This window comes from Pagrus pagrus (assembly GCF_965226575.1).
Source record: "Pagrus pagrus genome assembly, chromosome: 11".
In the NCBI taxonomy this organism is placed as follows: Eukaryota; Metazoa; Chordata; class Actinopteri; order Spariformes; family Sparidae; genus Pagrus; species Pagrus pagrus.
The window spans coordinates 25,536,653-25,650,932 of record NC_140195.1 but is presented as its reverse complement, the minus strand read 5'-3'; the positions used below and the strand labels follow the sequence as shown (position 1 = coordinate 25,650,932).

At 40.6% G+C, this 114,280-nt stretch overlaps 3 protein-coding genes and 1 long non-coding RNA gene across 6 annotated transcripts; 3 read left to right on the top strand and 1 right to left on the bottom strand.

Moving 5' to 3' along the window:
• Nucleotides 1–7,486: 7,486 nt before the first annotated feature.
• Nucleotides 7,487–73,005, top strand: vstm2la (V-set and transmembrane domain containing 2 like a). The gene is made up of 4 exons (XM_084366260.1): nt 7,487–7,852; nt 64,526–64,695; nt 65,904–65,948; nt 70,398–73,005. The coding sequence occupies exons 1-4, from the start codon at nt 7,735–7,737 to the stop codon at nt 70,863–70,865; spliced, it is 801 nt and encodes a 266-aa protein (XP_084222386.1). The 5' UTR covers nt 7,487–7,734; the 3' UTR covers nt 70,866–73,005.
• Nucleotides 73,006–76,091: 3,086 nt separating this feature from the next.
• On the bottom strand, nt 76,092–104,511 carry tti1 (TELO2 interacting protein 1). Of its 2 annotated transcripts, none has more exons than XM_084366253.1 (14): nt 104,409–104,511; nt 102,887–103,626; nt 101,110–101,447; nt 100,730–101,015; nt 99,607–99,784; nt 99,049–99,341; nt 96,763–97,179; nt 96,181–96,340; nt 95,456–95,620; nt 95,171–95,322; nt 94,370–94,510; nt 93,386–93,590; nt 81,427–81,514; nt 76,092–76,715 (listed from the first exon to the last, which is right to left on the bottom strand). In XM_084366253.1, the coding sequence occupies exons 2-14, from the start codon at nt 103,610–103,612 to the stop codon at nt 76,496–76,498; spliced, it is 3,369 nt and encodes a 1,122-aa protein (XP_084222379.1). In that variant the 5' UTR covers nt 103,613–103,626; nt 104,409–104,511; the 3' UTR covers nt 76,092–76,495. The 2 variants fall into 2 exon arrangements, with proteins under 2 accessions (XP_084222379.1, XP_084222380.1); XM_084366254.1 differs by having other exon boundaries at nt 95,171–95,319.
• On the top strand, nt 84,453–90,665 carry LOC311264986. Its single transcript, XR_014623521.1, has 2 exons — nt 84,453–84,798; nt 89,717–90,665. It is a non-coding gene; the product is annotated as an uncharacterized lncRNA (long non-coding RNA).
• Nucleotides 104,512–104,818: 307 nt separating the features above from the next.
• zgpat (zinc finger, CCCH-type with G patch domain) lies at nt 104,819–110,068 on the top strand. Of its 2 annotated transcripts, none has more exons than XM_084366881.1 (7): nt 104,819–105,055; nt 105,530–106,187; nt 106,998–107,131; nt 107,324–107,488; nt 107,656–107,769; nt 108,735–109,146; nt 109,569–110,068. In XM_084366881.1, exons 2-7 carry the CDS (start codon nt 105,586–105,588, stop codon nt 109,705–109,707), a joined length of 1,566 nt encoding a protein of 521 aa, XP_084223007.1. In that variant the 5' UTR covers nt 104,819–105,055; nt 105,530–105,585; the 3' UTR covers nt 109,708–110,068. The 2 variants fall into 2 exon arrangements, with proteins under 2 accessions (XP_084223007.1, XP_084223006.1); XM_084366880.1 differs by having other exon boundaries at nt 104,819–105,168.
• The last annotated feature ends 4,212 nt before the right edge of the window (nt 110,069–114,280 follow it).

The following is a 114,280-nucleotide window of genomic DNA, read 5'->3' as shown; positions in this document are numbered from 1 at the left end:
CTAACAGCAGATGTTGTTACAGCAAAAGACCGCTACAGATGGGCTCCAAGTTTTATACTGGTTGCACTGGTGCGCCTCACTTTTTCATGTGCACCAGCACACAACTTAGGTACACCCAATAACACATTTTAATTTAATTTATAACAAATTATGTAAATGATTCTTAATAGGGACAAAGGTACAGAAAATGTTTTTCTTCATTTAAATCTATAATTTTGGAGATACCCTCAAATTCTGTCCATTTCCTACAAATTACACCTTTGATATTGGACAAAAGTATCCATTATTTATATTTAGCAAATTGTAACATTTGTCCTAATACAGCTGATATGTATTGTAATGCATTCCAAGAGCATGACATTTCCTTTTTTTTGTTTTCAGTATAACCAGTTAAAGATTCTCACTTCTGGAATGACCTTTTAGGCTGAATGATCAGTTGAACATTCAGTTGGTTTTTATATTGTGGCAATTCGTCATTTAAATATATGTGACTAAGACAATTTATTTAAAGAATTCAGCTTGTTTATAATGGTAATGTAGTTATGGTCTGTTAATATAAAGTTTAATCGCAGTTGAGTAAAGTTCAGCAGCTGATGAACACTGATAAGGTTGAAATCTCCAGAGCAAGCAAGTAAGATGACATGAATGGAGATCGTCTTGTTTGCTTTTTTTAAAGGTCAGGAATGAACTGTCAAGCTGTGAACATGTGTGTGGAAGAGATTCACAGGATATAATTCATTCAATTAGGTTTATTCATATTGTTGAAGCATTTTATGTGATGTATTATGACTAACTACACATTGTAATATAGCTTGTACATGTGTCTTGCTATGGTGAATGTATCTAGTATTTAAAAGCTAATGTGAACCATCTCCCACATGAACCAGACAAGCATCTGTTTGTAAGTGTCTTGTCTAAAGTGTATTTTTGTAGTATTAATCACTCTTATAATGTACCGTGCCCTCTGTGGATCCTTGACCATAATCCTGTCAGGAAGCAGCAGGGAGGGACCAAGGGGCAGCTCACTGACAGCTGTCACATCTGCTGCCTTTCCTAAGTATTTTTTTACAAACTCTAATGTCGCTCAGTAACAAGATGGTTGAACGGCAGGGCGTCGTTTGCATATTGTATTGGCAGAGGCGGCCCGGCCCCATGCATCTCTTATCAGTGATTATGACTGCGGCGTGTTTAACAGCGGTTGTACAGCAATTTCACAGCCGAGGGGAAGGAGAATAATTGTATTTTCCGAATGACTGAGTGCAAACACTGTGCACCGCTGTGCTTTTGGGCTCCTCTCTTTTCGTAGGGACAGAGGGGAGAAGGTGTTCTGTTATTGAGAATAAGCACAGGGATTGTTAAAATGTGTAAAACGGGCACTGCATCTTAAAGCTTTGGTATAAACAGGCCTCCAGACCGGAAGATCAAGCTCAACATCTTTATCTGGTTGTCAGTAACTGGAGCTAAAACATACATTTCTTACTTTAAACATTAGCGGCATGGCTCTATGAACGGCAACTTAGTTCTGTCAATCTGTCATCTAATTTCGTCCAAAGTGTCTAAAAGTGTATGGATTGCCCTGAAATGTGGTTCAGACTTTCATGTCACTGTGGGGATGGATTGTAATAACTTTCATGATCCCTTGTCTTTTCCTCCAGCACCATCATCAGGTCAAAATTACAATTTGTCCAATAATTTGTTTTTATGACCTAATATCTGAAACACTATTGACATTCCCATCTGCCTCAGCTGTACTTTGTGTTATGGCTGATTAATGTTAGCAAGTGTTAGCATGCAAATATGCTGAACTAAGATGGGGAATATGGAAAGCATTATATCTGATGCTGCTGTCAGCACACAAGCATTGTCTACTGCCATGTTTCCTCTGCATGGTACAGCTCAGCTGAATTGACTTGACATGCTTTTGGTGCAAGGTACTTTTCTCGATTTTGTTTACCACTGCAGCTGGTATTCCCTCAATGTAGGTGGGATTCTTTAACTGTTTATTGTGATGGGTAAAAACTGCCTTCATCATCTTCAATACAACACAAACATACAGGAACAACGGAGGATATCCTTTGCGCGTTGTTGGTTGAGCATGGCCTCATCTGCGGGCTGCCATTTTTAAAATCTGGGTCTAGTAAATTAAAAAAGAATTACGATCACAATTTGCCGTCAGTGGTAATGGGAGATAGTTGGAGATTCATGTCAGAGCAATGGTGGGAAACAGTGACTGCTACAGTGGTGAGCTAATAAGCAACTGCTGCCTTACGACAACACTGAGGGGACACGCTGCCTCAAATTCATAAACAACGATGTCATCGTCCATTACAATGTTTCACTGTAGACATGGTCATATGCCAATTCGGCAGACAACGCTCAACTCTAACATGTATCTGAATATCTTAGAAGGCAAACCAACCCTTGACTGTCCAACAAACGGTCACAAAAAGCAACCATACAGTATGGAAAGCAATAAAAAATACTCTTAGCTTATGCTGCAATGAATTATACTTGGAAAAAACAACTTCCAACAACGTAGTGTGCGATGGAACAGTCATTTAAGTTTGTCCATCTACTCAAAGTTTGCAGACGTAAACACACCTGCGTGTCACAGCAAAATGGTGGCGCACAAAGTAAACATTAAGCAGTATTATCATTTCAGCTGATCTGTGCTTGACAGAAGTCTTTGCGAGGATGTGGTACCTGCTCCTGTCTCTTTTTATAGTGTAAATGCTAATGAAGTTCAGAGACATGCCACACAAATATGAGTCTGCTGCGGACATCCATGTTTTCCTAAGCAGATCTATTGGGACGCATTTATTTGTGCATCCTAACAAAACCGGTGGTGCTAGCAGCCATAGATATGGGTAGATACTGCAATGGCAACCGTTGTTCACTGCAGTTTCCTCCATTTTCTACTTCCTGTATCTCCTTTCCCTAAAGGGTCAGTGCAGTTAAGCCAGAGTTTGTAATTTGTCAAACTATTCCATTGCAATTAAATGATCTGGGACTGAAATTCTGCTGTTATAAAAGCAAGGCCCTTACACTCTGTGAAAGTAAGGTAAATAAAGCAAGAAAACCTTGTAGCAAAAACAAAAAATTATGAATCAAGTCAATGGGCATCCCCTGTCAGGACAGCAAAAAGCAGCATGATCGCCCACCTGTATCCACTGCCGAGTAAGATCATTGTACGTGACAGGTGTCCGTGCTCAACCTGACCATCATACTTGGAGGTGACATATTCGACCAGGAACACTCACACGGACAGCAGACAGTGTAACAATGTTCACAGGGTAAGAATGGCTTCTAACAACCTTTTCCCATATTAATGGCTGCTTGAAGTACAGGAAGATATGATAGGAGACCTTAATGGACATGCTTGAGTTAGATGCCAACAATTGATGTGATTTAAAAAAAAAAATGTAATTCTAATACTCAGTTGATTATACAGGGACAGGCAGATGGAGCTGTTGCCGTCTTCTTTGTTCCTTGGGACAACAGGATCTCCTTCAATGATCACATGTAAATGTCATGATTTTAATGTCAGTTGTGTACATGCAGACAGTAGCAGTGTGAAAGTGATCAAACATTTTACTTTATTCCTCAACATTATCACCATGCCTTGCAGCCATACAGTTATAGAGTTCACACATATAAAGCTGTCATCACACAAACCCATGGACTGAAAACAAAGCTGTTAATTACTGCCATAGTCCAACTGTCAGGCTGGAGCAGCGGTCAGCAGTGGGCCTGAGCTCAGCTGCAGTATAACGTATCCCCACCAAATTGGCTACTCTCAGTCCTTAAATATTATTATTATTCAACACTGCCAAAACACATCCATTTCCTGTGATTGTTTCATTGGCGCATAGCAAAATATTTCTAAGCACAGTAAATGTGGCCTAATGACACCTCAGAGGTAAACTGACCATCGAGTTGGTGATCATCATAATTACAGTCCACAACAGAAACAAAAGATATCATCCCTTTTCCATTCTTGATACCCTTTGGGCTCCATCTTAGTGCCATTGCTAGTTTCAGGCCAACGCAGTTGTCTTTTTCATGGCCAGTGCTCACGTTGTATAAATAGCAAATGTACCTGCGGCCACATGTGCACCTCTGGGCATGTTGGTCTTAAAAGAGGGGTTGTTCAAGCGCATTCCTTGCACGCTGCTATCTTGAGGCAGCAGAAAGTGACTCAGTGACTTGACTTTAGACCAGCTTTTTGTTGGTCTAAGGGACAGTCTGTTTCTTGCTATTTAAAGGGCGTATTATTCACACAGGTGGTTCACAACACACATACACTGATTTAATGATAAGAGGAGCTGCTTTCAGTTATTTTAAATGTTTCTATGCACACAGTAATGTCACTGTGACTTATATCATGTCACATTTAATCAGTAAAACTAAAAGCTGAGGAGGAAACTCTCCAGAGGAAACAGAATTCAACTTTTAGCTTCTAAAATTCATATGTTTGGACAGGATGTCAGGGGTTATCAGGACAGCTGCTTCACGCCAAACTATTTTACTGTATAATTCTGAACTGTGTGTATGACCTTTTGATCTGTAGAAGAACACAGAACACTCATGTGCAAAAGCGCATGTAATGTAGAGATACACATATCGTTTCTGCTGCTGGAGGATAGCTGCATGCTAGTTATATTTCCATCATTAAAGACGAATTTCACCAGCCTGCATCCCAACAGCTATTGATCAGAATGGTATTTTTTTTAGGACAAAAAAAGGAGGACTTGGAGCAGCACTCCTCCTCAGTTAAATAAAAGTGTATTTTCTCATATGCAGTCAAACGGATTTGTTGATGGGACAGGTGATTGTGCAGCCACGGACCACGTACTGTACCTGTCCGTCAGCGAAGATGAGTGCCGCTGTTTAATAGCAATGTGCCAGGTCCTGGTGCACCTGGCTCTTAAAAGGAATGGGAGATGATACCCTGACTGGTTTCACTTATTTTATGCCCAAAACACACCCATGACTAATTAAGAGTCTAAATACAACCCCTTTGCACCATGGGCCTTACTTTGCGCCCAGATTATCCACCGTTTAACTAGTAAAATTGACTTGTAAACACCCTAATGCATCTGTGCGATGCTCTCCAGACCAAGCACCATAGATCGTTTAAATAGGGCCCTTTGTGTTGTTCCTCTTACTACAGTTGACTGTTATGTAAATCTGTACGAACAGTAATTTTCTTTTTCATCTTTTTATGAAAGGCCACATCTTGGACTGGAAAGCACATGGACGTCTGGTATAATGGCTTTTATTAAAGAGGGTAATTGGAGTCAGGTCATCCAATCTGTGTGTTGACATTAAGATATAGGTTACAGCTAGTTTCCTGGCTCTGTTAAAAAAAATTTGGCTACAAACTGGATTTGCTCGTCAAAGCAAACGTCCAGTGAGGTGAAACATGCCTCTATAAAGAGATTTCAGAGGATAAGGCAGAAAAAATGTAAGATGAGTATCATTCATATATCTGAAGTTGTTCCGGTCAGATCAGGGCGCCGTTTGAGTGTTACACCATGTGCTAGGAAAGGCATAAATTAAATCTAAAACATCAACGCATTTGAGCTTCCCATGCTGAGTATGACTTCAGACCAAAATGGCCCCCGTGTAAATATGATATATGTTGTGTATGGAAGAAAAACAAAAACTGCAAACTCACCTAAACCTGGTGGGAGAGCCTCATGGTTTGCTGACTTGGGACCTGGATAGCTTGCAGCTAAACACACAATGAGTGACAACTGTATTAATATTACAATTGCCCCTTAGGTGAAGCAGAGGTTGGCTCACAATGTAATAATAACTGCTAACAGAGAAAATCAGACCATCTACATGTTATCTTACAAAAAATTCAGAACCTGCTATATCACAGTTCTGCTTAAAATGTAACTGTGTATTAATTCTACCTACGCACACAAAATAAATAAACATAGAAGCGTAGAAGATATATCGTTCTTTTGGGCTATAGCAAGTTAATGTAAATGAACAACTGACGTATTATACTCAACTCTACCAATTTAGGAAATTATCTAAACCAACAAATCTCTGTTTTAATATCCTATACATAGAAAATCCTAGAGTCTTTATTTGTGCAGCTGCTGTAAGTCTATTCAAAGACCCAAGACCAAAAGCATTTTGAAGCGTTTATCTGAGAAATCCTGATAGCAAATGTTTCTTTGGGTTGTTTCCTTTAAGTCATTGGGACACAGTATATCATTTTGCCTAACAAGATGGAAATAATAACCCCTGGCTTTGCTGCCCTACTGTGGAAAAAAATGCTTAAGATCAATGAAGACTATAGAAGCACTTACAAGTCCAATAGCCCATATCATAGTGTGACTTGTCATTGGAAATTTTATCTTCTGCAGGCCAATATGTGACCTACACTGAGGCTGATTTCAGCACCATGGACAGCAACACACCAAGGCACAAGTATGAGTCTTGCAGGCAGAAACCCACTGCTGGATGGAGCTTTAACAGGAGAAGTTGTCAGTGGTTGGTTGGGGCAGTTGATTGGATTTAAAGATAAAAGGAAAGCTTCTCAAAATGTATTGTGATGAAAGTTGACCTATTGTTCAGTGTAACATTTCACTGAAAGGAGCACTATGTAGTTTTTTTAAGGGAAAAAAAAAACTTAATCCAAAGAGAAATTCGATTGATATTCGTGCCTAAACAAACAGTCTTCATTTTCATGACTGAATAAACAAAGTGACCTTAAAGGACATCATAATTTCAAACTGTTTTACTTCATTTATACTTGGCGGACCCTGCCACCTTTCTAGCTTCAAACAGTGTTCTAGGACCTTATTTTCCTCTGAGAACAGCTTGTTTATTCAATTATGGAAAAAATAAATATTTCTGAGTTTGTATTACCTCATTTATATTGTAAATATTAAAACTTTTGTGTTCAAATTTCTTCATTCTTCATCTAAATTTGGCTATTGACATATAAAACAGCTTCCTAGCAAAAGCCTGGTAGCATTATGACAGATAGGCTAAAGTAGCCTAATTTGCGTGAAAGTTACTTTGTTTTTACTTCAAGAAATGTCATAACCATAATTAATGAAAAAAAAGTATTTTTTTCTAAAAAAACCCACCTCTGTTCATGTTGGTAACTTGCTAACGTTAGCTACCTGACACAATGAGAGGCAGTCCTTAATCCCACCCTGCTAGCAAACACTTGTTTTTTTAGCGAATATTGAGGCTCTCCACGTATAAGAGGCTGTTTATCCGTTTATTATTAACTTAACTAATATTAATTAAGACTATTAATTAATAAAACATATTAATAATTACATGCTAGTTTCATAAGCACGTTTTCTTTGTCGGAAAAATACGCGTGGTAAAGTTAAAGGCTGCCGAATACCCTTCCAATATCACTCCTCTCATTACTGATATTCCCCAATGCAAGCCGCGCCACTTCCCATTTGGGAGCGGTCTCCCTCCGCCGTATGTAGAGCCGACTGAAGAGAAGCAGAGCCTCAGTCAGTGTGCTGGCACAGAGCGAGGCTGCAGCGACTTCTTCGCGTCTTCGGTCCTCACAGGTATCTCGCTCCCTTCCTCTCCAGAGCAAGTCACCTGGATTAAGAACAAAAAGAAACAAAGAAAGAAACAAAGAAAAGAAAAAAATAAATCTTTTTTTCCCCCCGACGCGCACTCCACCCGATGTGAAAGAGACAGAGAGGGGAAAGGAGAGCAGATCAAAACAGAAGAGAAATGGGAGCGTTCAGGGTGCTGCTGGGGAGTTTACATTACATGGGACTCTACATGCAACTTAGTGTCTCCACAAGGCAAGCTGGACACGGCGAGATAGAGAACCACATCTCTGGGAACGGTAGGTGTGAGATCCGCTTCACATTCCTCTCATTCATCTTCTTTTTATTTATCTATTTATTTTTGTTGTTGATGAGAGGACACCAGAGGGGCTGTGGAGAGGACGGCATAGGTGATGCCATCTGCTCACATGCAGAGGAGGAATTAAACAAAGAGCAGCACGCAGCCTGAGAGAGGCTGGTGCTGATGATGCCAACTCGTGGGTTTTCTTTGATTGTGTGTAACCAAAGAGCTCGTGGTGAGCTTGCTGTCAGTCATTACAAGAGAAATAGTTTGGGTCTCTGTGGTGAATGAATCAGCCTGTCATTCAGTCAGTGCATGTCTGCCCATCTCATTTAAATGTGGCTGTTCAGAGGGCTCAATGCACCTGTGGTAGCTCTTTCTAATGACTCTTTGATAGAACCGGTGGTGTAAATGTCTGTGCTGTATGCTGAGCCTGCGCTCATGACTGACAGGATTTTCTTTTCTCTGAGAGCTGCAGCTCTTCTCGCCCTCCTCGCCTCCTGATCAGTGGGTGATTCATCCACACGGAGCAGAGGTGATGTCAGCTGATAGATGGAAGTTAATATCCTCTTTTAGTGTCCCCATGTCTATACTGAACAACCTTCCCTCAGATCTGCCTCCTCCTCTCTCATCAGGAGCTTCCCTAAATGGCCTCCAGTGTTTACACATTGTTACGTCATACAGACTGGCACATACACACACAAACACAGTGTGTAGCGGCTCTCTGGTTTGTTTTAGTAACTTTGGCCCGGGCTGTCAGTCTCCACAGGTTGTGCACGATGTTAGTGTGGGTGGAAAATCAAGTAAGGAGGAGGTGATGGAGAATGAGCGGAGGTGGTGACCAACAAGTGCCCTTGAGGCTTGAATGCAGTAGATCGGTAACCAGCTTTACTTTCTTCTGTCACGTCAAATAAAGTTTTATTTATATAGACCGGTGCCCAAATTCACAATTTGCCTCAACTTTACAATCTCTTTATCCCTCAAACATCCACGACGCAGTTTTCATCCCACACACTGATCTGCACTCATCAATTTTTTCATTAATTATATCAAATCTCAGAGCAAGGTTACAACACACAGGAGAGTCATATTCCCTTCAAATGGGACACTGATTTGCGCAAATATAATTATCTGGTTGGATGTCATCATGTCTGCACACACACAAAGTGATTAATTGAAACTTGAAGCAGAACTCAGAAACCTCAGACCACTTTTCCCCCTCTAGCGTTTCCAAGTGGCACTATTGTTGGCAGCTAGATTGCTTTCTTTTTCCTCAGAGTAGTGACTTCCAACAGCACAGAACAAAATAAGAGTTTATTCATTTATCTAGTCTACAATAGAGAGATGTTAAAGCAGCTAAAGATGGTGCCAGGCTCTCAGCCTGATCGGATCACCAGTCATACTTTATTTTCCCAGGAGATTTCATGTCCGCAGACAAAATAGCATGAAAGTGAGGCTTATGGGAAACCAATCTACCAATCTAAATGCTGATGGTGTCATTTTTCTATAGCCGTTACACTGTGCGATCAAAATTTACCTCATAATAAGTTAAAGCAAAAAAACTTGTCTAATGATTGTTTAACGGAATAGTTCAACATTCTGGGAAATACACTCATCCCTTTCTCACAGTGACTTGGTTAAGATCAATCAAGTCCGATCCTTATTCTTACCTAAATGTTGTTTAAAGGAACATTGTGTAGAAATTGGCATTTTGTGCAATTTGGCTCCCCCTACAGTTTCTGAGTGCAACAACACTGTGGTAAATACAAATCCCAGGTCTGTAACAGTCAGTCAGATGTAATGTAGGTGCTGACTACTAACAAAACTTATTGCATCATAACAATGTTATGTGTTGAAGTAAACATGTATATAACGCTGTGATCCTCTCACTGAAGTTACACAGTGCAGAAACAAGTGAAGCTGTTATTTTAAGGTTAAACGGTCACATAATGTTTCTTGGAATATGTATCTGACCCATTGTAATAACAGCCTGATCATTCCGACATGACTTATTTTCATGAGCTATTCAATACACACAATGAAGATCCTCATTCAAGATGATAAATTTAAATTATTGATGTGATATAAAAAGTTTAAACTAGGAGAATGAGACTCTTTAAATTGATGTGACACAATCAGCTAACAGATTAAGACAACAGATTAGTTATCGATTGGATGTCTCATCAGATGTCTCAGAATCAGCTTGGGACTTCCCTAACCTCTGGTCTTTATGCGAAAAGCTAAGCTAAACGTCTCCTGGCTCTAGCTTAATTTTTATTGACGAATATGAGTGATATTAAGCTTCTCATCACAACTTATGCCAAGAAACGAACAAGCGTGTTTCCTAAAATGTTGAATTATTCCTTTAAATCAAGTCTTGCATACTTTTTTCCCCCCTCAGCTTTTACCCCATCTAGCACTGACTTCAGTGCTAGTTGTCACTGACATGCCCTCAGGTGTTATAACATGACCTTAGTATGATCGCACTGGTCACATGCTGGGGGTGCTGTAACCTCTGTCTCTGATTAAAGATTTTTTCTGGCATTAGATGAATGTCCCTCTTGATCTTCCTCCTTCCGTTCTCTGACTCCGAGTCAATGATCTTTGACTCCCTCCCAGTCGATGCTGTGTCCGGTCGGTGTTTGCAGACAGCTGATGCCTGTTTCCAGTGTTTACTCAGTCTTTTGTCATCTTTCCCATTTCATCCATGGAGTGTTCCTCACAGCTGTCACATGTGCTGTCCAATCCTTCTCTCCGGGGGCGTCCTGTCTTTAGGTTTTACCAGCAGAGATCTCAAAGTGTTGAATGGTTTGTGGTCAGTTTAAAACTGTGGCTAGATGTTCCGACAGCCTGGCCATGTTCCCGTACATGGTATGGTAATTAAGCCGTGCTTGTCTTTGTCTTGACGAGCACAAGCAAGTCATTAGACTTTATAAGCCATCCATTAAATCTTTTGTCTCTGTTATCCTGTTAAAGGATTTCTCCATATTTAAAATATTTTGTATTTCACTTTTTGTCTCCACTTGCAGCAAAATGAGTAATATTTCATTGCAGATTGGTGCATCCAGAACATAACGCATCAGAGTCTGTTTCCAGACTGAATAATGTGCGTGTGCTAACAGTGGGTGTGTGGGATTTTATGGAAATGAGTGTATGCAGATACACTTGTTTTTGTTTTGTCCTGAGGGTAGAATGAAAGAAAAGAGGAAGACAACAAGAGATGTAAAAGTCTTGCAGATGCGAGGGCATTAATAGTTTCATGTACTGTTATTTCTAATTGAAACATTAAATGGCCCTGCAATGTAATAATTTGTCTTATTACAGTCAGAAGTTAAGTCTTGAACTGAATTGAATTGTAGGTATAATGATCTGAAGAGTAGGAGTGATGAGAGTTCAGGCATGTAGACTAGGATAAACCCACCTGAACTCCGTTGAACACCTTGTATATTTGCAGAATAAATTTGACCATTTGTGTTAGACTGACATCCATAGTTATGAGGGGAATTGACAGCGTAGGCCACAGCCAGTATCATCAAATTAATAGCAAGAGGACCGCGATTGTGAAGACTTCATTTGCTTCTCCGGGAATATACTGTTTGGCTTGTATTGGTGGTTTCGGAGCCCCACGGGGGTCATAATTTATCCTCCCTTTTCTTCTCTGGCACTCCACCAGCTGCAAAAAGAGGCCAGTGAGGAAGAAGAAAAGGAAGTAAGAGAAATGAAAAAGAAAAAAAAAAAACAATCTGGATTTGCTCAATTTTCATAATGTTCCAATCCACATCTGCCCAGGCTGTGCTTTAGTCATTGATACTTTTCAATTAACTCCTAATTAGGGCATGGTTATCCAGCGAAGCGATTATTCCAGCCAATCAATTGCCTTAATTAATCACTGAAGGGTAAATGAGCCGTCGGGCCAATGAGATGCCCAAACTTTACAAAGGAAAACAATCTGTAATGAGACAATGCAAACAGACATTTGGAGAACAGGTTTGTCTTCACATTTTTGAATTTGAATTGAAACATATTTTCCACTTTAATGTAAGAATGTATTTCTGGCACTGCTGAAGGTATCAGTGCCTGTGAGCCTTCACTCAAGGCCCGACTTATATCCTCACCCCGTTTTGACCTCCTCCACCAGAGAAACCAGTCCCATTCCGACTCCCATTATCAGATTGGATTTGAACCATTTTTTTTTTTCCAATTCAACAAGTGAATCATTTGCCATTCAGTGAAGACAGAACCCTTTATGTCTGCCGCAGCACCTTTAAATGGCTTCAGGCATGGCTGCTCCTCTTCTATGACAGTATTTCAGAGGAATATACTGAATGGATGGATGAGTAAAAACCCAGGTCTGGCACAGATGCAATCACAGGCTGGAATGGTTAAGCCACCTTCACAGCCCACCTTAAATGCTCCCCTCTAATGATGGGTGTGTTGTGTGATAAATATAGTCGGGGGGGAAATAGGAGCAAGCAAACTGGAGCACCGAGGCAATGACATCACACTACTGTTAGACTATTAAAGATTCAACAGTAGCCAATGCGGTATCACTGGCAAACATTCAGCAGCAGCTTGTGGGGTTTACTCGCATCTTCTGCAGAATCAGACACCAAATGTGCCCGTCTGCTCCTCTCCTCCCACTCACTCGCAGTTCATTTATGATGGCGGGTGTAGTGACATGACAGCGGGGTTCCATACATCATCACCGCAGTGAGTATAGAAGAACAAGTGTCATGAAGAAATCTCGAAACGAGGTGTCCTGATTTTGAGTTTTTCATTACTGTTACAAGTATATAGTGCGCTGTTATGTAGATCAGCTCGTATGGGCACAGATCCAAGTAGCACTGAATAAACATAGCATAATATTAGATTTTCCCAAAATAATCACAGGAACAGCTGCTTCATCGCATCAGAGAGATTTTGTGACAGTTTTCAGTTTGAATATCTGTGTTTGATATATGCGTCAGTTATTGGCAGTTATATGTAAATTGGCCTTACCTAAGAGAATAAGCTATATACTGTGTATCGTATGCATTATACTCCTGCCAAAAGAGGAAGTTAAACGCAGCATGAGAACCTTGCAAACTGTAGGAAAACACTGAAAGTCAGACTAAAAACAAAATGGACTGATACATTCTTAACTTCTTATGATATTGGTTAACAGCAGTTAGCCTTCCTACCAAGCTTACTCCAAAAATAGTAACCATACTGTAACTCCCATAACATTTTATGAAAGACATTTTGAAATGTTGCACTAAAAAAGCAAACATACCAGCCACCTAAATAATGTAGGTCAATGTGTCAACAATGAAAATGTTGAAAAACATCCTATCTAGCAATGTTGGGAGGAAGTGACAGTGAGATGGATCTGTCACTTTGTCTTGATCCACACCAAACGTTAATGGGGTCTATTCTGGGCTGAGACTCATCCTCAATCCAAGTTTCCTGGAAATCCGTTCAGTAGTTTTTGTGTAATCGTTCTGACAAACCAACCAACAGGTGAAAGAATTACTGTACCTCCTTAATTACGTCCTGGCAGAGGTAACGATGGCTGTCCTGATTTACTAGACTAGCATGTAACCTGTGAGTTTCCTATTATGGATCTCAAACATCCAGTGATATTATTGGTTAACATTTTACCACTAGCCACCAGCAGCTAGTCTACCTGCCTAGCTTAATGTAGCTACTCCTAGCCATAACTTCGAGGAAGAAATTTGTCCTGCTGTGAATCTGATAACTCTTACATATTAAGTCCGTCCTTAAAGGTTAAGTGTGTTGGATTTGGGGGCAGAAATGGAATATAATATTCATATTTATGTTTTTATCAGTTTTTAATCAATGGAAAATAAGAATTATAGTGTTCATTACCTGAGGATATCGACAGAGAGAGTGGGTCCTCTTCCACGTAGTCCGCCATGTTTCACCGACGTGTTTCTACAGTAGCCCAGAAGAGACAAACTAAACATGGGTTCTATAGAGGGCAATTTGCATTTTTAACGTTTTTTTTGTGTGTTTTTAGAGGCCAGTATAGGGGAGGATGAGATGAGGGGTGCTCAGTTGGATGCAATCTGCAACCACATCGCTAGACCTACACTCGACCTTTAAGTTCTTACTTGTGGTTTGAAGTGATACTACCTTTAGACAAAAGTCTGACTGGCAGTTTCTAACAGTGTTTTAAGATGGACATTTGTTGATGTATGAATCCAGAAAATTAGACAATTATTGATGGTTTTGACAAATTTCTCAACCAAACCCCCAGTTTTTGTGTTTTATATCATTGTAAGTCGAATTTCATCCGGATTTGAAGTGATGGTTGTACAAAACAAGCAATTATCCTGGGCCCTGGGAAACTGTGATGAGCATTTTCCCAATTTAGAGACTTAACACCTATCTGTATTCTGTGCAAAGTCAATAGACACTAATTTGCCTGTGTGGCAGTGGGGTGTGGTTGAGGCGCCGGCTGCTGGAGGAGAGGGAGGAGTGGCTCAGCCGGTGCTCAGACAGCTGGACAGAATCAGGTAATCAATCACCTATATAAGCACGCTTGTAACCTGGTTCTGGTCTCTTGCAGTAGGCTGGGTCCTGGGAGAGGACCGAGCACCGCACCGACGACAGCAGACGGCAGGCGGGCGTTACCCTCAGCCGCGACGGCTGTTCCTTTGCGTTTTGTGTATGATTGTGAGCCACCCTTGTCTGCTGGCTGGTAAATAAAACTGTCACCACCTTCATCCCGCGCTGTTGCCTCCTTCCTGCCCTTCCTGTGAGCTCCAAGGCTCACAGCCTGGAAATTAAGATGTGATGTAGCCTAAATTTGTTTCAGACTTTAAGATACTTGGGGCTCTTTCACACTCTGTCTGCCTGCCACTGTCAGTAAACACAAAGAGACATAAAGTGGAAGAAGAAGGAAAGTGTCAGTACAAACAGGAAGCATGGGTGAGGGAACAGAGGAGAGAGGGACAGGCTGACAGTTTTAGAGCTTGTTGGCGCTCAGCAGTAGGCAGAGCGGATGTATTTAGGTCCTGACCTCGGTATCTACTCCTCACTGTGCAGACAAGTGCTGGAGGGCAGCCTGGGATAAACTACAGTGAAGAGAGAAATTATTACTGTAGCTGCACCTTACCTCTGCACAATGCACAGCTCGGTTGTCACAGGACTCAAAAATCAATCTTGTAAACGTCTCCCGTCTTTGTCTGCATATCCTTTCATGAGCAAAGTGTACTCAAAGTAATAACCCATGACACTTTCACATTAATAGCTGTTGATTTTGCTGCTGTCCGAAGGGATTCTAGTTATACCTACTTCATGATGGTAGTTAAACTTCAAGGATTGTCGAGTGACAGTGGGAATCAAGTCGATTTTTGGGATACTGAAAGTCTATATTAATCAGTTTATATTACAGAAACAAAATTCCTTCTTACTATAGTATTTTGTCAGGCCTTTAAAATATCCTAATAAGTGAAGAGAAACAATATGGAGTAAACAGGAACCTGTTACTCATTTTGGCCTTATACAGAATCAATATTGATAATAGTGAGATTTTCATGTCTTCTTTGGTTATACAGCAGATCTAGTTGCTTTATAAATACTGTGAAACAAGATACTCAATTCCTGAGAAATACACACGGTGTGTATCTTGAGACTTTGTCTTTAAACAAGCCATCAGGACTACTGCGAGGTTGTGATGTCACAACTCTCAGCCACGCCCCCAGCACGATTGTGGTCGAAAAGAGTTGATTCCGAAATACCGTGGGTGGTGCCTGCTCAGGCCTGTGAGAGCTGACCAATCAGAACAGACTGGGTTTTTTAGGAGGGGGGCCTTAAAGAGACGGGCACTAAAATGGGGTATTCAGACAGAGGGTGAATAGAGGTGCTGCAGGAATGGACAGCATAAGAAACATTAAAGCACTTTAACATCTTCTAGAAGGCATCCAAAATATAGTATGAAACTGAAAATGAGCATAATATTTTACCTTTAAAATGTTTAGAGATCTTTAGAGGGGGTTTGCTTTTTAAGAAATGTGTGTTTTAGTTATAATATCATTTTTGCCCAGATGTATGTATTAAACACTCTCAATTTCTGCTCCAACCTTCTCCGTCAGCAGTGGCTATCTTACAAAGCCATAGGTGGAGACTTTCGGTGGTGCCATGCCGGTGACAACAGCTTGACAAAGTAGCTCACTCAAAATGTCATTAAATTAGCTTAGTCTGAAGACCTAAAAGGCCAAAATAATGAAGTGAAAAAAGAGACATCAAAAAACAGGACGTTTGGGAATAAAGAAACCACGATGTTGGGGGAAGACTACATTGCGGTGAACAGGAAACTGCAGTCCTGGCTGAAACTAAGACATGGACACATGATGATTGCTTATGACATCAAAATCTTGTTGGCCGATAAAGGAAAAAAGGATCTTACGGCATGGACAGCCTAGTTAGAGTGACAAAAAACAGATATGGAAGTTGGGCTGAAGGGCAGAACAGCCAAGATGAAAAGATCAATCACCCTTCTGCTACACAGAGAGACCAAACTTCCTGCCAAGTGTGAAGACATGTAATCAAGGTCAAGATGCAACAACATTTGCATATTTGGTGTGGCAAGAGGCTCACAGCAAAAAATCAGCATGGTACGATTGTGATTGACTTTAGACACTCATCACTTCAACTTAAAGATGACGTCCACATTAATAAAGCACACTGCTCATTGACTGCTAAACCTAAAAGTTAACTTAGCTTTCATTGACCGTTGAGTAAAAGAACAAGCACTGCAACAAGCATAAAAGTGAGGAAGAATTGTGTACCACAGACTGACTTTACTTCAACCGCTACTGCACAAGTGAGGACAAAAGAAATGGAAACCAGTGTGGCATGTAATTAAAAAGCTCAAGAAAAAGAATACCAAGGCACAGTCCCCATACCCTGCCTGGCTTAAACTATTTTTGGAGTCGGGCACAAAAACATTCAAGGCGCTGACAGGCTGTGCATCTGGGCTCAAGGAGATGGGGATTCACATTCAAGAGGACGAGACAGTGAAACCTCAGAAATCCCTGATACTGCGATGGGGAAGAATGAAGAAGGAAGGCTCCCAAAGATGGAGGACACAGACATACTGACTCTCATCCAAGTGATTCCATCCAAATAAACTGCTTGGTTCTCAAGAAGGACACTGAATAAATGAAATGTCTGCTGACTATGACTGCTTAATAGATTCATATTAATGTTAAATTTAGGAGATTAGAGCTGGAACATTTGAAAAAACTGCAAATAATCGTACCGATTCTAAGCTGACACTGCTTAGAAGCTGGAGAATAGCAGGAAATATATAGCATGGCAACATATTGAAATTCTACTAAAGAATAAACCTGCCATCCCTAACTGAAAGAAGAAGCATCTGAAATGATAAGACCTGATTTACATCAGGAAAGAAGAACTACTACAGCAATCCTAAAGAATGATAAACAGACGGGATGCTGGGAGAGTTTTATACGAGTCTTGCAGAGGAGGCTCCTTTGGCTCTATAGTTTCTAATCATGCTCTATCAGCGGGGAGCCACTAAGAACTTTGTCAGAGGTTATCATCTTTGTTCTGTTAAAGAAATGCACTGATCCTACTCTGTGTATATAGACCAGTCGGCTTTTTATGCAGTGATCAGAAACATTCTGGCACAATGTATGCAGAGGAACAGCTAAATTGATCAAACCATTGTAGGCAAGGAGCTAACAACATTTGGAGGATATTGTGTTTATTATTAAGTATTAAAAAACCCTCTCAGGATGTGCCTCTCACTGGGTACAATGGGGCTTTTTAAATGTTTGGTTTTCATTCTACTTACATTGACTCGGTCACAGTTAAATACGCTGAGCCAAAATCACATATTAGGGTAAATGGGTGCTGTTCAGAATTAGGCAGGAGGATTGTCTTAGTCCACCATTATTTGCTTTAAGCATTGGACCTTGTATTTTTGAGCAGACTGTCCTCCATCTCAGCATTGTTTCCGTCTAAATGACTATGGAGAAATATCAGGCTATTTCACAAATGAAACAAAATCTATAGCCATTATGCTTCCTGGTGAATGTTTGTCAGAGCTAGAAGAAAAGGTTGCATTCAAGTGCGTTGTTTAAACAACTTTATTAAGAGTTTTATGTCTAACTGCGACTATAATGTTTTTTGCAATTCAGGCATTTCAGAAACACAGAATGTGGAAGGACATATGTAACCTGTCTTCCACAAGAAAACCTGATCACTGACGTAAGTTGGAGAGGACTGTATCCATAAATATTGGCACTCCCCAAAACTCTTACAGTGTTGACTATGAATCAGGCTGGTTTTATAACCTGAGAACAGACCAGGCAATAATTTTGGTCTTTTTTTTGTTTTTTGTTTTTTTGTTGGCAAGGCAGTGTGAGGCAATTTCTGCATTGTAAACAATTGGCATTTCAGCATTCACACTGCATTTTATGCAGGATTTCCTAGTATCTATGAAGAAATAAGAAGAATAATCTTTATTTGATCACATATCATACAATGTACAACATGAAACAAGTACTCTGCATTTAATTCAACCTGTGGGAGCAGTGGGTGTGTGTTAACCCTCCAACCCGAGGACCAACTCCAGATCTTAGCCAGTGCCTTTGATCAAGAATACTGACTGGAGAATCAACCTGCAGTATGTGTGCCTCTTTTGATGGTGGCGGACATCAAATTACCCGGAGGAAACCCACACAAGCACTGGGTGAACATGCAAACTCCGCACGGAAGAGCCCTGTTCTGGATTTGAACCCAGGATCTTCTTGCTGTAAGGCAACAGTGCTACCTATTGCACCACGAAATAATTTAATTGGCTCCACCAGAGTGAATTCTTTATTAAGGTAGAAAAGATAGGTTCTTTCTGTGTCTGTAGCTCAGGTGAGGCAAGGCAGGTTTATTAATAACGCACCATTCAGACACAAGGCAATTTTACTACTTTTGCTTTACACAGACATGGAAAATAGATGAACAATAAGGCAGTAAGAACATAATTACACCAAACAATAATTATAGGCAATAAAAACGAAAAGCAAAAATAAGCAAAAAAATAGTGACGGATTAAAATCTAATTTCCATTAAATAAAAACAATTAAACATTAACAGAAAATGAATAGTTACAAATTAAAAAGAAGTTTTGAATCTATTTATTGGAAAGCCACAATAAACAGTAATGTTTATAGCCCTGATTTAAATGAGCCTAACGGTTTTATCAGACCTCAGGAAGCTTGCTCCACAGGTGGGGAGCGTAGAAACTAAAAGCTGCTTTGTCTTGCTCAATTTTGATCATGGTAACACTGAGTAAACCTGTAACAGGTGACCTGTGGGGTCTGGATGTTCTGTAACCTACCAGTAAATCACAGATGTATTAGGCTTGAGACCATTTAGTGCTTTACATACAGGTAATAGAATTTTAAAATCTGTCCTTTGACACACAAGTGTAATGTGCTCCACCGTCTTTGGTGTCAGTGAGGAGTGTGGCAGCAGCAATCTGGACAAGCTGCAGCTGCATATGAAGCTTCCTATTCCACATTATGACAGCTGAGCAGTGCAGTAGTGAATTTACAGAAATGATGGAACAATGTGAAGAATTTATCCAATGTTCCCGGAGCATTAAATCTTCACTCTAGCTGACGGTGGTACTGTAGCTGTGGTCAGTGAGGAAGTCATCTCTGACTGTCCCTGTCTGATACAACCAGGTGATTTATCAGTCTCACCCTTAAAAAACAGAACATGGCAGCAGTTCAGGTGTTGTAGTCATCTCCTGACACTGTGGACTCAGACCTTCCTTGTCCTCCATCATTCGCACCTCTTTCTTCCTTCCTCTCGCCTGTCACCACTCGCTGTGTTGTGTGTAATAAACTCTGAATCCCCCCTCCGATTGGAACGCTCTCCGCAAAATCGGCACAAACAAGCTGCGGGGTCAGCCGACAGTCAAGGACTCTCCCTCTTTCTCTCTCCATAAGTGCCTTCTGCTACACTCGTCCTTCGCTCCCTCACAGAGCACTGTACTGGTGTGTGTGTGTGTGTGGGGACATACTTTGGAGGAGAAATGATTGCGGGCAGCTTTGAGCACGGCGATCCACAGCTATACTTTCTCTGAGGTGTCCCTCTGACTGAAAGTCATCACCGGGACTCATCATCCAACCCGTGTGAGCGTGTGTGCGGACTTTGTTGAGAGATGATAAGGCAGCTTTGAGACTGATGATCCAAACCGTGACTCTCTGTATATGTGTGTGTGTTTGTGTTTTTGCATGGGTGTGCACTGCGAGTTGTGTGTTCAAAGAGATGCGGGTTGGGGGGGATAGAGTACTCCCTCCATTGCACTCAGCATGATGATGTTGGGGGAAGTGCTTGGCTGTGAAGGCTTGTCTGAGAGAGTGTTGCTTATCTTCCATTAGACACATTACTGCCAATGTTGCCATCAAAGTGGAAAGATACACACACACACACACACACACACACACACACACACACACACACACACACACACACACATGCACACAGACTCTCAGATTTAGAGAGACACACACACACACTCTTCTCCTGGGGAGGCACTTGGCAGGATTCATCTGCTGGCAGTCTCACTGAGGGAGGAAAGAGGAGGAGGTGGTGGTGAAGGAGGAGGAGGAGGAAGAGAGGCGAATGGGGGAACGTGATGTATCCGTGGTCCAGGATCAGTCATTTGCAGCCTGAAAGAGCTCTTGAGCCTCCAGCAGGCCACCACATAATTTAGTGAAGTATCATTGTTCCCTGGAGAGTGTCTCTGATTTGTGTTGGATTTTTTTTTTTTCAGACTATGCAAGACAAGACAAGATAAGATAAGACAGAGCTTTATTTATCCTGAGGGAAACCGTCATGCAGCAGGAAAGAGTGCAAAGAAAATATATATATAAATAAAAGATTAAAAGGTGCACTCTGTAGTTTTGGGGAAGAAATTGTAATCAGAAGAGAAAGATCATTGACTGATGTTTTTATGCCCAAACCAACTAAACAAACTCTCTTTGTTTTCATGACTGAATAAACAAACTGATATTTAAGGACAACACAGTTTCATACTGTTTTACTTTGTTTATATTTGGCGGACCCTGCCACCTTTCTAGCTTCAAACAATGTTCAGGGACCTTATTTTCCTCTGAGAACAGCATGTTTATTCAGTTATGGAAAAGATAAATGTTCCTGAGTTTGTATTGTTTCCTCGTTAATTTTGTAAATATTACAATTTTGAGTTTGGATTTCTTCTCCAAAACTACATAGTGCCCCTTTAAAGGTGCCAACCAAATCCAATCATATGCATTATGCCAAAAATAAACAAGTCAACAGTAATGATCACAAATAAACCGGTTAACGACAGCGCTCACCATGACATTACAGCTCTGAGATTATCTGCGTCTGTTTGACTCATATTCAGAAAATAGAGCAGTTTCCAGTATGTAGCACGGTGCTATATTTAGTGAATATCAAAAGCTAGAGCGATGTTTCAGCTCACGTCCTGGTACTGTATGGCAGTGTGACATCGCAGCTCCCCGGAGGGAATCTGAGAAATGTAAATTAATCACGACACAAAGAAAAATAAATAAAAAAATGAAAAGCCAGTATTGCATATTTGTTGCATTTTAAAATAATCAAGCACACGCTGCAAAACGCTGCCGTTAGTGTTTTTTAATCACATTTAATGCAGCGGTGCAATTACAGGGCTGCCTCGTCAGTCCATTGCAGTGAATTTATAATTCGCATACTGCTGAGGAATGAAAATAATCATCCCAGTCTATTATACTCAAAGTAACATACACATATTGTATCGTCCGTGCGATATCCATATTATGAGCTGCACTAAAGGCCAGAAGATGCGGTTTATGACATTCTCCGTGTTATTGCAACACACACACACACACTGGCAGAAATGCCTTTGGCTGATCATATTGGGGGTTAAGTTACCACAATAAGCAATAACGATTCAAACATTCATAAAAATGAATTATAATCTTCGCTATGTGTTGGTTTTCTCTGTTAGAAGGAAACCAAACTGACTTCCTCAGTAGCCGACAGATCCTTCTGTTTGTTTATAAAACATGTTGATCACATCTCATTAATACGACGGAACGTATTAAAGTATGAAATCACACATTAAGATACTGCATCATGTGTTTCGCAGCCTAGAACAACTCAAGTACAATACAGACGATGGAGGGACAGATAGATGGGTGGAATTTTCAAGCTCACGTGTTCTCTAACGCATCAAAATAATCCGAAATCGATGGTGCACTCAACAGCTTTTTATTTTCCGAAACCTGCTTCCTCCTAAAAAGGATTTCTAGTAGTAAATCTGCCACAGCTGTCACTTTATATCTGGTTATGAGCCATGTGAGAACGGACTAACAGGTGAAACTAATAGCAACTTAGCATCAGCTAATAATCTAACTGACAAATTGACAGGGATGTGGAACAACAACATAATATTGGTTAAAACAAACAGCCATATCAACTACTGTCAACAACTGCAAGGAGATGAAGAGGGAGAGAAAGTCCCCAGACTCCCTTATAAAAATGCACAATTTTGCTGAGTTAGAAGAAACTTTATAAACTTTGTTAAAAGCTGTCTGTGATCATTTCTTAATTATTTGGGCCTTCGTGTAAAGTCGGCACGTTATACATCAAGTTCTTCTTCCTTTGTCTGTGCCCATGTCCATGTCCCTGTGATGCACTTTTTCACAGAGGAGACGAGCGTTTAACACAGATCTGCCTGTTTGTCACTGTTAACAGAGAATCCACTATATAGTACCACTTTCTCTGAGGACTATATCCTCAGTATATCTAAGTGTATCCTGCTATTCTATGTGCAGTGATTTTATGGCCATGTGTCAGTCCTTTGAAATCAATCCATCAAATAATCAGCAGGCAGCATCCCACAACGTCAGGCATACGGGGGAAATTGACTTTGAAGATCGCTTTAATGTGTTTGCTTCTGACACTGCCTTTCATGTGGCTGATATCGAAGCAAACATTTACATTTTCATGGTTTTCTGACGCACTGTTTCAAGGATAGCATGTAAAGGTTACATTATTTATAAAGGACTCTATCAGTCATGCTTATGTAACTTTTTTCAGAGCCTTTTTAACTCTGTAGGACCACCAATGAGCCTGTTCCCAAGACGAGAGATGTCAGGCTAAATTTGTGCAAGTGTGTATAAAATGATGCACAAGACGCTGAATATTTCTGTTTGATTTAATAGTGCTGGGATGAAATAATTATCTTAATCTAGTAAGCATCGTGTAGCTTCAATGAAGTGTTGAAAAGTACAGGATGTACCAGTGTTTTACATATTTTATAATAAAATATTACAAAATGAGGAGTGCAAAGAATTCTGGTTTCAAGTATTCGACATGCCTGTTAACGCTCTCCAGGAGTGAGGATGGCAACTTTGCATGTGTGATCAAGTGTGTGGTCATGATATGCTTTGATTTAAAAAAAGGTTGCATATTCGGAGTTTAACTAGCAATGTGAAGCAACATGAAGAGTTGGGATTCTTATTTATCCAAATCCAGAATCCAATCCTCTTATTGTAGTGTTTTACATGTGATTTTCAAGTAACAATATTAAAGATGAAATTAAATTAACTAGAATTAGAGAGCAATAATTTAGTTATTATTCTTTCATCAAAAAAGGTCAACTAAGATAGATTACATTCTTTATCTTCAGCAGAATTATGATCATATGTACTATTCATTTCTCTTTGCTTCTCAAGTTAAACAGATTTAAAGGGGACATATTATGCAAAACTGACTTTTTCCTTGCTTTAGTATGTATATTTGCGTATCCGGAGTGCCTCCCCACCCCCTAAGCATGAGTTTTGACAACTAAATCAATATTTTGTACCTGGCAGAGTCAGGAATTGAGTCTCTAAACGAGCCGTTTGGATTTCACCCGGATTGTGACGTAACAGTCCGGGTGATTTGCATACTCTTTGCGTATCTCCTCCCACATTACGCCAGCTACCTGAACGAGGATCCGCCATTTTTTTCCCCTCGCTAACTTGTACGCGACAGCCTGACCGCTACCATGTACAACCCGAAAGCCAAGCACTGCTGCTCTGTCATCGGATGCACGGATCCTGCTGTTTCGCTACATCGCCTCCCTACCAAAGAGGATATCAGAGCGAAGCGGCTACTTTTTATTTATCAGGGTCCAGCTTCAGTGAGCAGAAGCGTTACGGTCTGTGCCGGTCACTTCACCCCGGACTGTTTCAGCAACCAGGGTCAGTACAACGCTGGACTGGCAACGAGATTGTCCCTTAAAACATGGATCCATACCCACTGTCAATGATGGAGCTGTAAGTATTTAAAAAACAGTGTAGTTTGTGTTACTTTGGCCGTTTAGCACATGAGCTAACGCTAACCGTGGGTGTAAATATGAGGCTGAGCTAACATTACATGTGAAGTTATCAACGCTGGGCTTACTGGCCGTAGGATTCACGATAATGTTAATGATACGAAACGTTTATTTGTCATATCAGCACTCTTTTAAAACATGACGGTGAATTGAGAAAATGAATTAGGATATTGAGATTTTATCGCTTCTAACCGGCCGGGGAACCACTGCTCGGCCATGAACATGGGGAGGAGACGGGGTGAAATGTCTCAGTTGTTCGCGGACAGTGAGCTGCTGCTCCGCGGTGAACAAACGGAGGAGAGGGTGTGACATCGTCTCAGTTGTGTGTGTCAGTTGTTCGCGGACGTTTAGCTGCTGTTCCGCGGTGAACACGCAGAGGAAACGGTATGAACTGGTCTGTTATTCACAGCCAGTGAGCTACGTTCATTCATTAGCATGTTGTGCTAAGGGACAGTGTGTAAGCAAACTTCTAGAAGAGTGTATTGTCTGAATGCACTGCTGAATGTGTGACAGCCCGAGGAGCTGCTGTAGTTGGGCAGATGTCATGGCTCTGGGAGACTGTCCTCTGACCGTTTTTCTGTGTGTTGGTATACATGTAATACGTGCGTAGCGTTAGCCGTAGCGTTAGCTGTAGGCTACAGCTAATGCTACAGCCTGTAGCGTTAGCTGCTGGCATGAGAGACCTGGGAGCACCAAAACGTTTTCTGCAGTAAAGCAATCACTACTTTGTTTTGGAGCTGGAGACAGGGGCTACCTGCTACATGTCTGCTGTGCTACTATCAGTTATATGCAGGCACGGACACTGAAAAGCTGCGCCGCGCTGTGCATTGCTCGTTGTTGTTGTTGTTGTTGTTGTTTTGTTTTTTTTTTTCGTTTTTTTTTCCTCAACTTTATTGAAAGTTGTTGTGGGTCGCTCGTTGCCATGGTCCCGCGGTGCCGTCCTCATGTCTTCCGGTCGGCAGGAAGAAGTGGGCGGCGCACGCAGTAGCTCATTAACATAATGGAAAAAAAGTCAGAATCCGGCCGCTGAGAGCAGGGCTGTGAAACTGGTGTGTAAACAACCCTGCTGTGCTCAATCCTTCGCTTTTTTCGACCAAAGCATGTTACTATCAGTCCATTTAGACATCAAGGACCCATGTCAACAAGCAGAAATGAGCATAATATGTCTCCTTTAAAGTTAAGGTGCATTATGTAAGAATGTAAGTTTAAAACATTTAATAATTAACTCAAATTATCATCAGAATGTTAAGAAAAAACAGTTTTGACGTTATGTCGAAAATGTCTATGTATTGTGTTGCAAAAATATCTTCTGAAGATAGCATGCTAACTAGCTAACCCCTAGACACTTTCTTCTGATAGTAAACAACACCAGCACTCCCCTGGTGCGCCAAGCTCCCAGTCCGGTCATAGTAAGTTAATCGGAAGGCTAGCTGCATTACTGAACTACCTAGCTTATGGCAGCTACAGTTAATGGTTACTCTGGTGATGTGCTGCCCCCTATTTGTTTGGAGTATGAATTCAAAAGGTGGCAAATTCTTACATCTGTGCTGTAATTTATGATTTAGTAAGAGATTTGCCAAACCGCTTTGTGTCTCATTGGCTCACATTGGGTGTCTCATCACTTGTAAGTAGTTTTATTACCTAAACCTAACCAAGTAGTTTTATTGCCTAAACCTAACCAATAAGTTTGTTACCTAAACCTAACCAAGAAGTTTGTTACCTAAACCTAACCAAGTAGGTTTATTGCCTGAACCTAACCAAGTAGTTTGTTAGCTAAACCTAACCAATTATTTTTGTTGCCTAAACCTAACCAATTAGTTTTTTATTACCTAAACCTAACCAAGTAGTTTTATTGCCTAAACCTTACCGAATAGTTTGTTACCTAAACCTAACCGAGTAGTTTTGTTGTCTGAACCAACCAAACTGTGACTGGAAACTGAAAATATTCTTTTAAATACCAGAATACAATAAATTCACTAAGTCTAAAAGTAAAAATTAAAAACATCTAACCGCAGAGAGGAGACAAACTCTTGTCACCTACATGGAAGTCAGATGTACGATCACCTGAATTCCAAGTTTTGAGTGAGACCCTCCACTTTCGCTATCTGTGTGCAGTTTTCGCTGATCCCATCGCTACGTGAAACAACAGCAGCCTTTCAAGCTAGCAACCTATACACTGAAATTTGCAAGTTGTAAAGTTGTAAATGTAACTTTACTGATGCGTTCCACTTCACACAGGCTTCTGTGGTATTATTACTTTCTGCACAAGCTCAATGCAGCTGTTTCAAGTTTTCTGTGGTTTTAAATCCAATGTGCTCCTCCAGAGCTGTAGTGTAGGCAGGCTTCACCCCTAGGGCACCGATGATCAATTTGTTTGTCTCCTTTATCAGTAAAAGTCGGATCTCATAGCTGACATCTGTCTTTTACTGTTTTATGGCACTTTTTCTTTTTGTAATGTATGATGTTGCCATTTTAATGCCAGGGCTCGTCTCTCCATGTGCAAATGTTCCACCAAAACACTATTATGCAGGAGCACCGTCGCTGCATTCTGGGCTTAGTGCTGCCCGAGGCGATACTGATGGGTTGAAAGCAATACAACCGAGCCAGAGCTGTCTATATACCAGAATGATAATGGGCTCAACCAGACCCCTCTCCAGCACTGGCACAGAAGTAAAATGAAGTGTGCAGATCTGTGGAGGTCTGGCTATGCGATACTGATGTTTTTGTAACACTTCCAACACGGCACGTTATCGTAAAGGCCACAGCAGCACAGGAATAAATACTCACAGAGAGATTAAATGCATGCCTTATTAACAGCAGTCAGTCAGCTTTCATCTCTGATGCACAAAGAAAATAGAATCAGTTTGATAAACCTTGAAACAACCTTGAAACCTTCTCCTCATGGCTATAAAGATGGGTGTTTTCCCTTGCGCTGCAGTGATGATCCATATTCCATACCAATGAAATTATGAGTATTGCTTTACACTGTACCATTTACAGTGAGCAAATAGGAATAAAGCAACTGAGTTTAATTTCTTGATATCCAATTCATTTGCACAGTCTAACAGCAAAATTTGCTCTCTAATAAATGCTGAAATTGTGGAGGATGTGAAAATGGATTCACAAGTAAGGAGCGAGGGGAAAACACCTAAAACAAGTTCTAAAATATATCTATCTGCAATATTAATAAGTGTATCTAAGAATTGGCCGGCTGCTGTGTTTATACTCCACACAGAAAGAGTAACGGTTGACTGCTGCTAACTTTATCTGACATTAGCTAGTTAGCACAGTTAGCTGTGTAGCTGGCAGTTGGTGTTAACAGCAGGAGACCTGGACTGCTGGGACTAACTGGTTAACATGTTCACCTCAGTAGATGTCTCTCTTACACAATACATTAACGACCTCTGTTGATAATATCAGTTGATTTTAAAGGGGCATTGTGTAGTTTTGGAGAAAAAAAAATCTGAAAACTCAGAAAAATAATATTTACAATATTGATAAGGTAATAATACAAACTTAGAAATATTTATTATTTCCAATATGGAATAAACAAGCTGTTCTTAGAGGAAAATAAGGTACAAAGAACACTGTTTGAAGCTAGAAAGGTGGCAGGGTCCACCAAATATAAACAAAGTAAAAGAGTATGAAATTGTGTTGTCCTTGAAGGTCAGTTTGTTTATTCAGTTTATTCAGTCATGAAAACAAAGTGAGTTCAGTTACTGACTCATTTTTTTATGCCTGAACAAACTAAATAAACAAACTCTTTGTTTTCAAGACTGAATAAACAAACTGACCTTTAAAGACAACACAATTTCATACTGTTTTACTTTGTTTATATTTGGCGGACCCTGCCACCTTTCTTGCCTCAAACAGTGTTCTGGGGAACTTATTTTCCTCTGAGAACACCTCGTTTATTCCATAATGGAAATAATAAATATGGGTGTAATTTTGGAAATGTTTCAAATTGGATCTCAATCTAAGATCAGAGCTCAACACCATCTGTGACACAAGCTCTTACACCAAATGTTGGTGCTCTCAACGTTTGGCTTTACTCCTTCTTGCGTAGCCATTTCCTCAAACATGTCTCTGAAAGATGCTTGACATGCTTGTGCTTTATGAATAAAGAGCTTTTTAGTTCCTTGAATGTATGTGAAGGCTAAAGATCTTAAAGTTTACTATTTTAGTAGGACACTTCTGGTTCCAAACCACCCAGTATCCACATATGAGGGCACTTCAAAGTACTGCTGCACACATATTCCAGCAGGCAGAAACAAAACAAAGCAAGCAGCAAGAAATACCATTTTGGTGGCACTCCCTTGTGAAACACACACACGCACAAACGCATGCACGTAGACACAGCGCGGTCAATTATGTGTTCTGCCCCCGGCCATTTTCAGGCAGGGTTATCCATTACGACTGTGCAGTGACCAGGCCTAATTACACCACTGTGGAGAGCCTCTTTTACTACACAGTGGGTGTGTATGTATACGGACACAGACGTTGTGTGTGTGTGTGTGTTTGTGTTCGATTGTAGCCTGTGAATGACTCTACATCCACTGGTTGGTTCCGCAATTACCCAAACTCGAGCCAAATTAACTGGCATACACACGTGTAGTCGTTCAAAGTATTGTTTGGGGTTCACACACACACACACACACACACACACACACACACACAGGCTGACACTTTGCTTGAATCCAATCATGCTGTTTCCCTTCTTTATCCGGCTGCCAGTGATTCACATATTCTGTCTTTCATGTCCAACTAATAGGCTCCTGGCCATCGTTGAGGCCCTGCATGGTATTTACAAAGGTCTACTGAGCTGGACAGCTTGATACCTGTGGGCAGTCAATGTAAACACTCACATATACACACACACATGCTCATGCCCTTACTCTCAGCATGAGACAGCATTAAAGTAAATGGTGTTTTCTCAGTGTGGTTTGTAATGGTCGGCTGCTCTGCAGATGATAGACACTGAATTCTGTTGGTTAGACTTTTATTGTTGCATTTCAAGAGTGTCGTATACATTTATACATGGGCGTAGGAGGTATTTAAAATGTGGGTGGGACAATTTTAATGGAAGTTTGGAGATTTAAATAGAGTTGATGTCATTCATGTGTTCTGGTGCATTTTGTCAGGTGGTTTGATACTTTATCTGACTATAGTACTATGAGAAACATTATCAGTGTGCTTACATTTTGCAATTTGGTCCCAAGGAAATGCCCAAGATCACATATTCAAAGAAACTGAAAAGCTAAAAATCATGTAAATTGATTCGATTACTAATTCGTAACAGCTTTGTGGCACAGGCTCATGATATACTGTAATTCAACACATAGAACCTAAAAAGCCTAAATTATTGTGACACAATTAATCCCCAACAATGACTTTTGCTGCTTTCTTTTTCATAAATATCATAACTTTACACCATTATAAAGTGCCCAGTTGTAACATCTAATGTAATGGTGGCACTGCAGTAACAGTTAAAAGCCTGAAAGATGATAACAAACAATAAAAGCTATAATAATACGCTTCATCCTTTTTTGTTTAGTTCACCTGTTCCATCTTTACCTCTTCATTCCATCCCTTTCTTTCGCTCCCTGTTTCAGTCTCATTTGCCATCTTCCTTACCTCTTTCCTGTCATGTTTCCCTTCTTCCTAACTAGTTTACCTTCTTTGATCAAGGCTTTTTGTGTTGACAGTGTCTGATCCATTGTGGCGCATTCATGTGTATGTGTCGCAGTGAAAACGTGATATGGAGTTTCATTCATTTGAGATAAATGGATTTGGATAGCTAATGAGACACAGATGCAGCGCTGTGAAAAGAGCACAGAGTGGATAGAGCGACACATTTTCAACATGGTAGAAATTGGGGGGAACGACACTAGTAATTTTAAAAAGTGTTTGGGACTTCCACCTTTGTACAATGGCTGTGACACCCATGCATTTATACATATTTTTTGGTTTGAAAAGTATGTTTTGCAAAAATAAAATTGCTGTTTGGTGGAGGGACATAGTGGCTGTTTCTGTTCAAACCAAATGGGTTTTACTTTTTAACAAAGAGGTCTATATCTGTAGGAATCTTTTCCACAGTGTTGTCAGACACTTAGAATAACAATGTAAGCCTGCAAGTGGATAAAAATGGCACTTTTAGTGGACTTAATTTGACATTTGGAGCTGCCCTCAATTATTATTTTGCAGCAATTGCAGCCTGTGTGTCATGGCTGCCAGCTGAGGCGATCTTGTGGACCATTTCCAAAACTTTGTGTATCTAAAAATGCTACTTAAACATCCCAGAATTCCCCTTTAAGCTTACTGCCACCTCTTGAGAGTGGTATCGATCTTCTCATCTGCTCTGCCCTGCAGCAAGAAAGCAAACATGTATTTTCCTGAATGTTCCCAGAATGGTTCTCATGCTCTGTTTGTTAAGATTAAGGCGAAAGCAGATATTTAACATACCAGATTTCTGCAGGACACCGACAGTTGGCTCTGGAAGCTGCAAAGTACCTCAATGCTGAAGGGAGTCCCAGACATTTCACAGCTGAGACATGCTGAGGACATTCTGCTCCGACAGAGAGGCTGTAGATGAAGCCGCTCAGAGCTGTGCTTAACTGTCCCCCGGGTGGATTTCTGTCTGCATCTGGCTGTGCTGCTCAGAGAGGAACACTTTGGCCAGAGAGGATGCAGCTCAATATTGGAGCTGCATAGCCCTAAACATGACACGGTATCAGTGATGAGAGCATGCTGCATATCCAGCTGAATTGCTACTAGAGGGATGCTTTAACCATGAAACTGCTCAGTGCTGAAGCTATAACTCCAGACAAGGGATTAGTGATGAGAATATGATGCATATCAAATCACCTTTTGACTGGAAGAGATGCTTTACCCAGCAGCACATTTACACTCACATATTTCCCCGTTTCCTTTCCCAGGATTCTTGGCTTCACTTGTGTTCACTGCGGCTCTACTGCAGAGGCCATTTTGCCTTCTTTCCAGTACATTTTCAGTTAAATATCTTCAGGAACTCAAAATGGTGTGGAAGCAAACCAGCATGCACAAGAGAACTGGTTCAAACAAAAATGGCATGATCATAGAGCAGAAAATCGAATTTGTCCTCCTGTTGCTGCAATGCCAACATCCTCCAATAGCCTCTGTTCCTTCTCTGCCATGACACATTACTATATACAAAGGTTGTCAAAAGTATCAATACTAAATACTGTTTTAATACAATATCTTCATACTTCATTCGTTCAAACAACAGAAGCTATACAAAAACTGATCTACTATTAGATTTTCATCCTAAGGCTGCTCAGATATTAACATTATTACAAATGTGTTGGTATGTGTTCAGCAGCTGATTGTATTATTGTAGCAGCACTGTGTGCAGGTTGTTAATTTGAAAAAAAGAGAAAAGCTCCTATTTCCTGTCTCTGGTATCTTAAGGGATATCAAGGATTGTTTATATACTAGTAGCAAAGTTTAAAATTCTGGTATCATGACATCCTTATTATAAACAGGATTTGGATTGGTGACAAGGATCTAATCTACTATTACTGTCACAGTAGGAAAAGCACAGGTGTAAATGATCAAAAGAATGACGGCTGAATTCCATTTAGCTGCTTCAGTTTCAGGGCCCTAATATTGTTCATGCTCCCTCACTGTCGCTGTCATGGCTTGATGGGACAATTGAATACAACAGAGCTATCGTTAATGTTATGTTAACGTCTGCAGTTTTTCTATTTGGACGAGTCAAAATGTCTGCAGTGAAAAAGCTCTGTTGGTGATAATATCACTGACCGTGTTGGGATGAAGGGTAAGAAAACAAATACAGTCACACACATTTAAGCACACCAAGTGAGTTCATTTACAGACCAGCTGCCTGGTTTAACGTTGACCTAATGTGCACAATTTTAAAAGTTCACTTTCAGTTTAGTCTCCAAATATAGTGGTTTAGTTAATCCGTCTTACTTGTTGGCTTGTTTACAGTAAACCTGTCTGATCAGCTGTTGGAACGTGTTCTCAGCTAGCAGTTTGATGTTCTCGTGACTTTTAAACCAGCCCATCCTCATGAGAAAATCCATTTGAGTCAAATGTGCAAGCAGCTTATTACAACCCACATTTAGCAAGTTGGAGTTTCATTTGTGAGGACTGTGTGATTTGTTCAAAAGCTCAAAGGACCTGAAGTTTAGACTACTGTATCCAGTGTGAAGAATGAGCTGCATCAGTCAAATTATTACACGGATAAGCGTGAAGTTTGAGTTGAGCTGGCTGCAGCACAATAATAAAATCACCTCTGATAGAACAGGCGGTGAAAATGAAGCCATGATCAGGTTTTGATTGGAGAATTTACAGCTAATGGACACATTACTACAGCTCAATCTGACTACTTTGTGAGCCTGCGATACTTGATCATCTTTCTACAGGTGTTTGTTTCAAGTAAAGTCCAAATGGACGGAAACAAAGTTTTTTTAATTGTAAACTTTCCCAGTTTCCATGTTACACAACGTAACGACACCTTAATTCTGATTGCTTGTTTGATACATAACTCTGATGAAACAGTTCATTCGCAGCTGTCACCCTCGCTAGATTGTTAATGTTATTGTTCTTGTAACAGTGAGCCCCTGATAAGCTCCGATGTCTCGCCTTTGTCCTGAGCTGTACGATGTGTCAAGCTCATTAGCTCAACTAAATTGTAGTTTGAGACAGACAAACACAGCTGCGCCGCAAATGAAATCTCCAACAAATGAAGCTTAGCGTCGCTCCTGCAAATAGATTACAACCGAGGAGTTGTATTCCCAACGTCGCCTCTGATTAGCGCCACAAAAGACGGCGCTCGTTCTGTTTTTAGACAGAGTTGTTCCTGTGTGACAGCCTGTCGTCTCGGCGGAGGCCTGATGTGTCGTGTCCCTATTAGATGTGACACTTTTTCGCTCCTGTTATTCTTTTTTAATCTGCTTTGTCAAAGTCGTGCTCCCGCTTTGTTTTTCGTCTCCTCCTCAATCTTTCCTGGCTGTGTCTCACTCTTCTCACGTCTTCCTCTTTTCACCCTTCCCTTTCCTTTTGTTTCTCTCTTTCTACGAATGTTAATCTAGCTGAGGTGTCACAGAGGAGATGCAGTACTGAAGCAGGCAGGCAGGCCAGACACTCCCCTTTCACAAGCTAAGAGGGTTTTATATCTCCTCTCATTGATCAAATGTGATTTACTTTCAAATTCTGGGTGAGTTTCGGAAAGTAGGCCAGGTGCATCTTCTCCCCCGACAGCTCCTTGTGCTCCTGTCTGGAGTCCTGAGGTGCTTTTAGGTCAGATTTCATCTTAATGTATTGAGTCCACAGTTATTTGAAAACGATGCTCCTCTCTCCTCAGTTTGTATGAGTAGTTTATCATGCAAATGCATTTTTAAAAGCAAAATTTGTTAGTGTATATTGAATCTAAAAATCCTAACAGCTCAGGCTGTGTATTCTGCTTTACCATCAGGATGTTGAATGAATTTACTTTCGCTTTGTAGCTTTTACACACTGAGCAACAATGAACTAAAGGCCTGCCAGACTGCTAACAAGCCCCAGTGTTGCATTCACAGTCTCAGCACATAAAGCTTGCATCCTCTGTCCACCTGCTGCAGTATGACACCTTATTAATATTATTATTATTATTATTATTATTAGGCGATCAGATACAAGGAGCTGTTGAGCTTTGTTCCTGTTTTACTAAAACTGCTCTCTGATGAACAGAAACACCAGCAATCCAGTCCTTAATGTTAATCTTATCAGAAGTGTTGCTTCGATCTTACAAGCGTGACAAGTCACGGGTAAAAAAGAGAAATTGCAGCCCAGTCATCCGTTTGAATGGGGCTGTTTTGTTGATACAGTGGGTGTACAGACGCAGATGACCCCAGCAACTGAAACAAAAAAGAAAAAAAAACACATTTAATGTCCAGGAAAGCCTTCAAGCTCAAGAATCTTTGACTGTCAGATGAGAGGCGGCGCAGCCTGGAAGAATTATTCCAAAAACACTCAATGGGCTGCGTTGGTGGTGAATCAGTAGTTGATTCTTAACCCTGCTGATAATCAGTTAACCACTGAAAGGCTGAATAAAACACAGAGACCTGACTTATTTAAATTGTCTACGATTGGTGCTGCTGTTGATATTCCATTGTTTATGTACAGTATGGTAGCAGTGTTTCTGTCTTTTGTCTGATCTCCTGTTTTGTTATTTTTGTTATTTTTAAAATCAGTATATTTATTTTGGTATCTTTCAAAGCTTTTATGGCCCTGAATATAGTGAAAATAGAGGGAGCATAAACTGACATAAGTTAGACCACCACTGTCTGTTTACATGGAGTTTGCATTTGATAATCATCAATACATATGATGAGGTGATTTTCCTTTAGCTTTGGAGAAAGAAGAGTGCACAGGAAACAAACTGCCGTCTACCTGTTGTGTGTATTCTCTCGATGTCTGTGACATATTCTGCAGAAACAGACATTAGAACTGTAGTGTATGATATGGATATGACTGTCTACAGGTCGTTTCCGGGTCCATTTTTGCTGAAAACCGTGTGCGCGCCGTGATAAAAATTGGCTCAGAATCTTTAGATGAGGCGCTGCCTCAGCCTTGCTTCACACGCTCATCTGAGAACCACTGCTATAGATGACCAAACTTTGGGAGCAGTCTTCCTGTTAGCAAATTCACAACAGCCACCTGAATTATTAAACTCAATTTTTTGAAAAACCCTTGTGAATCATTTCACATTGACAAGTCTTTGACAACTACTTCATCTTTTATTCTTGATGACTCAAATACAACACTGGTGCTCTGCAGCTGCTCGCAGAAAATAATTTGTTTGCTTTTTCAAATGCTATTTTTTAAGAGTTTCTCTGTCGCTCCAGAATGAGTATGGCTTTTCTTGTTTATTGGATGCTGTAAAGTGGAGAGGGAGAGCGAAGGCGGGACAGAACCGGGGATGGCATTTAGCAGAGAGCTGATTTGAAGCCGGTGTATAATGAGCTCACGGTGCAGGACCGTGTGCATCTGTACGAGCCCAAATTAGTCGTAGCTTCTGTTTGGACGACTGTAATGAGCTTATGTTAAAGATCCACTAACTCTTTCCAGACACTTCACAGCCGCAGCATCATTATACCGAATCACTTTCTTCCCTGGGATAAGAAGGCTCCATGTCAAAACTATATCTAAATATAGTGAAGTGGCTATATCTATACTGAGAAGAGGATCTGCAGGCAGGATGAAACAAGCTGCTCCATGTGTAAAACAGCTTCTTTTTAGGATTTTCTCTTTTGTGAAAAATAACTTCTAATAGCATTAAAATACTTGAAATGAGTAAAGCTGCACTGAGTGAATTAATCCTAGCACTATCAGAATGTTTTAGCAAAACACAGATAAGTCTGAAGTGCAGTATCTCTCCCCTTTTATCTCGCAGCTGACAGCTTCAGACCACAGCCCTGTTTTATATCACCTCACTCGACAAAACAAGAAAACCACGTTTACACTTCACTGATTCCGATTTTATAATAGTTGGAATCGTTTCACATACAGCAGGTCAGTGATCGCTCTAACACAGGAGTCTTCTCTGATCCAGCGTGTGTTTAAATAAATTCTGCACAAACACAGTTTTACATCCTAATTAAAAATGTTTGTTCATTTATCCAAATCCGGGGCCATTTGTTGTCTGTCCCCAATGTAGATTAGACTCATTTGTAAATTAATCAGTTCTCCAAATCCCTGTTTTCTTTTTGGATAACTGACACACTAATCCACTTTTTCGAATGTTAATCTTGTGGAGATTTTCCTTCATCGTTTACCTGAGTTGTTAAACCATGACAGTGGACGGTGATGGAGTTATATTCTGTGATTAATGAGCAGTTGATTTATGTGAATTGTGCAAATTGATGTGATAAACATAAAAGAACAGCGGCATCTTTACAATCAAATCTAACCATGAAATGTACCCTGTAACATTTCTCAATAATGATAAGGACACATGTATTTTTTGGTATGGTTTTCTGTAGATTTATAGATAAAAGAAAGCTTCTTGAAATTGATTGTGATGAAAGTTGACCTATTGTATGACTAAAACACTTCACCTAAGGCCTTACACACTGGGGACGTGACAAATACATGACATGAAATTGCAAAGCCACAGATAAGTTAAAACTTTAAGGTTCAAAATTCTATTTCACGGCTGGAAATTGTACTGAGGTCTCCTTAAAAATACCCAGTGGTGTCTCGCTTGCAAAAATGTTGAAACACCGTGGTCCCTCGTCAAAACTATCCAGGGGTTTCACACTTACAAATGCCAAAGCGCAGACACAAACTGCGGTCACCGGCTTCGCAGCCTTGTCCACCACCGTCACACACATCCTGATATGAAAGTCAGGTCAGAAACATGTAATGTGAACTTGAAATGACATGTTTTATACAAATGTCAATATAGTAGGGAGTTGTTGTCCTCAAACAACAACAATGGCTGATGAAAATCAACATGACTCAGGCAGAAATGGTGATGAACAAGTTAATGATTTAAAGTTTGATTCACGTTACCTTTTGCCACGTTCGATGACCTCCTTCCTCACTCTCTTTAAGCGACCCAATCAAACGCGAATGTTACTTTTAATAAAATTACAGATTTCTCTGGGTTTGAACATTGTTTGGGATAATGTAAGTGCACAACTTAAGAAAATATATAACAAAGGTCTGGTCTTTTGACATTTTACTGCAGAAATGTTACATATCTGAATGCACTCAGGCAGCCAGTAAAAATATGAATATGTATTCAAATATTATAGCGCTGCCATCAGTTACTGCAAGTAATGGCGTGTTTTGCATGAATGCAGCTTGATTTTCCACGACTTCTCGCAGAGCGGGGGAATAAATTACCCCGCCAATTAGCTTGATTAATTATTGACAAAATTGTTCAAATAATCACTGTTACATGGGCCGCATGTGTTGTTGACAGAGGGACCGCATTGTGCACAGGTCACAGAAATGATGCCATTCTTGTCAAAACAGTTTCTTCTAACAAGCTTATTGTCATCAACACATCTCCCTGACTGCCAGCTCCTGGTAACTGCTCTGTTTGGGACACAAACTGGAGTTCATCAGAGGTAGAAGAAGAGTTGAGAGCTACTAATTTAAAGCCTAAAAGTAAAAACCCTCGCCTCCACTTACACTGCCTGTTCCGTTACCTCTCCCACCTCTGTTTTGTAGAGTTTAGAGTTCCCCTGCTGCTCTCTGTGTGTTTGATTACATTCATTCTGTGATGAAGCTAAGCAGCAGTCTGTCCTGTAATCTGTGCCATTCATCAACGTCAGCCTTAATAGAGGCAGAGAGGGAAAGGAGTGTACAGGAGCCTTGTCGGTAAACCTCCTGTGACTGCCTATACATCTGCTGGTGTGTGTGTGTGTGTGTGTGCAGATATCTGACTATATACTGACTATATAGGCCAATTTTGTGTTGTGTGTGTGTGCAGAAATATGAACTTCAATTTAGTGAGTGTTGGAAATATAGTGTAAGAGTGTGTAGCTCTGGGCACAAAAGTGTGTGTGTCCTGGTGTGCGTGTGCGCATGCATCCAACAAGCCAGTTCACTTGTTTATCCGTTCTGTCAGCCCGTCCCATGAGAGCCTCGCTCGTGCAACAGCAACCTGCAGGGAGGAGGAGGAGGAAGAGGAGGAGGAGGAGGAGGAGGAGGAGGAGGCACTCCCTGCCAGACAGAGGGGCTCAGTTCCAGCTGTCCTGTCTACCAACAAGCACCCCCACCCTCTCCTCCTCCTCGTCCTCTTCCTACTCCTCTTCTCCCTGTTGCTGCCTGTACGCCTCCAGCGTTGGACACAAAGGCTTCCTCAGCTCTGGCTTTTTAACAGTGTGGAGATAATTACGAGACTCTCTTGGCTCTCTGCAGACCGCTCCAGAACTAGCGAGGCCGTGTTTTCAGTCAAACCAAACAGAGCATCAATCACCCTCAGTGTCAAAGGAAGATGTAAAGTCCATACGTGACATGACGTCCAATTCATCACATTTCAATATCCATAAACGTCCCCTTTTGCTGCAGCGCCAAATGTGGTGATTGATTGCAGTTGGAAACATTCACTGTCCTGTAAAGAAAATGGAGCACTCCATCCAAACGAGGCGTACCCCGTCCTGAAAACTCCACCTTTACTCAGCCTTTACTGTCAGAATCAGAACTTGTGAGCCAAGTACCGTATGTTTAAGCACACTAGGATTTTGACTGCACTATTTTGTCAGCGGGCCTCATGCAAGAACATTCTCCTAATCTTCTCCCTTTCTCCCCGAGGTTTGCTTGTACAAGTCTGATAATAAGCATCACGCCTTCGCTGCGTGAGCCTTCAGGTTCGGCTTTGTTTACGCACAAGTTGAGTTGTGAAAAGAAGAATTTTACACAGCAGATCTTCACGACTCGCTGTTAGAAAACAACAAACAAAACAACAACAAAGTTGCCGTTGTCAGCGGGAACAATTAGAAATTAATAATGCAGCCACCGATGTGTCATCAGATTTAACAATGCACTGTAACAGAAATCAAGTACATTTACTCAAGTATTTTACAATTTGGAGTAACTTCAACCTCACTCGAGTATTTCACTTTTATTCAGGTTTATAATTATACTCCATTACATTTTAGAGGCCAATGTCGTACTTTTTACTGCATCACATTTATCTGACAGCTTGAGTTACTAGATGTTTTACAAATTAAGATTACACAAAAAATCAATTAATTAAATAAAGTAATTAAAAGTAATTAAAATGTGCTCCACCGTCACCAACATTAATTATGCTGCTTAGTGTATGTGTTAAAGTATCAGCAATAGTATTCTAATATGATGTATGAAATATCAACACTCTCTGAAAGGAAAGTACATTTTGCTGTTAATACTTTTGTACTTTTGCTTAGCTGAAGGAGTATTTTTACAGAATGGCACTGCTACTTTCACTTAAGGAAAAGCTATGAGTACATCCACCATCACCGACAGAAATAAAGGAGAAATAACTTGTCTTTTTGAGTTTAATGCTTAGAAATGTCTTACTAAAGCAAAGCGTAACAGTCACAGAGTTGGCCGGGAGAACATGTTGGTGATGTTCTGCTCTCAGGTGTAATAACGGATTATGATCCTGGACAGTGACTTGCATACAGACCCTGAGGGAGCTGCTGAGAAGTCAGGAGAAGTCAAGCTCAGTAAATAGTCCATGAGGATGATGATGTGGTGAGCAGTTTCCATTTTCTGCTACTTTATATTTCCACTAACGGAAAATGTTGCACTTTTTGCTCCACTACATGTGTGTAACAACATAAATAAGTGATAATGAGTTACTTTGAAGATTGCATGCAGCATCAGAGCCAAAGTGTTTTAATTTATCGGCAGTCGGATAAAAAAACCCAGAGTAACAGACATACATGACTCGTACGACAGGTCTGAACCGCCACAAGGACAATTCGGTCTTTCTGCATGAAGCCCAACAGCGCCAAGAACAAATGTACAGGAAGATGCACACAGTAAACTGGATACAGCCTGCTTAGATTTCCATTTGACGATGATAGATACTTTGTACATATTGTTGAACAAATAAGCCTCTACATTAACTTGTAATATAAATCATTTGTATATACAGTTAATGTTCTGGTGTAACAGCATTATTATTTCCTGGCGTCATGTGTTGATTGTCGTAGTGTCAGGGAGACGTTGAACAGTGTCTGTCCAGACTGTGAGAGGCTCAGACTCTGCAGGTGTACAGGCACTGGATTGAGGCCAGGTCTCTGGTCCACTGATCTTCTCTGCAGACCGGACTGTTAGTTGCAGCCTGTTCTTGTCCTGTTTAGTGTCTGGTTCAAACTAGACTGTGACTGATGTGCAGAGAAGTAACTCCATGATTACTATATAGAGCTGGATGAGTTTCTTTCCCTGCAGGGCCATTGTGATGATGGAGTCGGTCAGTGTTGCTCTTCCACTTCAGGTCCTGAGGGTGTGTAGATGCCAGAGTGCTGATGATTTTCACAGCAGACAGTCCTGTTTAGGTTGGTTGATCCCATGAATAAAGGGGTTTGTGTGATTTCAGAAAGGTTTGTATGGGTGTGACTTCACCAAGTAAAAATAATATATTGGAACACGTGTGCTTACTTGTCAAGCAGCTCTGCGCAGGTGGGCTGCAGACTGTACGAGACAAACTCATTCTTGGCACCAAGATTGCAGAATGCTTCTGGATTAGCATCACCGCAGCCTCTACTGATCCTCCTCTCCGACTGGGCTGCATGGCGAGTCACTGAGGTATTAATCCAGCGCAGCAGAGGAGATTATCTCAGTGCCCCCATAGGAAAAGACCAGTTGGTTCATTCACAGTCATGCACTGATGTCAGTGACAGTCATTTCTTTAAATTTACTTCATTTATTTTGTATTAGTGTATGTGAGTAGTAGTAGTAGTGTGTAAATTGGAACAAATCAGGAGAAAAAAAGAAAAAGCTCAGTGTCAGGGTTACTCGAAAATGGACCCAAACACAAGACAAACACACAAAAAGTGAGCTTTAATGCTGGCAACCACAGTCCAAAATCCCAAATCCAGAAAGCAAGCAGCAAAAAGGCAGGCAACAAGAAGAATCCAAGACAACAAAAGAGTTCCACAGAAATAGAGAACAAACCATAAAGCTATATAAAACAAATCAGGAACATGGGGACGAGATGAAGGATGAAAACAGGACTGACGCGGGGAAACAGAACAGACCAACCAAAAAAGAGTGAGGGAGCAACAAAGACTTGAATCCACAGGGAGTGATTAACTAATGAGGCACAGGTCTACACAGACAAGTGGGAAAACAGACAAAGACAGGAAGTGGAAAGTAAAGCATGACACATGAGTATGAACTTTCAACATAACACAGGAACTCACAAAACTAAAAACCCAAACAATGACATTGAGGTTGTTTATGGTTGGTTTGGTTGTGAGGAATTTAAAAGCAGTTTTTGATTTCCAGAAGAATTTATTTAAAAAGAATTACTTTATTATTAGTCAGTGGGGACTGCACTTTCCACGTCCCACTGAACAGGCAACGTCTGTGGACGTCCAAAACAGGTTGACGTCATGTCCGTCGGGCCAGGCCATGATCTGGACGTCCATTGACAGCCAGAATTAGTCGATAAATGACGTTGAGAAAAGACGTCCAGTCAGGCCATAATGTAGACATCCACTGACATCCAGAATTAGACTTGACTGATTTGTTTTTTCTTAACAAACTAAATAAACAAACTCTCTTTGGTTTCATGACTGAGTAAACTGAATAAACAAACTGAGCTTAAAGGACAACACAGTTTCATACTGTTTTACTTTGTTTATATGTGGCGGACCCTGCCACCTTTCTAGCTTCAAACAGTGTTCTGGGGACCTTATTTTCCTTTGAGGACAGCTTGTTTATTCACTTATGGAAAAAACTGATATTTCCAAGTTTGTATTATTACCTCATTTATATTGTAAATATTAAAATTCTGAGTTTGAATTTCTTCTCCAAAACTACACAGTGCCCCTTTAATATAACTTTGTTTTTCAAAGTGGTATAATTCATGTAAATGTGTGTATAAATGAAGCTCCTGTATAATTATGATTTGTCTCTTCTGTACTGTAAGTGTCCCTTGACACACTTGTCAGTGTAGGTGTTCAGATCTCCTTAGGAGGCACAGAAGAGGGAAATAAAGGCTGTTAACACTGTTCATTGTGGATAGCAGCTGTAGTATTTAAGGTGACGTGATCTTTCCTTATTTAGTTTTTGGATCTAACGCTTGCCTTCTGCTAGAAATGCATGTTACTATAGGAATCCAGCAGAGATCTGCAAAATCTTGTTTTAAACAAGTGAAACAAATCCGACAATGGGATTTACAGTGTGTATCTACATATTTCACCAGTCTCCCAGAAGATAGTACAATCATCTGTTTACTTGTGGAGATATGTGTTTGCCTTATTCAAAAATGTTCCTTTCCTTTAGAAATAATAGAAATTCAGAAAGGAAGTGCATACTACGCTGGAAGAACAAGCCCTTCTCACAGTTTGCAGAATGTTTGCATTTGTTATGAAATGTTAAAGTTCGTATGCATTAATGCTAAAGTTGACAGTTTCTGTAATATAGAGTTGAAAGAAAGTAGTGACGGAAAAATGAGACATCCAACGAGCGGATTCAGCCTTTTCAGCTTCCTTTAAAGCATCCCTCCTCTTATTCTGAGTCAGGCCCAGCAGGGAAAGCTTACCTTTAGCCGTAAAGCTCGGGTGCTGGGTTTTAGCCTGTGCAGCTGTCGACTCCTATCTATCTGCCCGTGTCGGTGCTGGAGAGGATACTCCAGGGTGCATTAGAGAGGGTAGTGAGATTAGATACTGAGTGCTGATATCTCCCCCCCCCCCCCCCCTCACTGTGTCTCCTCTCTGCCGCCGATGCCTGGCCCTGGAGAATAGGCTGGTGGAGGCAGCTTTTAAAGAGGCAGAGGAAGAAAGATGCTCCCTGTTGTGATTTCTGCAGGCCTGCCTTCTTTCATTCTGCCTCTTCCTCGCACTGACTTTACCATCTCCTCCTTTCTTTCTTCTCTGAAACTAGTCCTCCTCCCATGGCTGCACTGCTGCAGAAAATACTGCACTAATACCAAAACATAAGACAGGACAAGGCCTTGCTTTATTTTTATGAATAAAAAGCAAATAATTCCTGGCTTTCCTGGGTGCTCATATGTTGAAAACATGGCGGTATCTCTGCTATGGATTCACCTTGGAGATGGCTTTATTGATCTCTCTATCTCTCAAGGTGAGCTGCCTCAAAAATTCATTGACTGAATGTTTGTAGAGGTGTTTTAATTGCTGTGTGCTTGTACACTGTAATGGTGGAAACGGGGAAATTGAGCCATTTGGGAGAAGCAGACGTGTGAGGAGAAATACTGCAGCGTACAGAGCAACAGACACAGTGGAGGCTCATAACTCTGTTTGCAGGCAGGCATGTATAAACTGTATGTAGCTGTGAGTGGCACCTCGTTCTGCAGTACATGTGTTTGATAGAAGTCATGAGATTCCCATCAGCTTCTTCATTATATGCTGCCTATGTTATGAGGTGTGCTTATAATCGCATAGTAGCAGCATGGCTCTGACAACTATTGGATGGATAGCCATGAAAAAGTGTACAGATGTGTATGGTCCCCAGGGCATGAATGCTACTGACTTACTTTTCCTTGCTGACCTTCCTTCTAAAGTCACTATGAGGTTAGCAGCATGGCTCTGACAACTATTGGATGGGTTGCCATGAAAAAGAGTACAACTATCATGGTGCCCAGAGGATGAATCTTTTCATTGTGCATCTGAACTTCTAGACAGCCAGCAGTCCTGGGCTCCATCTCAAGTTGGCTGGGTATATTCTCTTTTAAATAGGTTTTTTATTTGCTGTATTGAAGCTGGTCTTGTGTTTTCATCTGTGATGTCCTGTCAGTTGCTATTTTGCAATTGGCCTTAGTTTTTAAATTAAAGAATTTGGATTGATCAGTGGTTCGCCACCTTTTTGAGTCGCAGCTCTTCGAGAAAAATCAGGTTGGTATTCACAAACCCTGACTAGCACCACCATAGACGTTTAGCTCACAGCATCCTGAAAGTGCCAAATAGTTTGTGTGTATGTGTTTTTGTTACCTATTGGGGATTGTTTCTAGCATAAACACTGACCGTGTCAGGACCAATAATCCTCATGGGGACCCGTGACTGGTCCTAATGCAGCAAAATGGGATTTCTGAGGTCCTGGTTATGTTTAGGGGAAAGGTATGAATTGAACTTATGTTAGGTAAAGGTTTGGGTTAGCCTGTACAAATTAATGGTCCTTACAAAGATACCTGTGCAAACGTGTGTGCGTGTGTGTCCAATCAGAACTCTGTGCACGCATACTCCGACTCTCACTAGCACACTCTAATAAAATCCATTTTCACAGCAAATTATATCACTGGTACAGGCAATGTAATGTAAAAACTATTGCCCAGTCGAAAATATGTTATCTTTTTCTCCACAACCATCTGGTGACCCCTGAAAATTAAGGTGCAGATTCCTTGGGGGCCCAGACCCCCTTGTTAAGAACCAATTGCATTGAGAATGTGAAATGTGAGTCCTTTTATTTAATTTAGTACCTTCCACCATGTGGTTTAGCAACAATATTTTACTAACAAAAGGAAGAGATTTCACAATACCTTAATACATAAGATCAGATAAATACAGTATGTATCATAGGTTGGTTTAAGTCTATCATAACAAAACACATTCACATGTTGTACTATCACATATGTTCATCTTACTATCACACTGATACACACATTGAACATCTGTTACCTCCAGCCCTACCCTCTACAACAGAAACAAGCATACACACACACACACACACACACACACACACGCACACACACCACCGTCTCTCCCACAAGTTCTTATCAGGCTTCAGGCTTCATCGATGTTCTCCCAATACCTTTGTTTTGTTATCTTCAGACTTTGGCTGTGTTCCAAATCTCATACTTGTTCTTTTTACTTTTAGTACCTACTGCAGCTGCCCGTACAAAGTATGCACTGTTGCATGCGATATACATGCAATTACGTAAATACTACATTGGCATAACATTGCACCTTGAACCCTCTTACTCATACATCCCTCACTATCTGTAGCATGAAAGTAAATAATATGGAATGTGATTTGAAACACAGCCAGTGAACCGTCATCTGTGTGTGCAGAGGATTGTGGGTCAGAATAGCAAGAAAAGCGTGCTGGCTTGCATACTGCAAAATGCGACCTTGCAGTAGGATAGCGCTGTATAGTATGGGTATTGGAACATACCTTCTGTCTCTTCTGGGGTCAAGTAATATTTCATTAATTATTTTTCATGGAAAGAAATGAAAAAAATGTTGTCACTGTGGATTCACTCTGAATTCTTACCGATCACACAGAGTTTAACACAACAGAAGCTGTCAGTTTGAATCAATGAATGAGTGAAAATATATACAGTCCTTTATAACCTTGGTATCTGTTATTGAGTTAGAGACTCAGTATGCAAGTGGTGTGCCTTTTACAAACCCTCAGGAACACCAAGGAACGGCTCATAAACACAGTGGCATTTACACACGGCTGTTTAAGCCTTCATATCATCCATCACTGTTTTATGGCTAGTTAGCTCAGCTCCTGCTGTACGGACCACATACACCGCACAGGGCATTTTCATCCAGGCTTGTAAAAATCATTAGGCACCTCACCGTGATGCGTGCATGTCCCTTTCAGTAACTTCTAAATGCTGATGCTTGATTGAATACTGTTGATGCTTGGTGTGATTTCTGACACATTTTTGAGGACATATTTTTGAAGGTTTCATGGTGAAGCTCAAACAACAAGACACTTGAAGGAGACCTATCATGCTTTTACATTTTTTTCCCTTCCTTCAGTGTTTTATAGATGTTGTCGTGCATGTAAAAGATCTTGAAAGTTAAAAAGGTTAAAGTCCGCACCAACAGAAGCTCCTCTCTCCAACAGAAAACACTGATCCTGAAGCGCCTCGTCAGTAGTCCCACCTTTAATTGACTTTGTGACATCACGTTATGTCGCCATGTCACACATTTGCATAATGTATGCCTAGTTTGGCATATAAGAATTGCTGCTATGTTGTTGTTAGTGGTACTGGCTCAGGCGTGTGTGAGCTGACCCATTAGAGCAGACTAGGTATTCGGGGAGGGGGTGACCTTAAAGAGACAGGAGCTAAACAGAGCATTTCAGGAAGAGGGGGAATACAGTGCTGCACTTTCTGAGCACTTTTTGAACCTGAACGTGAGCTTAATATGTCTCCTTTAAGACGATGGATAATGGGTCTCAGTTACATCAATGTTGCAGTCCTGCCTCAGCACAGACACATCACAGCACAGAAAAGGTTAATCCTTTCATTGAGAGTAGATTTTCTATATTTACATAGCGTCTTCCCTTGATCTTCTCGAATTTGTCACTCAAACTGGACAGATTATCTCCACAACTTGGAAAACCACGTTAAGTCCATGACAAATAGCAGGATAGGTAGGATTAAGTGCCTTCCCACAAGTGTTAGCGAGGCGATGAAGCTGGCTTCTGTTCAGAAAGAGCCTTTTTTTTTCATCATGTTTTCAAACGGTATCTCTCAATTCCCCAACCCCCAAACTATTTTACATTTATTATGCTGCGAAAACACATTATTTCATTCTGTTGTTTGGACTGCTGATTAAAGTTGTGAAGCATTGTAGACTTATGAATAGGCAATAGGCGCAGCAAATTCCGACTCTACCGTCTAACATTGAATTCATTTGTGGCTTCTCATTAGTGAAGCTTCAAAAAAAAAAAAAAAAAGAGAGAAAAATAACGTGTTCCGAAGAGACAAAACAATCTGGTGGATTCTGCTCGCTCAGGCTGGTTTGTCTTTGCGTTTGCTCGGGCTTAAGGCTTCCAGCAGGTTTCTCTGTGTAAGTGATGGCAGCTGTTTACTGCAGAACTGCGTAGAGGCTCATTATTAGAGCGTGGAGCTTGTTATGAGGCCGTGTGAGAGACTCGTTAGACGCTAATTATTTCTGAGGAGCTGCCTGGCAAGTCTGGATGGGAATGAGTGAAGAGAGAAGCAGAGAGACAGTGCAGTACAGTATGGGAGGAAGATGGACGTGGTGTAGCAGAGACAGGGGTCAGATGTGTCAGAAAATCCTACAGTGTGTCTTAAACTGCTGGGAGTTCCAGCTTGGTGGAGTTTAATCAGATTAAAGCTCAGCTTGTAGCTAGCTTGGTATTGTGTGATATATTTTTTAAACCACTGTACATCAGTTGTTGTTGTTTTATTTTTATTTTTTTTAAGGGTTGATGCAGTAGAAAAAGCTGGATTTTTCATGCACTGGTCAGTTTTGGAGATTTTGGGCTGTTTTGCTTCTGTTCTTCTTTCAAGGTTAGTGGAAAGAAAATGTCACAAACATTTAGCTATTTACTTCTGTCCAGATTCTGCTCTGGACATTTATGCAAATTAGCAAATTATTTAGTAGATAACCTAATTTGCATATGTTTCATCATTAGAATTTCACAAAACATGTCTTTAAGAGCTGTGTTTTTTCTCATACTCTGAGCCAAAATCTTCACTTCAGCAGCACCAAACTCTCCAGTTTTACTCCTGAAGGTTTTTACGGAGGGGTTGGTTCATACATCATCATCATCATCACACATCATTCATAGCCTGATTATATTCATGAAAACATGGCAAAAATGTATTTTTAATAGCCATTGACAGTATTTTCTGATTTATGGACTGATGACTAGTATATCAACAAAAAGAAAGAGGAATTTTGAACCAAGCTTTATCCATTGTTCAGATTTCTGCTCCTAATGTGGAGAAATTGGTGCATTCTAAATAGAATGTGCATATTTAAACATATATTTTCAGAAAAGTCAATGTAAGGGATCGACTGGAGAAGTTTCATTATAATTTCTATTGATTACAAGTTTTGCCCTATTCACCTGTCTGTGTTGAACATCAACACAGACAGGTGTGCAGAGCAGCCAATATTTGTATCTGTATTTGTATTTGTTGAGGGGGGAAAAGTATTTGTATTTGTATTTGTATTCGAGTAAAATTCAAAATAGGCATAAAAAATTTTTTTTTTTTGAGTTGCACTTCTAATTTTCGTTATAGTGTAAGTATTCTTTAATTATCCATTATAATAATTATGGATATGCAATATTGGTTGATGTTTTTCCATAACTCCAGTAATGAACATGTAACAAGGAATGTCATTGAAAAGAAAATAACATAACAGCCATTACCTCATCCATGGTTAAATCAACAACTAATAAAATATTATTGTGAACATTACGAACCCCACCACCACCCGTCCTTGTTGGAGGACGTTGAACAGACAGAATAAAAACAAATAATACTTAAAAGAACTGTTCTTTCTAATGCACAGAGCTCCAAGAACTAAACTTGATCTGTAAATAATATGACATAGTGGCCTATAGCTAACGGTCATTATGCTTCTGGCCTCTACCTGGTCTTTTTACTAAACTCAACCAACTCCTTTCTTCATTGCCTTAAACCCAACCAAAGCACCGAGCAAAGAATTTTTTTTCTCCCCCGGTCTGCTGTCAGCAGGGTCGCCGGCTGCAGCAGCCTCGCGCCCGTGAAGTGGGCTCAAGCCGCGTTCAGCCGCGTTCAGCCGCGCTCGAGCGGAGCGGGGGAGAGAAACAATGTGTATTTCTTTTACTCTGTGGAAGATCTCCCAACGGAGTGAGGGACAAAGCAAGTGGGACAGATCTGCCCAGTCCCTGAGCAGCGCGCGTTTCACAGACAAGCCACAACGCAGAGTGTAAACAACGTCACCTGGTTCAGCAGCACCATGGACAGCTGCGGGGGCGGGGGGGTCGGAACAGCGGTGTTTCGACGCCCCCGCCCCCGACTCCTGAACGTCACTCACTCACTCATCCGGGCATGTACTGCGGTCTCATGAGGAAACGTAGCTTTTTGATATGATGTTTTTCTTGTTCCCGATTACAAATATTTTTTAAAGTATTTGTTCGAAATAAGTATTTGTAAAAAACACGTTATTTGTGCCTTTCCGAATACCGTATTCGGGTTCGGCTCCACCCCTAGTTAAGACACATGGTTCCCAACTTGGGGGTCAGGACTCGAAGGGGACCTAAGATAGATCTGAAAGGTCAAAATGTAATTAAAGAGTTATAAATGGATATCAGAAACATATATTTCTGCAACAGAAATGAATCATTTCTCAGATTTTTGCTTTTTTCTAGTGAAATATTGAATGCTGCCTCTTTTGCAGATCTCTTAATCGTTCAGTTGAGCCAACCAGAGACAAAAAAAAATACTGTTTGGTTTAAACTGCTCGATGCTCGCCTGTCAGCAAGTTTTGCTAACATGAAATGACCATGATCAAACAGAAGCTAGCTCACAATACATGGAAAAGCTTCAGCCACCAGCCACAGTCTGAGAGAAACATATACAATAACGTATGTGGTTATTTAGCAGCACACAGTAAATATTTTTATAAGTGATAATTAGTTAAACTGATATCCTGTAGGTTGTTATGAATGTTATGTCCCTCCTAACACTGTTTCACAGGTGAGTAAGAGTAAGTACATGAGAAGCTGTGGCAGTGCTGTGGCTGAATGGCTTCTTAATGACCTGTCCAAACCTGACAGGTTGGTAAGAAAATTGGTTTAGCAGACAGAAGAAGGTGTCACTTGTTTGACAGTGCACTGCTACTTTTACAGAGTTGATTCTGTCGCCAATTAACTTTCTCATCACATATTTGGTAAACTGACCAGGAGGCTAACAGGCTGGTGCAGTCCTGTGTATTTATTTATTATCTACTAACAACAAATATCGTTATCATTGGTGGTGTCATCATCAACATCAATTACCACAATAACAGCAGCAATAACAACACGTCATCACACTGCATATTATACTGTTTATTCATCATATATTGTTCTATAGGACTTCATGTCGTCTGTAGCACAAACAGATTGATTTCTATATTCATATCTCCCTGCTGGTTGTTTATATTGTTGCCGTACAGATGGAAGTAAAAATAGTTTTTATTGTTTCTGCTGCTGTAAAGATAATCGACCGCATCTCCAACAATTCATGTCTGAGGTGTTAATGGTATATTGGTCTGTTTTCCTTTAGGAAAATACCTATCAGTGATGCTTCAGTAGCACCACATTACGGGTAATTGCTATTTCACTCACGCCAATTTTTAACAAATGAGAAGGAAAAAAACGACTGACTATTTGACGTCACTTCATTTATTTTTCGTTAAACTGATTTCTTCCTTTTTTTCCATTCGTTAGTCCATGAAATTTCATCTGCTTTCACACCAAAATCACTTGTCACCATATTTCATCACACAGCTTTCATGTAATTCATCAGTATTCTTGTTGAATGGTGGGTAGAACAGCTTCCTACAGTTTTTATATAGTGGGAATGTGACTGAAAAGTATATTTTTTAGTCAGTCAGTTAAAAGCTTCATGATTGGATTGTTGGGTGCAGTGGAACAAGCTGAAAACGTGTTGTGGTGAACACATTAACATATAACTGCCTGTTTACACATCCAGCAGACACAGAGCAACATTAGCATTTGTTTGGAGACATGTTGCTGGCCACATGGTGAATGTAATTAGAATATCCACCAACTTATGCGGGAAATAACTTGTTCTCTATAACGGCTAGATACCACGCTGTGTTGCGCTAGTTAAATTGCCCAAACAACAGTTTAGTTCAGGCTTACTGGAGCTTTTTTTTTTTTTGCTCAAAACAGCTGCATGCTGCATCTGGAAACTGGAGATAGGTACCATAAAATGAAAGCAAAGATGTGTCTGTAGAGCTGAAGAATAGGGTGATCATTCTCTGTGGTACCAACAAGCATTATTTTTTTTAAAACAAATAAAACATTTTAAAACATTTAAAATGGTTGCCTTTTGGAGATTGATCAGGCAAAAATAATCAAATTCCCCAAATAAAGTTAAGGGACTGACTAAAATCAATCAAGTGTTATGATGCTGCTGAATTACTGTCAATATACGGGTTCAGCAAGGAAACAGTTATGGAGCTGAGCAGGAAGGTTGGATCCGGCTGTCAGATATATCTCAGTGAAGAAATGCAGCTGTACCAGCACTGCTTCCATTCCTGGTGGCCCTGAGACTTTATGCCACCAGATGTTTCGAGAGGGTGCAAAGGGACATTGCTTGGCCTACACAACTGCACTAAGTGAGAAATTAGAGCTTCTCTGCCGAGCAGTCACAAGTTGGCAAACTGCTAGCTAGCTAAGAAACAATGTAATGTTTGGGTAAAAAAGACAGAGTTCAGTTTTCCCTCCTTTTTATACTTAGGCAAAAGCAGGCTAATTTATTTTAATTTGGGTAAGCAAGATAGCAATCTCTTTTCCAACATCAATTAAGAAAGATGTGCTAAAGAGATACTGATTTTTAATTGCGCACCAGAGCTCTGCTTGATTTTAAATCTGAATTAATTATTTTTAAACCTAGTTTTGCTGAAGACAGATTGGCTGCAACCCAATGTACATTTCTGCAAATATATCTTCAGATATATCAATTTTGTAGTTTATGCTGTGACAACGCTCTGCTTATGGTATGGTCAGGTCAAGGCAGGTGGCTAGGGTTATAAAAAAAAAGGAGACCTATTATGCTTTTCCTTTCCTTCAGTGTTTTATAAAGGTTCTTGTGCATGTGAAAGGTCTTGAAAGTTAAAAAGTTCAAAGTCTGCACCAACTGACGCTCCTCTCTCCCACAAAAAACACTGTTTCTGAAACGCTACGCCAGTAGCCCTGCCTTTAATTACATGACTGTGTGACATCACACTATGTCACCATGTCACACATTTGCATATAGCGGCTAGTCTGGCACTTAAGAATTGATTTAGCACAGCTGCTCTGTTGTTGTTAGCAGTGCTGGGTCAGGCATGTATGAGCTGACCAGTCAGAGCAGACTTAAAGAGACAGGAGCTAAAACAGAGCGTTTCAGAGAGAGGGGGAATAAAGAGCTGCAGAACTAGACAGCAAGAGAAAACTCATATGCTTTATGAGCCCTAAAGCCTGTAAACCTATTCTAGTAGTGACCCAAAACAAGATTATAATCCTGAAAATTAGTATATGTCTGCTTTAAAATACCTGCTTCGGTCACCATAAACGGCAGGAAATGTGCCTACTTCTCATCAGAAAGATTTGTTTTTTGTTTCCTTCTTTTCAATATGTTCAGAGGACACTTTATACAAAAATAGACTGTAGATAGATGAGTTTTTCAGGAATAATGAGATGACATTTGAATAAACCCGGCAGTGATTTGAGTCATCGCAGCAGTTGAAAATGAGTTGTGTTCAATGTGTTCAAGAGAAAAATGCAACAAATGCAGAGTGAAGATAAATTCAAACGGAACACATGTTGGGGATAATACAACAGATAAAGAGATAAATAGGCCATCTTTCTTGGCTTAAGATGGATGTGTACGGCATCAAAGCAACCACAATCAATTATTCATGGGGATTTGTGTCCCCCCTGATCATTGATATCTGACCTGTAGGGGGTAGGTTTCAGTTGTGCTTCTCAATGAAGAAAGGGGACATTTGATATCAGCTCACAGGCAGCATGTGTTTGTATGTACAGCACAGAGGACAGAAATAGCCCCAGCTTTAGTCCTGGATTTCTTATTATTGTTTCAATCAGGAGCTCTGAGCCAGACAACTGATGTGGTCCTATAGAGCAAAATGAGGTCCCTGCTGACCATATTTATGTGCCTGTGTGTCTTGATTGTGATGGAGAGGAAATACAGGAGTTAGAGAGCTGATAGGTTTCTATAAATACGACAGAAAAGATATGCTGCTTGAGGTAAAGGTCAATATCATGCTTCAGATTCAGGTGATATTCAAATGTTCCGTGATGACAAATACCATGATATGGGTTCTTCACTATGTTGTTATTCAGATATTGTTTGCAGTCTATTGAATAATCAGATCCTCTCTCACGCGTGTGGTGAGACAAGAGATACTTAAAGCACCTCAAACTGCTTTGTACTACAAAGGCATCGTTGTTATTCTGAACTCTGTGCACCCGATGTGTTTTTGAGAGGACGTAGTCATTGAGTGTTGATGTGGTAATGATTTCTTGTGCAGAGGTGGCACCCTTTGTTGTGTTGAATTACAGGGGAAAAAAATGACTCGTCCTTGGTGTTCTGGCTGAACCCTCTGGCTCTGGAAGCCATGTTCTCCTTTTAACCTTTTTCATTTGATTAAGAGGGAAAACAGTGTTTGACCTGCACTGTGGGGAGGCAGGCCGGCAGCTGGGATTTGGGCCAAACCAGCAGGAAACGGAGCTCAAGTGGAGGAGCTGGCAAAGCCAAGGGTGGTGAAGGTCCACACATACACTTGAACACATACTGTAACCACATCATTAAAAATATATACAGTACAAATGCATACCTGTGATACAGTATGGCACACTTAATGCACATGGAGTACACACAAAGGGAAACACACACAAATACCTTGTAACTAGAATTATCTAAAAACTCCATTAATCATTTTAAGTTACACTTTATGATAATCATCCTTAATAAATGGTAAATTCATAGTAAATTAAACTTTAGTTAAGAGTTATTTCACTGTTAACAAACAAGTAACTGCTTTATAAACCATTTATTAAATGATTGTTTATTGTAAAGTTGCAGCTGAGGTTTATAATACTTTACTACTATAAAGAGTTATAAATGCACCATTTATTAATGATGGCTATTATAGTGTTACCTTATATTTTCTTACATTATGTTGAATCAAATGACCATGTACATAGAGAGAGATTATTGTTAAATTCACTTAACTTGGTAGCTCTATTGAGCCTTTTAGCCCTTTTTAGACATTGTTTTAGTTTTATGGCCGCATATGTTCTGTATGGCTCAGTGTCAACACTGCAGCAATGTTCAGTGAAAAACTCACAACAGACATTTTACTCAGGAATTGTTGGAGACCAAACCAAAGTTGAAGGAAGAAAAAATATATTCATCAGTTGGTTGAAAATATCACAATGAATGTATGATAACATCGCTCTGTCTGGTGGACATGCTAATTTTCGTGACCTTTCACATCTTCTGGATGCAGTCCGATGAGGTTTATTATCTGCTGAATTCTACTGTTCTTTGTTTTCTGACCACACCCAAAGCCAAAGGGAAACAGACATGAACCTTGCCACCAGAGAGGGCAGTAAACCACTGCTTCTCAGCTTTTCAGGTGTAAAGTTATTCTTTAAAGCCGACATATCCTCATAATTAGAATTCAGCTCTATATAACGGAGTTATACAGCTGCACTCATATAAGTGATTGACTGTAGCCACTGCGTTAATTGCCGGTGCATCAGCTGCACACACAACGAGGTTCTGTTTTGAATCAAAGGAGAAAGTCTCAAAAAATTATGACAACATATGCCAAATCAAAGCCTGTGCTGCTGAAAACTCCAGAGCACACAAAGTTCCCATCTGCTAATCTTAGATAAGCCCATACATTTATGATACAAGCTGTATACCTTCTTGTTCACTTCCAATGAGGATTTCAGAAACTTTATTTAAAAGCTAGGAGAATAACCCACACAGTGCTAAGTACCAGGGCTGCTTAGAGAAACCATCTTGTGAGCATGAGGCTGCAGATTTGATTGAATCCCTTTTTGTTGAAGTGTCCTTCAAAAAGATTAAACTCCCACCTGCTCTCGCTGAGCCTGACCTCTGACCTCCTAGTGGAGAAGAGCATGAGGAAAGTGAGTTCCCCTCCATGATATATATGGATTTTTTCCCCCTATAATACAGCATTGATCCCACCTGGGTTATATAATATGCCCCGGGTTTTCTGTGGTGACTTTAAAATGGGCTCCAAGTGCAATTGAAACTTTATAAAAATCAATCTGATGGCTCCGTTTGTACCCAGTCCTCATCAAATGCACTGTATACACTATGCATCGCCTAATGAACAGCATTGAGATTCAGAAGCTGCTGCCACTGTTCAGTTTACCTTTTAGCCACTTAGTAGACTTAGAATAAATGCAAACACGATAGATTTTCACCTTTTACCGTTGTGACTACAAATATATTTACATTTACATACATTAAAGCCGTCCATTAGGGACCATTAAATGAATTAGCATTGTAATGAAAATACATTTCTATTTAGCAGAAGTGTAATTGAACAACACAGCAATATATACCCTTCTCTTTCTCACAGTGGAACAATGGCTGCACATACATCAGCCTAATTAGCATTATAATAGCCGGTGAGTCACACCGGGCTGTAGCCACTTCCTCGGCTGTTATGAAGCCATTTCAAGAAGCTGAAAAGCTCTTGAGAGTGCTGTATGCGGCCCGATGCACCGCCAGCCATCTCACACTCACAGTGAACAGCATTGACATTCAGAGGCTGATGCCGCCGGCTGCCTCGTCACGCACCTGGCGGCTTCTATTTTGCAACAAATGCAGGAAGTGGAAGTAAGCATATGTTAATTTTCAACTTGTCAACCCATGATCTGAGTGCTAATACTGTGGCAGGTGTTGAGAGAAGGTTAAATCATGTCATGACCTCCGCTCATTGATCATGATTAGGCCACCAAGCAACATATGAACAAGATGTTTCTTCTTTTTATATCAGTTTGATATTTTTTTACTGTGTTGTCCACTGGATTTGTGTCATTAAGATTTAATTTATGTCAATGTCAAAAAAGGTCCAATGTTTTTATCCTCCCTGTCAACAACCAGTTCTCAGTCATATTGCAGTGAAGCAGCTGTGCAGTGGTAGGCTTCTGTGGCCTGGCATTTACAAAGGTTATTTATTTATTTACCAACAGGACATTCCCCTCGCAATAATGAAAGTTACACTGCTGACCATAGAAACCGTGAAAATGAAATGTATACCTACTGTCTTGATGTTTTTTGGATAGCGGTCATGTTCAGTTGTTATTTAAATACTATTGGGTATGTATTTGGTATGTATGAGACTGCATTTTAACCATACGCATGGCTCAGAAAACTAATCCTGGAATGTTCTTCCAGCTGTGAGTACAAACTAATATTACCAATACTAACCAATAACGTTAATGATGGCTCTGTTCCATTTAGCCTGCCAGTAAAACATCAATGCAAAATACAGGGACATGTAGATATAATTCAAAAACTGAATCAGCTGAATAACAGAAGAAGCTGGCAGACACACACATATTTAAAGAGGTCATATTATGCTAATTTTCAGGTCCATACTTTTATTTGGGGGGGTCCTAGCAGAATAGGTTTACATACTTAAATTTTCAAGAAAACACATTATTCAGAGGCAGAGTATGGTGTGGTCTAAAATAACGCCACTACAACAATAGCAACTGTATGTCTGCTGACTGACTATTTTATAATATACATATAAAAATATATCTTTATATAAAGCCTGTTACATAGTGACGCACATAAGTTACGGAAGTAAAGGCTTGAATCGAAACCAGGCGTTTCAGGCAGTGTTCTCTGTGGGAGAGAGTAACTCCCTTTGGTGTGGACTCTGGGCTTTTTCACTTTGCAGACCTTTTTACATGCACAAAAATGCTACATACTGTAACACAATAAAGGAAAGGCAACAACCCAAAAAGCATCATATGACCTCTTTAATATATTAACACTCATTTATGTCCCCTTTACAAACAAGATGCATCCATCTCAAAGAATGTCCTATATGTTGGCACTGATGTTAAGCAATACATCCACTAGAGTTCAGCTTAGAGTCAGGAATTTCTGACAAAAACAAACATGGTGACAGTGGAGGAGGATATGATAATGGACCTGTTAAGAAAGAGGCAAATGGCAGTGTTGTAGATGGCTGTTTTCTGAGGCCATTAAATACAAATCGACATGTGAACAAAGAGTTCTTTTCACTTTACCAATGAGAGAAATTGTAAGTTCTAGTACTTTAAGATGTCCGCCAGTGTACAAACTTCCTCATCATGTCTTACGGTCATCTTGCTTGAGATATTGGCTACTCCACACCCTATTATATCCGATGGTACTGCTCCGTTTTGGCCCCCATCCATAAGCTTTGTACAAGTATGCAAGCACAAGTATGGACAAAGTGAAGGCAGAGTACAGACAGAAGGTTCCGTCTGTATATGTATATATACACAGCGTTGAGCATAAATCAGCCTTTAGTGCCTTAAACCACTGTCTACTTATACATCTAGACAACATGGAGCAACATTATTGTTCATTTGGAGTTGTGTTTCTCTCCAACTAATGAAAGTCAGTCCAATATTCACTCTCATTATATCTCCATTTTGGTTTCTAACACGTCCACAGGAAAACATCTGACTCTTCAGCTGATAGATGTTCCAGTTTCCTCAGCAGCCAGCTGCTATGTTTGTCTGTTGTTTGGTGCTGGGCAGGTAGATACAGTGGATTAATTTTTACTGAGTCCAGCTGCCTGCTGCAGTTGGAAACAAAGTTAATGGCTGTGAAACTGAATCATACAGGAAATTAGCTTCCATAAGACCAAAACAATGAGCTAAAAGAGGCTGAAACGCTCTAATACTTGAGAGAAACTTTGGAAACCGACTATAATCCAAAGTGTACGTCACACACAGATTTTGGTACTTTTTTTTTGGACTGATGATGGTGCAGATGGCGTCAAATGGTTGGTCCTTTAATGAAGTTTGTTGCCTAAATCTGTGGGCTACATTTCTGTTGTTTCTTCTGATACTAGAATGCCCGACTGTGAGAGCATGGAACAGGCTGTCAACTGCATGTGATGCCGCTGAAGCTAAAGTTAAAGGTTTTCCTTCGCTCTGTAATAATTCTTTGTGTTCATCACTATGCCTGAACCCTTTCTTATTAGACAGAATCATTTGAGTGTAGCTATGAAAATAAAAATATCGATTAATGGTGCTTTAAAGTTATTAATTACACTGTTGTTAGACAAGACAAACTACTCAGTCCATAATGCATTGATTTGTCTGTCTGCTGCCGCAAATATTCCCTCCCACTTATTAAACTTGTGTGCACTCTGTAAAGTGCATCACTATTTGGAGGAAAAAAACTTTTATGATTTTTATCCATTAAATTATCATACTGAAAGATTGGCATTTAAAAAAAAAGTGTCATCCAAAGGTAGGCCTCTTTCTTTAAGCCTTTTATATGTGTAAACAAGCTATTAAATGGAGAAAAGTGGAAGTTTCATCTGGAATGAGCACCACGCCACAAAGAAACATCTCCTGCTCGGCTTTTATCACAGCTGTAATTACCACATTCCATTTCTCTAAGAAACAAACGATAAGAGTCGTCCCTGCTGCACCCGCCCACAGCTATCTGCTGCCTCACACATTGTGTCCCCCTCTTTCTGTCTCACACACACACACACGCACACACACACACACACACACAGTCCCGTATTAATTCCTCCCTTTATTCTAGGGATATATTAGTCTCTCACAAACACACAGAGCCACAGCATCAGTCTTATAAACACCAGCCTGCTCATTAATTCAATCTCTGATTATGATTTATTTTCTCGGTCGTCGCACAAACACACACTGAGTCTCTTTTTCTTAGTCTCATCACTATTTCTCTCATACTCATTTCTCCGTCCGTCGCCCCTTCCTCCATCCTCCCGTGGTAAATGGTTTGACACGGAGTCCGACTTGGCTGCTGCACTGTAGCTTTCGAGCGCTGATTTGCAGCAATCGCCCGAGTGCCTTCTACTGTTTATCTTGGAGATAATGATAATGCTTCAGGGTGGGCAGACCCAACTCATCGCAGCCTTTTATGGCCTCGACAAATGACAGTGTGGAGATTACAGATGACTATTACAAAGAGATACAGCATTAATAGGAACATTTTTGTATCGTTCTTACACCAGAATCAATGGAATATGGATTTACGGAGCAGCAGAAGACAATAATTACATCTAAAGTACTAATCTGTGAGATTTTCCTTTAATTCGTCACCATTTTTACAGTAAACGTATTAGATATGTGCTGAAATGATTGAAATTAAGAAAAATAGACCAAGAAACAGCTCTTCATATGATCCGATTAGCATCTGCTGTCTGGATATTGTAAATTGCTCAGTGACAATTACCTCCTTTACATTATAATGAACTGCCGATGACTATCACATTTCCCTGTGGTCTCTAAATATGTGAGGCATTAGGTGAAATGTGCATGGATTTTGCATTGTGGGCTTCACAGCTAAGTGGGAAAAGACGGATTATCATTGCTGAGAGCAACTTCAAAGGCTCTATCTCTTACACAGCAGTTTTTTTTACATCAGAGCTTTGAATATTATCAACAAGAAGAGGGGCTGTGGGCATTGTTGCCGGCTCCGGCTGCGTAATGTCAAATCGATACCTGGTGCGTTTCAGGTTTCACAAATGAAAAATACAAGCAGATTTGATCAATGTACAAGAGGGATGTATGACTTGAGGCTTGTACTGCTCTCATAACACAAGACAGATCCATAGCGCAGACTCAGTCGAGGTTAATCTATGAACCCAGATGAATATCGGCACTTAGCTGGTGCAAGTTTGACTCACTGGCATTGACTGAATAAGCCAGACGAATCTATAAGCAGGGGTCCTTGGTGAAAGTTATGAATTTTTGAAGTTCGCAGAAGGACTCGCTTTTGAACAGCTCAGTAATTAAAAACACACAAAACCTTCTGAAGTGTTGTTCTTCTGTGTGGGTAGAGCAGATGAATGGTAGATAAACTTCAATGACATCACACAGCAGATCTTACTTTAAGGAAGCAGCAAACCACAAGGTGCTGATTTCAGTTTGAAATCAAACTCTTCATCTGTGACACAGGATTTCCCCAGAGGGAGAACTCATCTGATCTACTTGTTTCAAGGGGAATTACTGCATGACAGCTGGAAAATATTGTGACAGCCACAGTATTGAAGGTGCAGCTCCTAGTATTCTCGTGAGGTGTCGTATGGAGTTAATAATAAGTGAATCATTTCATTCACCTTTATATGATAGAGGTTCACCATGGCGTTTCCTTTTCATTAAACCAGGATGAGTCATCAACATTTTTAATGATTTTCCAGGAAGTTACAAATTCTAAAATACCATTAAAACACCTTCAGAGCAGCTTTTTATTGACGTTGTCAGGCCTAACACTGGTTATACAACACTGGACACAAGGATGACCAGATGAGATGTTCACAGCCATCATTATTTAATCTTTTATTAGGCTATAACTCATCAAATTGGGACAAACAAGACCAGATTTGGGACGACTGCTCATAATTCAGGACTAGTCAACATGCTGCCCACTGTGGTTAAGGTACAGTAGCCAAGATGGGCCAATCCAGGAAGCTAATGTGATAAGATTGCTGCTGTTGTAGGGCAGTGGCGTAATCCAGATGTACCAAAACACTTAGGAAAGGAAAACAGAAGGTGTTTTTACAAGTGTTTTTTCTCAGTGGTTTAATCACAAACGTTAAACAAGAGGAATGTTTGTTAAAAAATTCTTATCTCTTGATCCATTTGCTAACAGAGCTGTCGAAAACATTACAGTATTTTCCATACTGGTTAAAAACCAGGAAAATGTAGTTTAAGGAAACATTATACGCTGAGCAAGACCGTGAGATATGAAGCTCCAGAAAAAGCCAGTAAATGAATCTTGAGTGGATTTTTAGTCATGATATTTTGACCATTTATGATTCTAACATGAGAATGAAATTTCATGCTCGAGAAGTTTTTACAGCAAATGGCTCAGGAAATAAAGAAATGTTTGCTCTGCCATTATCTAGCAATCGCCACCTCTTTAGCGATAGTTACATGTTCTCAATTTAGGTGTAAAAATGAGAAGAAAAATAGCACTCACATTCCTAAAATGTCCTCATGTGTGAAATAATGACCTGCCAAGCGCCACTAAAAAGCCAAGGCTCGCTTTCAATTTGACAGGTGGTTTGATGTGGATGATGAAGAAAAAAAATATCTGGCTGAAAATCTGCCTGTTATGTTGCAGAAAGATATAAAAGTGAAAGGGGAATTCAAGTTTTGCAAGTTAGAGGATTTTCTGGTTCTGCAGAGCTCACTGATCAGAGCACGTCACGTATAAGCTGCCAAATTTAGAGGATCCAAAACATTCAGTACGCTGGTGATACTGTAAGACGATTTAGCTAACAGTGTCCACAAAATGATGATTTACCATCCAGCTCGAGCCTTTCCGAGTCTGATCACTGTTCAGCACTGAGACACCCTGAAACACAGCTGTCACTCCAGATATGTCCCAGTTAAAGGGCTGGACCCTCTGAGTCCCCCCTCTGTTTTCAACAGTCCCAACTGATGGACAACTACAAATTGTGCATCATACTGACGATTAACAGTTCACGTGTTCATGTTACCATTTGACATTACAGGCTTGTGATTAACAACATATTTCTGCCTGACTTCAACTATTTTTCCCTGCTATGACTTTTCATTGGTACAATTGTGATTGTATTAACCAGTGATTGAAGAAGCCTTGAGTCGCCTCAAGTGTCACTCTACTCACTGTTTTGATGACGTAACAGAAGCAGAAAATAAATGACTTGAATTTGGAATTTAAAGACTCAGGACATGACTTGACTTGAGACATGATGACTTGAATGATTTGGCTGTGTTCATTAGATTATTTCCCTGTTTAAAAGTGATGGGTAGGGACGTTTTTATTTAAGAAATTCAGTCAATTTGTTTTTTTGTTTGATTACATATATTTCAGTGATTGTCAGTTATAATACTAATACAATTCATTGTCATACTTTTTGAACTGGTTACATAAATTGGCCAATAATATCATTATTAGACACTGATACCTTGTCCTCTCTCTTTATGAAGAGCTGCAGGTACGACAGCAGAATCTTTAGGAGAGGACTTGACTTGCCTTAACTAAGAACGTGACTTGCCCAAGAAAAATGACTCGGGACTCACTTGAGACTTGGACCAAGTCACGTCTGATGTTAATTCACAATTTTTTCTTCCTAAAAGCTGCTACGAGGAACTTTCATTTGTTGTAAACTCTGGCGGTCCCTGTGGACAGAAGTGGTATGAGCACCACTGGATCCAGTCATAAAGATCTTGATCTGAGTGAAAGAAAGATGCAGTAATTGTCTCTATTTGTGGCTATATAAGATTAATAACTGTATTATGATGATAGCGAAACATGTAGAGGCATCAGTATTAAATTGAGATGTTTTACTAACTAGTTAAAATGCCCTCTAGTATGTTTTATTTTATTCTTGTCTTTTTTTTTTTTTCAATTTTTTCACTTTTTTTCAAAAGTGGTGTAAAAGTTGATTTCCAGGTAGAATTGAAGCGTCTTAAATGTGTCTTTCTAAAGCTTGCTTATAATACTATAATCAATCCAAGTCAGACATGTAAATTATTGAGAGGCTAAGAAAACTAACATACAGACATAAGCACTGCAGCAAAAAATACAGTATGATGCGCTGGTGTCTTTTTATAGGTATTGTTTAACGTGAGTAGATTAAACTTTCCTTCTTTATGAATGCTCCTGCATATTCATGAGTAAAGGAGATTTATGACTCCCTTTAAACTCATATCCATGGTTCCCTGGTGCATTGTGAGGATGACAGCTGCTCTGATGGCTTTCATTTTAATGGTATTCTGCAGCTTTGTGGAGACAAAAGTGATCAAAATGTGGGTTTAAATTTAGCTCCTGCTGCACCTGAATCTAACACTAACACTGTTCACGTCTGGTATCAGCAGCAAATTATAGAACGCTTGTGAATGCACCGTTAGAGTAACAGCATGCTGTACAACATACAGTACTTTTAGTATTTTTTAAGGAGTTTGTTGAATATGAAGCTGTAATGTTTGCTATGAGGGGTCACCAGTGTCAGACTAAAATTACTCAATTATAAGTTTCTTGTTCAACTTCTAACGAGGTTAAGAGTCTCGAGATTTCTTTGCTGCTGCTTCTTTATTACCTCTTTTGTAGGCTTTGCAATCGGCCCTTTGTGGCCACAAAATTGAGGTGCGTGTGTGCCAAACCTTGAATCTCATGCTGTTCCCTGCTTCATTGCTTGTTTTTACATTCTTTTAGGGGAAATGGGACATTTTTCTAGCCAAACTAGAATCAATGGAAAACTTTTTCCATCGATCCATCCATCCATCCATCTGCTGTCACTTATCCGGGGAGGGTCGTGATGGCAGCTCGCTAAGCAAGGCGGTCCAGACGTCTGTCTCCTCAGCAACATTTTCCTGCTCCTCCTGGGGGATGTAGAATCGTAGCAGGCTCTTGGTCTACCCTGGGGTCTCCTACCAGTTGGACGTGCCTGGAAATGTTTTAGAAGTTTTATTTTGCTGGTTTAGATGCCAGTGAAAGAAATACAATAAAAAATAGTTTTAGTTTGTTTTTCATCCAAACCCAGTGTGAAATAAAAGTGACAATTTCCCAGTGTAGGCACATTTGTTTAGGGTCCCTGGGCCCTAAATTCCACCACACTTGCATTGATCAACACTTTCAAACTGACACTAATATGATATGTAATAGTGATGATTGTTCCTGTAATTCAAGTACTCTTTGATGTTGTGTAGCTTCACAACATTACAGCTCCAGCCTTGTACAAATGGATTGATCCCTTTGCTCCATACCTATTTAGCCTTTCTATATTAACTTAGCACTGTAAAGGGCTCTTACAAATGCCGATGCAGACGCCTGCTCTGTGTTAGTCCTCCTGACCTCAAGGCAGCATTGGATACTTTGGCGTATTAATAGAATGAGAAACTTTATATCTCTTGATTTCAGTAACTTGACTAAAAGACACAGAACCTCCAGGTGTTCAGAATACTGCAACGAGGCTTTGACAAAAACTGGCAGTCAGGGTGAAAGTCCTCGTCACTGGTTGTCAGATATTTTATTTTCACATAACAAACTATTCCATTAATGGAATGTCCTCTTTTGATCAAAAGATGTCAACGGCAAACAAACCTTTCAACAACAATGACACGTTCTTTACAAGTTACAAAACAATCTACCAGAAAAGGAAACCGTCCACGAATGTTCCATTTCAGACATTGCTGTAGTACTGGCTGGGCTTGCAGGCAAAATTACAGTTGTTAAGAACACTTTGACATCTAACATTTTACTTTTATTATTTTCATTTGACATTTTACTTCACTTAAATTTAGCTTCTTGTCCTCGCTCTCACTCACACATACTCCAAATCCCCTTCTTCATCAGTCACACAGTCACTTATAATGTTGCTTAGCAGCTTGAAAATGCAACAGAGGAAGAACTCAGATAGGCTCGCTGTAATATTTTGCTAGTCATAATGTACAGTCAGGCTCTGATTAACTGCCCAAACTGATTTAACTGTTATATGATGCATTACCTGGTGGTCATCGCTGGATGATACATGATGTCACATTTTATGCTTTGAATCCCTTCTTATTTTGTGTTAAGAGCTACTAAAACAGTTTTTATGGGTTCAAGTGGTAAACCCTGTAAAGCATCATATATCAAGGCTATGGATCTGCTTCAAAGGATTCTGCACCTTGCCAAAAATACATATTTTTAGCAGAACATTAACTTCAAGTTAACGATTTTGGAAATCTGCTTTCACGAGGCTGAACCCAAAAATATTTTAATAGTTTTCTGTCTTTTCTCTTCGAATGCCACTGAGTAGACTTCATTCGTTGACCGTGTCTCCTTCTGTGTCTGTCCAGCCATGTTCACAGAGGTGCCTCATGATATGACTGCTCAGAGAGGTCAGGATGTGGAGATGGCCTGCTCCTTCAGAGGGGCGGGGATACCCTCGTATTCACTGGAGATCCAGTGGTGGTACATCAGGAACCATCTCGACTGGACGGACAGACAGCCCTGGACAACCAATGAAGTAGGTTCATAACAGCCTTCAGCCTTCTGATGTGATTGAGTGAGCCTTTATGCAATGTTTGTAAATTGATTCTGGGCATTAGTTTAAAGGACAGTTATGATCCCAAACAACTTTTTTTTTTAAGTTTGGGCCATAATTACAACTGACATTAACAACACTGACCTCTTAAACTGAGGAAACTGGCAACATTAATACCCAAATTTTCCAAAGGAAGTGTGGACATGATCCACCGTACTCTGACTCTGATTGGCCTGTACTCATTGCCTTCATTGCTTGGGCATGAGGAGTAAGATTGGTCAGGGTAGGCAGTCAGAGGCTGAGTGGGGAGAGTCATGCCTTCGCCATCCAAGGAAACATGGGACTTTCTGGTTAAACTCTGATCTAAAGTCCTTACCATAGTTGTGGAGCACACACTTTTCCTGTGCAATCAGGAATCATTACCAACATTTTGGTGCGCTCACTTCAGTTTTATTTCAAAGTTGAGTGATTTAGATTATCAGGCAAAACTGTTTACAACTTTAATGATTGTCTGACCATTTTGTGTTTCTTACCCTTTGCTGAATACAGTGTGATCACAATCAATTACAAGATGGCCAAAATACAAGTTACACATTTTAATGAACTAAACCAAATAATTTCACCTTTAACTTCTATGTATACCTTTGAAGGTGCATTAATGAATGTATGTTGATGAATGTTTGGCCATTAGGGGGCAGAGAATAGTCAAATCAAGCAGATCAAGATTAAGTGTTAATCGTTAATGCGTAACTTTCATATCGAGCACTTACAGAGCAACGTTAGCATTCATTTTAAATCAGGTTTCCTGTTATCAAAGATAAATCCAATAATAACTCTTATTTTGACTCTGTTTCAAGAGAGGAAGCAGAGTGAGGAAAATGAGCTAAGAGAGAAATATTACAGTAAATAGATGTAAAATGAAACTAAAACAAACCGAAAAGCTGGAAGAGCTGCACAATTTGAAGATCCATTGTCAATTAAATCAATCCAGCGTGTTGTTGTCGAGTGTCAAATACTTTATTACGAATGTGTCTGTGGATGTAAGAACGCATGTCTGCCAGTGTGTCCAGGTAGATATATTGACAAATCATGGTTATAACCCCAGTGAAATGTTATCTGGCTGTAATAATGAATGGTTTAAGATATTACGATGAAACCCTGTCACTCATGTTTGCTTGTTTGTTTCCCAGGTGGCTCCTGAAGAGGAGATGCCAAAGGATGCTACAAAGATAAGCGTGAGTTAACCACTCTCTGCTTTCATTCTCTGAGAAAAACTCAGTGTTATATGAAGAAATGAGGCACAAAAGCCTTGTGATTACATTTAAATTTCTTGTTCCGGATGATTCGCAGATGTTGTACTTACGCTGTACAACACACACGGATGTGATTCTCACTCAGTGCAGCGAGCGCTCCGGCGGACATCAACACGTTCGCTTCATCCTTGATGGGTTTGTAGAATCACAGTGTCAGCCAGAGAGCAGGCAGCGCTGGTGCTGGTGGGTGGTTAAGTGTCCTCTTGAGGGGGCACGGCCTGCACTGAATCATCTTCAGATTCTCATAAACGCCCCTGCACCTTTATGACTGCAACACAAAATCCAAATAATAAACCGGGAAGGGGACAGGCTGGGAAGTCAGCAGAACTTTTAATATCTCCTCTGGTATCCATGATACTTACTCACCCAGGCGAGCACTTTCCTACAACAAGCAGGGAGGGCCTTTTACTGAGGGAGACACCACGATCATGTAGTGGCTCAAGAACACGTTTGGGCTTTTTCCTGCTTAGTAACTTCAGAAGTGAACTGCACATTACCTGCATGCAAAGATAAAGATGTGTAAAGATTAGGGCTGCAACTAACAATTATTTTATTTATCACTAATTTACTGATTATTTCTAAGATAAGTTGATTAATTGTTGTGGGGCCCGCGGTCCAATAAGCTAATATCGGACACTTTTGCTTGTAAAATGACTGAAACGATTAGCCGATTATCAAAATAGGAGGCAACTAATTTTCCTTTACTCGACTAATCAATCAGTTGACTAATCTCTGCGGCTCTAGTAAAGATGCAGTATATTTACATTGTTATTCAGAAACACACACAAAAACATAAGGCTGCTCTGCTTCCTCCCAAGAGGCTAGCTGCTGCTGATTCGCTGTAATAACACACCAGCTGTGGTTTGGGTGACTGAGTGCATGTATGTGTGTGTTTGTGTGTGGGTGGAGCCGAACACTGCAGGCTCTACAGCTGGATAATCATTATGAGCTTTCTGTATATAATGTGTGCTGGCCCTCATCCACATCGTCAAAGAAAAACATGGTGTCGACATATGCAGACACAAATTGATTAATGCTGCTACCACACAGCGTAAAGTGTTAGGCCTTGACATACAGTCACACACATACATGCAGGGACTCTCTGCGCCACACATACCTCCACTGGCGTCACAGGGAGGAAGGTTGCTCATAAACAAAGTCATATTTATATCTGGGTGCGTCACATCTCATGATGTGCTCAGGCTCCCACCATCTCGACAATGCTGCTCTGTGAACTTGCAAAGCTTTTACCTCTAAGATGTCGTCTCTTGTACTTTCAAGGCCACAAATAGAATTTGTTAAGCAGCACCTTTGTCTGAGTGCGTGTGAGTGGGAGTGATCGACTCAGAGTGTATCAAGGCTACAGAACAGAAGTGATTTCAGCGACACATCAGTGCTGTAGCTCTCATATTTTATTACTACCACTTCATGTATATGTATATCTATATGCTCATAAGTTAATTCTTCTAATTAAACACAGCAAAGCCGGCTTTATGATCGGCACCCATAAACCTTCTATGTGCATTTAAACAGATAATCACTATACAGTTGTTCAGTGGGTGATAACTGGCAAGTGCATTTATTTTGTGTTGCACTCAATTTGCATGCAAGCAGGATATTAATACCATTAAGGGTCCAGTGTGTAGGATTTATGAGGATCTATTGGCAAAAATTAAATATTATATACATAATTATGTTTTCGTTTTTTTTTTTTTAATCACCTGAAAGAAAAGAACCGTTGTTGTTTTGTTGCCTTCGAATGAGCCTTTTATACCTACAGAGGGAGGGAGTCGTCTTCCACACAGTCTGCCATGTTTCTACAGTAGCCCAGAATGGACAAACCAAACAACCTTTTAACGTTTTTAGCGGCCACTGTAGGTTTTCCTCAGGCTTGTGGAGTTAACAGAATACATGTAGCGGGATTACGTAGTTAGGATGCAAAAAACAGTAACTGTGTTCTGTTAAGTTGCAGGAAAAAAGATGTAATTAGATTACAGATATTTACTTTATTGATATTTCTTTTCTCTAGTCTTTATTTGCATATGTTTGATATTGAGGTAATCCAAAGGTAACTGAAAATACGTTGAATTACCTTAATATTGTGATACTTGGATTACGTTACTGACTACATGTTTCAACAGGTAATTAGTAACTGTATTGACATTGATTGATATTTGACATTGATATTTTTAAAGGAGCCCTCCAAACCCTGGTTCTCCTACACAGGTGGAGGAGGAGAGTGAAGGGAGGGGTATTCAGTTGCTTGCAATCTCCAACCTCACTGCGAGAAGCAGCTGAATCCTACGCTCTGATTAATACAATTATTCCCTTTCTTGCCACGAGTTAGATGAGAAGATTGACACGACTCCAACTGGAGCCAGTGGAGAGTTAGCTTAGCCCAGCATAAAGACCGTTAACAGAGGGGCAAACCACTAGCTACCACTTCTTTAATCCATTCGAAATTCAAAATGTAATATTCATAGCATCAACAGCTTGTTTCTGTTTGCAGTTGGAGCTGGAAATGACTTCATACCTAAGTTGACTGCGTTCCAGTACAAGTTGTAAAAACCAGTTCTAGTCTGGTAAGCCATTGTTAGTCCACAGATAGACTTTGGACAGTACTGTGAGTAAGACTGCTGCAGCATATTCTACAGATTCATGGTTCACGGCGAGGTGCATCTGACTTTCCGAGTTGGAAATCTGACTTCAGGCGCTCCCACAGTTGAAATTGCCAACTCGAAACTCAGAAATTCCAGCTTCCCAGTTGAGATGGAACGCCTACCCTCAATGTGATGACTTGGGTTTAACAAAGTTTTCTAAGGTAACATGTTATTCGGGGAACCTTCCTGGTGGAGACTTTGTTTCAGGTGTCAGATGATTTTTAGGACTCTAAGTCATGGCACAAATATGAAATCCTGTGATTTAGGTACAGTGAAATAAAGATCTGTGAGAAAAGTAAGACAGGCAAAGAGGTAAAAAGAGCTGTGATATATTTAACAATGTCCACTGTGGCTGCAAGCAAGCCTGTGGTATCTTGTAGATGCATATGATAGTGAGTGTACTTTCACTCACCCAGATTCATTGGCAGACAGCTCAACTGGCTGAGCATCTGTGAGATAGTACCAATAAATGTGTGTTATGGGCTAAAAGGCTGCTCTCTTTTTAGTTTTGTGCATCTGATGCGATGCTGCAGGTATGTCATCATCAGCGTTATATACAATAAAGGGCACAGACTGTGGGGGACAAGCCGGCAACGATAAGCTGATAGGCAGATTGGGCGAAACACAATAAGAGACACTGAAGGACATTTTGGATAAAAGGCAGAAAGATTAAAGAAAAAACAAAGGAAAAGGACAATGACAAAGAGACAAATCCAGCAAAACACAAACCAGACTTTCTGAGGATACCATGAGTGATGTTTGACAAACCCCAGCACAATAAGATCTAGATGCTAAACTGATGCGGATATGACAGTTAACAGCAATTTAATTGTTGATTTGATGGTCTGTAACAGTACAGCTGATGTTCCTGCAGGACCTTGGGGCACATTTTTCTTGGACACTCTCTGTCTTCCATGTTTGCTTGTGAAGCACATCATGCAAGGTTTTTGGGAAATATGATCAACATGCAATCAATTTTCATTTACTTTTATTCAGGATTTTGTTCCACCGTAATTTTCATAGACACTGAAAATACCTACCTGCCTTCTGCTGGGGCAAAAAAGAACCTTTCTGTTATCAATCAATTACTTTCAGTAGTTTGGCTACATTAAAAGTGCAATATGTCAGAATTGGCCACCAGTTGAATTCATACTGCTAACTGCAGTCTATCCATCCACTACCATAGCTGCCGTTAGCTTGTGAGCCTTTGTCTTTACACTGTGAGCGCAGGAGCTTTGGCCTGCCAGGAGGTTTTCAGGCCCGGGGCTAGCTGGTGAGCATGCTAACTTCAGTAGATATCTCTGCAGCACAATACATAGACGTCTTTGATATAACACCAAAACTGTTGTTTCTTCACATTGTGTTGAAAATTACATTACATTAACATTCTTACATATTGCACCTTTAACTTAGCAGAAATAGCTGATTCCTCCTCTAACTAATGAGCGGTAACCTATAAAATAAGCCCTCACTCAGTTCTATACACTCAGGTTTTGTGTGTTGGTGTTTGTATGTTGTCTGGTGTGACCAGTAGCTTATGATGGCTAATGCTAGCTAATGTTAGCAAACTGCAGTTTGTTATTGCTCTGTAACTGATAATAAAATGTCAGTTTGACACCTTCACTAAAATGTTATCCTGTAATTGCCACTCTTTTGTCAATCTCACCACAATTTCTTCCTTTTCTCTTTGTATTTGTTCTACCTGTGCCAGGTGGTGAAGGTCGTAGGAAGCAACATCTCCCATAAACTCCGCCTCTCCCGGGTCAAATCGTCTGATGAGGGCACCTACGAATGCCGCGTCATCGACTTCAGCGATGACGCAGGTGCCCGTCTCCACCGCGTCAGAGCCTACCTGCAGGTGGTGCCGGAGAGCGACATCGTCAACAGTGACCACACCGACAACTTCGAGGCCCTGGACGATACCAAGAAGGGGGTTGCGTTCGTCGACGGGGAAGAGGTGGAGTCTCACGGTGGCGCCAAGGAGCACGCTCAAGGCCATCACCAGAATCACGGGCACCACCAGGAGCACGGCAAGCGTCCTTCGTCGGCGGCCCACCACGGCCACAGCCACAGCGGCAGCAGTCAGCAGCACAAGGCAGGCAGAGAGCTGAGGAAGAGGGACGTGGACAGTAACCACAGCCACAATGACTGCACCAATGAGCCCAGCTGCACGCTGTAGATGTTGGCTCATTCCACCTGAGTGATAGATTACACAAGGATTGCATAACATGATGTGTGTCACAGCATAAAAAGCTATTCTTCCCACACAGAGCAAGCCTGTGCACAAATCCAGAATCCCTCAAAATGTACAGTATGGCTCATTCAGAGCACAGTGCTGTGAGCTGTGCTGGGAATGTAGCTTTTTGTTGTTGTGCACGGGTTTGGGCTGCTCACTGTCTGTAAGGCCTGGCCTCACATCATTCAGCGAGGGGGGCTGATGTGTAGATCTAAGCAGCTCCCCTGTTTCTGTTCTCAGCACCGACAAAAGACTCTTGTCTTACTATTAACCCATGCTCTTCTTGTACTTTATATACTGTACATGACATAACCCTGCGTTCACACTCATACTTCTTCCACTGCCTTACTCTCTTCTCATTTGAAACACCCTCAGAAGAAAAAAAAAATGCTGTACCTTTTGTAGCTGGGTCTGTGCTCAGTCAAAGAAACGTTCCTTTTATTCTGAGAGTGCGCAAAATGAAACTATATGTAATTATTTCCTTAGCTTTTTACCAAGAGCACGAGCTTCATTCCATCTTTTTGTGTATTCAAATTTTGGACATGAAAATGGTGCAAAATCTGTATACACTCAAAATTCTGCAAGTTGTTCTGTTTACTCGCAGGGAGAAAGAAATATGCTTTATTCAGCAGGAATTCATCAAGGTCCCAGAGCAGCAGCGCTCATCAAGGACAGATACGGCCTCAATTCATTTGAGTTGGAGTAAAAGCAGTGGCGGTGCGGAAAGTGTGGGATTTAGTCCTCATTCATGTGCAAGTCAAACAAAGCACATCACAGGCTGTGTTTTCCCCTACGGCGCTTTTGAGCTTATAAATTTGCAGCGCGACCGAAAATATGATTTTTGTTCCCCGACTCTTTGTGCTGCAGGTTCGATCCATTCATGGCTGTTCAGGCTGAGAGAAATCAATCGAGTCGCTACATGCGGACCCCCACCTATTTGGAAAGCCATGAAAAGATCAAAATCTGCGCCACTCAATTAAAAATCTCATTTGGCGTGCCTCTGAATCCACTCTGTGACTATAAATCAACAGGAAGAAATGGCGCAAGATACTTTTCGGGGAAGAGCGGTGCTGTATCTATCCAAGCTTATAGCTCCCTTACTCTGATGTGCTCATCAATCATTTAAAAGAAGCCTCAATCCTCTCCACTACAAGCCTCTAATCCACTCTGTATATATGACTGTATAATATTAAATAAAGTGAGTGCATGTTCAGTAATTTTCTTAAAAACTTTTTCAGCCAACCATACACAAAGACGGTGTGTTAGTTAAGGATATGTTTGTCATTTATTAGTTTGGTTTAAAAAAAAAAAAAGTCCATTCTGCTCTGAATCTCTTTTTTCTACCTTAGACGTCCTGTCAAATAGAGTTCTTGTTTTCTTTTTCAAAGCAGTTTTGCGTTGCTTTACTGCTCTCCAGAAGTGCTGTACAGACAGATGAATGACACATTCTCTTCATAGCTGCTCAGACAGGGTTTTCCCTAATGTATCTTAGTACTCAAGCAGTGTTTCTTAAACTACTGTACTGTATGTGCAGGGCCGCTAACATGAGTGTCACCGTGTTTTACTGAGCTTGAACATTGGACTCATTTCGTGCAGTTTGGGACTGAAAAGGTTCGAGAGGCCACTTTATTTGGCAACTGGATGACTCCTCGCTTAGATACATGTGTGAAGTGCAGGACGCTGCTTCACTCTGAGGGGATCAAGTGGGACAAAGTGAATGTGGTTAACTGGAAACAGCCTTGAGAAGTAAGGAGGAAAATGTTAGTGAAACCCTCAAATTGGCTGTTCAAACTGCCTCAAAATATAGTGTGTGTCTCAAGGGCAGGAGGGGCTTCACTCCTCTGCTGTCGTATCCATCAGAGGAACCACAGTGCTCCTGTGATTGTAGACTGAGAGGGTGGAAGGAGGAGTGATCAGTGGGTATGTTTCGTTTTTTTTCAACAAGTAACTTTGATTTGATGTTTTGTAGAGAAGAGGTCACGGTTTAAAAAAAGAGGGAAAATGTACATTTCTTCTAGAATGTTTGGTCTCACACTAAGTGTATGGCTTTATCAAAATGAAATAAATTGTATATGAAACAACAGTGAGTGTTTGGTCTTTCTCTCGTTGAGGTAAAACTTGGATTTCATTTAGACCTGTGTGAACAGTCACTACACGTTTCTGTCTAAAGAGTTTGTTCAGTTCTACGTCAGCTGTGCTTCAGCTCTTGCTCTGTGTGTGTGTCCGTCCGTGTGCATTAAGGAGGAACGATATTAAGCAGTTGCCTGTGTGTAATAGGTGCTGCCAAAGCCCCCCTTCCACTGCTGCTGATGACTAATGGTGCTATTGTCAGCAGTGGCAGCAGGATAAATAGCAACAGCACAGGATGAGATAAAGAGGCGCTGCGCCGCGCTCGCGAGTGTTAAGCCAGGCCAGCTAAATACAAAACACGTGGCGATGTTGTTTCACCCTCACTGGAAGGCTCATACATTCATTATGGAGAGACGAGGTCCGGGCGCTCCCATCACTGAGGTGATGTGATAGTGGAGAAGGCTTCCTGTTTCCTTCATTTAAACATCCCTGGAAGCCTGCAGGGCTCTGAGTGATAACAGGTACAATGATAGATCGGTCAGTATCCCTGTCATGAGGCATTCAATTCCCCTTAAGTAGACAACCTGCTGCCCTCTGTTCCTTTCAAACTGACAGCACATGTGATGAGGCTGGCAGGACAGCTCAGAGGTTATTGAGGGCTTCACCTCATCTGACAGAGTTCCTCCATCCTTTATAGCTACACCAGTCAAATTATTAAAAGTGAGTTTTTTTACATTAAGGAAATTCCATGAAAAGCCCAAAACCAACAATAAATGAGACTGTCGCTCAAAACTTCTGATGATACGCTATTTGCCCACTGGTTCCTGCTGAAGATATAATGTATTTTTTAACAAAGGCAAAATAATATTCTAAAATAACTGGGCGTTGGTAATTTAGAGCAAATTGTAGACCGTTGTCTACCCTAAAATATGTTTTGTTACAGTGTATTTAAAGGGGCACTGTGTAGTTTTGGAGAAGAAATTCAAACTCAGAATATTCATCTTTACAATGTTAATGAGGTAATAATACAAAATATTCATCTTTTCCATAACTGAATAAACAAGCTGTTCTCAGAGGAAAATAAGGTCCCCAGAACACTGTTTGAAGCTAGAAAGGTGGCAGGGTCCGCCACATATAAACAAAGTAAGACAGTGTGAAATTGTGCTGTCCTTAAAGGTTGGTTTGTTTATTCAGTTTATTCAGTCATGAAAACAAAGAGAGTTTGTTATTTAGTTTGTGCAGACATAAAAAAATCAGTCAATGATGATATTTCTCTTCTGATTAAAACATTCGTTCACCAAAACTACAAGTGCACTGTGGACGTGGGCATGGTCGAGGTGCGGGAGAGAGAGAGAGGTGGAGAGGGCTCAGGAGAGCGGCGCCAGGTGAGTGAGTGGCAAAGCCGGCAATGATTTGCTAATCACAATCTCCTTTTGAATTCAGTAGTGTGCTGGACCTCAGATGGGAGATGGACAGGAGAGCAGCGGGAACAAGCTGCAGGCGGGCGACTAAAGACGTGATCGGACCCTTTTGTGATATGATTCATGGTAATTGCTTGTGAGCAAATAAAGCCGGGTGTAAAACCAAGAACTGTGGGCGTATTTCCTGCTGAGATTAACCACGGTAGCACTGCAAAGGCTACATGCACCTTTAAGGCAGCATACATTGTGTGTAGGTGGGACTGACTCAAAATAGCCCTGAGTGCCCATGTTCACAGTAATTAACATGTCAGCCAGTGCAACAGTGGAGCCCACTGATGTGTCTTTAATAGTTTCTGAGACACACTGGAGCTATATGACACAGAGAAGTAAGATCTATCAGGCTTTGGATACTCAGATAAACAAATAAATAAAAAATAGATAATGTTCCAGGACCAACTTGGCTTGGTTTGAGGATAACATGGTTATGGTCAAAATAGACCCTTTCACAATGTTAAACGTATGGTAGAAAGCATAACTTCTCACATGTGCAGTTTTTTCAAAGCTATGACATCACAAAAACATGCATGGTCAGATGCAAAGACGATCCTAGAGCAACATTAATTATAATGCTTCAGGAATAACACCAACAAGGCGATAATAGAGTGTGCCTTTTTAGTAAATGAGCAATGATTCATTATTGGTGTCAGTCTTTTCAAATGATAGAATATATCAGGCCTTATCCTCAAAATACTGAAGCCAGGAGTATTGAACTCAATACTTGAGCCTGCATTATCCATCTTTTCATCTTGAGAGGGGGAAAAAAAGGAAAGAAAGAAAAGAAAAAATACCCTTATTATAAAGATTCTTGCCAATTAAGGGCATGCGTCCACATAGCGTTTTTTGGGGGGGCAGAAAAGCCAAACGTTCAGAGTACAGACAATCCTCTCCCACAAATGGACTTTTCTGTCTCTGTTGAGGACAGTTTCTGTCTGATAAAGCTCAGGATAGGCAGACAGCCAGAACAAGCTTCTCCTCCATTTTCTGGATTTCCAGGGCGTTTTCTCTCAGCGGCTGCATGTGGTCGTGGACGCTCGCTCCTCATTAGAAAAGAATGATAAAAAGACGCCAGTGCTCAGAAAAAAACGTTGTGGACATGGGCCCTAATTTGATGTTGTTCAATTAAAACTACACCTAATTAACTCCAGTAAGGTCAGGTATCATTTCATATTGTTTTTGCCACTAGTTTCAACACAATAGTTGTTGGAACTTTGCATTAAACCTGTCAATGGAAGACCTGGTCGGCTCACATTTTAACTCCGCAGTTCCAGATTTCTTCATTTTCAAACAATGTCATCAACTTGTCAGACTGTACACAGCTCCTTCTGGAACAATAAAACGTTGTATACAACTTTTTGTTCATTAGTCCTGTAAACACACTTTGTTGTGTAAAGTCCCCTTTGAAGATAAAATAGTAAAAAGATTACTACTCTGGCCACACGTTTTAGGTTTTGTATGCTTGAACTGACACATTTCAGTCAGTAACAATAAGAGTTGAGGCTCGATACCCAGCCCTGTTTTCAGCGCTGAACACCCCAAGGTTGGACTGCAATATGACACATAATCATAAGAAATAATATGTTTTTATTATCGAACAGGTTGAATAATTCAAACCAGCAGGGAGGTTAGGAATAATGTATTTCTTAAAAAAAGAAAAATCAGGAAATGACATGAAAGGGAATAGCAAACATTACATTTGCATACAGTACATGTCAGTGCCTGCACATGAAATGAAACCCTGTCACCTCGTGTCTCCTAATGTAGCAGACCTGTCAGAGGGCTCCTGGTTTCTACACCTGCAGCAGAAGAGTGAACAGCAGCCGAGATGCTTCATTGACATTTTTTCCTTTGTACCTCGCTGCTTATCAGAGCTGTGTGCACCATGAATGTTATCACAGCCGTATCTAATGGCTGTCTTTTTGGCACAATTGTCAGATTTTCTTTCAGTTAATTGACTTGCAGGAGTCGGTGACTCAATAAGCCAGCCATTTGAGAGATGAGTCAATCACATCAATCACCAGCTCATTAGCCGACTGGCTGGTCGGCCGTCTCAGCGACAGAGTCGAACTCCTCTCTCAGCAGTTTCAGCACGTTGTCCGAGAACTCGTCTCTGGGTCGACCCATGCCGTTCAGCTGCACAGGCTGGAGGTCCGGGTGGGGCGGGGTGTAGGAGGACGGGCAGTGCAGCTCATTCAGAGTAAACCAGAAGGCATCCGGATCCACCTGGATTAAGTGTCGGAAAACGCTGTGGAGAGGAGTAAAGATACATGGGGAGAGGATTAGCTCGGGGCTGTATTTTGCTCAGGTGCATAATATCTATAGTATGGAAACACATATTCCTCTAATCCAACGTGACAGACTGAGCACAACACAGCAGGTTCGCTGGCGTTAGTGTACAGTCCTACAGTTTGACTATAAGCTCATTAACTCAACACCATATTTTACCTTCAGGTTATTTGTATTACCTTCAACAAGGGAAGCAGTGGTGGGATGTAACTAAGTACTGTGCTTTACTTGAGTACTTCCATTTTATGCTACTTGTCCTCCTTCTGTACCACATTTTGGAAGCCAACATTGTACTTTTTACTTTACTGCATTTATTTGACAACATCTGACTTTGCAGATTCTGAGTGCAAAACATAAATAAATTAATAAATGATGATGTATTAGTATGAATTAAGCAATTTCACGGTATACTGAAGGAGACCTTTTATGTTTTGGTTTTTTTTAAACCTTTCCTTCAGTGTTTTATAAAGGTTCTTGTGCATAACAGATCTTGAAAGTTAAAAAGGCCCAAGTCCAAACCAACAGAAGCTCCTCTCTCCCACAGAAAACACTGTTCCTGAAACGCCTCGTCAGTAGTCTCACCTTTAATTCCCTGACTTTGTGACATCACATTACGTCACCATGTCACACATTTGTTTAATTTATGCCTAGCATCTAGTTTGGCACATAAGAATCGATTAAGCACAGCTGCTCTGTTGTTGTTAGCGGTGCTGGGTCAGGCATGTGAGAGCTGACAAATCAGAACAGACTGGGAATGTAAGTAAGTTGTTGCATGCAGTACTTGTACACTGTGGTATTGCTATTTGTACTTAAGAAATACATCTGAGTACTTCTTCTACCTGACAAGCAGTTCTGACTGAGTTTACAGGCTCTTAAATAAACTTGATAAAGTGTATTTAAAGCTGTTTTGTAGGTGACAGCAGGCTCATCTTTACCAACCAGGGCCCTATTTTCCAAAAGATAAAAAAAACCCAAGATGATCTTAAAATCCATCTTACACACCTCATAAAGCTCAAGAGGTATTTCCCAAAGACATCATAACAGAAGTCACTCTCAAAAAAATGATTGCCTGTGCTTTGTTTTCTTTGTATTTATGGTGCTTATGTTTTTCCCCACAAGCTTATATACAGCAGGTGTAAAACAAAAATGATTAGGGATGACATTTACAACAAAAAACCTGCATATTTATGAAACATATTACATTGAGCTTCATTTTCATATTGAATTTTCAATTTCAAGTATACAACACTTCTTTGTGCCCTTTACTTGGGATGTTGGCAAAACTTATAGACAGTTAAATATGCAGAGTTACTTTAAAGTAACAAACAGCAAACATTAAGAAGGTCTTAATGCCATGTGCATGCACTCACCATAAAGTACTGCTTTGGGAGATGCATGCACAAATTTAAGTGATTAGAAGCTCTCTGAATTTCTAAGATCAATCGTTATTAGGAAATGGGGGCTCAACAGTGTGTGAGTCTTTGTACCAAAGGACAGTCAAAAGGTAAGCGTAGAAGAAGATATAATGGTAAATCCTGCTTTTTCTGGATGGAGCACTTATTAATGACGACTTATGAGACAGCGGCTGAATTATAAATGTTCAGAAATTCAGATGTTCATTCAGGGAAGAGGAAAATCTGACCACCTGCAAATGTCTGATCCTCAGTTGAAGAAACTATCATATATGTGTGTGTGTGTGTGTGTGTGTGTGTATACATATATATATATATATATATATATATATATCTTAGTGTTTTTTATATATATATACACATATATATATATGTGTGTGTACATATATATGCACGCACCACCTATCCAAACACTGTTGTGGACCAAGTACACTCCCTCATCACAACAACACTACCCGATGGCATGTGCCCTGACACACCACAAACACTGCTCAGGAACACAATAAAGGGCCCAAGGTGTTGACCGGGCCTCCAAGTTCCCCAGATCCCAATCTGATTGAGCATCTGTAAGACGTGCTGGAGCAGGTCTGATCCGTGGAGGCCCCACCCCCCAACATACAGGACCCAGAGGATCCACTATAAAACGCCCTGGTGCCAGACACCACAGGACACCCTCAGAGGTATTAAGTCCATGTCTTGACAGGTCAGAGCTGTTTTGGCTGCACAAGGGGAACCTTCACAATATTAGGCAGGTGGTCATAATGTTATATATATATATATATATATATATATATATATATATATATACACACATATATATGAAACCAAAAGCTGATTAATCGATGAGGCAATCACCAGATAATTAATCGACAACAACGTTTTTTCATAATGTTTCAAGCAAGCAGTGCTGTACCTTCTCTGGGAATCAGCTTCTCCTTCTTTATCTTAAGTGATACAAAATTGAAAATCTTTGAGTTTTGTGAGATGAAACAAGTGATTTGAAGACGTCACCTAAGGCTTTTCTGACATTTTAGGAGACAAAATGATAAATGGATTAATTGAGAAAATGAATGGAAGATTAATCCATAATGAAACAAGTAATTAGTTGCATTAGGTGCCAGTGGGGACAAGATTTAAAACTGCTAAGGAAAATACACAGATTACAAGGTACCATTAGTCATATTAATGGCAAGAAGTGAGGTCTGAAGTCAGGTGAGATTATACATTTTGCTCACTAGCGGTCCAGCATGCTCACACACATACCACATATGTCAGTCACAGTGTGACCGGAGGGCCCAGTTTGTGGGAATGACATTTAGATTCAGCCAGAATCAGCCGTTTTTCAGTTATGTCTTGATTAATCATGTCATGTGGCTGTTAGAGTGAACATAACAGTGCTAGAAAATCATTTGAACAGTACAGTCTGGATGTACAGCTTACTGACTAATGCAGATTTGAAAGGTTAGTCAAAGGTCAGGGCTTATGTCACTGATATATGTTGGCAACTATATTTATGTTTGATTTGATTTTGGACAGTTGAGACAGTCCTTTTAAAAAATATAGACCCTCTTTGTGTTTCCATGCTGCTCTGCAATGAATCTGCATTGCAGAATGTGACTACCGGGACAAAGCATTCCACTTGATTAATCTAACAGCTGAAGCCTCAAACAAGCTTCAGCTAAACTACGGAATTGTGTTTTTGCACCAAACTCTCACAACTGCTCACATGACACGCAGGTATTATACTTTGACAGACTTGAAAAAATCTGAACCTGCACTTCAAACTAAAGTGTTAATGCAAAATAGTCCTTTACACGATTGAATTGTTGGTTTGTTTCATTATTACTGATGCCTGTAAGGTACCATGTGGAATTTCTAATTCATTCAATAATCAAAATTTTAATTGTGGCAGGGAATGCATGCAACATATTTATTAGGCCTTCAGGACACACAATATTTTGAGATTAGACACACTGCATGTACGCATGACTTGTGTTTCTGTTCTCAGCAAAGTACTTATGGATGGTATTCTAGTGAAAATACATTATTTCCCTTTTTGCTGGAACCTCCCAAAGGACCCCTCCTTGAGAACCATGGACTTAAACAACACAACAACTGACTATGTTGTTGTTGATGAAGGTTTTCAGTCATCCAGGTCATGATAAATCTGTATCATAGGCAACTGGACGTGTTTCAGTTTCTTGAAGACGTTTCACCTCTCATCCAAGAGGCTTCTTCAGTTCTAACTAACTGGAGGAGTTAGTTGAAGGCTTTTAAACTCTGTGTGGGAGTGTCCTTACAGAGTCATTAAGGACATGTGTGAGCTCTGAGTTTCAAAGTTGTTAGGGCCACTAGTGGGTCGTTGACCCAACCGGCCTTCATGTGGGTTTCTAGGGCTAGGTGAGCCCAGGTGTGAATGGTTGTTAAGCTGTCTGGGGAGATAACTCAGTACTGTCTGTAGGTGGATGATAAGTAATGTCTTAGGCCACCTCCTCTGTTCAAAGACTGTTGTTCCAGTTTGACATAGATGGATTTCTTTACTCCTCTTTCAAACCATCTGTCTTCTCTGGCCAAGATGTTTACATTCTACATCCTTCAGATGTAAGTGGACAGCAGAGCCTTGACCTGAGGCAACATTATGAAACAGGAGGGCCAGCTCCTCAGTAAGTCTCTGACTATGTAAGGACACTCCCACACAGAGTTTAAAAGCCTGCAACTCCCCTCCAGTTAGAAGCCTCTTGGATGAGAGGTGAAACGTCTATAAAGAAACTGAAACACGTCTAGTTGCCTACGATACAGCACTAAGAATGACTATGTTGTTGCTCATATGTAAAATCTTTTTTAGTGATTTAACTAGTAACCTCAGCAGTCAGTTAACTGTAGTAAAGTTAAAAGTACAATGTTAGCATTAAAACAACATTATGAAACAATTTTACAGCTTCAAAATCATTTTGATGGTACGGTGTCTTGTAACAGGGTGAATGGTGTCTCTCTCACAGCCACTCCGCACCCCCATCACTTGTTGCTGCGCTATGTAACTTCAGTTTTCAACACATAGCATTGTTATGACGTAATGAGTTTTGGCAATTTTTTACAGACCTGGGATTTGTGTTTACCACAGTTGTGTCACACTCAGAAACTGTGGGGGCGCCAAATTGCACAAAATGCCAATTTCTACATAATGTTGCTTTTCAAATTCACTGTTCCCATGTATATAGTTACTTTACACCACTGCAGTGGACTTGGTAAAGGACTCACCTTAGGCTGGCTTCTTGCAGTCTGATGGGTTGTCTGCAGCTCAGGTAGGGCAGGGACGCCTCACAAACTGCATCCAGGTCTGCCTCACCTGAGGAAACCAAAATGTAAATTACATGCACATTGACTTGGCTTGGCAGAAACAAGAGATTTTTTTACATAATATAAATAATAGAAACCTGAACAACAAAATCAAATATCACAATATGTTTGACCAAATACCTCAATATCATTAATGCCACAATATTTTAGGGATGACTACAGGTACTTTCACAAAATATTAACACAATGAGACTTTTGATAAATCATCATCAGTAATGTGGATACAATGACTAAGTGGGTAAAGGCAAGTATTAAAACTTCACTGATGTGCAGCCGTTAAAACCAGGAAAAGGAAAATATGATAACGACATCCTAAATAATCATCATATCAGAAATCAAGCGGCAAACACCAGTATCAACTTTGTAGACCGTTTCCTAAAATCCATTTGATCGAAAACCAGATGTAACTTCACTTGCTGGCATACAGAGTAGCTTGGTAAGATGGTAGATTGGACAGGGAGGAGGAAGAGGCTTGAAAGAGGAAGAGAGGAAGATGAAAGAGGGAAAGAAATAGATCATGGCTGGACTTCTACCTTTTCTACCTCCTAATGAGCTGAGAGAAACTGCTGAGACGGCTGAGAAAAAAATTTCACAGCAGGCTGTTTCCACATCTCTGGAATTCACTCACTTCATCTCTTCCCCCTTTCTGAGGAGCGGATGTGTGTGAAAAAAGAGCTACCTCTTCTTCTTCCATCCGTCCTTTCATATGTTCTCGACTTCCTGCCGTTTTATGTACATAGACCCACCTGCCACCATCTCCCCTTTCCCTTGCCAGCACCTGCTCCCTCCACCCACTTGACTTCTTTCCACTCTTTCATCTCCTCTTCCTATCTCTCACACTTTCCCTCTCTCTCTCCGTCTCTCCCAGCAGACATTTAGCGATTCCCTAAGCTGCAAACTGGGCTGCCTTTCAAGCCTCATTTCAAAACATGTCTCTCTCCCTCTCCGCTTACTCTATTTGCCAATTCAACCCACACTCGGCTTGAACCGGGCCTGCTCGCTGTGTGTCAAGAATAAAAGCAGCAGTGCACATTTCAGAGCTAAATGGGATTATTTAGCAACCGCTTTTATCTCCTTTCTTCCTCCCTTTCTCGTGCTGCACTCATAGCCTGTAGTCTTTTGTGGAATCAAGGTGCTCGCAGGGAAGCAGAGCAGTGAGAAATACTTAAGAGGAGAGGGCCAGGTGCTGTTAAGATTTCGTGGTAAATGAATAACGGAGTGGAATTGGAGCTGAAGCTAGCAGTGGGGCTGAAACGCATTATTTGCTTCAGTCAGTCTGTGTTTCTGTCTTTCTCTCTGTGTGACTGAGGCTTGGTAATTGGCTTGCTGCAGGCGTCCCAGAGGTAAGCTGTAGCCAAATCGGTATTCACATGAGTAAGGCTGCAGCCGCTGACTGTTTCAAATTCTCTCCATCTCCAACCCCACATCTCCCTCGTTCTGATGTGGAGGAGGAGGACAGCATCAAGTGCCGGGAAGAAAAATCAAGCACAAGGATCTAAAGAGGATGGACTGGAGTTTTCCCTTTAATGTGACAGAAAAGATACAGTTTTTACGTGGTTACGCTCCGCTCATATGAGGGTTGTAAATAAAACATCTGAAGAGAGGAGGTAAGGCTGCAGCAGTTACCTTTTTGTATTCTCAGGTGGTCGTGCAATGGGTCGAGGATGCTTGTCAGCTTTTAAAAGCTATATCACAAGGTACATGACCGGACAGGAAGCACCTGCAGTTTTCTTTGCAGAAATTCTCTGTACTAAAGTCTTGAATGTCAAACAGCTACATTTTTCTACCTGACCTGCACATGCATTCAAACGAAGGCCCTTTTCATCCATGTACCACTACCCTGAAGTTCTCTGGAAATTACCTGGGTGCGGTGGCGGACTCAGGATGTTTGAGGGTCAGGGGCAAAACAAATAAAAAGGGCAACAGCTGCATGTGGTGCGGCACCAGCATACAAAAAGGGCACTGGAAGGCATTTTATAATTTTCTATCTATCATAGGGGCATCCAAGAGGGCACTTCTGGGCACTTTTCACCCTAAGCCTGGGTGAGCTGTACGTTGTGTAATGTCCGATTGAGCCTATGTGTGAATAGAGTGGATTGTTCTGTAGAGAATTCACAGCGAGCAGCCGTGTTGATCAGTGTAGCTGCTCTATACTCCTTCCTGCTTGTCTGTACATTGTTCTCCACTCTCTGGTTGATATTGCAGATACGTCCAAATACATGTAGTATTGATATCAAGGTAAAAACAATCATCCTTACAGATGAATCCTCCTCCTTCTCCTGCCAGCTCTACATAGGCGCCACCCCAAGCCTACACCAAGCAGAGTATTTCCTGTAGTGAGAATGCATCTAACACTGCCTATCTAATGCTGCGCGCTACATGTGTGAAAGGGCAACTCCACAATATCCTGACAATTTCATATGTGAAACTGGCTTGAGATAGGAACCCTGCCCATACCAGAGACTAGAAGGCCAGGTGCCACATTCGAGACCTGAATCCACAGCAACACAATACTTAAGTTATTTATTTTTCTCTCCAGGAGCTCGAGACAAACTATAGTGTGAACAGAAACAGAACTGGGTCCTCCCTCGACTGAACTGACAATGTGGACACAAAGAGAACTGAGTGCCTTCTCTGTTGGTCCACTTATTGGTTCACTTAAAGAGGACTATATGTGAAAACAGCCTTAATGTGACTGCGCCATCATTAATGTCAGTAGTTCCACCTGTGCTTTTTCTGCCTTGACGAGCCAAAATATCAGCTGTGAAAAAGGTCTGCACAGTCAGCAACCACTTAATGAGGTAAACCTGTACACCTGCTCATTAGTGCAAATACCTAATCAGCCAATCATGTGGCATTAACTTAATGCAATAAAGCAGGCACACATACTCAAGAGGTCCAGCTGTTGTTCAGACTAAACATCAGAATGGGGAAGAAATATGATTTTGAGGCTGGAATGACTGTTCGGGCCAGGTGGTTTGAGTATCGCAGAAACTGCTGATCTCCTGGGGATTTCACTCACAACACACTCTAGAGTTTGCAGAGAGTAGTGTAAAAAACAAAAACATCCGGTGAGTGGCGGCTCTGTGGGCGAGGACGCCTTGTTAATGAGAGAGGTCAGAGGAGAACGGCCAGACAGGGTCAAGCTGTCAGAAGGGCAACAACAACATATTACAGCAGTGGCATGCAGAAGACTGTCTCTGAACGCACGAGGAACCTTCAAGTGGACGGGTTACAGCAGAAAGAGACCACACCGCGTTCCACTTCTGTCAGGTAGGATAAAGGATGATAATTAGAAAAACAAACATTTGCCTGAACACCTCGCCTGCCAAATGTTAAACACTGGGCACACATTCCTGCGATAGTGTTTTTATGTTTAAACTAGGGATGTTACGGTATACAGAACCAGTCACACACCTTCTTATTCAATGTTTTTTCTTTATTTTCTACATTGTAGATTAATACTGAAGACATCCAAACTAAGAAAGAACACATATGGAATTATGTAGTAAACAAAAAAGTGTTAAACAAACAAGAATATGTTTTATATTTTATATTCTTCAAAATGACCACCTTTGCACACTCCTGGCATTCTCTCAATCAGATTCATGAGGTGGTCACCTGGAATGGTTTTCAATTAACAGGTGTGCCTTGTCAGGAGTTATTTTGGGATTTCTTGCTTTCTTAATGTGTTTGAGACCATCAGCTGTGTAGTTCCACCCGTCGTGTTTGTGGGACACAGAAAAGGTGAGCGGATGGTTTCTACATGTGTGGTTCCCAACGTGAAGCATGGAGGAGGAGGTGTGATGGTGCGGGGGTGCTTTGCTGGTGACACTGTTGGTGATTTATTCAAAATTCAAGGCACACTTAACCAGCATGGCTACCGCAGCATTCTGCAGCAACATGCCATCCCATCTGGTTTGTGCTTAGTGGGACCATCATTAGTTTTTCAACAGGACAATGACCCCAAACACATCTCCAGGCTTTGTAATGGCTATCTGACCAAGAGGGAGAGTGATGGAGTGCTGCGTCAGATGACCTGGCCTCCATAATCACCCAACCTAAACCCAGTTGAGATGGTTTGGGATGAGTTGGACTGCAGAGTGAAGGCAAAGCAGCCAACAAGTGTTCAGCACCTCTGGAAACTCCTTCAAGACTGTTGAAAAACCATGAAGCTGATTGAGAGAATGAAGCTGAAGTTGATTGAGAGAATGCCAACAGTGTGCAAAGCTGTCATTACAGCAAAAGGTGGCTACTCAGAAGAATATAAAATATGAAACATATTCTGGTTTGTTTAACACTTTCTTGTTTACTACATAATTCTATATGTGTTCCTTCATAGCTTGGATGTCTTCAGTATTGATCTACAATGTAGAAAATAATAAAAATAAAGAAAAAGCATTGAATGAGAAGGTGTGTCCAAACTTTTGACTGACCCTGTAGATTTTCACTTAAAGATATTGTGGCCAAACAAGTTCACAATAACCATTATTGCATACGTATCGAAAAAAAAATGCAATTAAACCTATCTTTAACCTTGCTGACTGTATGTTTTGGTCTCTCTTTTTTTGGCAAATAAATTCCCCTTTAAAATAGGAGTGAAGGGAGGTGTAACCATAACTGTAAAAAAATAAGAAAAGAACAACTTCACTCAATAACTGGTGAAAAGGCAATCTGATAAACTGATAATCAAAAGACGCACAGGGCCGAACATCTCTGATGGATTATTCACACGATATAGTTTGAACCAAGTCGTTAAGGATCATTGCCCATGTTTAATGAATCAACACCCGTGATTACAAAAAAATACAAAACAAAAGCCAGTTGTAATAAATTATAATTATACTTAAATAAGAAAACTTATTGACCTATTTTTGTCTCCACTCAACTCAGTTCACCGTTTCTGCAGTCCAATTACCCAACAAGCCAGTGCATTTAATTAAAGTGAGCATCACTAAAAATATAATTAAATAATCAATAACAGCGCAACCTTGTCAGAAAAACTCATTAGTCTCAACGAGCACACATTAGTTACACCTGTGCTTATGCCGGTACGACAAGTCTAAATGTCTACTGTCTGATGTCATCCCCTAGTTACACTTATCGCATAATGTTGCCTAATGTGTACAGTCCCCCATAGCAGTTTTCAATAGGAGGAGGATAATAGTGCAAGTTTCTCTGAGATCTCTGCTGTGCATTAAATTGAATAGGACACTTAAACAGAGAATTTATTTTCATAGATGTTGAAGGCAGGTATGGTCTTCCTTAACTTAACAATAGAGACAGAATACAGGTAAATTACACAGGAAGTAATGCAGTGGATTACAGCTGCATCATAAATGATGTTTATAATGCATGATTTTTACTGTGGGCAGTACCTTAATGATGAATTCTCGTCTAAAATACAGTTAAAAGCAATAATGCAGAGTCAGCCAGACATTAAGAAGCAGAGACACTGTGCACCTTGTATAAAGATGCCAGATGTCATTAGACAGACAGAGGAAGGGCATCTTAACATTCTTGTTGGTGCACCAAAGACTTGCAGAGAGGAATATGAAGATGGACAAAAATATTGAGGAATTTATCAAAAAGTCCAATAACCAACAAATGGTTCATGAGAATGTAGAGAACATTTGTGACACAACTCTTGCAGTAAATGTTATCTTTGGTCTGTAACACTAACTGATACTTCATTTTCAGTTAACAGATGGGTAATTTGCTTTAATGTAACTTTACCACACAGCTAATGAAACTATTTAACATACAGTATAGAGACAGACTTTTGACCTCTAGCTGGTGTGAGACACATACATTTTTGCATTGGAGGATACTGTTAGAGAACACAGACCTACAAGTAAGACCAGCGAAACCACATCCCAATGTTAAAGCCCACTGCTACAGTGTAAGATTTACTGCCAAGTTTGAGTCCACAATCATATATTTTGCAGCTTTTTTCATTTGTGTGAAATACTGTTATATCAAAGTGAGAGCCCAGTATAGCATATCAAACCAAACTGTGAGCTGAATGTATCATTACATCCCTGACAGTGTAACTCTGGCCGCAGAGGTTTATTTTTTTCCTCTCACTTGTGGAAACCTACAAGGAAAAAAAATACAGGCTAACACAAGTAGAAAGGCAGGAAACTTATCAGCACCAACAGCCAGAGCTGCTGCTTGTTAGAAGTGTATTTCTTTTTAAGTTCTTTGTGATGAACATAATCTGGGCTGGTGAACATACTGTATATATCTTTCAGACATCTGCTCTTCTCATTGTCGACTTAAGGAATCAGTTTCTGATATTATCTCCATAGAGCCGAGTGGAACAGTGGGTTCATCACTGTGAGACATTTCTCATTATACATAATCACTTGATCCACTGTTATTACAAAAACTACAATTACACTACAGCTGTGCATTTGCATGCTGCCGCCCACCAGTGATGTTGCAATTTACATCCATGTCTCATATAATATATGAGAATGGAAAGAAGACTTTAGCAGTATGGCCAAGTGCAATATCTAAATAACAAAGGCTGCAAGGTAAAATGTGTGATAAAACGACTATAGTGTATCATACCATGGTCTGATTGGCTGCAGGGTGTCAATTAACTCCTGATTAATGGACACCTATGGAACTGCTAAGTAGTTCCAGTCAAACTGTTCATCGTTCTAAATTAATGCGCTGCAGCCTGTGTTTAATCTGAATATTGTATTTACAACTGACTCCTTCAGTCCATCATCCTCTGAACACCACAGGATGGCGCCTGTAACACAAAAACTGCAAGACGTAGCCTACACTGTCCCTCTGAACACAAGCCTACCATCAGATTATATTTACCGTCAACCATACGCCATGTTATTGACTCTGAATCTTGTTAGCATAACGTTACCTTCCTGGCTAATAGCTGATACAGGTTTGTATGAGCTGAGTGGACTAGTTTATGTCCCGTTGTTAAGTCGTATCTAAGGTTCGTCCTATTTACCAGAGTTGGGAACAATGTTTCCATTACATAAGAATTTTGCGGGATTGAAATGATCATTCCAGCTATTACTCAAACCCTTAGGTGTTGCCAGGGAAACTGGGTTATTGTTTGCAAAACACATTAAAATATAAATTAAAGGTCATAATGGTTTTTCTTTGGCAAGTGGCCACGGTATAAGCAGGATAAAACCCTTCAAGGTGTTTATAATCAGTGATAAGTGGACTCCCTTATCCCTTATGCAGTGCTGCAAAGACGGCCTCACCTACAAAACCTGTTTTTCCAGATATAAGAAAACATGTTTGTTTGGTACAGTAAACCACAACAAATGTCACATCATTATGATTTTTTTCAGTAAAAATGAAAACTGTGATGCAAAAACGATTATTCCTACTCATCGTGAATCATGGCACAATTTTATTATCTGTCAAAATAATCACAATGTGAGTTTTATAACCAAACTGCACATCCCTAAGTCCAGTTCCAGTTAATAATTTCCTGAGAGAAACATGCTGTCGTCACTTAAAGACCATCAGTCCTCTGTACTACCCTTTAAAAATAGATAGTTTTGTCACATGGTGCAACACTGATCACCTGAAGCTTAGCCTCAGCAAAACCAATGGGCTTATGGTGGACTACTGCTGTATGTCTATTAGTGTGCAAGTTCATTGCGAAAGAAATAAAAAGCAATTAAAGTGTGTCCAGAAAAGTGTTTTTGCAGAACACTATGATGTCACAGTGAAGTTGACAATTTGAATATAAAATGTCATCACTTCATCATTTCATCCCATCAGACACTGGTGTCAAATTTGGTCATAATTAGCATTTGAATCTTGAGTAATGGCCAACATGTGTTCTGTGAGATCACAGTGACCTTGACCCTTTGACCACCAAAATCTATTCAGTCCATGCTTGAGAAAGTGGACGTTTCTACCTGACAGACTGCATTCACAAGAAAAGGACGGACAGACAAAACGGAGACATAATGTTTCTGGTCACAGCTGCCGGCGTAGAGGTATAAAACTGTTGATTACAGCAGCTTGAGAACATTCACATTTTTTCTGAAGGTTTTGAACTTGTAGAATAAAATTGAAATACCTGTTGCATCCTGGCATGTTGCTATGGTAACACAACCTTTGCGGTAAGTGCGTGCACTTAAAACTGTGATTTAACTTACACTTAAGCTCTCTATTTGTTTTAAATGTGTTCCAGCACCAAGGAGGAGTGTGCCACTTGCTCTGACTTGATCTGATCAAACAGGCTCATTTCATCACATTCTCTCTATTATTGGAGACGGGTACAGATGGCTTCTCTGCTGGTGCCCTCGATGGCTCTTCTCACCTTCGCTTTGAACCTCACCTAGAAGCTCAAAAAATGAAAGCACTGACACTGACTGAAGAGCACTGTGTGGAGAGCGGTTAAAGAGCTGAACCTTACTGTCGCCAGTTCTGCCAGCCCAGATGAGCATTTACTCAAGGGATTGTGCTCTGCGACCAATACCTGCCTGTACCACCAAGTCAAGAAGTGACCCCAGTTCAAGTTTGCATTTCAACATCTCGGGACAATCTCCAGCCATGCTTGTGGTGACAAACCCCAGGGTTTTTATCAAGATCTCTAGACATCTCCTGCTGTGTTTGTTGCAACCAAAGCAGGTATTTTTGAGCCAAAACATGATAATTCCCTAACCCTAACCAAGTTGTTTTGTGCCTTAACCTAGCAAGACCATAAGTGCAGCACTGTCACAACATCAAATTGCAAAAATAGTAGTGTACATGCACATCCAAACCGAAAAAGGGCAGCACAGCTTACAGCTAAATATTTAATGCACCAGAGAAGTGATGTTTTGCCTTTTCGAGCAACTTGCATTAAATAAGTGGACATTGGAGCTCTGCAGTGTGTGAGCTGTTTGTGTTACAACATAAAATTGAAAATTTAACCTTAAGCAACCTAAAGCTACAAGATAAAGTATTGTAAAGTTTCCACATGCCCATGGTTTGCAGAAACGTCGTTACCAATATTTATTCTGCCATTGTTGTTGTGAATGCACAATTTCTATATGCAGGTCTGTTTTGCACATTATACTGTACTGCTCCAAAATGCTTCATGTAAGAGACAGTAAACAGATCATACAATAAACCTGTGAGCTGCTGTTTGAAGGGAAGTTTTGATCGCTCTTGGAATCTCTATTTCTCTCCATTCATGCCTAATTTGGAATTCCCCATGCACTGCAGTCCTGTCACAACTAGCGTTGGCGCTGCAGACAGCCCTGCTACATCTGTGACACATGGTGTCACCAACCGCTAACGTTTTATCCGTCAGTGATGAGCTTCAGCAGGAGGGTGGAACGTGTGAGGTTCTACAACCCACTGTGCAGCTGACCAGATTGGAAACATCACGACTTGAAATCAAATCCAAACTTGTGCCACCTCCCCTAACATCATAAAATCTGATAGTTTTGCAGGTTATTTTCATCAGAAATATAAAAATGCTCAATGGTTAAAGACACAAAAGTAGAGGTGAAAAGAAGTCAGACACTGCATTATCATGCTCTTAGTTCCACTGTAAGTCCTGTGTTTTCCCTGCAGTGTTCCCTCTGACGCTGTTGGAAAAACTGGAGCAATCGGAACCCAGTACGCCTGCGACAGAGCCGTTACTGCTTAATGAACATAATGACTGATGAAAAATTAGACACGCAGCTCATAATCACATCACTGGTAACACACTGGTGCTGAGCCCCCAGACCACTTTACGTTGAACATTTTCAGTCACCGAAGCTGTGCCAAGCACAAAATACACAAATAGGAGTGTACACGCACATCCAAACAACAAAGGGCAGGTGCTGAGTCGAAAGTGAGCAGAACATTAAACGAAAAAACAGCTCACATGCTGCAGGGCTCCAATATCCACTTATTTAATGCGCCAAAGTAGTGACATTTCCAGCAACACAGCTCTTTATCAGTCAGATCAAGTGCAGTGTGGCACTTCTTCAATGCATTACTTTGGTACGTAAATAAGTGGATGTTGGAGACCTGCCGTGCACATTTTTTTCTTTCATGTGAAGCAAAAAATACACAACTCGAAAAAAACACTACATTTCTGAGTTAATCAGTTAAAAGTCCTGCTTTCTTGATGTGATAAATGCTGGTAAGATTTAACAGCATCTCTTGTTTTCCTGTGGTGAAATGGAGCTTGAAGGAGAACGGCTGCTCGCAGCAGTTATTGTTCCTCGTCCGGAATAGATCACCAATAAGAAACTTTATGTAATGGTACGGTAATGTAAAATAGATGCACTGCATCTTAACTTTTGCCGATCAAATGTTCAAGATGCAGCGGTGAATCAAGTCTCCAAGATAAAACAGCAGGAGAATAGAGACTCTAGCACTGAGTGGTTTTCACTTTAATACGAGACTGCCATCTGGCGGTGAAGAAGTCACTGTGGTCTCTGGAGGCTACCTGAAGGATAACTGAATGTCTTGTTAAAGTCTCTGCGTGCGTGCGTGTGTGTGTGTGTGTCAGCATCTTTGACAGAGTCTTGGAAATGACAGTCCTATTGGCTGGATGCAGAAAAGCTTTAACCTACACCCATACGTCTATACGAAGACAACAACTAAGGCAACATTTTCAAAGAACAAGCCGTAGACAAAAGAGATAAGCATCACAACATTTGAGGCTTATGCGGGGGAATTATGAGCTGAAAGGCAAACAACAACCAGGTGCTTTGACTCAACTTCACAAATTCTTGTAATAACAGTAAGCTTTTTCAGTAGCAATAACAGTGCCTGTACAGAGACAAAAAACAAGCCTATGTCATTTAATTTCCCATGAAATCTGAAATTTTCATTTTACATTTCTATTCACACATGGGTTAAACAAACACAATACTGGTGTTTACATAGTTAGTGTAAATATCTGCTTTAGAGGTATTGTTTTTTTTCACTTTGGTCAGGGTTGGATTAATGGTTTCCCCCTGATTCAGTCTTTATGATGGGCTTGACTAACTATATCCTGACTGAAGCTCCGAACTTAAATATAAAATTAGTATTGACCGCCTTATGTGTTTCCAATAGGGCTAGGTATCATTAAAAAAACGAAACCTTGACTTCAATAACTGAAAAATACTTTTTCAATACCAATTTTCTGAAATCCATTTTAACAAAACATTATATTACACAGACACATGGTGAGCCCAGTCTCTGGGCGTAACCTAGTCTGTTTCCTGCATGCCTCGGGACAGCCAATCACCAGCACTATTAGATATTGGCACAACAAGCATGCTGTATGCTTATTGTCTTTGATTAGATTAACTGCTTAGGTACTGAAATTTGGTAACAAATGACAAGACATTTATCAATATTCAATAGTATCGAGGCATTTTGTTCTGTGCCATAAGAAGTATCAAAGTCGATAACCAGCCCCAGTTTCTAAAATGTTAAACTACAGCCTTTAATGCAAAAGTATTACATTGATTTTTACAAGAGGTTACAGCACTAATACCTCATTTAAAACGTGCAACACAATTTCTTCTATGGTGATAATTTAAAATGCTCCCATTAAGAAGAAAATTGGCATGAACCTTAAAGCATGTAAATTACTGGTCTGTGTCTCTCCAATGGCTCAACTTCAAATACTTGGGTGAATATTACATTGGTAATGAAGTAATCTATCCTTTAAATGTTCTCTGAAATGAGCATGACATTAACCTTCATTATGACACTTGTTAGATCAAGATAATCATGATCAATTATCCTCTATTGTACTTTGTTCTATCTTTACCCGGTGTGATCATTGTCATTCTTTGGATCATACCAGCTGCAATCATGGAGGATCATACTGTATATCGTGTGTTGGAAAGCCTCTGTGTTTGTGTTTCTATTCTCTTACCCAGGTCCAGTCTCTGGCACAGTGAGCCCAAGCCCTGCATTACAGCCAGCTGCAGTTTGTAGGCCAGGGTGTGTGTGTAGACGGGTCCGGCCTTGGCGCTGATCGGAGCCTGCCGTGCCAACGAGGAGCTCAGCTTGGGCAGAATCTCTTTAGAAACCCTCCTCCTCAGGAAGTCGCCACATGTCTCACCGAGCGTACACAGCACCTGGCAGAGAGACATAGCATGTAATGTACATATACAGCAAGTTGTCAAATGTGATGAAAAAGGTCCCTGTAGTGTGAAAATCATTCAAAAATCTGACAACTGACACCTGGATGAACCATGGCATAACACAAGCTGCCATGGTGATGGTAACATCATAGTTTTCCAACAGTAGTGCTGAGTGGCTTAATGACAGTTTACAAATTAGTTCTGTCTGACTTTCATCATTTCATCAGGGGAAATATGAAAAAAGATATATAAATAGTCCATCAGAAGACAGGTTTTGACAAGCAGACTAATTCAGAGTGACATGCAGAATCAACTGAGACCGTACTTTGGTAAATGATCACAAACAAGTTTGATCTACATTCATCGGGGAACAAGACAGAGGGTCATTTTAATATTCTGATTATCTAAAATAGTTTGAAAAGCCAGTTTCGGGAAAACAATCCACAAATAATTTAATGATATTCTTGCTGTGTTAGATTGTAATGTTTTTAAAAATTGTTTCACAGAATGACAAACAATGAAACAGTTTTCCAAAAGTGACCATTTGATCTGACCCTATACCTGTGGCATATTATATTCAATATAAAATGTAAGCAGACCTATTTAGTTGGCACATGTAATGACATACAGTAATTTGAATCTGATCAAGATTTGATCAGGAGATCTGTGCTCTTTTCCCACAATATCAAGCTGGAGATCTTGTTAAGTGATCCACCAAAACATTAAATAAACAATTTTCTTAAGACTTTCCGGTAAAGACTTGTTTTGCATACCCTGAAGGCTCTGAGGACTGCCAGAGGGTCATCAGCTGTGAGTCTTTGTACGAGGGCGGGCCAGCAGCGATGGGCCATAGGCAGCAGTTCATTTTCCTTCTCGCTCAGCACACACACACATATCTCCAGCACGTCCAATATCTGAAAACAAAGACGTGAAGTACAGCCATTGATATCAAACTTTTGTTTACAGAGTGAAACAAATAACACAGGTGTCAGACATGTTTGTCGGGTGATGTAAGGCAACTTCTTTAAGCCTTATTGGAGAGCAGAAGCTCCTGGGTGACAACTGTACAGAGGCGTCAAATCATTTCATTTCACACTATGAAGTGACTGAGTCTCCGTTGATACATCTAAGTTTTTAGCCACACTGCGGGAGTGGCTCAAGGGAAGGCAATGTCAGTCTGTCAGTCAGTCGCTCCACCACTATGATCCTGTGACTATTCTACTGGGAACTTCATGAGGATTTGAGGGAAATGTCTGGACAATTGTTAGATGGGCTGCCATGAAATTTGGTTCAGATATTCATGTCTCCCTCAGGATCCCTTTACTTTCCATCTGGTTTCATCATTCCTGTCAAACTCAGCGGCACTTGTGTTGATATGATATGAGATAGTGCATTTTTTATAATACAACAGTCAGTTCTCTATTGGATCTCCATGATGGTATCATGTGTGTCTGGGAGGTTTGTCACACCAATACAAAGCCATCATGCATTTCAAAAGGGTTCCTGTACAAAGGCGAACAATCCCCACTGGGAACATTACGATCAAAACGACTCCCCCCTTCACGCTACTGTACCTTGAGTCGGACCCTGAGATTTGGGTCAGACAGCAGATGAATGCAGCGCTCCATAACATCTTTGGTGATGCTGAGGTGGGGGGGAAGCTCTGCTTTCACATCTGGGCCAGCAAGATCTTCAACATCCTCACACTCCACAGGAGGGGGGACTTCTGGAGACAGTGATGGTCAGATGGATGTTTGACTGATTGATTTGGCAAACATACCAAACAAACCCTACTGATAAGTTTAATCTAATAGAATCATTTCCTGTTTTGCCCTCATGCAGACACCATTTTGAATTACCTAAATCGTCAGAGTCGTCCTCCTCTATTCCGATGCCCTCTGCCAGCTCTTTCTGTTTGCGTTGATCCAGCAGGAATTGGCGGATGTTGAAGACTTCCTTCTGAGTGGTCTGCTTGGATCTGCCAGAGTCGCTGGTCCTCTCACAACTGGAAGGAAACCACCTTGCTAAAAGGAAGAAGAACAAGAAGAGGTTGCAGTGAGGTGTGTGAAACAAAAGTGGTAATATACAAGGCCCTGTTTTGTATCTTGTCTCTATCCTTATTGCACTTCTTCTGTCATGTCTTTTTCTTACATTTTCATTGGATTTGTTAGAACAAGCACCTAAAATCTGCACAAAGCTGCAGAACTGGGTGTCATCTGGTTGAAAATTGGTGAGATTCTAGTGGTCACAATTATATATTATTCACAGCCACTGAATCTGACCATATCTAAGCCAAAAATTCACAATTAGTCTGTATTAATAATTGTTGTGGGGGTGAAAAAGCCTAAGAAACAAAATTCAACCATCATAGGACACTAGGAAACTAAAACTCTCTATCAATGACCAATATTTACCCATACATCTTTTGAACATAACATAACTAATGGCTTTAGCAAAGTGTAGTTGCTGGTGTGGCAAAGTATGCAATGGGTATGTCAGACTCACATACACTAATTCTGTTCCTAACTCTTTTACAGCCTCACCATATGTGATAAATGAGTTCACATCACTTTTCAAATCTCACCCAGTGCCTTCATGAGCGCATGCAGCACAGAGCAGAAAAGAGCAGCTGTGTGGTCGTAGCTGAGATCCAGAGCCATCAGCACGTCCTGAACGATGTCTCCGACCAGAGGCAGCAGGCTGCAGTCAGAGTGAGTTAACATCACCGTCAACACCCGTGGAGCCTGGCCAACAAGAGGGGAATGTGATGAAATAAATGTTCAGAGCAGAGCAAACCCATTCACAGTATTCACCTGGCTGATGGGCCTTATGACTTGGACTAGAGTATATAAAATCAGACCCAACTTTAACTTTAATGACTCATGACCTCACTTTAACTTTAGCCTTTTGACTTAGATACTAAGGTTTTACACGACCACATCTGCTTGTAAAATCTCCAAATGTATTTTGATAGACAAAATCCACATACTTGAACAATTTCTTGTTTAATTTCGTCTTTAACTAAATTCATCTTTCTATGCACATTCTTAAATTCGACTAAACAAATGTCGGTGCTGTTTCCTTCGTTCCTTTTCTCCCTTCTTCTCTCGTGCTGCTGTTCATTACTGTGCATTCTACAACATGTCAGACTGTGAGTGAGTGTTACCTGTGGATGCTGGCTGAGCCTCTGCAGGTTAAGTGATATATCATTGAGCAGGTAGTCTGAGTTCTCATTGATCAGCTCCTTCAGGGAGGGGTATCCACAAGCCTTACTGATGTCCCACATGGAGCCCAGCGCTGCCTGGCTGACCAGCAGTGTCTCCTCCCCGGCTTTCTCCAGCACGGGGTACAGTGATGTCATCAGCAAGGGACGAAAGTCAAGCCCCAGGGCCTGAGCAAAGCAGGCGATGCCCTCGAGTTGGATACACAGCTGCCAGATGTTGCTGTTGAGCTGGTGGATTGTGGAGGTGGACGATGATGGAGGCTGGGAGCCACGTGAAGAAGGAATCATTTGGAGAGAGTTTGTTTCAGTGTTGCTGACATTACTGTTGGATATGGAGAGGAGTCTCGATGGGCTGAGCAGCTTCAGAAAAGACAAAGACAAATGTCTTTATAATGTATCATATAGTTTTTCTTTTACAATCCAGTTGTGTTTAATTTTACAGACATTAGCACAATTGATAGGACTGAGGATAAGACAAAGGGCAGAACTGTGCATGTTGTGCTCTCCAAGGTGTTGATCGCACGGCTGGGAGCGGAGGAGGTTCCTTTTTCTCCCCCACTCAAAGTAGTGGGAAGATCTAGGCTGAATAAGTAAAGTAAATGATGCACACAACAAACAGTCCTCTCCAGTGTTTTGCACTATTCCACTGATCGACAGCTGGTGTCAGCAAAGTGCCTAGAAACAAAGCTAATTCCAACAAAGCCAAGAAAGGAGACTGCTGGCAAGCAAACATGGATGTACAGTACATGATGTAGGCTTGAAATTCTTCATCACTGCAAATGTTTTCTGAGAAAGGAAATGTAGCATGTTTATAAGGTCTTAAGGATACACACAAGGTGCTTTGCTGAGAGACCGCGAATGGAAACCACAAAACTCCCCAGGGTTTCTTTAATAATTTTTTTTTTTTTAAATCTTCTCCAGGGGACGTTTATTTGAAAAGACACACCAGATGGCTTATCAAATCAATACATCATAAAACTATTTCACACCATAGCTGTTCAAGCCCTCAACTCACAAAAGACTTTTTGTTTGACTTTGCTGACAACAATGATTGTAGCTCACATCAATCACTAACTAGCTGGTGACCTGTTGACCAGTACAGGGTAGTGAAGTAAGTGTCTGTGCTAACTGCTCATCAACAGTGATGTCAACATAAAAAGCTGACAGCCTGTAGTTTATACCATGTTGATATTTATTCCATTAATGAATGTGACAAATTTGACTTGAGGGGGGACCTCCCAACATTCTCTACAGTGGCCAAACCTTCCCTGTGCTGTATAAATCTGTGCTTAGAGTCGTTTCATTTTGTGTTGTGCCTCTGTGGGCACACATTTTAGCTGACAAAGAGAGAAACTGCAAGTATATACAAACTAACTCAGTGCTGCCAATGTTTTCAGGCCTCAGAGGCCCTGAAATGTGTTCTCTGCCTGTCAGCTCAATAAACCAGCCCTGAAAGTTTAGAGCTGTGACTTGAAGCCCTGGAGCAGTTTCTCCCTCTGTCTGTTCAGCCATAAGATGTGCACAGCCACCAGTCCAAGGACATATTGTGAGCTAAGTATGGATAGTACAGCCTGCAGTGCTTCGTTTGGAGTCAAGTGATCTGACCAGGAACAAAATTAAATGCAGACAGAGTTGTGTATTATGTGCTCAGCATGGGAGTCTAATATCACACTTGATTAGAAAATGTTCACGGCATACAAATGCAATATTTGGAACTCAAACTGCAAAGTCATTCCATGAAGAGTGGGATCATCTATTATAAATGATGGTCATCCCAAGAGTGTTTGCTGGTCGGCAATTTTAGCTGACAAACATGCAATATTAATGGACCATACAATAACCCTTTACAAATCACTTTTAGACATTTTTGGAATGCATGAATTTGCTGTTCTGAAAAATGATACCACTCTCATATCTCCACACTTAATATGAACACTGGCTATTTAAGCCACCAACTCATAAATGTGAGTTCTGAAGCTAAATATGAAGGTAGAGCCAGCAGGAAGTTGACTTAGCTTAGCTCTGTCCAACAGTAAAAACATCCACTTGAAGTGACTTCCTGGACTTTTTGGAGCCCTTTCGTCACTGAAACTAACTCTATGCAGGAAAGTGAATGCACATATTTCCAAAAATGTCAAACTATTTATGAACTGGTTGATTAATCACAACTTAAGTAAAATCCTGATTCAGGACAAAATATCAAAGCTGCATGGATGAAACTATCCTCACCTGCTGGTCTTGTCGGTCTCTATCTGTCTCTTCACTGACAGTGATCAAGTGCCAGTTCTTCAGACTAATGTATTCCTCCATGACAGACACCACCGCCACTTTCAGGTCTTCCTCGGTGGCAGAGTGTCCCAGAACTTGACCCTCCAAATTCTGACCCTGTGCTGCCACCGCTATGCCTGCGGCACCCCTGACAATCTCATTCAGCACCATGGCAGCCTGCTTCCTGTAGGCTGAAGACTCTTGGTATAGATCCAGGAAGTGATCTGACAGCAGGTAAATGTTGCCATAGTAACCTTAACATAGGAAGAGGAAAAGTTATTTGTTATACTTTTTGGGGATCAAAATATAAACATATTAGCACAAAATGTAGTTAGCTTAAATACTTGATGTATAAGTATGTATAAGTAATACTTATAATACATCAGCCCTAAAAAAACGACTAGTAAAACTTCATTAAAACCTCTGTATATTACTTTTAGACATACATTTCTGTTATGTATGCAGAGGAATAAGAAATATACTGTAGATCATTTTAAGTTCATCAATAAGCACTCATACCTAGTGTTCGACAGATCTCCATGAGCACCGAGAAGATCTTCTCGTCTGTGAAGTAGAGAAAATGCTTCCTCTGTGTATGAGCACTGTGTGAATCCTTAGAGCCTGAGTTTGTCTCTATGGTAGCAGCGTAACTCCTTTCCTCCACGATGCGGACATCCATCACATCCAGCTCCAACACCTGTGAAGGCAAACAGAGGGGTTTGTTGTGTCTTAACAATTTGTGGTTGAAGATGATCTACTGTAACTTTTCTTGATAGTTGCCACTGAATCAGAGTGAAGTAAATGTATAAAGTGGCAAAAAATGGAAATACTCAAGTAAAGTACCTCAAAATTGTAGTTAAGTACAGTACAAAATGACCTTAGTTATGTATTGGCTCATTAAAATTAAATATTAATTATTATTTTATCCTCTATGGCTACTTATGCATGCAAAGTATTTTTGGTGCAGGTTTAGTATGAAATACTACATCTTGGCTTTATGCATCTGACTTTATGCACTGTAAGTACAGTTTGTTGTCACCAACAAAAAAAAACTGTAAAATGTATTAGACGTTTGTGATACTAAACTAACACAAACAAGAAATAAAGGTCTCTGGTTTCACAATGATAATTATAAAGACTCTTATAATGCTGTATGTTCAGCTCAATGCAACGTATTTAACACTGTCACAGGATTTTAAACATGTTTTACAAACAGCCATGAGTATGAAAGTGAACTAGTGTTCTGAATTTTATTTTTATGCTTCAGTATCGCCAGTTGTTCCCAATTGCATACTGCTTTCAATTATGTCACACCTTTAGGCTATTTCAATTTGTATGCACTCTGCATGGGTATTGGCTCAATAAGCCACTTAATGAAATGTGACAGTAAGACATGCAGTGGACACACTGTCTCATTCTAAGATATTGGATACAGCATTTCTTCTAAGGTCTATGTAAGATGCTGTGAAGTTCAAGCATCACATCAAATGGTTGGTACAGGGACAACCCACGCACCTGATATAAGCACAAAAACCTTTTAATACTATATAAAAGAATTAATTTAACTTGATGAACAATAAGCATGAAGCCATTTTTCCTAGTAATAAGCAGTATAATCTGAAGCAATGGCAGCTAACATTACCTGCATCAAGGCTTTGGAAATCCTCTCGAGGTGTGCAGCAGAGTTCAGCACCACAGAGACCAGCGGTCCAAGGACTTTGAGATAACCCAGAAACACGTTGAGGACAAACAGCTTCTTCTGGTCATCAGAGGTCCTCATCAGTCTGGGCAGCGAGGTGGCCAATGAGTGCAGGTTCTCTGAAAGCACGTCTGTGAAGGTCGGAGCACTGCTGCTGCTTTTACCGGTAACATCACTGCTGCTGCAGGTCTGATTCCTCTGGGATACCTCTCTGAGAGCGACCTCACACCTACAGGAGAGGAGATACTACTCATTAAGCTTCTTGCTATCAGGTAGTCTGGACTTCAGTCTTTTTCTGCTTTAAAATATCACTCAAATCATACCTCTGTCTGACTCTGGGCTCCTCATCACTGACTGCTCCCACCAGTGATTCCAGTAGCAGTCCCACACACTCTCCCAGTGACTGGCTACACCTGGCCAGCAGGTGGTCATCCAGCTCCACCATCTCTAGTCGGACCCTCCAGTGCTGGTGAGCTGAAGTGCAGGAGATGATCTTCTTCAGGAGCGATGACAGTTTCTCTACTGTGCTCTTCACCCAGTCTTGTGTCCGAGGGGCCATCAGCTGTCCGATCCTGCCCAGCTCTGGTGAGGGAGCCTTACAGGACTCACCAGACTGAAGCTGGGCGTCCTCCAAGACGAGCCCCACAGTCCTGGACCAAACCTGAAGAACAATAAGAGTGGTGAAAACAAGGGTCAATGACATGTTTGCTTTGTGCTCTTTATAAGTGGTTAGTTTGCCACCCACTTGAATAAACATTATCCTACTATGTTAGCATTTTGGTGGCATGGAGGAGGAGACGATATAATATCAAAATTTCATTTGATTTGGCTCAGTATGATGAACCTATTTTTCTGTATTTTTAGTGTCCTTATTATTTTCATTTGGTCAAACAAATAAAACTTATGTTCAACCGTGCATCAATTACAAATAACGTCTCTTCAAATCAATTTGGGATTTCGGGGCTTCCAGAGACTTGGATTACATCGGACGGACTGTGTGGGGCCATTATATTGTAAGTATGTTTATAAAGTAGTATGGCCAACAGAACATTAACCTATAAAACCTTTAATCTATTAATTGTTAAATGAATTTAAGAAGATAAAACTCCAAACATTCACTTGTTCTAGATTATCATATTAGGGGATTTGCTGCTTTTCCTTATTTTATCATCATTGCAACTGGAATATTTTTAAAGTTTTGGACTGTAAGTTTAAACAAAGGGAGCAATTTGTAGATGTCACTATGGGTGGACAGCTGCAACTATTAGTTGAAGAATAGATTTGACCATTGAAAGAAAATTAACAATTCATTTCAGTGATTTTTTAAGCAAAAATGTCAAATATTTTCTGGTTCCAGCTTCTTAGATGTAAGGTCTTGTTGCATTTCTTTGTCATTTATGGTAGTAAATGAAGAGTCTTTGGAGTTTGGACTGTTGATTGATCCAAAGAAGCCATGTGAAGACGTCACTTTGGGCTCTGGGAAATTGTGTTGAGCGAAAATATATTATGAAATATCAATATTAATTATAATTGAATCTAACTATCATCATCTTTTTATACCTAAACAGATAATCAATGAATAATTAAAACAATAAACATATTCATTACAAATCAGGGCTGCAACTATTAATCATTTTCAATACCAATTAATCTGCATATTATCTTCGAGATTGTTTGGTCTATAATGCATCAGAAAAAAAAAGAAGAAAAATGGCCATAACAATACAAAAGACTCTTGACAGGCTTTTGTCTGACCAACCAAACAATGATTCCATTTACTAGAATGTAAGACAAGGAAAAACAGCTGATATTCATATTTAAGAAGCTGAAACCCTCAGATGTTTGGCATCTTTGCTTGTAAATGCACTTAAATGAATAAACAATTATTTAAAAGAAGAAAAGTTGCAGATTAATTTAATCGACTAATCTGTTAATCGATTAATTGCAGCTCTAAAATTAATCCTTAGTTGCAGCTTGAATAATTCATAATACTTACAACTTACTTGTTATGTAGTAAAATATCAACGTATACTTGAAAATGCAAACAGTTTAAATAATTTAGGACACCATGAATAGCATGTTGTAACAGAGATATGGTACCTTGATGGCCCTGACTGTGACTGCATGGCCTTTTCTTAGATCTCCTGTAATGATTCTTGCTACTGCCGTAGTGATCCCAGGTAAGAATGAAGCCATGGTGCCGCCTAAAGTGCGTCTCTCCTCTGAGGATGGGACTATGTGCTCCTGAGTGCAGTCACACTGCAGAGTCAAAGCCTGAAGGCACTTCAGTGCTGCTGCCTGTATATCTCGAGACTTCTCCTTCTCTCCTAAAGCCAGCAGCAGTGATATGGCAGCTCCCATTCCAGGCAGCATGATGGGTTCAAAGAGTTTGAAGACTATATCCCCATAAGCAGCATGAAGCAGTGCGTCCAGGCACCTCAGCACGGTCAATTTCAGCTCCTCTGATGTATCTGCAGGTTTCCCAGGATCCGTTGGACAGCACAGGCAGAGGCAAAGCTCTGAGAGGAGACCTTGGAGGGTCTCCCAGCTTTGGACACAAGTGTTCTCCAGGACGTGGCTCATGGCCTCAGCCACAGCCTGCACAAGTTTTTCCTTCTTGGGCCCGGGGACTTTAAGAACAAAGCGGAGAGGAAAGAGGACGTACTCTTGAAGCTGCTGCAACGTGGCATCGTTTACTTCTTTCAACTGGGTGCTCAGCGTCTCCACGTTAGTCACAGTGGGCTCTCGGGTGAGCAGGACGCAGGCCGGGCGCAGGTAGGCAAAAGCGATCTTTGGATCACTGATCTGAGCCATGATTGAAGGCATGACAGCAGGGGTCACTTTAATGGGGGAAGAGAAACGGGAGACACAAGAATAAGACAAGGAAAACGCAGCATTCATGTACTGGAGGACATATCTGAAATCAATGTATACTTTAGTTATTACATTTTGTCTTTGTGATTAAATCTGTAATGGTAACCTTCATATTGACCGGAAAATCTTTGAGATATTTTTTTTTAAACCTAAACCAATAATATTGTAATTTTTTACAATCAAACTGAAATAATTCTTGGCTCATAGCAGGCCAACTTCAAACTGTATGTCAAATAATAAATTCTTCAGACATGGGGCAAGAAAATACTCTGATCATCTCTAATTGTTTCCCTTTCCTTTCCTTCTGTGTACATGGAATTACACTCTGACTATTATTTACTAATGGAATAAAAATGTACCCACAGCTGCTTTATAACTATGCATCCTAAACGTTAGCATTAGCATTTACTCAAATGCATGTCAGCATTATCGGTGGGAGTGAAGGATGGAGTAATAGGCTAATAATATTTTGCAATGCTGAGACTCTGTTCTAACAGCCTGGAGTTAGTGTTGTTGTTAGCTCCTGTATGTTCAATGCTGTTTAAGGGCTTATAATATAAACCAAATGCCCACTGTGACAAAAGTAAAGCTTTATTCAAGTTGAGAAACAGAAACGGATACATAACAACATTATGTCTATGCAGTAACAGAGGAACATGTATAGCATCGATGTAGAAGTCTATCAGTTAGCATGCTGCTGAAGCTGCGCTGCGGTACTAGCGTCAACAAACAGGTAATGTCAGCCTACCTTCACATTAGTGACATTAAGTGGACCCGCTGCGCGCAGCATTAATCCGACAGAAGAGGTTTTATTGTACACACAAAACTTGTAACATCACACATGTATGTTACTGAACTGGCTACAGGAAACGTCATCATTCTGCGTCGACGACGCACATTGCTGACGCGGACAAAGATAAACTTCCGGTTTTGGAGACGTGCCTTCAAAATTAAAGGACAAAAAGGTTTACTGAAGAAAAAAAGCTATAAAATGTACAATAAACAATGCTCTTACCGTAGGGTAGAAAAGTGTGAACGTTGTCTTATCAACTAAATATTACCAAACTGCATCAAACACCTAGTCGCATTGTGTTATTAATTAACACTATATAGGCTTTTGTCTTTGTTTAAATAAAGCTGTCGTATGAACGGTCTTACGAAACAGAATGCTACGCGGCATAACTTGTGACACTATTTTAATACTAGCAAGATGCATTTTTGAGTTTGTACTGAGGGTAGTTAGCGTCAAAACCATTCAATGTCTTAAGAACACTGACTTTACTTAATAGACGTGTTTTATTTGGAAAGAAATTACAATTCGCAACGGAAGTACACCTTTATTCACTCGCGCTAGCTTGGCAGTGAGCCGGTTCATGTTGTGATTGCGCTGTCCCAGTATGTGCATTTACTTATTTTATTTACGTATTTTCTTAACATAGTACATTTTCAATGGCTGTCACTTTTTCCTTCGGTGCAGTGGATGTCAGACAGCTAACGTAATTACGAAGGTAATGCTAATGTTATTATAATAAGTTGTAAAAGGTAGCTTAAAAACGGCTAACATTTAGCTAAAACTAGCTCTGTTATAGCTATTTCGTTAGCTGCAATTCATATTTAACGTAAGACTTACAGTAATGTTTTGGCAAAGTTGACGGTACCTAATCACGATACAGGAGTTTTATTCGGAATTGCTAATTTACTGAGCCCATGTTAAACATAGATGGCCACTAAAATATGACTTACAAAAGATAAAGGGAAAGGACAAATTGCATTCTCGTGTGATGAAAAAGAAGAATGGCAGGAGGGCATTAGCCTGAGATCTGTTAACTTGATTTGACTTTAAATCAACCATTTTCTTTATCCTGTCAGGTGTTTTGGAGGCTTGATGCGGTCCATCCCTGCCCTGCCCTGTGCCAACTGTCAGTATGGATGAAGAAACCCTTGAGGCAGCCATCTCCACCTATGGTGCCCAGTTGCAGCAGGTGGAGACAGCCCTGTCAGCTGGCCTGGACCCCTCCCAGCAGTCAGACCTGCTCAAATTGAAAGAAGACCTTTCTCAGCTGATTGAGCTCACAGAGGCCAGCCTGGTGTCGGTCAGAAAGAGTCTACTTCTGGCCAGCCTGGAGGACAGTAATGGCCTGCAGTCAAACACCTCAGCAGCTGACACAAACAGTGCAGGATTGGACTGTGAGTTTGCTGCTTTCTACTCTGAACTCGGGGAGTCTTCAGGTAGTAGCTCTGATACTAGAGAGAGGGACAAGGAGGAGGAAGGAGGGGTAGATGATGGTGAAGAGGCGGAGGAGGAAGAAGAAGAGGAAGAAGATGCACTCAGTGGTACCAAAGTAAGAGCTCCGTACCGGACAAAATGGGGAACACTGGAGTATCACAATGCCATGGTGGTGGGGGCAGAACCACCCGATGGAGAAGAGGCACAAGTAAGAGTGCTCTATGTCTACCCCACCCAGAAGTCGATGAAGCCCTGTCCATTCTACCTAGAGGACAAATGTCGCTTCCCAGATAGTTGCAGGTAAAGTACCACCCTTTTCTTTGGGATTGTTGTATTAAATTAGACATATTGTGTTTCTTTTCTTTGTTTTTCCCCTTTCCTTCAGTGTGTTATATAGGTTCTTGTGCATGTAAAATGTCTTGAAAGTTAAAAAGTCTTCACCAACAGAAGCTCCTCTCTATCACATAAAACACTGCTCCTGAAATGCCTCATCAGTCCTGCCTTTAATTCCTTTGACTTTGTGACATCACATGCATCACCATGTCAAATATTTGCATAATTTATGCCAAGTGGCTAGTTTGGCATGTAAAAATTAATGTGGCACAGCTGCTGTGTAGTTGTTAGCAGTGCTGGCCATAGCATCTGTGAGCTAACCAATCTGAGGAGGGCAGGCCTTAAAGAGACAGGAGCTGAAACAGAGCGTTTCAGACAGAGGGGGAATACAGTGCTTCAGCACTGGACAGTATGAGAACTGATGTGTTTTTGAGCACTAAAGCATGTAAACCTATTCTAATAGTAACCCAAAATAAAAGTATGAACCTGAAAATGAACCTAATGTCTCCTTTCACTTCTCCATGTCAGCCATCTTTGTAATAGCAGATATTATCCAGCAAGTGTCACCCATTTTCCACATGATGCAGGTTTTATCCTGACCATAGATACAAAACATGCTGTGAAATGTTGTTGTCTTTCTACCTTTTTATCTGTTAGAATGTTGTTAGAAGAATTTTTAAAATTACTAGATGTGGTGACCTGTATATTGTGAACTTTAATTAGCCATGTAGGGGAATCCCTTGATTATTTTTCTGTGTTTATTCCCTTTTATTGAAGGTTTTCCCATGGTGAAGTGGTGTATGTGTCAGAGCTCAGAGAGTTCCTTGAGTGTGACCTCAGTAATCTTGAAGAAGGTTCTACCTGCTTGGCCCGACATGAGGACGGGATCTGGTACCCGGCCAAAATCAAAGGTATTCCATTGACAAGGCCAGTTTTTGACCATGTGTTTTTCAGTACTGACAGGTTTGGCAACAAATCCACACCCAGGTTGACTGAACTTAAGTTATATCTCTTTGTCTTAAAGTAGTAAATATACTCCCTGAAACAACCAAAACCGTAGATGAAATGCTTTCAGTTAGTTTGAATGTTTTCTGTCATTGTAGAAATCGACAGTGGTTTCTACACTGTGAAGTTTGACTCAGTGCTGCTGAAAGATGTTGTGGTCGAGGCTGATGGCATTCTCCCGCCTTTGAGAGAAGACGACCCGATTTCCTCCGACTCCGACCAGGATGACACTGGAGATGGAGACGATTTGGCTTATGCAAAAGGTGTGTTTGGATATAAGTGTAGCCATTCCTCTGTCAATCAAAATTTGAGCTAGTATTTGAAATCTAAATCTATAACATGACTTAGGCGTATTTTAATAGAACTTTTGAGGCAAAGTTTCCTGTAGTCCATTCTGTGTGCCAATAAAAAATGTAACATTCTCCAACAGTTATGGACTCTGAAGAAACCACAGTAAACAGTGACAATTTTGGTGGCTGGGAGGCACACACCAGAGGAATCGGATCCAAGCTTATGCTCAAAATGGGCTATGAATATGGGAAAGGTAAGGTATAAAAATATAATTTTATTTAAGTAGTAAGGTGGGTGCCATAGGTTAACAAGACACTAGAGGGCAACAAGAGTCATTTAAAAAGCATATCTCACATGTACAGTACAATGTTTATAAACTCTATAAACTCAACCTTTAATAAAAGTTTAAATCTAGTTATTGTGGGTTTTTTTTGTGAAATGTCTTTCTTTTAAAGGTGCTGTTTGTAAGAAGACTTGATTTTTGAGTCTCATTCACAACTCATCAAAAACTGAAGTTTTGGGATTGTAGGACGGGTCAGCTGCCATCACAAAACTTCAGTTTTTCGACGCGCTGGGAAACCTAGAGCGTCATTGTTTGATGAGTCGGCAATGAGAATTCAACTTCTCTTACAAATAGCACCTTTAAGTACAATACTGCATGTTTCTACACCCATGTAACCAAGACAAATTCTTGTATATGTCAGCCATCTAAAAATAACAATCATAATATTGTATGTCAAACAATTTTGGGCACATTTAGACCAAACATTTAGTAGTTAATGCACACTTTGTTTCATTAGGTGGCAGAAATCATGAACATGCTATTTGATTAAAGATAGAAATAATGAATTACAGCAAAACATGCAGTCATGTACTGTAATGTCACAGAGGCTGGTGCAGAATTTTTAGAATATAGTTTTGCTCCTTCAATCATGGTAGCCTAAAAATATATATATAGGCCACAGGTTGGATTTGAACCCTGCCCCACTGGATGGCTTCTGTACGTGGTGCTCTGCTCTACTGACTGAGCTACTGGGGCACCCCAATACAATTAGAATTGAAGAACATCTTTGTAAAATATGTAGAAAATATAGAATATATTATATATAATTGCTCTTGCTAAGTGATTCTGATTCAGGTAGAAATCGTTGTTTACATAAAGTATGTGTTGGAAAGATACACAAAACTTCCTCACTCGGTCCCTTTTGTTTTTCTCAGGTTTGGGAAAGCTGCAGGAAGGTCGAGTAGAGCCCGTCATGGCAGTGGTTTTAACCAAGGGGAGGTCTCTGGACCACTGTGCTGAGCTGACCCAGAGACGCACCCAGAGCAAGGCCTCTAAAGATGGCACAGAAACAGGCCGCCCAAAGAAACGCAGAAAGCGACGTGTGAACACCGGAGGGCGCAAAAACGTCTTTGACTTTCTCAACCACAAGCTGGGAGGCAAGAGCAGTGATCCTGCTGAAGGGAGTGCTGCTTCGTTGTCAGCAGCGACCGGCGTGGAGGCTTACAGGGGAGGAAAAGGCACCAAGAGGAGTCTGAATGTGAAGCTGTTCCAGGCTGCTGAGAGGGTTTCCCAGACTGAGAGGGAGATTAAGAAACTGAGTGAGTCACTTGGAAGACAAACAGGAAGGTCAGTACTGTGTATTTTGTTTATTTATTGTACGTTTCCATCTGTCTGATCTGACTTGTGTGAAGACTGGGATCTGACCTCAGATGAACCAGTAAGTCATTAATGATCAGACCATTCCTCAGCTCCCTGTTAACTCCTCCGCACATACACATACGTACATAATGGCACTGCTTACACAATTATAATTATTGTAAAATATCAGCACACTCGTTGCTATGAAGCTCCTGTCAAGTAAAGTGGTAATTACTTTGAATACACAAATAGGAAGAGTTGTGGGAGTTGTGTAAATAATGTAAATAAGGTGTGAAGTTTCGAGGTAAGACGCTTGTTTCCGTTGCCAACTAACTCTGGAAAAGTATAGCTAAAAACCAACTTGTCTCCCCATCTCCCCCCTAATCCATTTGTTGTTTGTGTGTGCAAAGGGACGCCTCCAGAGTGAAGCAGCTGGAAGAGAAGCTGTCAGCGGCCCGCCGGCTGCTGGCCCAGCAGAAAGCCCAGGAGCTGTCCATCCAGAGAGAGAACAGGAAGGCTGACACACACAAGAAGATGACTGAGTTCTAAGCTCAGTTCAGTCAAAGACTCGGAGGATAAAGGGAAGCAATGCTTGCCTGAAATGAACTTTTGTCCTCTGCCCGTTGTCAGTTTTTTGTTACACTGTTTTTTTAAAGACCTTTTTTTTTAGCATCATTTCTCTCCAGCATCATGGATTTGTGCTGGTGGTGGTGTCCACTGACTGCAGAATGAAGGCTGATGATTATTTCTGCTTCTCATTTTATTTTCAAGAACTGATCAGTTTATTTAGTGTGAACAGTTGTTTGACTTCAAATTGTACAGTTCACAATAATGTAACAAACAACATTTGATTTGAAATGACCATTTTGTCTCAGTGTATTTATCTTGATCAGCACTAAACACCCTGTTTTGAGAACCTGCTTCATAATTTCTTTGTTTTTTCTTTACACACCCACATTTCTGCTCAAAAGTTCGGGGCCATCCAAAAAGTTCCAAAAACTCACCCTTTAATTAATGAATTAAATGAGTTTCCAAATGAATAGAAACTATATTCATAACACTGACAGTATGAAAGTAAGAAATAATTTTTACTTGGAAAAAAATTAAATTTTTCCTTCAAACTTTGTTGAAGAAAGAATTACAGCACTGCAGACCTTTGGCATTCTAGCTGTCAGTTTGTTGAGGCACTCTGAAAGGACTCCGTGCTTCCTGAAGCACCTCCCACAGGTTGGATTGGCTTGATGGGCACTTCTTGAGATGTGACTGCACTGGCCACTCAATTATAGACGGAATACCAGCTGTTCTTTGAAGGGAGTAGTACACACCGTTGTATGAGATCTTTAGTTTCTTTGCACAGATTCTCACATACGTAGAGCAGACTTCATTTCTCAGAACAACAATAGATAGAAAGTGTTCTTTTTTATCTGGCAATTTTGAGACAATAATTATCCGGTCCTTAGTCCAAGTAGCCTTAGTCTCCTGCAGCTCCTTACTGTATTATCTGTGTATGGTGTTGAACATCATATCAAATACAGTGCCAGTGAGAGTGTTGTCTTAAACTGTAGAACCAAAAGGGACTAAGTGTCGAAAATGTCCTGGCTTCAAATTGTCTGATAATAATCTTTAGGTCGCTAATATCTAAACAACAGATGATGACAACATTTATAGGCAATGCTGCAAGATGTATGCACAAGCAAACATACTTTTGCACAAGTTTAATATGTGAACAGATGGAGTGATGTACGCCACCATCTCTGATCTTGGTTTTTATCAAACATAAGGTTTAGCACTACACACTTATGTATCTTATTTTGTTTTCTCTTTTAAGCTATCATCTTTTATTGTGACTTTGTGTGTAGTTTATTCTATGGGATGTCTTGTCTCTTATCTGGACCTTGAGTCTGTAATAAAGTTTTAAATTGAACTGAATGTAATCAAACAGACAAATGCTGATGATCCAGATACTCAACTAGCCAAAGGGAGGCAAATGTTATTGCTTCTTTAATAGTTCTCAGCTGTGCTAACATCACTGCACAAGGGTTTTCTAATGAGTTCATATGATGAACTTGGATGACTTTACACAGTGTGCTATTGGAGCACATGCTGAAAATTGTCCTCTGAACATTTATGCAGATATTCCACAAGAAATGTGCATTTCTTATCATGCTAATGTTATTTTAATTGAAAAAAAGTTGTGATTTTCTTTCAAAAAGAAAAAAAAATGTAGATGGCCCCAAACTTTTGAGCTGTACTGTAAATTCCAGTGTAAAGACGTGTTTCTCTACCCCAGAATATTTCATGTGCTCTTTGTTTTACTTTTCTGGGAGAGTTTTTCGGTAATTCTGACCAGAGGCTGCTCCAGTATATCCTCACTCGGATTTCTGACTGATTTTAAAATTACATCCTCGGGAGTTGGGAGACCTTTACAGAGTTTCGAAGTGAAGCCCCTCCATTTGCCCACGCCTCATCCTGGCTCATGCACGGCGTCTTTGAAGCTACGACCGTAACCTCTCTATTAAATAATGAATTTTGGAGAGCAGCTCGTCTGCTCGATCGGACACACAGTGCCTGTAGGCGGTGGGTGGGTTTCAGTCTCAAGTAAAGGTTGAAGTCGTGATGTTAGGTAGCTGTGGATGAGGTCCTCATCCTTTTATGCTTTCCGGAATAACAGAATCAGGGCAACATTACAAAAAAAAACCCACACAAAAGTACTACATTTGCTGCCTTTGTTCAATTTTCTGAATAAACGCTTTAAAAAAGAATCAGACCAGCTGAAATATGCTGAAGTCTTGTGAGACCCTGAGTCCATGTGAATATATTACGATAGAAAAACGGTGACCATCAGCAAGTCCCAGCCATTGTGTTTGTCCCTGAGGGGAAAGTACAGTAAATACCTAACGATAAAGAGTAATGGCAGCAGGGAGATAGTGTACTCCATAGGCCATCCAAGAAGTTCTCTGGATAGAGAAAAAAGGGCAGAGGGCAGCCACACATGCAAAACTTATGAACCCCTTGAGTATGAACCCCGAGAGAAGCCACGCTTGTGCACTGATCTGTCGACTGGCAGCACTTTTAGATTGCTGGTGACTGGAGGGATCACACTGAATTTGCTGATCGCTGAGGAAAACTGGCCAAATGCGGTGTGTGTTGATTTAATGGGATCCCTCGGGGGTCTGTGCCTCACGCTTTACCCCATTTATGAGCCTCAGGTCTATGAGGGTATCGCTGTCCAGCCAGCAGCAGATTTAATGTGTGAGCATGTGTGTGTGTTCATGCCTAGGTGTGTTGTCTACACTCTTGGCTGTATGCGCGGCACACTCCTACAGACGTCTGTCCCATGTATGGATTCAGACCTGCCTATTAGGGGAGTTTTCACTACTGATCGGCATTTATCAGGGCCCCGGATTAAGTGATTAAGGAGGTGTGATGGGAAAATTGATTGGAAGGCCACCCTGACAGATGTTTTACTTAGGAATTCACGCTAAGCTATCTAGCTGGTGGCTGCCAGGCTTCAGGGGTTGACCTATGAATGTGTAGAATAGGCTGAGCTTTCTAGTGATATACTACCTGGCCCTCTGTGGTACAAATGTGCAGTCTTATCTGGATAACATTTTCTATTCTACCTGATTAGAAAATTTTAGGTTTTCGTACTTCTTGCCAGTACTTCTTAGACGGATGCAAGAGAGGTGTGGAGGTAAAATCAGCCTGGTGAGGAGCAGAAGAAAACAGGAGGGAAAAAAGAACACTGGGAAGACGGCAAAAGACCCAACAAAACCCTAGAAAGCACATAAAGCACAAACAAAATGAAACTTAAATGTCAGGACCATGACAACAGGATTTTGTACGGATGTGTCTCTCAGAAAACGACCTTGATAATCCCATGACTTTCTCTCTAGTGTCACCAATGAGATTTTTATGTTGAGTGACTGTTGTAAATGTGGAATTATTGGATGGACAGCTATATAAGTTGTTACACACGTTTGTCCCCATCTGGATGAACTGTAAAAGCTCTGATGATGAAAAACCTCTGTAGTTTGTCCAATAATGATCAAATACCAGCAAAATTAATTCCATTCATTCCCATCAGCTGAAGCTACTTTGTGCTTATTGCTTATTAGCATCTATATAAAGAAGAGAGGGTCACAATTCGGAATATGTCTTTTGATCAATGTACTTAATCATCATTCTGGCAGTACACAAAACATTTTCGGCCACCCAGCCTTCATCAGTTCATCATTTGATTTTCAAAGACTGACCAGTTTATTTATTCATTTCTGTATGCCGGCAAGAAAACACGCCGATTATCTGTTGTACACCATATAATTGATCTTGTTCTTATAAATGATGAAATATGCATCCACTGCTTGTCAACCTTTTTGATTTTCCACATGGTGGAAAGTACATTTACTCACATACTGTACTCAAAGCTGCTACAAGGAACTTTCATTTCTTGTTGATTCTGGCGGCCCCTGTGGACAAAAGTGGCATGAGCACCACCGCGTGGTGTCTTAAGATCTTATTCTGGCTAGCGTTTGCCTTTTTTTTAAAAGCAAGTGAAAGAAGGAGGCATTAGATATTATACTGGGCCTGTGATGTATTGGATTTGTTATGCTTTTGTGTGATATTGATCTTTGTGTTTACGGTTGTTTTTGCCCTTTTCACAGAGACATGATCTGTCCCCCATGTGGGAGTATCAGACAGTGTTGTCCAGATCTGCTCTATTATAGAAGGACATGCACAAGGCAGCACTAAAGTTGCCCCAGCAGCAGCCAATTTACTTTCCTTAGCTGCCCCTCAGGATAAGAAATTCATAATAACTGTTTTGCACACATTATGTGGAAATAAATAAGAACAGAGTCTGTTATCTACTATCACACACAGATCAGATTGGTCAGGTCATCATCATCTGAATGTTCCTCTTTTTCCCCCAGTGATGTTCGCCAACTAACAGAGATTGTAAAAGTGCCTGTGGAGCCGCTGGCAAGCATCACAGGCCCGTGCACCTGCCCTGGTTGATCTTTAAGCCCCAGAGCTGGGCTTCAAACCTCCAGCCTTAACCCCAGAAGACCCTCCAGCTTGAATTTTTATTTCTGTTCTCTGTCTGTTGAACTACTTTTTGTGG

Excerpts from the sequence above, each read along its gene's own strand:
- vstm2la (XM_084366260.1), top strand. The coding sequence starts at position 7,735 with ATGGGAGCGTTCAGGGTGCTGCTGGGGAGTTTACATTACATGGGACTC. Across the intron at positions 7,853-64,525 it reads GAACCACATCTCTGGGAACG|CCATGTTCACAGAGGTGCCT; the intron begins GTAGGTGTGAGA and ends GTGTCTGTCCAG. Across the intron at positions 64,696-65,903 it reads AGCCCTGGACAACCAATGAA|GTGGCTCCTGAAGAGGAGAT; the intron begins GTAGGTTCATAA and ends TTTGTTTCCCAG.
- tti1 (XM_084366253.1), bottom strand. The coding sequence starts at position 103,612 with ATGCCTTCAATCATGGCTCAGATCAGTGATCCAAAGATCGCTTTTGCC. Across the intron at positions 97,180-99,048 it reads GAGACCGACAAGACCAGCAG|CTGCTCAGCCCATCGAGACT; the intron begins GTGAGGATAGTT and ends TCTTTTCTGAAG. Across the intron at positions 94,511-95,170 it reads ATCTCAGGGTCCGACTCAAG|ATATTGGACGTGCTGGAGAT; the intron begins GTACAGTAGCGT and ends CTTTGTTTTCAG.
- zgpat (XM_084366881.1), top strand. The coding sequence starts at position 105,586 with ATGGATGAAGAAACCCTTGAGGCAGCCATCTCCACCTATGGTGCCCAG. Across the intron at positions 107,489-107,655 it reads CGATTTGGCTTATGCAAAAG|TTATGGACTCTGAAGAAACC; the intron begins GTGTGTTTGGAT and ends ATTCTCCAACAG. Across the intron at positions 109,147-109,568 it reads CTTGGAAGACAAACAGGAAG|GGACGCCTCCAGAGTGAAGC; the intron begins GTCAGTACTGTG and ends GTGTGTGCAAAG.